The sequence below is a fragment of the Myxocyprinus asiaticus genome, chromosome 7 (assembly GCF_019703515.2).
Source record: "Myxocyprinus asiaticus isolate MX2 ecotype Aquarium Trade chromosome 7, UBuf_Myxa_2, whole genome shotgun sequence".
Lineage (NCBI taxonomy): Eukaryota > Metazoa > Chordata > Actinopteri > Cypriniformes > Catostomidae > Myxocyprinus > Myxocyprinus asiaticus.
The window spans coordinates 800757-942500 of record NC_059350.1 but is presented as its reverse complement, the minus strand read 5'-3'; the positions used below and the strand labels follow the sequence as shown (position 1 = coordinate 942500).

Sequence of the window (141744 nt, the reverse complement as noted above, 5' to 3'; positions counted from 1 at the left end):
AAGACAGACGGTGAGCTGAAGCCTGGAGGACCCAGTCTGGCTGTCAACTCACACATCATCTCAGCATCTATGAACAAAGAGTCCAGTCGAGTGTTTCTGACCGAACCTGTGCTGTTTACACTGCGACACCTGCAGGTACACTCTCACACAGACACTTTTAAAAATTCCTTTTTAGTGTCACTGTTTATCTTACACACATACAGGAACAAAAACACACAGTTATGAATACAGAAACGCATGTGTAACGCTCACAGATGTTTGTTTGTGTGTTTTGTCAGCTGGAGAATCACTTCAATCCAAACTGTTCGTTCTGGAATTACTCGGAGCGCTCAATGAAGGGTCAGTGGTCATCGCAGGGCTGCAGACGTCTGCAAAGTAACAACACACACACCACCTGTGCCTGCTCACATCTCACCAACTTCGCTGTGCTCATGAGCCACCAGCAACCTGCTGTAAGTCACACAACACACAAACAAATATACACATTTGCCCTTTATCCACCCATTTCCAAGTTTTCTTATACTGTTCTTCGCTCTGTCCCTCTCTCTCAGTATCCGGGTGGAGTTCAGGGATTGATTCTGTTCATCATCACGTGGGTGGGGATGGTGATTTCTCTGGTGTGTTTGGCTCTGTGTATCTCTACCTTCTGTTGTCTACGTGGTCTACAGAGCGACAGAACCACCATCCACAAGAACCTCTGCCTCACACTCTTTATCTCACAGCTGCTCTTCCTCATCGGCATGGACAAAACACACTACACCGTGAGTTCAAGCACATCAGACCGCATCGGACCAATCCAGATCACACCAGACCAACTAGACCAGACCACATCAGGCCAGACCAGATCACATCACATCAGATCAAACCAGACCAAACCATATCACACTAGATAAATCAAGACCAATCTACACTATAGACCACTATAAACCAGATCAGATAACATCAGACTAAACTAGATCACACCATATGAAATCAGATCAAAGACAGACCAAACCATTTTACAGTAGATAAATCCAAGACTGAATTAGACCACATTAGACCAAACTAGGTCACACCAGACCACACAGAACAGACTAGACTACATCAGACCACATCAGACCAAAACCAGACCAAAACAGATCACACTATATAAATCCAGACCCAATCTAGACCACATCAGACCAAAACCAAACCACTTCTGACCAGACCAAACCAGACAATATCAGACCCAACTAGATCACACATACCAAACCAAACCACATCAGACTACACTAGACCGCACCAGATCAACCGAGACCACATCAAATCTAAAATCTATTTCACAACCGATCAAAGCCAGACTAAACCACATTACACTAGATCACACTAAATGAATCCAAACCAATCTAGACCATATCATACCAAACTAGACCACATCAGAATAACCCAGACCAAATCATATCAAACCAAAGCCAGACCAAACCACATCGTACCAGATCACACTTGATAAATCCAGACTCAACTAGACCACATCAGACCACAGCCAGACCAAATCTGACCAAACCAGGTCACACCAGACCCCACAGAACAAACTAGACCACATCAGATCACATCACATCACAGCCAGATCAAACCAGACCACATCAAATCAAATCCAGACCAAACCATTTCACACCAGATCACACTAGATAAATCCAGACTAAACTAGACCATATTAGACCAAACCAGATCACATCAGATATAAGCCAGGCCAAACCAAATCACACTAGATAACACTTTCTAAATCCAAACCAATCTAGACCACATCAGACCAAACTAGACTATAGCAGAATAACCAGACAACATAAGACCAAACCAGTCACACCTGACACACAGAACAAACTAGACCACATCAGATCACATCTGAACAAAGCCAGACCAAACAGATCACACTAGATCACACTAGATAAATCCAGACTCGATAAAGGCCACATTAGACCAAAGCCAAACCACATCTGGCCAAATCAAACCAGGCTATATCAGACCAAACTAGATCACACATACCAAACCAAACCACATCAGACTAAACTGCACATCATCAACTGAGACCGCATCAAATCTAATCAAGACCAAACCACACAACACTAGATCACACTAAGGGTGTGTTCACACTTGGCAGGTTTGTTTAGATTAAAATGAACTCTGGTGCAATTGCTCTGTTAGTGCGGTTCATTTGAACAAGTGTGAACACTGTCACCCGAACCTTGGTGTGCACCAAACAAGTGGACCGAGACCGCCTGAAAAGTGGGTCTCTGTCCGCTTCCAAACAAACTCTTGTACGGTTCGATTGATATATGAACACAACATGGACCAAAGATGTATAAACGGACCAAAAACAGGAAGTAATTTGCCTAATACTGACCTCAAGCATACCTGGTTCTTCTCATCATAGGAGCTATGCTGCCCGTTACAGTTCGGTACAGGCGTCGGAACCGCCGTCTCCTTGCAGTATATCTTCGTTTGTGTGTGCAACGGAGGAATTCCTGGCGCAGTTTTGACTCCTTTACACATTTTATTAGCTCTTTGTTTGTTCTCAGCTGGTAAAAATACCACCATATATACATATATAAATATAACGAGCGCATTTCGTCCAGCAGCCAGCATTGTTTTGGATGATCGGCAAGTTCCGTCAAAAAAATATACGTCATAAAAGCTGTCCAGTCAGGTTGTGACTTTTTCCTGATGCCTTTGGTTTTGTATCATTAGGTTCGGTGTTAAAAATGCCAGTGTGAACGCTAAGAGAACCAGGACTAAATTTATCATTTTCTTTTTTGGTCCGGACCAAGAGAACCAAGAGAACTGAACTACAAGTGTGAACACACCCTAAATCAATCCAAACTAATCTAGACCACATCATACCAAACCAGACCACATCTGACCAGACTAAGCCCAACCTGACTATATCAGACCAAACTAGATCACACAGTAGAATAACCCAGACCACATTTGACCAAATCAGATCACATCACACCAAAACCAGACCAAACCACAAGATGAACTAGACCACATCAGACCAGAGCCAGACCACATCAGACCAAACTAGACCACATTATATAACAACAGATCACATCAGACCAAACCACATTGGACCAAACTAGACATTGGACACACCAGAATAATCCAGACCAAAGCATTTTATACTAGATCAATCCAGACTGATCTAGACCAAATCAGACCAGATCAGATCAATCCAGACCACAGTAGACAACATCTGACCATATCAGACCAGATAAACCCAAACCACACTAGACCAGTTAGTGTATATCAGATCTAATCAGTCCACAGCTGTTGTGAAACACTAATGCCTCTGTATGTATGTATCTGTATGTGTGTGTGTGTGTGTATGTAGGTTGTGTGTCCAGTGCTGGCCGGTCTGCTTCATTTCTTCCTGCTGTCGGTCTTCTGCTGGCTCTGTATGGAGACTGTCCAGCTGTATGTGTTGATGGTGGAGGTGTTCGAGAGCGAGACGTCTCGGCGCAAGTATTATTACCTTACTGCGTATGGATTCCCAACGCTGGTTGTGGCCATTTCAACTGCTATTGATTACAGGAGCTATGGAGGACCCAAAGCGTGAGTTATATGTAGTTGTTGTGTTGTTGGCAAGTTTGGGGTTAGGGTTAATTTAGGCTTTTGAGGTTCAGTGCATTCAGAAAATATTCAGACACCTTCATTTTTTACACATTTTGTTATGTTGCAGCCTTGTGCTAAAATGCTTTAAATTATTATTTTTTCACATCAATCTACACTCCATTCCCCGTAATGACAAAGCAAAAACCATAACTTTGCAAACTGATTAAAATGAAAATACTGAAATATCACATTGACATAAGTATTCAGACCCTTAACTCAGTACTTAGTTGAAGCACATTTGGCAGCGATTACAGCCTCAAGTGTTTATGGGTATGATGCGACCAGCTTTGCACACCTGGATTTGGGGATTTTCTGCCATTCTTCTCTGCAGATCCTCTCAAGCTCTGTCAGGTTGGATGGGGACCATCGGTGGACAGCCATTTTCAGGTCTCTCCAGAGATGTTCGTTTGGGTTCAAGTTCGGGCTCTGGCTGGGCCACTCATGGACATTCACAGAGTTGTCCCTAAGTCACTCCTGTGTTGTTTTGGCTGTGTGCTTAGGGTCATTGTCCTGTTGGAAGGTGAACCTTTGGCCCAGTCTGAGGTCCTGATCACTCTGGAGCAGGTTTTCAATAAGGATATCTCTGTATTTTGCTGCGTTCAGCTTTCCTTCAACCATGACCAGTCCCCAGTCCCTGCCACTGAAAAACACCCCCACAGCATGATGCTACCACCACCATGCTTCACCGTCAAATCAAATCAAATCAAATCACATTTATTGTCACACAACCATATACACAAGTGCAATAGTGGGTGAAATTTTTGGGTGCAGTTCCGAGCAACATAGCAGTCGTGACAGTGATGAGACATATACCAGTTTACAATAAACATCAGATTTACACAACACAATTTAAAATCTAATATATACATAATTACACACAACACAATATACAAATAATAACATACAATGTACATTATACAATACATACAATATAGAATGCACATTATACAATAAAAAATAGTATATATAGTATATATAAAATATACAGTAGGTTGTATTGTACTGTATTGACATTCAGGCTGTCGGTTGATAGTCAGTTGTTAAGAGAGAATATAATATAATAATAATATAATTTATGACAGTCCGGTGTGAGATATAAGAGTAAGGGTAATAAAGTGCAGTGCTGATGTATATTGATCGTGAGAGATCAAGAGTTCAGAAGTCTGATTGCTTGGGGGAAGAAGCTGTTATGAAGTCGGCTGGTGCGGGTCCTGATGCTGCGATACCGCCTGCCTGATGGTAGCAGTGAGAACAGCCCATGGCTCAGGTGGCTGGAGTCTCTGATGATCCTCCGAGCTTTTTTCACAAACCGCCTGGTATATATGTACTATAGCGGTAGCCGTTAGGATGGTATTGCACTGGTGATGAGTGGTGCCTGGATTCCTCCTGACATGACGCTTGGAATTGAGGCCAAACAGTTCAATCTTCGTTTCATTAGAACAGAGAATCTTGATTCTCACAGTCTGAGAGTGCTTTAGGTGCTTTTTTGCTCATTCCAAGCGGGATTTCATGTGTCTTGCACTGAGGAGATGCTTCCATCTGGCCACTCTGCCATAAAGTCCAGATCGGTGAAGTGTTGCAGTGATGGTTGTCCTTCTGCAAGTTTCTCCCATCTCCACACATGATCTCTGGAGCTCAACCAGAGTGACCATCGGGTTCTTGGTCACCTCTTTTGCCAAGGCCCTTCTCCCCCGATGGTATGGAATGCAGATTGATGTGAATTTTTTTTAAATAATAATTTAAAGCATTTTAGCATAAGGCTGCAGCATAACAAAATGTGAAAAAATGAAGGGGTCTGAATACTTTGTGCATGCACTGTGTATCTCTCAATCATCATTACATTACATGCATGCCTACCAAAAAAAGAAAAAGAAAAAAACACAGAGATTTAAAAATTCTGAAATTGAATTTTCATAAGACATATTTAAAGTGTGAGCTGAATATTTAAATGTATTCTTATATTTGCAGCCTGCTTTGTAATTTTAAAGATCACATTGTTTTACTTTACAAGCTATTATGATTGTGATCATTATAATGACATATTACTATAACCTCCTAACCCCATGCTGACATGTCAACTTTCCAGTAGTATTAAATGTGAACTACCCTTTTATAAATTCAGATCTCAAAATGTGTATTTTAGAGTTAAACACCATATTGTTTTTTATATCTATAGTAGCTATAATTACCATATATATTGAGAACAAAAGATGTGTATGGGGAGCTCCCATAAGTGTTTACAGTGTATCTCAGTAGTGTGTAATATATACAATATCTCTTGTGTTTTGTGTAGTTGTTGGCTGAAGGTGGATAACTATTTCATCTGGACATTTGTTGGCCCCGCCTCCCTTATTATCTTGGTGAGTCTCACTTTAATCTACTAGTTAATAAATTGTGTTAATTACAAATATACCACACAATATACTGTACTGTATATTAGATATTAGCTATGTTTGAAAGAGCATATTACTGTACCATAGTACTCTGCAGTATAGAGTATGTATACTATGCACAGAATGCACATTATTTAATGCAATGCATTCGACTTGGCCTTCCATATCCAGAATGACAGAAGGACTGGAAATAATATCAACTGTGATTTTTACATCTCTTTCTTGACTAGTTATTTCATCAGTCTGCCAAAAGTTAAGATATTTGAATACAAATTTGAATTAAAAATGCAAAATAATCATATTTTTGAGATAACAGAAAGCCACTTGCTGAATTAAACATGAAACATGATGAGGTCATGTGACCACAGTGTAGCATACTACCATTAAAAAAAGTTTACTTTGCACACTGTTTCACATATTATTTTGTGTGTACAGTGTATATTGCGCATTGTGCAGTAAACAGTACGGTAATATTCCATTTGGAGCATAGACGTCAACTTAAAAACTATCAAAAAAATGTTATTTTCAGCTTGACTTTTTCTTGTGAGTGACTTCATCTGGTCTTATGTTTAGCTGAATCTGGTGGTATTGGTAATCACAGTTCACCGCATTCTGCGTCACTCCACCGTGCTGAAACCAGACTCCAGCCGTTTCGACAACATCAAGTAAGAGCACAGGGGTCAGGGGTCATGCCTCGGGCACTCTGTTTGTGTGTCTTTTACAAGCAGAATAATATTTACATTTATTTACTGAAAAAGTTCTTTTTTTTTTACACATTTTTTATTTTCTAAATGAGTGTTTTTGTCTCTGTTTTCAGGTGCTGGACGGTCAGCTCAGTCACACTGCTGTTACTTGTCTCTTTGACGTGGATTTTTGGCCTCCTGTTCATTAATGATAACAGTGTGGTGATGGCGTATCTGTTCACTTCATTTAATGCTTTACATGGCATGTTCATCTTCCTGCTGCACTGCGCTCTTCAAAAGAAGGTATGAAGGAGTGTGTGTGGTCTTCTATAGTTTGTGCAAATATTGATTAATCTATCATTTCTGTGTGATATTAGATAACAAAAACTGTTGGACCATTGAGTGTTTTTCATTAATTGTTTGTATGATTACAGTGATTATTCTGTGTATTTTCATTAGGTGCAGAAAGAATACAGCAAATGCTTGCGTCAATCACGCTGCTGTGGCCACGCCTCCTCAGCCAGTTCCCATGGTCCTCTGAAGAGCTCTGCCCACCGAGTCAACAATCGCTACTATAGCGGTAGCCAATCACGACACGCACCAGCACAAAGACAGGTAACTCACACACAAGTTTGTATTTATATCTTTATGGTAAGTTGAAAAAGAGTAACTTACACAGTCTTGGCTGAAATCTTTCCCTCTGCATGTGTGTTCAGAGTCGTATCAGGAGGATGTGGAATGACACAGTTCGACGCCAAACAGAGTCGTCCTTCATGGCAACAGAGATTAACAATACACCCACACTCACTCGAGGTGAAATATACACATACATGGTCTGTTCATCCCTGTTATGCTGTCACATGTCCCCTTTAATGACATCATTAAAATTTTGACCACATGCTTCAGACAGAAATAATTTTCTTATACAGTCTCCATCAGTCAGGCTGTAAAAACAGGGACCACCTATTAAGGTGCTGATTTGGACTCTGCAAGAGTGTAAAAAAGTAAGTGGATTGTGGTCAGTATACACAACAATTGGAAATGTACCACCAGCCACATACACTGATGAGCCAAAACATTATGATCACCTGCATAATATGCTGTTGGTCCTCCATGTGCCACCAAAACTTTGCCGACCTGCTGAGGCATTGACTCTACAAGACCCCTGAAGGTGTCCTGTGGTATCTGGCACCAAGACATTAGCAACAGATCCTTCAAGTCCTGTAAGTTGCGAGGTGGAGCCGCCGTAGATCGGATTTGTTGGTCCAGCACATCCCACGGATGCTCAGTCGGATTGTGATCTGGGAAATTTGGAGGCCAGGGCAACACCTTGAACTCTTCATCATGTTCCTCAAACCATTCCTGAACAATGTGTGCAGTGTGGCAGGATGCATTATCCTGCTGAAAGAGGCCACTGTCATCAGGGAATACCATTGCCATGAAGGGGTGTACCTGGTCTGCAACAATGTTTAGGTAGGGTGGGACGTGTCAAATTGACGTCCACATGAATGGTTGGATCCAGGGTTTCCCAGCAGAACATTGCCCAGAGCATCACACTCCCTCCACCAGCTTGATGTCTTCCCACAGTGCATCCTGATGCCATCACTTCCCCAGGTAAACGGCACTCATGTACACGGCTGTCCATGTGATGTAAAAGAAAACGGGACTCATCGGACTAGGTGACCTTCCTCCACTTCTTGCTCCAAGGTCCAGTTCTGACACTCGCGTGCCCATTATAGGCGCTTTCAACGGTGGACAGGGGTCATCATGAGCACTCTGACCGGTCTGTGGCTACGCAGCCCCATACGCAGCAGGGTGCGATGCACTGTGTGTTGTGACACATTCCTCCCGTAACCATCATTAAAATTTTCTGTGATGTGCCACAATAGACCTTCTGTCAGTTTGGACCGGGCAGGATATCCTTCATTGCCTTCGCGCATCGATGAGCGACAGCGCCCAACACCCTGTCGCCGGTTTGTGGTTTGTCCCTCCTTGGACCACTGTCAGTAGGTACTCACCACTGCTGACTGGGAGCACCCCACAAGACTTGTCGTTTCAGAGATGTTCTGACCCAATCGTCGGACCACTGTCGGTAGGTACTCACCACTGCTGACCGAGAGCACCCTACAAGCCTTGTCGTTTCAGAGAGGCTCTGACCCAGTCGTCTGGCCATAACAATTTGGCCCTTGTCAAAGTCACTCAGGTCTTTACTCCTGCCCATTTCTTCTGCACTCAACACATTGACTACAAGTACTGATTGATCGCTTACCATATAATCTACCCAGACCTTGACATGTGGCCTTGTTAGGAGATGATCAACATTATTTGCTTCACCTGTGAGTGGTCATAATGTTTTGTCTCATCGGTGTCAGAATCGGAGCCAGAGCCTCTTTTACAATGGTCGTTTTAGTTTTAAACATGGTTAGGTTAGGTTAGTTTGTTGAGGATTCAATTTGCATGAAAAATAATCTACCCCATCTACCCCATCCTCGTCAGTCTGCAATAAAACAGTTTCAGCTCCTACCTGGCTGGCATCTACCTGAATTTGAAAAGGCTTTCCCATTCAAGGAGCCGCCAGATCTGGACTAGAACTGAGCAGCTGCTTTACATTTTCAAAAGCTTGCTCACACTGAGGGGTCCATTCAAACTTAGACTTTGCTTTTAGCAAATCAGTAATAGGAGCAACAACCCAAAGAAAAATGTGGCCAAAAACTCCTATAATACATGCATCAATTCTCGTTTAGGAATTGGTGGAGGAAAATTATCAATGGCTCAAACTTTAGCAATCATGGGTCGTACATTATCTTGCCCAACCACCTTACCGAAATAGGTCACAGTCACCCTGGCAAACTCACACTTTGCCAGGTTGACTGTGAGACAAGCGTTTTAAGCCAACTGTTCAAAACCGCATGATAACGGCTTAGATGCTGTTCCCATGTGTCGCTAAAAACAACAATGTCATCTAAATATACAGCGCAACCCTCTAAACTGGCCGCCACTCAGTTTATTAAAAGATACAGGGGCATTTCAAATCCGAATCTCATCACAGAATACGAATGTAGACCCGCTCGAGAGGGGTGCTCGAGAGGTTAAAGGCAATTGCCAGTAACCCTTCAATAAGTTGAATTTACTGAGAAAAGTAGCTGACCCAACTTGGCCAAAACAATCCTCCATACGTGATAATGGGTACGAGTCAGGTTTTGTCACGCTATTCACTTTACGGTAGTCCATACAAAAGTGACACATTCCATCGGGCTTATTCACCAATAAACATGGGAAAGCCAAGTTGGACAAGGACGGCTTGGGGATATTATTCTCGAGCATATACTTCATTTCAGATTCCAAATGCCGCTGCTTGTCGGGCAACACACTATAACACACTATTTAGCATAGCTAAAATCACCAGCAGCCATATCACCCTGTAGCTCAAGACCAGTTGCCCACTGAAGCTAAGCAGGGTTGAGCCTGGTCAGTACCTGGATGGGACACCTCCTGGGGAAAACTAAGGTTGCTGCTGGAAGAGGTATTAGGGAGGCTAGCAGGGGGTGCTCACCCTGAAGTCCTTGTAGTGACGGGGATACTATACTGTAAAAAGGCACCGTCCTTCGGATCGCATTTTAAGAACGTCTTCTGCACTCTCACTCTTGTTCTCTCTCGAGTTCGCACAACTTCTATGGGGTCTCAAGCCTTTAGACATGCAGCTCCTTATTTATGGAACTCGTTGTCACAGGATGTGCGAAACCTTATCTAAATCTCGCCTTAAGACCCATCTTTTAGGCAGGCTTTTATGTGATTGTTTTATGCTTGTATTAAGTCTGTTCAGGCTGTAATAATGATTATTTGTTGTTTAATGTTGATTGTTTTATTGTAAGGTGTCTTTGAGTGTCATGTAAGGTGCCTATAAATAAAATGTATAATGATAAAAATAATAATAATGAGATGTTAAACAGAGGTACTGACTCTCTGTGGTCCCAGGGCAATTCTCAAAAAGAGTAGGAATGTAACCCTGGTGTCCTGGCCAAATTCCCCCCATTGGCCTTATCAGTCATGGCCTCCTAATAATCCCTCTCCATTAATTGGCTTTATAACTCCACTGTCTCCTCTCCACCAATAGCTAGTGTGTGGTGAGCGTACTGGCGCACTATGGCTGCCGTCGCATCATCCAGGTGGATGCTGCACACTGGTGGTGGTTTAGGAGAGTCCCCTGTTCACTGTGTAAAGTGCTTTGAGTGTAGTGTCAGAAAAGCGCTATATATATACTCATCAGTAAGATGGAGGCTTCGTCTGCCGTTTTAACATTGTGTCACGTGATCTGGTAGGCTGTTTTTAAACTGTACCATAAAATTCATCATAACCATTCCCAAACGAGGTAGAACACCAACGGTCTAATTGAATTTTTTGGTCTCACAATAAGACTGCTCAGCATGTTTGTGCAAGCTCCTAAATTTCTGTTTTTATGCCTCAGGACCAACTCATAAACCTTCAACACCATTTTATTTTTACTTTAAAATACACCTAGCTGTCCTCAACACTTAGGGTGGAATATGCCTTTTGTGCCTTGCCAATGAAAACATATTGTAGCATCAATGTCCATTCAACTTAAGGCCAATCCAGTAGACCTGCCAGACATTCAAACAATCTGAAGAATGCATCAACATCCTCCTCATTAAATCTCGGCATTAGTTTAAGACAACGGGCAACATCAAACTTCTGCTGAGATGAATGACTTAAGCCACTAATAACAGTCTCTATCATTCCCTCTCTAATTAGCTGAAAACACTTCAACATTCAGTCTTCAAAGCTTAATATTCTGGTTCATTTTGGTTTTCTCCAATTCCAAGAGCATCCATTCCTTCTGCTGTTCAAAGGTTAATGATGAGGTAGACGGTAGAGGAGGTTTATCACCTCTAGCCTGCTCAATAATTGTGGGTTTATCAGTCATAAGCACACCTAAGTCTACCAGAGCTGATTTTACAATTACTCCTATGCTGCATCCAAAATCGTGTACTGTCACAGTATGTACTGTATTTGATGAAGGACGCACTTATCTGCCGGCAAAACAGTACGTTCTTTTAGGTATGCATGTGAGTATTATGAACAGAATTCGGACATACTTCAGCCGAGGATGTTGGCATCGTCTCATAACCCGAATATATGATGTAAAAACAACAACCGCGAAAACTATCTGCTTTGATTTAGTTAAACAAGCCCCATTCAAGCACAAGGATCTATTATCTTGGTATACATAACACTTACAGTTGAGAAGAGCCGTCCATTTCACGATTCACCGCTGTTCCATTAAATCCAGTGTTTTGAACGTGACATCACCTCAGCTCCCGAGAGATTAAGGGATCGTTAATTGTCCATTTGATCTGCACTTAAAAATCTTGCCGGAAATAGTAGGTCATCCGGGTATTTCTCGCGTACTGCTTCATGAATACATGATAGTAGTAGAGAAGTATAAATACTCAGAAGCAGCGCTACACTCTCTTTAAGTCATTTTTCTTTATTAGTAAGACCTATACCATAATGAGCTGCTCTTTAGACAGTTGGTTTAATAACTCCTCCGTGGGAGACTTGAAAAATGTATTGAAAAAGGAGCCAGTATCAAACAGGAACAAATCAAAAGAGGCAGGGCCGTAACAATAAGAACAAATAAAAAATAAAAAAACAACAAATGTCTGCCCTTCCATAAGGTAATATTTGCTATTTATTCTCAGGCACTATTGGTAATCACCTCCTGGCCAATCCAATGCTACAGACCCACTCTGGCTCCCCTTACAACACCTTATTGGCTGAAACTTTCAACCCACCCTCACCAGCAGTGTTCAACGCCACAGGTCAGTGTATATGTGATATTACATATGTGTATGTAGTGTATTTGTGTTTGTTGTGCTGTTAATTCAGCTTTAGATGAAAATGTTTTTATCTGTATTTACTTGTGTTTTGTATTATTTTTCTCTGTCCTGCTTTCTCTCGCTCTCTCTGTCTCTGTCAACTGATCTACAGGCACTTTCAGAAACTCAAGTATGGAACATGTGTACTAACTGTCTGTCTGTGTGTTATCTCCATACTTCATGCCATTAGTGCACTTTCAAAACCAAGTGAGCTGTCTTGATGCCTCTTGCCTAAATAGGTTGCTACAACATTCTTGCATGAAAAAAGATAGACACGATGCAATAAATGTAACAGAATGCAGGTGTCTTTAGAAGCGTTTTCAAAAGTTGACGTTCTTGTTAACTTTTCTGTATCTAAAAAACATTTTAAAAAGCACTTTTGCGCTAGACGATACAAAAAAAACGAGATGCAGAACAGTGGTCAAAAGATGTCCAGATGCGTCCAGTGCATGTTTACATAGAAAAACAATTCATAAATTGCGCAATCGGACAAGCTGTATCCTGACACACTGATTTGAAATGCTCAACAATAGAGTTTGACGTTAGCATGTTGCTAAGCTAGGGTGACCATATTCTGGTTTTCCAAAAAGAGGACACCTTTTTTTTTGGGGGGGGGGTTGGAATAATAGGGTTCAAAACAGTGTTACTATGAATGTAAACTTTAATACAGTGAAAAAGACACTCTATTAGCATAACATAAATATATATATATAAATAAATAAATATTTCCAACATTATTTTGAATGTTCATGTACTAAAATAAAATATTTGATGCCATGAGTGTATCTTCATTTACTATTACTATTACTTTGAATGGCCATGGAAAATGAAGCAATGTGGTAACAATTTTACCTGGTCATAAAAAGTAGTCTGTTAATTTACCTGATGAACTTTGACCTTTTGCTGACCCTTTATGATTGGCAGAGCTAATGTGTGCTTCTAAATCACTTGCACCTTTATTAGCAACTGACACATAATTGCCAGATTTACATGTCACACATTCTGCTTCCCACGGATCTCGACCTGGACGAAAGCATGGGAATTTTGTGTGCAAATCTTCTGTAAATTTGCACTTTCGTTTGGGCATTGTTTCCACTCAGCTGTCATTTGCTGCTACTGTCAAGCAACTGTTTGATGCCGAACACAAAAGCGCTTCACGTGTTCGCAGAGAGATTGACAGGCAGGAATTTGGCCAATAGTTGCTGCAAGCCTCTTATAATCGACCAATTGGTGTGCAAGAAGGCGGGACTTACAAAGAGGGGTTAAAGCAATGCAAATATGCGCGCACACACAATGAAGTATTAGACCAGATGCACATCATAATGCATTTTTCGCAATTTTGAAATCTCGGCCGGACGCTTTTTTAAGGTCAGTAAAAGAGGACATGTCCGGGAAAAAGAGGACGTATGGTCACCCTAGATAAGCTAACAATACAATACTCTAATACGCATAAAGGAACATAGCACACAAATATTGGGTTAAATAGTAAATTTTTATTATTGTATTTTATTATTTTATTGATACTTTATGGTATTGAATGAAATATATTTATAGTCAACATTTCTCTTGCTTCGTCTGTGTTCTAAGATGATTTTTTTATTTCACTCTGCTTGTCACAATGCATTCAGTTCTCTTTTCCGCAAACAATACAATAAAATTTGGCCTAAAAAGGCATCTTGGAAGGGAGAATAATTTTATGCTGCTTGGCTATGATGCCTTAAAATGCTTCCTATGTAGGCAGCTCACTGGGAGACATTGTGTTTCTCATAGCATTCATGAGACGATAGTCTTCTCACCACAATTGTACAGAGTGGTTATCTGAGTTACCATAGCCTTTCTGTCAGTTCAAACCAGTCTGGTCATTCTCTGTTGACCTCTCTCATTAACAAGGTGTTTCTGTCCACAGAACTGCTGCTCACTGGATGTTTTTTGTTTTTGGCACCATTCTGAGTAAATTCTAGAGACTGTTGTGTGTGAAAATCCCAGAAATACTCAAACCAGCCCATCTGGCACCAACAATCATCCATGTGATTATCTAATCAGCCAATCGTGTGGCAGCAGTGCAGTGCATAAAATCATGCAGATATGGGTCAGGAGCTTCAGTTAATGTTCACATCAACCATCAGAATGGGGAAAAATGTGATCTCAGTGATTTGGACCATGGCATGATTGTTGGTGTCAGACGGGCTGGTTTGAGTATTTCTGTAACTGCTGATCTCCTGGGATTTTCACACATAAAATCATATTATATATATTTTTACAAATATCATCCAATTATTCACTTTAAGCATAACAAAAATGATACCAAAAATACTAGTCCTTCATTCTTAGTTTTTCAAATTTTTTGGCACAATGCATTAAAAATGAATAAATAACAAATCTGAATTTCCACTGTCAGGAAGAGTTGAAAAAAAGTCGTCATTTACTTACCATCATGTTGTTTCAAACCCATATGACTTATGGAGGAACACAAAAGTGCTTTTGAATGGATTTATGTGGATTTGAAGTCTCTGTAATGATGATAATCACCTCTTTAATTCACCTCCGCTCATGTCCGTCATGACATCTCACCACAGTGTTGAACTCACAAGGTGCATCAGACAACATAATGTCAGCGGCATTAATGTATTTACACATTCATGCATGTGCTGTATCCAAAACCGCTCACTCGTTCACTCATTCACTATTCACTATACAGCAAATGCTACATAGTTCACTATATTGGGAAAAAGACAGTACTTTGCATTGTATGCTACATTACTAGCATGTTGCGTTCCGACTACTTGAAATCCGATCAAACACAAAATATGATTTTAATTAGACTTAAAACCACATATGGATCAGTTCAGATCCATTCCGAATGGGTTTGTGAAAATCGTTTTTCATGCTCAGACAGCAAGCAACTAAATTCTGATTGTTTTGCTTCCTGTCTGTCATTTAAAGCCGCACGTAATTGGCGAAGTTTTAAATGCTTGTTTTAGCACAATGGTTGATTGACAGGTGAGTAGGCTGTCCATTGCTGTTGGGACGGATTATCCGTCTGGGACGGATTAGCATTTACACCTCAAATGCGATGAATGTGGAACTTCTGAATCAATTTTGGAAGCCATTTACAACTGTATTTAGCGCTGTCCGCTTGTGATCGGATTGCCCGAAACTGATGTTAGTACCAGGTGTAAACGGGATGGTTGACTGAAATGACTGTGACTGGTTTCTAATCCTGTATTTCTCTCTCTGTCCTGTAGAGGGCACACTGTCGCGCAGTCGCGAATCTTGCGGGTTGGAGGGAGTTCGACTGAATGGAAACTACAACAACAGCTACTCACTGCATGGGGGAAGCTCTGACCTGCTCGGGGGCGTTCCTGTGGGATCAGGTTGCGTGTCCGGAGAGGTCAGCCCTGCCCTTTTGACACCCAGAGGAGCGGAGCCTCCTGGCGGTCTGCGGCGAAACCTTTCTGACGCGGCAGCGTTGGAGAAAATTATCATATCTGAGTTGGTGCAGAGCAACTTGCGGCCCGCCACTGATCGCTACGGCAACGGAACAGGTTCTACGATGCACCGTCAGGATTATGCCACGTCAACGAGTCACCGAGAACCTCCACAACGACCACTACCCCGCCCCCCTCCCCCACCCCCGCAGGACGAGGAGGAGTTACTATACAAAGCTTTGGAAAAACCACGCCTACCAGACAAACCCCGAATACCAGACAAACCCTGCCTACCGGATAAGCCCCGCCACTTGGAGCACGCACAGTCCGTGTTCTACCAGAGCGAGGAGGACTCGGAAAGCTTCTCTGCGGAAATCACGGACAGCGTGGGCAGGGCTGGACCAGACTCCTCCCTGTATGCACGGGACCGGGATTCGTCCTATCCCGACAGCAGTCCCGAGGCACTTGGGACAGAGCCACACCCGACCCTCCCACCAGACGAGCTGTACTTCAGCGCGGGACGTCAAGCGCACATCTCGGCATTTTACCAACCTCCGCCACGCAGGACCAATGACGAGGGGCGGCTTGCGCTGCAGCCCTCGCAGGGTGAAGGTGATGGACAGATGCAACTGGTGACGAGTCTGTGACTAGGGCGCTGGTGACCGGGACACGCAGATCTGGAGGAGGAACATGAGGACGTGTGTCTTCAACATCATCTTTATCATCATCGAAATTAATGTCAGGGTGAATCTCACAAAACCTGTCAAGAACACGTCTAGTTCATATTTGAAGACAATTTCATGACAATTAAAGGAACATTTCGGGTTCGATACAAGTTAACCTCAGTCGACAGCATTTGTGGTACAATGTTGATTACGCCCCTTGTTTATTAAAAAAGTACAAATTTGGGTTACAGTGAGACACTAACAATGGAAGTGAATGGGGCCAATGCGTAAAAGTATAGCCACAAAACGTAACATTATACATGTTAACATGATTTTAGTGTGATAAAATCACTCCCCCCAACCTTATAATATTTATATCTTGTGGCTGTACTTTTGAAAAAGGACTGGCCCCCTTCACTTCCAATGTAAGTGCCTTGATGTAACCACGATTTTTGCTTCTTTTTTTTATTAAGTAGGGTGTCTAAATTATTTTTACAATTTGAAATTCTTATTTCTGTAATGCAACTAAAAAAAATCTAATTAGCAATGCCAAAGAAATCATATTAAATTATTTCAATTAAAACTAATTAAAGCTAGTTGATACATCATGGTACAATGCAAAAAAATTAAATCATGATGTATGGTTTTCTCCATGCGAAATACAATTTCTTATTTTTGATTTTGGGGTGAAATATGACCTGCACATGTTTTCGTGAGATTCAACCGTCAGTATGCAGCTAGTTACCTCTAGTGCATACTTTTGGTATACTAGTACAGATAACGATGAATCATTATCGTTAGTTGTGAGATCTCACAGATAAAGCAGTGCAGAGAAAGTGAAAGCCTTATTGTAAGACCTCAGAGAAAAAGGAAACACAATGATGATGATGATGATGATGTTGGCTTCCTCCTCCACGTCTCTGTCTCCTGGTCACCTTCACACCCACCCTGATCATCTCACTGCCATTCAAACACACCACTCTTGCTCCTTCTTTTCAACATTCACCCTCTCCTGAAAAGACCAGTGTAAACCAGTATGAATTTCCAAACTATTTTACACTGGTTTGGTGCTGGTCTAGCTGGTCAAGCTTTGTTAATGGAGTTAAGAAGTTTAATGGAGACACCAGCATCCAAAACATACAGTTCTCTCAAAAATTAGAATTCTGTCATCATTAACATGTCATTTTTCAACCTGGAAAAATCACAAAAGTTGGCTTTTTAAGAATATTATGGCCACTTGTTTCCATATAATGAAAGTGAATGAGGACTGGGAGTGTCAAGCTCCAAAATAACAAAACATCACAGTAAAAGTATCATAAAAGTAGTCCATACAGCCCCAGTCCTTGTTCAGTTTAATTATACGGAGAAAGGTGATGTTGATATGGAGAGATCTTCATACGGGACCCTTTTCTCTCCATTTGTTCATTCTTCCATGTCTTTTTCTCTCTCTATCTCCTTCTTTCAGGGTGGAGTGTTGTATGAGTATCAACCCTTTTACAGAATGTGATAACACTTTACACCAGAGTAGAGGTCTGCACGGGCCTTTAAATGAAACCCGAACCCGACCCGTACCCGAAATCACTTACTATCTAATTTCTTCTCCTAGCAAGTACTGTTGCAATAGGCTGTATTTTATGTAAGCATATAGACAACATTCATAACAGTACTGAAACATACACAGTTTTAACAAGGCACAGCAGCCCCTCAGTACACTAGAGCAGAACGGAAAAAAGCACTGAATTACCGTTTATTTGCTGAAACTTCACTTGGTGCAGAACAATCTGGAATTAAATTAAACAATGCAACAGTCCCCTCTATGCAGCCTGAACTTGTTCAGATTGTTCAATCTTTGTGACACCTGTGCTAAAAACAATCAAGATGCAGCGCAAAGAATGAAAAGGAGCACAGGTGTCTCAACGTGCGTTTTTGAGAATTTGAAGTTCTTTTTAACTTGACATGGTGTTTAAAATGAGCCGGTCCTGTGCGAGATGCTGAAGAAAAAGTGAGACGCATGTGTTTACATAGAAAAACAAGGGGGAAACAGAATAGACATGCGCAAAAACACATTCGGTGTGAACGGCCCCTAACTCTGTGAGTGAGAGCAAGTTCAGTAAGTCTATTCATACAAACCCGAACCCGACCCGAACCCAAAGTCCTACTTGAAAAACTGACCCGATCCTGGCCTGAACCCCGTCGGGTTCTCGGGTCCCGTTGGGCCCGGGTTGGGTTGCAGACCTCTACACCAGAGACAGCAGCTCTTGTACATGCCAAAAACTTCCTGTAATGGGATTAACACACAAATCACAAACGTACACTCTTAAGAAGCAGCTCAAAGGTCACAGAGGTCAAAAGTTAAGAGCAATAGGATCACCAGTTCGAGCAAATGAATCAGACTGTTGTTTTTCGGCAGTGTGGTGAACAAATGAACATAAACTTGTTGTGCCACTTGCCCGGACACCAACCAATCATCTCCTTTGGTGTTGGAGACACCGACCAATTATCTCATCCCGTTTTGAGGGCATCATCTCAATGCCCCGCCCCTTCCTCTGTTTGAGTAGGGTGATCAAGCATATCATTCAACAAAACTGTGGACTTCATGTAAATAAAAACTTTGTGAGACTTGACGTCTCAGGACATGCTTCTCTTTCACTTCCAAATTTGTGGTTGAAAAAAGTCTTATGTAGAACTGATGACACTGTCTATTCTTTCTCTCTTCTGTCTCTTTCTGTCTCTCTCGCTCTTAGAGTGTTCCATGTAAAAAGATAAGAAACGTTTTTTAATCGAAATAAAACAAATGAAAGCAAACGATTGTTGTTCGCACTTACTCCTCTTGAAGCATTTTGAAAATGACCCCATGAAATGCCGTTGAGATCTACAATCCCTGGAATTCTTTATCCAGCTATTATTCCCTTTCATCTCCATTCATCTTGGAAGTATGCAATCTGTCCTGAGCTCTTGACGCCAAAGACAGTAAAATATTAGCCTTTGAGAAAACGTCTAAATCTGTAATATAATGACTTTCAGAATTAAGAAATTGCAGCCACGTCCTTCATAAACCAATTGGAAGTTCGGAAAGGAAATGAAGAATAAGTGTTACCGCAACCAAAGCCTGTGTGTACAAGAAGAGTCAATATTTTTGGTGCGTCTGTTCAACCTGCAAGACGCTGCTGTTTTAGGAGCCATTCTAACTCCTAATCATTTATGTAACATTTGTGATGAAGATAAGATGGTAGAAGTTACACATAGCATACTACTCTCACTATTGTTGTAGTAAACACTATGTACACTGTGCATAGTTGTGAAGATCATGCAGGTCAACCAACCAAGGTTTGTTGATGAACAAAATGGGTATACTGGTGCAACATCCATGCCAGCACCAAACCAGCACTAGCCAGTCTGATGGACCATTACATTTTTATCAGCAGGTCAGGAGCAAGAGTGGCCAAGCCCTGCAACTGAGAGGAACCGATACTGTAGTGTGAAGAGGGAAAAGAGGGTGCATAATGGAACCACGAAATAATAAAGGCCTGAATTAAATATAGACAATTTAAATAAACTGACTGCTAAAGTGGTGAGTGGCTGTTTCTTATTCACAATCCAATGCCTTAAATTAAAACACTTAACCCCAGGTACTGTGGAACACATCCGCAGTTTCTGAGATGAGAGTCGCATATGGGCTTTCACACTGGCCTCCTCTCTTTTCTAGATTCCTACGGCAACGGCGGGCAGTCACGTGCCCATGTCTGGGGCGCTTCACCTTGCGACTCACACTTTCAATGTGAAGGGTGTAATCTGTTAATATGGGCACCGAAACGAAAACACGCTGCTCACGCCCCGCTCACAAAGGATATGTGAAACCGGCATAAAGCCAAAAAAATAAATAAAAACGAAAGTTGCGACACGTAACACGTTACACCTAAAACACTTCTTAGCACCAGTTCTGTGTGTGTGTGTGTGTGTGTGTGTGAGTGAGTGTGTGAGTGTGTGAGTGAGTGTGTATGTGTTTGTGAGTGTGTGTGTTTGTGAGTGTGTGTGTGTGTGTGTGTGAGTGAGTGTGTGAGTGTGTGTGAGAGTGTGTGTGTGTGTGTGTGTTTGAGTGTGTGAGTATGTGTGTGAGTGTGTGTGTGTGTGTGTGTGTTTGTGATTGTGTTTGAGTGCAAGTGTGTGTGTGTGTGTGTGTGTGTGTGTGTGTGTGTGTGTGTGTGTGTGTGTGTATGTAGAAGTTCTTCTCCCTGCCCAGTAGGGGGTGATATGCAGAGAAGAATGTGAATCACCAAAAATACAAGAAGAATGTGAAAGTTAAAGTGGAGGTTGACTGGGCAGGGAAGAGAGTTTATAGTAAATAAATGACTTAAATATTGATCTATTTCTCACCCACATCTATATGGATTATTTTTATGCTGCCTTTATGTGATTTTTGGAGCTTCAAAGTTCTGGTCACATTCACTTGCATTGTATGGACCTACAGAGCTGAGATATTCTTCTAAAAATCTTAATTTGTGTTCTGCAGAAGAAAGAAAGTCATACACATCTGGGATGGCATTTGGGTGAGTGAATGATGAGAGATTTTCCATTTTTGGGTGAACTATTCCTTTCACTGGCAAAGCGAAGCTGTAACTGGCTACAGTAATATGATAAAATACATTTTCATCAATACATTTTTGGTTTATTAATGATTCAAATGATTCAGTTTTTTTTTTTTTTTTTATGACAAGTACTAGTGTCATAAATGCTGGCATACAGAACAGTCACTGGGTCTGCTCCAGCATACCTAAAATCATTTATGCAGAGCTACACGCCCACTAGAAGTCTGCGGTCGGCTAATGAACGTCGCCTTGTTGTACCAACACAAAGAGGCACCAAAACACTTTCCCGGACTTTCAGCTTCATCATACCACGTTGGTGGAACGATCTTCCCAACTCCATCTGTGAAGCTGACTCACTCTCTGTCTTCAAAAAACGACTAAAAACACATATTTTCCATGAGCACTTAACCAGTCACTAAAAAAAAAAAAAAAAAAAATTCTGTTGCACTTTATTCTGTTTTGAATAATATTATGATGCTAGTGATACTTTGTAATACAGCACTTTTTATACCACTGTCTCCTAAGATGATTCGCTTATGTTTTCCTCTTTTGTAAGTCGCTTTGGATAAAAGTGTTTGCCAAATGAATAAATGTAACTGTAAATGTAGTTACATTAACGTAACTGTTAGATATGGTGGCTCATCCGATTCTACAGTCAGAAATATCTGTTTTATAAATATATTTGAAGGACAAATATACAAGAGCTGCAGAGAGTGAACAGTTAAGCATGTTCTCATAGACAGAATATGTGTGCAAGAGTTTCATAATTGCAGCAGAGGTCTTATAAACTTTTGGACTCCAGGCCAACATTGAGCTGCATCAGAGGAACGTGATTCTGGCCTCAGGTTAGTTACAAGCCGGGTGCAGGAATGACATATGAAATGAGTCATCAGTTCACTGATACTGTGGAAAAGGTTGGTATTCAATTTATTTCCTGACCAGTTGTCATGAAAATGGAAATTACCAATGCTTTATTCATATTTGTTGAGTATTTTGTGCACACCCTTATGCAGCAGTAGTTTTCATCACAGTTTAGCACATTTTATCCCCCAGTTCTCATTACTGCAATGCAGAAAACTATGGGCATTATAATATTATAATATCTATGTTTAAATTCTGAAGTATTTATACATGATAGTAGTACTCCACTGATCCTGCATTTACAAAAATGATTGTGCAACAACATATTTTTTTTCTGTAAAAGAGCAAACAAATGACAGTGTTGCGGTAAATAGAAACAATTGAAAACAAAGTGAATATTAAAAGTAAAACACCCGGATGCGTTGCTGTCCTGAAAATAATGTCATGATGCAAAAGATCTTAATTGTCCTAATTGTAGCCTTCATTTTCTTTATGCAAAATATAATTTCATATTTATTTTGTATTGATTTGGGGTTAAATATGAGCAGGGCATTTTCTTGACAGTTTTTGAGAGAAGCACCTTTAGGGCTGGAGTGGGATTCATATTCAGCCCGGGATGTCATGTCCAAGCCCACACTCAAAAGGGGGTTGGAGGTGAAGATGAAAACAATAAAACAAGATCACAGCAAAAATATGCAATATATGTAATTACTTGAATATTATTGAAGCTCTCCATGTCATTATACCACATACGGCATTCACTAAGATTTTCACTTTGTCATAAGACATCATTGTGTGTGTTGTAAAAATAAGTGAATGTTAAAGGGATATTTGATCATTTCCTCACCGTCATGCCATCCCAGATGTGTATGACTTTCTTCTGCAGAACATGAATGAAGATGTTTAGAAGAACTGTTGGTCCATTCAATGCAAGTAAATGAGAAGCGGTGAGAAACAGATCAGGGATTAAGTAATTTTTTACTATAAATCTCCACTTTCACTTTCATAAGCACTCCTCTCTCTTTAGAGTTCTTCTGTTTTTGGTGATTTACATAAGCATATCACCCCCTACTGGGCAGGGAGGAGAATTTATAGTAAAAAAAAATTTTTAAATATTGATCTGTTTCTCACCCACACCTATCATATCGCTTCTGAAGACATAGATTAAACCACTGGAGTTGTATGGATTACTTTTATGCTGCATTTATGTGATTTTTGTACCTTCTGAGTTCTGATCACCATTCACTTGCACTGAAAGGACCAACAGAGCTGAGAAATTCTTCTAAAAAGCTTCATTTGTGTTCAGCAGAAGACAGAAAGTCACACACATCTGGGCTGGCATGAGGGTGAGTAAATGATGAGAGAATTTTCATTTTTGGGTGAACTAAGTTTATTTTAAAGACTATCTAGGCACATAATAACACTATAGAACTGTAAATGTTTATAACTCTTTCAGGCTCACACTTTAAATGGTCAGTGCTTTGTATTTTAGATCATTAAAATAGCAACAGATCCAGTGAAACAATTAAGGTTGAGTGATTGTTTTTACATTTTTACATGCCATTCAAAACGTGCCACTTTACAACGATAAGAGTGAAATAAAAGACTAAAAATAACATATTTGTACTTTTCTTTTACTTGGAATGTAAATGTTCAGGACAAAGGTAAAATGGTTACTGTCTCTTTAAGAGAGTTTTATCGCATGATACAACATTGAAGGCACTCTGTGCAGTTTGTTTCGTTGAGTTTAATCTTTTGAGAGCTGTAAAGTCCCATTATTGTCGTGCTGTTGCATCTGTATTCATTTACTTTAAGTATTCTGTTATTTTGTGACAAAAATAATTTTGCTATTATCATTCTGCACTTCTAGGGAAGAGGATTACAGAGATTAATTAATAGAGATTGTGAGACTGCAGTCAGTATTAAACTTGTGATGATCTTGTACCTGAAGCACATTCATACATTCAGATATTAGTATCTGTTCTCGATGGATCTTCCGTGATCTTTCCCGCGCTGTCAAGTGAAGCACATCAGTTTGGTCTCTCACAGGATAATCTCTCATTTGTTTGGGTGTGAGATCATAAAATAATACGGAACGCAATTCTGATCCTTTAAATACCGGATGTTACGGACTGTTGGCAATTGTTATGCGACATATGATGAAAGTTTGTCAATCAACATGCGGACCTAACCGGCGCTGAACACCTTGATAGTTCACCCACAAATGATGTCATCATTTACGGAAACACAGAAGCAGACGTTAGGTAAAATGGTTGTGATTGTCTCAGTTTCCATTCGCTTTCACTGGTTTTTAATTGATGATGACTCAGGCAGAGTCAGTCCCTAATATTATGAATAACATCTTTTATGTTCCACGGAAGACAGAAAGTCAATATATATATACACACTAAAACATTCAAATAAAAGACTACACAAAATATACAGCCATTATGGTAACAAGGATCAACATTTGTGACAGATTGAAGTAGTTGTCGTCATCAGTCTAGTCCACTTCCATTTATGATTATTTTAGTTCTTTTGAGGAAGAATTATTTGGAAGTAAGAAATATGATTCGTAATGCATTTACTGCTCTCAGCAGCCTGTTGACAAATTATGAGATCAAGCTCAAAGACTAATGGGGGCTCGTGGCAAAAATGCCACCAAAAAGGATAGAAATGCCCCTGAAATTTCAAATATAGGGGGAAAAAATGCCCTCATAATGAATTCTTCTGTTGTGGGTTTTTTATTTATTTTTTTGTTTGTTTTTTTTTTACTTTATTTGTAAATGTTGTAATTTTAGTATTCTATTATAGTCCTAGCTCTACATATTATGGCATAAAATATTAGTTGATGTTGATTTTATTCTTAGAGTAAGAGGTAAAAAAACAGATATCAGAAGACCTATGATCAATAATTGTTGCTTTGCATAAAGCTGAAAAGGGTTGCAAAGTTATCTTGAAGAGTTTAGATATTCATCTGTCCACAGTTAGACAAACTGTCAATAAATGGAGATGATTTAGTACTATAGGTACTCTCTCTAGAAGTGGCTGTGACGCAACAGGACAATGACCTTAAACATCAAAGTAAATACACTACAGAATGACTTCAAAAAAAGAAAATCCTCCTTTTGGAGTGGTCAGACCATAACCCAATATAGATGCTGTGGAATCAAGAGAGCCGTTCACACCAGACATCCTAAGAATATGTCTGAGCTGAAGCAGTTCTGTAAGGAAGAATGCTCCAAAATTCCTTCTGAACGTTGTGCAGGTCTAATCCGCAGCTACAGGAAACACTTGATTGAGGTTACTGCTGCCAAATGAGGATCGACCAGTTATTAAATCAAACTTACATTTCCACAGCACTGTGATTGTTTAATGGGATGTGTTCAATAAAGACATGAAGAATTATAGTTGTTTGTGTGTTGTTATCTTAAGCACATTGTGTTTGTCTATACTTGTGACTTTGATGAAGATGACATCTCATTTTATGACCAGTTTAAACCAGAAAATCAGCTAATTATAAAGGGTTCACATACTTTTTCTTGCCACTGTACCACTGTTTCTCAACTGGTGGGTCACAAGTCTGTTCGTATAGGGTTGCGGACAGCAGGTAAAGAACAATCATTGTCCCTCCACTGACATTTTTTGGTGGCCGCCCAAGCTAAATTTCGGTCCAGCAAGACAGCTTTAATGATAATCTCGCGTCCGCTGTTTTATATTTCAATTGGGTCAATTCTCTGAGGTCATCAGCTGACATACGGCGCTTCAGCTCTGCCTCGGCACTTTTAATATTCCCTTCCAACTCCACGAGTTCTCGTGCTTTGTATTTTTTGATGAATGAGGCATACTGTATGATCCGACCCCTAAGAACCGCCTTAAGTGCCTCCCAAGCCACGCCCACAGAGACCAATAGGTCTCCAAATATACATTGATTTCAGTCATTAACATTTGTTGGAAATCAGGATTTTGCAAAAGGGATACATTAAAGCACCAACTATGTGATTTATTTTTCTCCATATGTGGCAACACCTCTAAACTCACCAGGGCGTGATCTGAGACTGAGATGTTTCCAATTGAGCAATCAACAACAGATGAAATGAGGGATTTGGATATAAAAAAATCTATTCTAGAATAAATCTTATGGACTGATGAAAAAAAAAGCAAATTTTTCAGCTTCCTGCGGGGAGAGATGTGTTTATTGAAGAAACACTATATCATATTTCTTACATTTAAGAAAAGAAATAACCTTCCTTCTATTTATGGGGTGCCCCAACCCATTTACATTCCATGTGGGGAGAGACAATCCACTCATATTAACAACTGACATATTGATATAATAGAAAAAATAAATTGTGTGTCAAAAACAAAATTATGAAGACCACATTCCCCATTAGTGAAACAATCAACCCCCGAACATTCCCCCCGAACAAAACAAACAGAAAAAAGAAAAACGTGCGTATTAACCCCATGCACGACAGCGCCAACCGGCGACAATCCCTCAAAACTTAAAAGGTCCATGAATGCACACGAGTCCCCACGACAACTTTGCCATCGGATTGCTCAATTTTGCCTCACAAATTATATAACAGAAAATACTTTGTGAAATAAACCCAGTCAATAGGAAGAATGAACACAAAGAACATGAAGATTCATTCACAGAACTGTCTCAAAGATGTGATCTTCCACAAAACAAATTCTAGCCGATATAAAATCGTTCAGATTCCTCAGAGAGACAAACGAATGTTCAGTGAGCTGGCTGTTATGAGTTCAGCGGATGACTTAATCATTCCAATGTCCCATAAAAATACTCAACAAACCACAGCCAGCAGGAGGAATAAGCATGAAGAACGAACAGATTAATCCACAGCTGTTCCAAAGGAGTGTTATTCAATAGAACAAGCTCCAGCCACTAGGTCGGAACCAATACAAAAAGAAACAAAACCGGCATCCCGGTTCCTCGGATGATCGAATCAATTCACTCGGAGGCCGCTTAAACATATATACCATGACTTACACAATCCATCAGCTTTATAAAAGACATCCTTTGTGTGAGCATGTAGATATTCTGAGGTCATCCGTAGTGTCCACTCTCAAACTGGCTAGGAACTTCAATGCAAAAGTCTTTTCAAGGAAAAGTGTTATTCACAAAACAAGCTCCAGCTGCATGGCGGAGCCAACACAGTTTACTCAACCATTGATTCTATAAAAGACATTGCCTGATTTGGACATGTGAATACTTTGCGACCGACCTTCGTTTCTATTCTCAGTTTGGCTGGAAACATCAGCGCGAACGAGATCTTTTTCTGATGTAAGAGTTTCTTGCATTCCTTGAACCGATCGCGTTTCTCTCTTGTCGAACTCGCAAAGTCCGGGAACAAGAAAATATTATGGTTCTTCCAAGAAAGCTTCCCGTTGCTCCTCACCTGACGCAACTCAAGATCTTTATCGGATGAAATCTGGCCAGAATCGATCTGGGCCTGTCTCCCTCAGCAGATCTCTGAGCCGGGACTCTGTGAGCTCGCTCGATGTCGAGCAGACTCAGGAAAAACTTGTCTAGGAATTTCACCAAATCTCTGCCCTCCTCGTGCTCAGGAATTCCAACAATTCGAACATTATTCCTGCGGCATCTATTCTCAAGATCTTCAAGCTTTTCAAGGAGATGTTCCAGATCAACTTTGGTCGCGGGTGGATTAGCGGTTAATTCCCTCTCTGAAGACTCCAAATAATCGATTCGTCTCTCAGCATCCGACACTCTTGTAACTCAGAGAATTTTATTTCCATCGCTGTGATCGATCGACGTATTACAACGAGATCCTCCAAGTCAGCAAGAACCTTCGTCAACATCACCGACATGTTGGACAACTGACGTTGGATTCCTTCTCCCGCCGCGCCATCCAAATCGAGTCCCCAGTCGGGGCTTTCATCCTGAACACGTAAGCGTCTTTTAATGTCTCCAGAGCCCGAGGATTTTGACTTCTTTGCCATGTTTTGCCTCAAAGAGCAAATGTGTAACTGGGTGTATCAAATTTCACCAAATTATAACATGAAAATAATCGAACATTTTGCAAAGTGCGCAGAGCTCGTCGCTCACACATTTGCTTCTTGCATGGCGTCACATGACCTCCGACAGTAGTAGCATTTTAAAGTTGCAGTTTTTTTTTCTCAACAACGCAATTTTTATCAGGTGCGAATTATATTCAGGTGCGATTTTATTTGGTAAATCAAGACAATGGCAAAACAGTCAACTTCAAATATGAGCCCTCTTAGCAGCATGAAAAACAAAACTGTTAACAAATTCTGAAAAATATTTACGTAGAAACCAAACAACGGACATGTCTGTGATTTTTTTGGCCAACAGGAGTCGAATCCTGACTCTTTTCACAATTAGTTAATTGTTGTAGCTGTAACTGTAATTGTGATTATTTATTCGATTAATTGCGCAGCCCTATTTACGAATGATTCATTTTCATTTTCAGTTCATCCTTGATGTACAGCAACTTACAGAGTGCTAACTACCTGCCAGGCCGCAGGTAGTTGCATAATTTTTATTAAAAATTATAATATTAACAATTATATTGTTGCCCCAATGACAATGGAATTATTATCTAGGCATCCTAGATAAACTTCGATTTTCCACTGAGGTAAAAGATGCACAATTTGCGAAAGAAGTTTTTTTATTTAATTCATGCACGTCACTTCGGGCATCGGTGAGTCAGACTGTTGTTCTTACAGTCAGAATGTTGCAGTACCAGCCAACATTTACACATATGGCACTTTATGAATGCTCATTTTGGACCCTTGTTCTCTCCACTCTTTCCTGTTTCCTGATTTTTGCTGTGTCCTCTCTTGCTAAATTCCTGAAGTAGTGTGTTAAGAGTGTGAAATGCATGGTTTTGAGATAAACCACTGAATGTCTTCAAGAGGAATCCAAATAGATAATCTCTTATTAAGATTCTAGATTACTTGTGCAAAAGGGTCCATTTAAATTACAAAATAATAAGGGGAAAGTCAGGAGGTTTGCTGGTCTCCCTAGAATCATCCCAAACTTCCGCCCTGGCACACCCATATGTCCCAACACACCCATGCATTAGAATATAAAAGGATAGTGCTATTGGGAAAATGTCATCATGAACTGCATAGTTGTGAAATGGGGTTCCATTCAAACTGAACTGTCCTTCAGATACTCTGATTGGCTGTTGTGTAATATGACTCCACAGTGACATCACACTAAGGATAAATTTGGCCCTACATAAGATTTGATTTAATTTGGGCAATGAGAAAAATGTTTTCATGTTTCAGCTTGCTGGTCACATTTCCCAAAATGTGCAATATCACATGACAGATAGATTCAGTGTCTCTTTTCTTTGTTTTTCATTTCGGACATGTTTGCGCTGATCAGCAATTATCACAATAATACATCTGGTTACTTTGTGGTGACAGAATTACAGTTTTAAATTAGTTTAGGAACCAAAACAGATGCTTTAGTCCTTGAAGTAGTGTGTTTTTCTGAAACGGTTAGTGTACTTCCACATTTACAACTGTGTCTACATGAAAACCCAGAGCTCGTATGACGTAAGTGATCAGCAGCAGTGGGTATGACCTTTAGGTGAAATATAGGCTTTCCCTCACTGACTGGCAACATCTTTAGTGCCAAAACATATGAGATACGGTCACTCATGACCTGTCAGGTGTACTGAACCTATGTTTGGTTTTCATGGTGCATGATTTTATCTCTCAATTAGCATGTTCTTAGCCTTGCATATTATATTGCACATCAGCTTGATTTTGATGGTTGTGTTCCAACCAGAGTGAATTTTGAGAATCTGCACAGATGTGACCATCTGTCGCACTGAATTAAAGCGTTATATATCGACAGCATTAATTTACAGTTAAAACTCTTTTATTTAGCTTATAACTATTAGGATTCCCTGTCAGATAGACAGATTCATTTAAATATACATAGATATTTTGTTTTATTTTAGAGCCGGATTTTCCAGATTGTGACTTTGTTTACTTTTCCCAAAGTAAACTCTGATCATGAGTTGAGAAAATAAAAGACCCACCCACAGACTGACACTCACTTTCAAAAGGGAAGCTGATGGAAATGACAGAAAGAGAGAGTTCCAAACATACATTGGTCTACACGCATACACACACAAACACAGACTATTGCTTAAGCACTTACAAACAATGTCGGTATAAACATACACACCAAATCAATGTTTGTAAGGTGCTGAGTCCAAAAAAATAGCATCAAATATTCTGAAGAAAACTCTTGTGTGGCTTGAAATGTTAACCACATGGTTATTTATTAAATATATTTTGGAGCAGAAATTGTGCAAGACTTTTCTTATATTGGTAGTTTTCAAACACACCCTCGGAGATAAGAGATGATGTTTATTCAATGGGTCAATGAGGCCATGTGGGAAGTGGAAAATGTAAACAAGGGATCTGAGAAAGTGACTCTTACTGTGTGTGTGTGTGTGTGTGTGTGTGGGCGCGCGCCACTGCTTTTACACCTTTGCTGATGACATCACTTCCTCACAGTCCTCAGGTTCAGATGAACATGTTTTCACATGCAACGATGTGAAATGATGCAAACCCTCACAAAAATCACCTTGATACAAGGCTACTGACTCATAAACCTTACCACCCCATTTCCTGTTTTCAACATCTGTGTACAACATTTGCAAATGAAAAACTCAACTGGGATCATGTGGCCAAATCTACTGCCTATCAAATAAATCACTTTATTGGCAAGTTACTGTATTCACAATTGGAATGGTGAGTGAAAATCTCTCTTGCTTATTCCACAGCAATGCAGTAAAAATAATGACACCTCACATATATACAGTATATACTGTATATATTATATTATATATTTACACTGATGAGCCAAAACATAATGACCACCTGCCTAATATGCAGTTGGTCCTCAGCGTGCCACCAAAACAACGCCGACCCGTCGAGGCATGGACTCTACAAGACCCCTGAAGGTGTCCTGTGGTATGTGGCACCAAGACATTAGCAGCAGATCCTTCAAGTCCTGTAAGTTGTGAGGTGGAGCTGCCGTGGATTGGACTTGTTGGTCCAGCACATACCACAGATGCTTAATCGGATTTTGATATGGGGAATTTGGAGGCCAGGGCAACACCTTGAACTCTTCACCATGTACCTCAAACCATTCCTGAACAATGTGTGCAGTGTGGCAGGGTGCATTATTCTGCTGAAAGAGGCCACTGCCATCAGGGAATACCATTGCCATGAAGGGGTGTACCTGGTCTGCAGTGATGTTTAGGTAGGTGCCACGTGTCAAATTGATGTCCACCCAGGGTTTCCCAGCAGAACGTTGCCCAGAGCATCACACTCCCTCCACCGGCTTGTCACCTTCCCACAGTGCATCCTGGTGCCATCACTTCCCCAGGTAAATGGTGCACACGTACACGGCCGTCCACGTGATGTAAAAGAAAACGGGACTCATCGGACCAGGCAACCTTCTTCCACTGCTCCAAGGTCCAGTTCCGACACTCGCGTGCCCATTGTAGGCACTTTCAACGGTGGACAGGGGTCATCATGGGCGCTCTGACTGGTCTGCGGCTACACAGCCCCATACACAGCAGGGTGCGATGCACTGTGTGTCGTGACACATTCCTCCTGTAACCATCATTAAAATTTTCTATGACTTGTGCCTCAGTAGACCTTCTTTCGGTTCGGACCAGATGGGATAGCCCTCGTTGCCCTTGTGCATTGATGAGCCTTGGGTGCCCAACACCCTGTCACTGGTTTGTGGTTTGTCCCTCCTCAGACCACTGTTGGTAGGTACTCATCACTGCTGACCGGGAGCACCCCACAAGCCTTGTCGTTTCAGAGATGCTCTGACCCAGTCGTCTGGCCATAAAAATTTGGCCCTTGTCAAAGTCGCTCAGGTCTTTACTCCTGCCCATTTTTCCTGCATTCACTACGAGAACTGATTGTTCACTTACCATCTAATCTACCCAGACCTTGACATGTGGCCTTGTTAGGAGATGATCAACATAATTCACTTCACCTGTGAGTGGTCATAATGTTTTGGCTCATCAGTGTGTCTCATATATATATATATATATATATATATATATATATATATATATATATATATATATATATACAACCCCAATTCCAAAAAAGTTTGGACAGCAAGCAAAATGCAAATAAAACAAAAATGAGTGATTTGTCAATTATAATCACCCTTTGCTATATTGTAAGCTCTACAACTACACATTATATGATGTTTTACCTTGTGAATTTCATTGTTTTTTTGTTTTTTTTTAATGTACAGTAATTTCAAATCAGATGATTGCAACATGTTCCAAAAAAGTTTTCCCCCAATCATCCATTATGTAGGTCTTTAGCTGCACAATTGTACGGGGTCTTCGTTGCCGTATGGGGTGCTTCATAATGCTCCACACATTCTCAGTTGGAGATGGTCAGGACTGCAGGCAGGCCAATCTAGCACCCACACTCTCTGCTTACATAGACATGCACTTGTAATCCAGGCAGTATGTGGTTTGAAATTGTCCTGCTGAAAAGACATCCCTGGAAAAGACGGTTCTGGAAGGCAGTATTTGTTGCTCAAAAATGTGTACATATCTGTCTGCATTCATGGTGTTCTAACAGATGTGAGAGTTACCCATACCATGGGCACTGACACACCCCTGGCCCATACAGACACTGGCATTTGGACCTGATGCTAATAACAGCTTGGATGGTCCTTTTCCTCTTTGGCCCGGAGAACACGATGGCTGTGTTTTTCAAAAACTTTTTGAAATGTGGACTCATCGGACCAAAAAACACAGTTCCACTGTTCTACTTTCCATCTAAGATGAGACCGAGCCCAGAGAAGTCGGCAGCGCTTCTGGACAGTGTTGATGTATGGCTTCTCCTTTACATAGTAAAGTCTTAACTTGCATCTGTGGATGAAGCGGCGAGTGGTGTTGACTAACAAAGGTTTACTAAAGTAATCCCAAGCCCATGTTCATGATATCCATTACAGATGAATGATGTTTTTTTAAGACAGTGACGTCTGAGGGATCAGAGATCACGTGCATTCAGAAGTGGTTTTCGTCTGGCACTTTACGCACCGAGATTTGACCAGATTGCTTGAATCTTTTCACTATATTGTGCACTGTAGAGGGTGAAATGCCCAAGATCCTTCCAATTTGTCTTTGGGGAACATTGTTCTCAAAGTGCTGGATTATTTGCTGAAGCATCTGTTGGTAAATTGACAAGTCTTGAACGATCCTTGCTCTTGAAGGACTAGGCTGATTTTGGAGGCTCCTTATATACTATGACACGATTGCCTCACCTGTTTAACATCTCCTGTTTCACATTGCCTTGTTATTTCAACTCATCAAATTGTTATTAGTCTTAAATTGCCCCTGTCCCAACTTTTTTGGAGCGTGTTGCAATCATCTGATTTAAAATTACTGTACATAAAATGTAAAAAAAAAAAAAAGTTTAGAAAAATTCACAAGGTAAAATATCATATTATGTGTGGTTGTAGTGCTTTCAATATAGCAAAGGGTGAATATAATTTACAAATCACTCCTTTTTGTATTTATTAGCATTTTTCATACCGTCCCAACCTTTTCGGAACTGGGGTTGTGTATATATATATATATATATATATGTATATATATATATATATATATATACACACACACACACGTAAATATATTTAAGCAATATCATATGGCCCTACATCAGCAGTGTAGGTAATCACAGCAGTGCTGATTTAGGGCCATATAGCATGATTGCGAGTGTGATATTGCATATATACAACAGTTCAATGAACAAGTATATTTTTAAAAATGAGGAAAAACTAAGTACGTTCACAAAAAATGCATTTGTGCATGGAACTACATTCTTATGTGAAGGATCAGAATCTGCCATTGCTGGTTCAAACCAAATAATGCATCCAAGCCTCTCAAAAACATCACTTCAGAACTACTAGTATTACAACTTGGACTGTTTCTAACATGTTATTGGAGAAACAAGGATGTGTGTGTGTGTGTGTGTGTGTGTGTGTGTGTGTGTGTAGAGAGAGAGAGAGAGAGAGAGAGAGAAAGGGAGAGATGGAGTGCATCATCACCTTTTGCCACTACCAAGCAGAGATGATGTAGTCTGTTAGTCAGCTTTCTGAAGATAAAGTCATTTTGGTGAAATGCATCCTATTTTCTCAGTGGAAAAATAGCCGTTCAAGCAGGGGTATTCCTCCCTGTTTCGTGGTAGCCGGTGCGCAAGAGTCTTTCACTATAGAAACTGTAATCTCCTCCTCCATTTTGTCCTCTCCAATGTGGAAAGTCCAGTAAGAGGTAAGCGCCTTGAGTTTGAGTAATTAATCAGTCTGTTGTGTCTCTCAGCTGTGATGAGCTTTAATGCTGAAGTTGTTAGTTTAAAGCCATTTAAAGCTATTTCCCAGCTTTAGTAGTGTAGTAGTAATCCGAGCGATCACGTAGTGCTGATGAATGAAAACACTGACTGATGCTGACTTATGAGACCATATTACACACAAAAATGGTCTTTTGCTGCCACCTGCTGGCTAAAATATGTAATGTCATAAAATTACACGTGAATAGACAGATAGCTCTTAACACATCTGCACTACTCTTACACTTTAGTTTAGAACAGCATGAACACAAGCGGAGTGATGCACACAGTGAAGCATCAGAGTGCTGATGTACTGTGATATCAGTACTCATGGAACGTCTCTCGTCCAATCAGATTCAAGGACCGGAACTAACTGTTGTATATATGTATATATAGTGTACTGTACAATCTTAGTTTACATTTCAGGGATTATGTATTATGTTCTGTTATCGTTTAGTGCAGGGATCCTCAATAGGCGCCTGTGGGCCACATCCGGCCTGTGAGAGACAAATGTTTGGCCCGTACTAAAGCCCGAAGTATACTTTGTTGATGCAAATCTTGTCATCAGCAGAATGTGCGAGCACTGAACACGTGCAGCCCGATTTTTCTAACAACGCATCTTTGAACGCACAGAATAGGAATGTGTCTGGAATTATTTGCACTAAATAGAGGGTCCACAATGCGGTAAGACTCATCGTTGAGCCACTGCTTTCATTAAGAAGCGCTAGATGTAATCGCCTGTAAAACAACAGGAGGCAAAGTTGGAAACAACAACAGTGGATATGCATGTCACGAAAGCGTGAGTGAGCAGATCAGGACATACTTGCATTTGTATAACGAGTCTGAAGGAATATAAAGACATCTTTGTGTCTAAACTCTCAGTCTTAGTGTGCAAGCGCCAAACACCTGTCTATGCGCACAGTCAGATGAAGTTGTAGCATACTTTGAAAGGTGGCACAGACACTCAGTGTTCGTGTCAAAACTGAAGTATACTTTGGGTTCTAAGCTGTAGCAAACGCTAATAGGTATAATCATTTAATCTGCAATTAGGGAAAGTGCTGGGAGAAGATCCCGTTTGGAGATGAGCAGGAATGGTTGACTCACATGGAGGACACAGAGATTCAGATTGTTCATAAAAATACAAATAAAATCTTTTTGTTGTTGTTTGTTAGGTTTTACATTTTCAAAAGCCAAAGTTGTGTAGTTTTGTGTATCTGTATACAAGCAAAATGTTCATAATTGTTTGAATAATAAAAAATAAAAAAAATACAAAATAAAAAAACAGGCTAATAATACTGAGAAAAAGAACTGAGAAAAATCAGAATATTTATGTTGTCACTCTTTTATCAACAAAAACAATAAAATCATCAACAACAATAATAATAGCAGCACAAACACTTTATCATAACATGGACAGTGGCGGCCCTTGGCTTTGTGTTGTTGACAGAAATTGGCCCTTGGTGAAAACTAATTGGGGAACCCAGATCTACTGGAAGGATGCCATCTTTTGCACGCTTAAATAACGCTTGCTGTCAATCATAAAGAAATGTATGTTTTGTACCATATGGAGTACTACATGGAAAGGTGCAAACATCTTTTTTAAATGTATGTTGATTTTTATTAGTGACGACTCAAATCTTCTACTTTAAACAGTCACAATAAAATGGTACGAACCCCTTCTGAAAGTAATGTAGGATGACATTAAATGAGATAAGAGCTGAACACTTCATTCTTCTGTTGCTTTCCACCTTCGCTTGCGCAAGAGCGAAAGAATCGGAAAGTCAGTGAGTTTTTGTCTGTGTCTCTTTAGTGGGAGGAGGTGACGAGGGAAACCTGTTATTTCCTCCTCTACAGCTCTCTTATAAAGCTCTCGTCATAATGTCTCCCATCAGTTGAGAAGCACCTCTTGTGGATACTTTTACACAGCTGTCTTCTGATGATGTCCGCGTCCACAGATGTTGAGAGTAAGACCTCCGATGCGCGCTCCCGCACCAGGTGTTTGGACACCTTCCTCATCGTGTCCGTGATCGCGCTCTTCGTCCTGTTTTTCGTCATGCTCACTGCCACGTTGTTTTTCACCAAACACCTCAAGAGCGAGATTAACGCGCTGACGTCGCAAGAATCCGACGGATACACGGACAAACTCATGGCGGGCGCATCTGGAGCCGCATATAATGTGAGTTTTACATTGGGTCTTATTGCAATGCGACTTGACAAAAGTATGCAATGTCTGCAGCAGTGCACGGCCATGTTCTAATAAAGCAGTCTGCACATATTGTTGCCATTTTACCGTGACAAATGACATATGTAATGTGGTAATGCCTACATGTTTTATGCACATGTACCCATTTTAGACCAGTAATTAGCTTATAGTCTTGAAATTAAAAGTTCCAACTTGGTTTAGTACAGGCTGATGTCATAGCAGAACCAGAAGTTCCACAAACAGCTTTTGATTGCAGTGGATCCCAACCCTGTTCCTGGAGGCCACCCAACATTACACATTTTGGATATCTCCCTAATCAAACACACCTGATTCAACTATCAGCTCATTGGTGGAGACTCCAAGACCTGAACTGGGTGTCAGATAAGGGAGATCCAGCAACACGGCTGGGAACCACTGGTCTAGAGACCAATAAAAACCTATAATGTGACATCAAGAACTTTATTAATGTCCAACGAACCATATAGCAACTCAAGAAACAAATACAGCCAAAATAAATAAATAAATAAATGGTTCTGGATAAGAAGAGGGTTCTAATTCTGAACTTCAGCACCTATGAAGAACCTTTATTTTACACTACTTGATGTCCATAATTCTGTTAGCAGCTGCAATAGATAAAGTCAGAAATGTATGATGTATCATTTCAGAGAGCTCTATTATTTTAGACATGGACAGTTAGTCAGTTTCAGCAGACTCTTTACCTGTCTCTCCCTGCAGGCGAACACATCGTTGATAAACCTGTATCTGATGTTTTCTCTCTCTGTTTCCCTTTTTCTAGATGCAGAATTTTGCATACCTTAGGGCCACCAACAGTAAGTTCCATGCTGTTATATTTCAAATATTGAACTCTAAATACTAACAAATTGCATAAAAAAATGTCGTAGTCTGAATGTTAAACGTTCTCGTCATGTCGGAATAACCGTAATTACGAGATTTCGACTTGTAACAAGCATTTACGTCTTCGTAGAACTCGTCATTACAATTAGTAAACTCTGAATATTATGAAAGCTCTGACTTGAACGTTGTAACGTCTTGTTAAAAGAACAATAATAGGGGTCTGGGTATCTCAGCGAGTATTGACGCTGACTATCACACCTGGAGTCACGAGTTCGAATCCAGGGCGTGCTGAGTGACTCCAGCCAGGTCTCCTAAGCAACCAAATTGGCCCGGTTGCTAGGGAGGATAGAGTCACATGGGGTAACCTCCTCGTGGTCGCTATAATGTGGTTCGCCGCAGGGAATAGCGTGGGCCTCCGCAGTAATGCGCTCAACAAGCCACGTGATACGATGCGCGGATTGACGGTCTCAGACGCGGAGGCAACTGAGATTCGTCCTCTGCCACCCGGATTGAGGCGAGTCACTACGCCACCACGAGCACTTAGAGCGCATTGGGAATTGGGCATTCCAAATTGGGGAGAAAAGGGGAAAAAATCACAAAACAAAAAAAAAGAACAAAAATAGCAACAGCCTTAACAGTTACAGTAGTTTACATATATTCAATCCAGGACACAAGAATCTCCAAGAAGTCATTTTGTAGCTCAAGAGAGAGCATAGTGCTGTCTCAGACTCAGATTGGTTGAGTCAATGTTTGAGAGCGCCACAGAGTCACAGTGATCGCACTTTTCACCTAAATCAACCTAGGATTGACTTGCTTACATATTAAGAGAAAGTATTTCCCAAAGATTACATACAGAACCCAGAATATTTCTTTGAACGTTTACTTAAGCATAATTCTTGAAACTGAGTGTGTCTCTTTGTCTCTACCCTGCAGGTCAACTGGTGGAAGGCGAAGTGGAGTGGGAATCTATACCTTATGGTAAGGGACAGTCCATCGGTTCGATGTACAGCTATGAGAAGAAAGATAGAGTTCTGAGCGTGAAGGAAGCTGGAAGTTACTTCCTGTACGTCCATCTCACTTTTTCCTGCATATACAAATGTCCGTCCGGGCAATTTACCGCCAGCTTTTACGATCAACATGAGAACAAGCAGCTGACCTGTACAGTCTTGCTGCCGAATATGCCAGATACGAACGGATCAGCACCAGTTAACAGGACATGCTGGCGTGTCATCATGTTTCTGGAAAAGGAAAGTAGTCTACTGGCAAAAACTTCGTTTTCAGAACAGAACCTCGACCATTGGAAGCTGGATTTGAATGATTCTGGATTTGGGATGTTTATGGTTGACAGACTAGGAACTGCATGAGGTCATTGACAGACTAACTTCAGGAGAACATGGACTCCTTGCATGCAGCTATGAACTCGTGGGTCTCGAACCCTCATCGACACTTTTTTTTTTTTTTTTTTTTGGTATACGCAGCCCAGACGCAATCTTAGTGAAAATTTGAGCAGAATTGGAACATCCGTTATTCGCGAAGTTCACATTCCTCGGCCCCTTGTTTGTTCGTTTATTAAATATACTGACTAATTTGATTGTGCTTTCAACTACCAATAATACTTTAACACATTTTACCCATAATATTTAAATCAATTTCACAAAATTACGGAAAAAAAAAAAACGAAAATTTGCTGATTTTGTCTGGGCTGATGACTGACCAAAGAGGTAAACAAAGCTCTTTAAGCACTATTTATAATTTAAATATATTTATGTGTCATTATAATTGTAATATTTAAACTCATAATTTGTTTATATTGTATATATGATGAGTTGATGTTTACCGTGAGTGTAGAACAGTGTAGATATCACTACATATGAGCAGTATGTCAGGGGATGCACCTTTTTCCAATAATGCTTGACCGATGGGAAAAGTTTTTGGCTGTTTGTGTCATTGTTGGACAGTTTACCTAGCATAGCATGTTAACAGCTGTGGCTACTCTGAGAGACTGTCAGTTTGAGGAATGTTTTCACTCTTCTGAAAACTGTAAAAACCCAAAAAGCTGCACTTATGAATGTCCGTAAACGACTCTTCACACCCACACACACTTGTGTTGTGCTGTTTGATGTGAAGTGCAGATGTTTTGAATGCTAACAACTCTACAGAGGAATGTTACAATGATGAAAGTTTGTGAAATGCTTTATTTTGTATCTTAGAATATTTAATAAAGTGAATTATACAGATGTGTGGGGTGTTTTGTGAGGTCTCAGATTTGTTTTTTCAGTAATCTTAACATGCCTAAAATAAGATCAATTAATATTCTAGTCAGAGTATAGAGCTACAAATTAAATATAGATAGCATACCTCAGAGTAATTGCTGTTGGTAGAATTTGAGGAGAAATATTTGAGAAATATTCATACTCTTGGCAATTCTGAGCGAAGATTTTACATTGTTGAGATCTCATCTTAAACTCCACATTACAGGAGTCTTTTTCTCAGGAGAAACTTCTGATGTAAGCATATATGTCACGGTAGGAGAAACAATTGAGATATTGAAGAGATCTCATTCGTGATGTTCTTGGACAAGCTCTCAGCAGACCTGGTGGAAGGAAAGTACAGCTGTATTCAGGCTACCTCCATGCATTTATGTCACTTTCTGTAAGTGCTGCAAGAGAAGTTTCAGTCCTGACCACATCAGCAAACACTCACCAAACAAACAAATAAACACAGCAAATATGTTTCAAAACCATACTGTGCAAAAAACATACTCTTTAAATATTAAACATATTTACTTGAAATCTATTTACTTGAAGTTTAGTGAGATTTATGGTTATTAGAAGACAAAAAAACAAACTTTTCCAGTCGAATTAAGTAGATTGTTCTAACCCCATATACAAATACAGTACTGTGAAAAAGTTTTAGGCACTTGTGAAAAATGTTGAATAATGTGGATTTCTTAAAAATAAAGACACATTGTTTGAGAATGCAATTCGGGAGTTAGGGAGATATCTAAAATGTGTAGTGTTGGGGGACCTCCAGGAGTAGAGTTGGGAACCACTGCTTTAGATAATAAGAAATATAAATTTAGACAAGTACATCTGAACCAGTGGGCAAAACTCCTTATTATGCCAATCTTCGCACAGGTTTTTATGAGAGCTTTCAGTAAAGAGATTTGTGCCCAATGCTTGCTATAGTTGCATTTTTACTTGTAAAATATATATATGTATTTTAAATGGCAAAAGAACTGCAAAGTATATTAAAAATTGCGCAAATTATTCTATGTAAGACATCTCTGTGAAAAAACTGGCCTTTAATGAGTTAATCCTGTCAATATAGTGTTTTTTATGTGCATTTGTAGGTGCACGTGTCTCTGTTAGCTTTGCTGTGTGTTAATTTGTGTCTCTTAACTCTGGTCCATTTAGTGTCTGACATATAATCTCTGAGAGAGACTGAGATACTGTAGTTTTTTGTTTTAAGGATACTTAGATATTTTTACTTGAAAAGACAAAAAAAAAACAAAAAAAAAACAGAAAAGCTCTAATGTATGTTAAGGAGGTTCACACGGCACACTAACATTATGAAGTTTCTCTAGGAGACCAAGAAAAGAAGGATTACGTGCTCGGTTCTAGGGTTGCCAACTATCCTGTATTACGCTGAGTATGTTGGCCGAAAAAAGACACTCACATTTAAACGAGGAGACGCAAAGGAGACCCCCCTCCCCCTGGACGGACAACGATGGCGTCAATATGGGACGTTTCCCAGTGTTTCACTGGAGGGTCCCTCCGGCGAAGCGTGGTGAAATATCCCTTATTGACGGCATCATGTCTCATATTGAAGGCAACCCTACAGCCAGTTAACAAACAATGATCGATTTGGATAAAAAGGTGTGCAAAAAAAGGACAACCTTTAAATTTACAGTCCAAAGATGCTAATATTTGTGTCTCCAAACAGATCTTCAGATGATTCAACTGTGTCCACCTAACTTCTCCCCAAAAACCGGCTTCAAACAAAGTGAAAAAATAACGTCACATTTAAAGGAGTTGTAAGCGATTTCAGCCATTCTACCTCCACAAGACTGAGCTGTTGAATTAGCCACGCCCCCTATTTCCAAAACCCCCATCACCAAAGATAATGAGCCTTATTGAGGCCAACATCAAGCAGAAACGGTTGTTAAGAACAACAGCAGCAAAATAGCGCCCTCAACTGACAACTGCTATGAACAACATGGCATTAAAATGGCATCAAGCCTCAATAATTCAACTACACTACTAAGAGAACGAGCAAAATGATTGACAGGTCGAACGTGTCATTGTCCGCATCTAGTGCTGTCACAGAGATCGGTGAGATTAACTCATGACACCTATTTTGTTAATATCTTTTAGGGAGTAGGAACATTTTTTTCTTTCATAAAAAAATCACTTACAGCACCTTTAAGGGCATTAGAGACTTTCTTGTTCATCTCACTGAATAGGATTAAAATTAGGCTAATTTCAGCAGAACTGCAGTGCCAAACCTCTCTGTGTATAAAGACATTTAGTGGTTCACTGCTGCCATCTGTTGATAGATGTGGATAAATGAAACATCTTTTTACAATGCAAGGCAAGGAATAGGACTACTGATCATTTCCTCTGATTATTAGGGTTAGTTAATGGTTAGTTTGGATTAGGTTTGGGGTAAGGGTTGGGACTATGTTTGACTGGAATGTTGCTCCAGGACCAAGAAAAAACACTGATCCAGGCAAACGTTCTACTTGACAAAATCACGTTCACCAAATATACTTTCACACACAGAAACTCGCTGCTCTGTCTGTCTGTCTGTCTGTCTGTCTGTCTGTCATTTTGACTTGCTTTCTTTAGAGAAACAGAGAAGATGCTTGGAAGGAAATGAATAAACCATTTTTAATCTTTCTCTTTCTGAGTAATGAAAGAAACCAGAAGAGAGAGAGAATTGTCTCGGTCACCTTGATTGTGTGTGGTGACAGACAGTTTCTGGAAACTTCCAGCGAGACGACAGAAAAGTGCCGAGTCAGAAACACAGACTCTCACAACCCCCATCTCTCTCTTCATTGGAGTCTTTAAATAGCAGTAAGTTTATTGAGTGTAAAGGCTGTTTTCTCCACTGTTTTTATTCAATGTAATCTATGTTGTGCAGTATTGATTCTGTCTGTCTGTCCGTCCGTCCCAGATTATATATGTGTATTCATGTCAGTGAGAGGTCAGGTGTGTGTCTGTTTTTGCATGTGTATGTGTGTGGTAAGGTTTATTGAAACACTTGAGATCTTCGCAGAAATGCTGCTGGTTTTGTTCTCAGTTCTTACAATGAAATGAGACTCTAAACATATTTTCATCTCAGCATGAAACATAACAGCCATCTTCTTTTTACCATCTGTTATAACAGGAACGTCCCTGCTTGAGGATATGACATCAAATTCAGTCCTCCACTTCCTGCCATGTAAAGGTGTATGAGCAGTTCGAACTGGTTTTCATATGAAGGAAACCATTTGCCACTGAGATCCACAAAATACAATAACACTTTAAAGTTTGAGCATATGAGATGAGTATTTAAGCTACAGTCACTTAATAAGCTTCAATGTGTTTTTGTATTGGTCAGATCTTTTAGCATGGACCGTTTACAGTCATGTTTGTAATGTTGCAGGTAATATCAGCTTCTGCATCATGGCTACAATAAGTCTACATCTAATAAGTTTTAACACCTGACTGTGATTAAAAGCAGTTTTAATTCAACTGTGAGTGGGCCTTAAGTTAAAAATAATGAATAAAAAATGTTCAAGTCAGCATTGTCTATATTATATATTTTAAACTCTAAACACTTCAGAAAAATATTTTAGATTGAGTTTGACATTTTAATAAAGAAAATATCTTATTTTACTCATGTCCACAAAAGTTCTGTCAACTATGTTACTAAACAAACACCCCCCACAACTAAAAAAAAAAAGGTGTATCCCAAAACCATGTGACCAGCATCATGTGATGTCATTTCCCTCTGTGGGGGGACATTTTGAACACATAATGGCGAGTGTCCTTTTGTGAGGTTCGTGAATTACATCTGTTTAAATGAGATATCCGCATATTTGCAAATGGTATATAATAGAAGTTTTATTGATATTTGCTTTTATCATTAGAAAATAAAGTTATAGGTGACAGGGGACTGCTGAGGAGAGACTGTTATAATACGCGCTTCAGAGGAAGATTTATGAGCACTCCACAGGATGCTGGATCTGCTGAAGTTTTGTGAGGTTAGTTTATTACATCTATTTAAATGAGATATGTGCATATTTGCAGATGGTATATGATATGAGTTTTATTGATATTTGCCTTTTTATCATTAGACAAGACAGTTAAAAGTTACAGGGAACTATTGAGGAGAGAGAGGGAGAATGAAACAGGCGAGCACTTTAACATTATGAGCTCAAACATTGTGGCTCTGATATGCGGACCGTTTAAATGAGACTGTGTTGCACACCGGTGTATTAATGTAGTAACACGACTGCACTTAACAACAAAACAAACTGTGACTGGTCGTTTACATGTCTCAGTCACTTCACATGCAAGCAGGTGATTCTCAGAGCCCTCAAGAAACAAATCAGCCTAACGGGAAGATGTATCGGCCAATGCTATAATTAAAAAGGTCAGAATATCGGCCGATTTATTGGCCTCTGCGATATATATCGGTCGACCACTACCTTCAACTATGTTACAGTCGATTTTTTTTTTTGCATTTCAAATAACGTGACAGAATAGACAAAAGAACCCTTAATTATGTGTGTTACTCGAAGTGTAGCATTAAATCAGTGTCTGTAATGACATGCAGTTTGTCCGTAACGTAGTAAAACATCCTTTCCCTTATAATATCAAAAAGGTGTTTAATGCTTAAGCTTTGCAACTAGTAGATATGTTACATTGAAGAAATATATTAACTGAAACCAATAGTTGTTTTATTGAGAAAGCACTTTGTTTTTGTACTTTTTTGTTGACATGAAATGCACCCCCAATTATAGAATGAGTCTTATGCCAGTGATGCATGTGCACCTCAAGGGGGTGCACATTCATTATAGAGAACTTTATTGGCATGATTGTTTTTACATACAGATATTGCCAGAGTGTCTATACACACAATAAAAACATTCAACAATACATTAACATGAATCTATCTCTGAATACATAAATCTATTTCATAAATCAATCTCTGAGTCCAGAGTTTCACAGCGCTAGTAATCACTACTGACACCTGTCGTTACGTTATATTCACAACGGCGTCAGGATCACAGTGTTAAAAGTGAGCTGAAAAAAACACTTTCTTATTGCTTTAACTCAGTCTATCTTTCTAACTTTTTTAGATGGAAAGAAACAGGCCAGAACATAAAAAGCGAGTTGTTTCATTTGTTTGTGGTCACTGCAGGTTTTTGGAAACTTCCGTCGTGAATGCATAAATGCGCTGAGTCAGGAAAATGCAACAACCTCCCTCAAAAATAAACCGATGTGTGTGTGTGTCCCATTTCTAACTTATTCCACCTTGTCTCACCACATCCTGTCTCTCCCTCCACTGTTCTGTCTATCTCTCCATCACTGTCTTGCTATCTGCAACACTGTTTTTAGAGGTTGAAAACGATAGAGAAAATGAAGACACATTGTGCAAGCATGATATCTCAAGTGATTCAATAGAAATGACATTCAGCATTTTTATTATTTTCACACATCATTAAAAGCACATTTCAGTAGTTAAGATGCGGACACATACATTATGACTTTATAAATAATCTCAGTGTCAGAGTCCTAGTCTTTCATAAGGAATCAGTCACTGATTAAATATATGACAGATTACCACAGTAAGTTTGAGTCAGATAAAGATCACAGTCAGCAAAGATAATAGCTAGCCTAGCTCATATCAACATCATTTGCTAGCAAAGTTTAAACAGCAAAACAGTTACAAAACACAACAGCAAAATGTAATGTACAAAAAAATAAACCATTGTTTTATATATAAAAAAATACTGAAATTATTAAATTGATTACATTAATAACATTTAAAACACATGACATCTTGTTCCAGTAAAAATGTGACCGCTTGCCCTGAGCTGACATGAATATCAAGTAGAAAACTGCGTTGGCCTGTCCTGAGAACATCGTTAAAACCTTCAGTTAAAATCTGCCTTCATTATAAATACTTTCATTTATCAGTTGATAAACTGATACCTGTATGAACAGTGTGGCCTACAACACTATACACATTTTAGTAATACACAAACAAACAAAAAAATAGCAAAATACCTTAATGATATTTAAAGCCCAATTGAGAACCTGAGAGCGAAAACAATTGTGTGTGTGTGTGTGTGTGTGTGTGTGTGTGTGTGTGTGTGTGTGAGTGTGTGTGAGTGTGTGTGTGTGTGTGTGAGTGTGAGTCTGTGTGTGTGTGTGTGTGTGTGTGAGTGTGAGTCTGTGAGTGTGTGTGTGTGTGTGTGTGTGTGTGTGTGTTGTGTGTGTGTGAGTGTGTTTGTGTGTGTGTGTGTGTGTGTGTGTGTGTGTGGGTGTATGTGTGTGTGAGTGTGTGTGTGTGTGGGGTGTGTGTGTGTGTGTGTGAGTCTGTGAGTGTGTGTGTGTGTGTGTGTTTGTGTGTGTGTGTATTTGTTATTTGTACTTAGATAATGAAGGCACCAAAGTAGTTGTTGCTGGTGGGCACCTGCGAGCGGTTATTCACCTGAACAAACACACTGTCACCTTTATTCAGGTGGAAGATCCCACCCAAGTAACTGTTTTCTTTCAACTGAGTTTTCTCGGAGATGCAGACATACCTAAAAACACATTTAACACAGTATAAAATGGATCTGTTAGACGTTTTACACAGGAAAATTACATATTCAGCAATTTATGACTGAATTAATATTGAAAAATCAAGTAATTATCACTGCTCTAAAAATCTGTTAACCTGGCAAAACCAACTCTACTTACTATTTTTAACACTAAAAACAAATCTAATTTTAACCTTGTATGACCCCGCGTACACATGCGTGGACGTTGTATTTTGGCTTCACTATACGCAACACATAATTTAAATGAATAAAAACCGACTGAAAGCTGTTCACAAGACTCTAGACGGTCATTTAAGGGTTATACTTCTGCCACACCTAGAGGTGCAGCACCAACAATAGTGCCTCTGGTAAGAAATCTCTTAAAGTTTTTTAACCGAAACCTGTGTGGTTGTAAAGAGTAGAGTCTCTAGTTTCGATTGCTATGCCGTTTTAAAAAATGCATTCATTTTTCGCGTGTCAGTGCACTGGTAAACATGATGTCCACATATGTAGATTTTGGGACATTATTCCCTCAAAAGTTCAAAAAACATGTTAGTTATTTTGAATAACAGCTGGAAAATGTGTCTTTCAGAGGCTTTATATGGAGTTAGGATGAAAATAAGGTGCATTTGAAACTGTTCTGAGACCAGTGCAGACAGACAGCACACTGGAGGTTAAGTCATTCACTAAATAGGGAGCAAGGGAGCATCCTATAGCTCTCTATGCAGTTAAGTGCATTCACTCCTAAAATCTGATCAAAAGTTCAGTTTCAGGCTGCAGATGATGTTTGGATCACTCAACATGTTTGACAGACATGTGACAATGATAATCAGTACATAGATTCAGAATTTATAATGTATCATTTTATTTTAACATGGTTGGCAGGGGGCCTGTGTATCTCAGCGAGTACTGACGCTGACTATCACCCCTGAAGTCGTGAGTTCGTATCCAGGGTGTGCTGAGTGACTCCAGCCAGGTCTCCTAAGCAACCAAATTGGCCCGGTTGCTAGGGAAGGTAGAGTCACATGGGGTAACCTCCTCGTGGTCGTGATTAGTGGTTCTCGCTCTCAATGGGGCGTGTGGTAAGTTGTATGTGGATCGTGGAGAGTAGCATGAGCCTCCACATGCTGTGAGTCTCCGCGGTGTCATGCACAACGAGTCACGTGATAAGATGCACAGATTGACGGTCTCAGAAGCGGAGGCAACTGAGACTTGTCCTCCGTCACCCGGATTGAGGTGAGTAACCGCGCCACCACGAGGAGCTACTAAGTAGTGGGAATTGGGCACTCCAAATTGGGAGAAAAGGGAATAAATTTTTTTTTTAAAAAAACATGATTGACAGTGATTGGATGATGCTGGACATTACTTTGAATCAGAATTAATTATGCTAATTTCTGATTTAATGTCTGTAACGTCTCAACAACATGAATAATCAACACTCCTGGAAACATTAAAAACAATTTGATTTTAAAAATCAGACTTTCTATAGTTTGGTATTATTTAAAATTTTTAGGAAAACTATTTGCTCTTTTTTTTTGCATGATTATTAGGTGCTAGTAATTACAAATCAAAAGAGGAATGGAAAATGCACACAGCAGTCATGCATGAGAGGTTAAATGTATGATACATGAATATGATAATCATTAAGTACCATGATATTGCCATTTGTTCCCATTGCAATCTTCTTTCTGTGTTGACATGTTTCTTATTGAAATAGGACGTTTCAGTGGGACACACTGAAGGACTCGTCCCCTTTTTTTTAAATAGTGTTCATTTTATATCACAGCCATGAACCATGACTTGCTTTCTTGCTGTAGTCGTAAACAGGTGATAATATAGTGGCCATTCTCATTCTGCAGAGCATTTGATTGAACGCAAATTTGGATGTGCCATTAGCAGGAAATGATGTCATTAATATGTTCGGTCCATTTACCCGAAACAGAAAGACTGTGCATTTCAAATGTGTGTATCTGCTAAAAGCTTGTTTTTCCATTTTGAAGAGCACAGTCACATTTAGACGACCTCACAGCTGACAGACATGGAGTAAAAGGCGTACAACATTGTTTTGGGAGTCTTAGTTTGCAGGAATATTGGAGAATACCTGGAGTTTTGAATGAGCTCTATGGGCAGGTAGTTGTATCTCTCTGAACAGAGCATGATCTGATGTTTGAAGAAATTACATTTTTGCAGGTGGAAGATTTTGGAAAAGATGTAATAGTATCCCTCCTGCTGAAAATAAAGACTGTTGTTTTTAAAATCCAGGCCCCTAAAAAACCCAGGAAAGCTGTCGGATCTCCAGTGAAGCACGCCATTGGCTCCTGATGGAGGTGAAGAGCCTACACACACAAAGACACACATGTTATCAGTGTTGGGGAGTAGTTAATATAGTAGTTGCATTTTAACTACTAAAAAACAACATGGTTACTACAGTAAAACCATGGTTTCCTAATGTAGCCGTGAGTCATGACAGTAGGAACCATGATTCATTTTGTGGTTACTAAGATTTTACTACAATCCCATGATTAAACTATGGTTACTGTAGGAAAAACATGGTTCATTTTCGTATGGGAACGTCACCCTAAGTATCTAATCAGGACCGATTGCAGAATTAAATAATATCATCCAACACATTATGCACCAATGCTTCAGTTCCTGATCTGTCGAGCTAGTGGTCAGCATGGTCAGGTGTTGAAGGTGTTTGATACCTTGCAGAAATGCTGCAGGCTTCTCATCTTTAGGGGTTTTTCCATTCAAATCTGTTCAGGAGAAAAACAGAATAAATACTGAAAACATCTAGAAGTAAATAATAGAATTACAAATCTGTGTGTGATGGTGCGGTTGAGGGGGTCAAGTTTTGAATACATTGTGTGAACACGGCTTAATAAACATACTAAATAATGTTCTAATGAAAATGTATAAATGTTTGTGTAAAGGTTAGGTTTAGAGGATGGAAAATGCTATTAACCCTCTATAAAAACAATATAGTTTAATAATGTAATATAAATAGTGTGAGGCCTTGTGTTTGTTTACCAACCATGAGAACTGCTGGGATATGAATTCTTCTCTCCCTGTAGATAGATAATTATAATGATGTTAATATGATTCTTACACACATGTAATTATACACACACACGTGTGTAGAATATATACTCACTTTACTATATTCCAGTTTTTGGATATCTGTCGACACCTGTTGGGAGAAAAACAAATAGTGGGTGAAATATTTAACATTTCAGATCTTTTCCCAATTTATTTCCGGGAACATTTTTATGTCACATGTACGATGGCGTTTTAGTGCCACGTAAGAATTTTTTTTGAATATTTCGAGAATGTATTTTGAGAATAAATTCGTAGTATTACTAGAATAAAGTCGTAATATTTTGAGATTATTCTCAAAATATTACGACTTTATTCTCGTAATACTACGACTTTATTCTTGTAATTTTGAATTTATTCTCAAAATATTACGATTTTAAAGTCAAAATTACGAGAATAAAGTCGGAATGCTAATATTCGTAGCATTACGAGATTAAAGTCGTAATATTTTTAGAATAAAATCAAAATTACAAGAATAAATCGTGAGGAAAGTAACATCAAAGTGATGTGGTGAACAATTCTCAAAATATTATGACTTTATTCTCAAAAACTTTTTTGTGGCACTAAAACGCCGCCGTAAAAATGTTCACTAACATCTTTTTTAAAAATAATAAACTATTATTTAATTCTCATAATTTTTTCTTTAATCTCAAATATTACTATTTTATTCTCGTAATTTTTTAATCTCAAAATATTACGACTTTAACCTCGTAATGATATGACTTTGTTCTAGAAATTCTGACTTTAATCTCATAATATTACGACTTTATTTTCATAATTTCAACTTTAATCTCAAATATTACGATTTTATTCTTGTACTTTAATCTCAAAATATTACTATTTTATTCTCGTAATTTTTTTATCTCAAAATATTACGACTTTAACCTCGTAATGATACGACTTTGTTCTATAAATTTTTACTTTATTCTCGTAATTTTGACTTTAATCTGAAAATGTTACAACTTCATTCTTGTAATTTTTACTTTAATTTCACAATATTACGATTTTATTCTCGTAATTTTTACTTTATTCTCAAAATATTACGACTTTATTCTAAATATTTTTCTTTATTCTCATAATTTTGACTTTATTCTCAAAATATCACGACTTTAACCTCATAATGATACAACTTTGTTCTAGAAATTTTGACTTTATTCTCATAATTTTGACTTTAATCTCGAAATATTACGATTTTATTCTTGTGATTTTGAATTTAATCTAAAAATATTACGATTTTATTCTAAATTTTTTCTTTATTCTCATAATGCTACAACTTTATTCTCGTAATTTTTACTTTAATCTCAAAATATTACGACTATTTAAAAACATTTGACTTTATTCTCAATTTTTTTCTTTACTCTCATAATGCTATGACTTTACTCTCATAATTTTGACTTTATTCTCAAAATATCACGACTTTAACCTCATAATGATACAACTTTGTTCTAGAACTTTTGACTTTATTCTCGTAATATTACGATTTTATTCTCAAAATTTTGACTGTTCTTGAAATGTTAAAAATGTGTACATGGCACTAAAATGCCGTTGTACAGATGAATGCAAGCAGATTTAGATAAAAAAGCTTTTGGATGTTTTATCTAAATATTTTAATTAAAATGAAATAACCTAATCAATCCACTTTTCAGTCCTCTAGACCCACTTTACATGGTCACTTTTAGTAATTTTACATGTCAGTCAGATGGTCTCTGTTTGTCTAAGTTAGCAGTTTTTTATAGCCAAAGTGTACTTTGTTTTTTTGCGTGCCGGTACATCTCATGCACATTTCGTCATCAGCACAATATGCCCAAACTGTTTTTCATATGCAGAGACACGCGGCTAGCTGGCATCTGTGTGTCGTCTCCATATGCACCTAGAATTTACTGTGATAAAAGAGTACCACAAAAGTGTGCATGTGTTGAATGCATCAGCTTGCAGTTAAAAGAGCAGAGCGCTCGACTGTAGTATTCCCTATTTAGCTAGAATAAACTGTAACTACAATGTGGACCTTAAATTACAACACAACAGTATTATTTATATATATACAAAAGTTAAAGTTGAAATGGTTCTGCAAAGTAGGAATGACCCAATTACACTAGAACTGCAGAGGCTTTACCATGTTTAACAGGAAAGAAACCGTTGGTGAATCTGATCATCAGCAGAAGATAAGGCGTTAAAGTGCAGACATTTATCGAATGTGTGGATGCTGCATGAAAAATATTCCAGATTTAAACCAAAAACACCAGTGCCGCACAGCAGTGGGACATTTTTAAGAGAAGGAATGTAAGATTCCCTACAGCGTGAGAGGAAGTGATGTAAGCAAAGGGTGGGTGGTTTTATTTTTATGAGAAATCTGATCATCTGACCAGCCCTCAAATAATCTACACTGGTATTTGTCAGGACATGTCAAGCAATGACTGCAGTGTCTGATACCTCATCAAAAACTATTTTAAAGCATTTATCTCATTCATATATGGTTATTATGCATGCAGTCTTTTAAGAGTTCATAATAATTAGGAAACTACAAGGGATATTTGTTTTTAAATAACATAACAATTGCATGTTGGCTTCAAGTGTTTCTCAGTTAAGTTAGCGTGTAGCATTTTACGATTCATGTGTGCAGCCGCATTTACTCATTTTCCAATAGTGCTCGTGCTTTATGGTAAATGCGTTAATGCGGCCTTTTGCAAATGAAGTGCTGCGTATGTCCATACCAAAAAAAATCAATTAACAAAATCACTGGATATTTGAATAGGCCCCAGTTAAAACACTGATAATTCATTTAATTCTGATTCAAGAAATCTATAGGTTTTTCCATACACTTTTGAGTCTGCCAGCAGCACAGATTATATTTCAGTCTGTGCGGGAGTAACCTCAGAAGTGCGAGGCCGCGCACATGCACAGTTTAAGCCCAACATATGCTACAGTTTAAGCTAGCCGTATGCGTACATGGTGAGTGATGCAAATTTTGTCTGCAGGGCACGCGAGCACTGAACGAATGCGCCTGGAGTTATTAGCACTAATAAGCGTTGGGCTGTTGCTTTTACGCAGAAGTGCAAGAATGTCGTAGAACAACAGGAGACAAAGGTGAAATCAACAACAGTGAATATGCACGTCAAGAGTGCATGAGTGAGGAGGTCTGGAGATACCTGCATTTATATAACGAGAAATCGTCTAGTATCTTATTGCAGTCGTAGCGTGCATGTGCCAACCTCCTGTGTATGTGCACGCAGTTAAATGAAGGATACTTTGAAAAGCTGAATGTTGGATGTTACACATACGTTAAGCGTTCGCGTCAAAACCAAAGTCTACACTGTAAAAAATCTTGTTGTTTCAATGTAAAAAAGTAAGTGTTCATGCTGCCTTAAAAGTTTAAGTTGTGTCAACTTAAGAGGGAAAGTTGTTTAAACAGAACATAAAGTTGACTTAAATCAATATAACTTGTTACATGAGCTTAATTTCTGTTTAAATAAACCTAACTTTCAATTTAAATTAAATGTGAAAGTTTGATTACTTATTTAATACTACTGATGATAACTGTAGAAGTAGTTAGCGATATGCTATTGTCAGAGGTCAAATAAACCGTCATGTGATAGAAAATGATCCATCTATCAAATTCAGACTTAAGCTCGAGAAAGAGACATGTTCATGTAAATCAAAATGATGGTGACAATCATCAGACAGATCATCGAGTAAAAACATGAGCTCTGAAATAACTGAAAGTGACAAACACAATAACCAATTTTCACTTGAATAGTTTTACTTAGTTCAATAACGTATAAAAGGTTCAGCTAACAAAAACTTGGGTAATTGAGTTATCTCAACAAGATCAATCCAGGGCAGGTATTCTAACTCTACATTTTAAGTTATGACAACTAAAGGGCAAAATTAAAGTGTACTTTGGGCTTTAGAGGAAACATTCATCCTGACATGCTTTTAAACAGTCCTGAAGGAGTTCAAATATATGCTGGACACTTAAACAATTATTTTATTCATTTCTAAATTGGGCCTAAATTCAAAGGTAGGTTTCTACAAAACATTAAAGCATTTAAGAATAAGCCTTTACATCAAAAGTCACAAGACATTTTAATTCAGTCAAAACGTTTTCACCTGTAGTTTACATTCGTATAAATGTTAACCTAAAATCTTGACTCACTGGTCTCCAAACACCTGCCGCAGGAGAGAGATAACTGCAGACACATGTCTGAGAACTCACCGCAGGTCTGTTGTAAAGATGGTAGATGAATCCGGCCTCTATGAAGATGCTCAGCAGAGCCACAGCCAGCAGCAGGTAGATCAGAGACAGTCTCTTGGTGTCCAGTTTGACGGGCACCCGACATGGGGTGTGAGGACCCTGTGCCTGATTGTCCACCACAAACACCTGAGGACAGCGTTCCATTACATCTCTAACTGCACTGTGACCTCTGTCAGACATGCTGCACATCACAAGCACCTGATCAGTGGACAGTACACACCTTCAGCTCTCACCCGACACTCTCTCTGCAGCTCTACCTGTCGCTCTCTGCAGCTCTACCTGTCGCTCTACCTGTCGCTCTCTTTGCAGCTCTATCTACAGCTCTACCTGTCGCTCTCTTCGCAGCTCCACCTGTCAGTCTGTTAGCAGCTCTACCTGTCGCTCTCTCTACAACTCCACCTGTCACTCTCTCCACAGCTCCACCTGTCGCTCTCTCCACAGCTCCACCTGTCGCTCTCTCCACAGCTCCACCTGTCACTCTCTCCTGCAGCTCAACCTGTCGCTCTCTCCACAGCTCCACCTGTCGCTCTCTCCACAGCTCAACCTGTCGCTCTCTCCACAGCTCCACCTGTCGCTCTCTCCACAGCTCAACCTGTCGCTCTCTCCACAGCTCCACCTGTCGCTCTCTCCACAGCTCAACCTGTCGCTCTCTCCACAGCTCCACCTGTCACTCTCTCCTGCAGCTCAACCTGTCGCTCTCTCCACAGCTCCACCTGTCGCTCCCTCTTTGCAGCTCAACCTGCTGCTCCTTCTGTGTAGAACTGATCAGTTATCAAGCAGTCCACCCTAATTGACACCTGACACCTTCTTCAACTCTTCAAGACAAAAAAACAGCAGTCTGTAGCCTTCCTCAGAATGTGACGTCTGATGTTACTGAGCGAGTGAAAATGTGTGAATGAATGTCCTCTTTCACTTCAGTGTATGTCATCCGTATAATGAGCAAAGACCATCGTTCAGTCATAACCAGATGATAATGTGACCTCCAGCCTCTCCTGAGCGCAACCTGATACAGTCTCACACTGAAAATCAAAGCAGAGCTGAGCTGCTCATCGCCCACTGTCGCTCTCGAAAGGGTGTGTGTCACAGAAATAGAGAGAGAGAGAGAGCAAGGGAGGGGTTCAGCAGAGGAAAGAAACTAAAATGAGGAAGTTTTGACTGTAAGGTGATAATTTTATATCTTTCCCTCTCTATCTGTGTGTGTTTGTGTGTTATGAAGTATACATGATCTTGTTTTCTTTCTAGGTTGCTTGACTTTTTTGTAAATTAAAAAAAATAATAAACAAAAAAAACGTTTTTAAATATGACAAACATAATGTACAGTTATCTACATATATTTCAATTCTTAATGAGTAATTTTGTTTATTTTCCAGTAAAAATGCACATCCTTTCTACAAGATACATTTACTTGAGAGGCAAATTTGGCAAATCAGAGAATGTATCTTGAATATAAGTGCGTTATATCTTGTGGCACTAGCAGATTTTTTCACTTGCTTTTCATTTCATTCAAACTGTACCTGCCAGTGGAAAATGAGACAAAGATACTGGTAAAGAATATGATTTCTGCACTGTAAACAAAAAAGTACTAATATTCTGCAGTCTTATTTATCATACCACATGAAAACTACTAATCTATGCAAAAAGAAATGAACAAATGTTATAATGTAATTCCTATTCTCTTTACAAATGATGAAATATTGAGTTTATCTGTTTGGGTGTTGTTTGTTTCCTCACAGTTTCTGAATGAAGGGGGACCTCAAATTGCATCTTGCAATTGCATGCATGGGAAGGTGAAAGCTGTGGCCACACACACACACACACACACACACACACACACACATACACACACACACACACACACATACACACACACACACACACACACACACACACACACACACACATACACACATACACACACACACACACACACACACACACACATACACACACACACACACACACACACACACACACACATACACACACACACACACACACACACACACACACACACACATACACACACACACACACACACACACACACACACACACACACACACACACACACACACATACACACACACACACACACACACACACACACACACACACATACACACACACACACACACACACACACACACACACACACACACACACACACATACACACATACACACACACACACACACATACACACATACACACACACACACACACACACACACACACACACACACACCTATCCGGAAAAAACAGACAGAAAATGGGTGACCACAGGCTTATCTGATGACCTAAAGACTAGTGCACTTGTGCAAACACACACACACACACACACACACACACACACACATACACACATACACACATACACACACACACACACACACACATACACACACACACACACACACACACACACACACACACACACACACATACACACACACACACACACACACACACACACACACCTATCCGGAAAAAACAGACAGAAAATGGGTGACCACAGGCTTATCTGATGACCTAAAGACTAGTGCACTTGTGCAAACACACACACGTGCATATATGCACACTTGTACTGTATATACACACATAGTTTCGTGAGTTCGCAGAGAAACAGAAAACACTTTCAGTCAAACTGACCATGAATCAGCTTGACACAAACTCTTTGAAATGTACCACTCAGCTCTAATCATCTCAGTTTTGTTACATTGTGACATTTCTGAGGTTTTGATTAAACAGTTGAAGTTTTTGTTTGCCCATGCAAAAAATGTTCACATGTTTTATTGTCCACCAGTCGAAAGGTCTGGTCACTCACATAATGAAATTTAATACTTAGGGTTAGAGGTTTGTTCAGATCACTAATCCTAATTAAAAACAATAGTAATAGTGATACTTGACTTTGTCAGCATAGATTTCACCAACACAGGTCTCTATTTCCAATCAAATTAAATGAAGGTGGTATCATGGTTTGACAGTGCTGTCATCTAGTGACAGGTGGTATAAATAAGTGTTTATAAACAATTGACAGTGGACTGAAATGGATGGATGGATGAAGTATCTATGGCACATCTAACAGGCCCATGTGCAAAAACACTTGATGGGGCCACCCGCTTTATCCACCCATCAGAAACCAACAAGAATGAACTTAAAATACAGGAAATTATATATTGTAATTTTTTGCATGGCATTTAATCAATAATGCTATGATCTCAATGAAGATGCTCCCTTCAAGGCCCCTTTTCACAAACTATGAAAAGTTAAATGTGCTCGTTGTCTCTCCTTAAATTATGAAAAGAAAATGAAAAATTCAAAAAAGCTGCATTTGACTTAATAAAGCTAAACTTAGGGGGGCCTGGGTAGCTCAGTGGTAAAAGACGCCGGCTACCACCCCTGGAGCTCGCTAGTTCATTAGTTTGAATCCAGGGTGCTGAGTGACTCCAGCCAGGTCTCCTAAGCAACCAAATTGGCCCGGTTGCTAGGGAGGGTAGAGTCACATGGGGTAACCTCCTCGTGGTCGCTATAATGTGGTTTTCGCTCTCGGTGGGGCGCATGGTGAGTTGTTCGTGGATGCCGCGGAGAATAGCGTGAAGCCTCCACACATGCGCTACATCTCCATGGCAACACGCTCAACAAGTCACGTGATAAGATGCACGGATTGACGGTCTCAGACGCGGAGGCAACAGAGATTCGTCGTCCACCACCCGGATTGAGGCGAGTCACTACACCACCACGAGGACTTAGAGCACATTGGGAATTGGGCGTTCCCAATTTAAGCTAAACTTAAATTAAATTAATTATGCCATTAATCTAGTTAATTATTGTCACTTCTAACAGATTAAATTGCTGTTAGGCCCTTAACACCCTGTAGTTGCAGCATAGATAGACGGACAGAGATTATAACTGGTTTAAGGTCTGGATTACAATGGGTTTGTAGGCTTTACAGCAGTTTATGGATTTTAGATTACAACCGGTTAATATAGGGTATACTTTAATAAGTTAATATAGAGACAATCAAGAAGCTGGTGTAGAGTTTTTATCTACTTTTTTTCCTGAAGGTGGAACTATTTCACAATTTATAAGCCTGTTTTGGTTGTCCGGTGTTTGCACGCACATTTATGTTTGTATTTGCGGATAATGTGATGTTTAGCTTATTAAATTAGTAATAATTGCCAAATAAAACATGTGGCTCCAAACTGTATTTCTCAGCCGAGTGGGTAAATAACATGATGCGATGGCCCGAGGTTAGTTACAGTTAGTTACTTATTTGAGTTGTTATAACAGCAGACAACTGCACAAATCAAGCCTTAAATCATTTCTACTCTAACGCTTAAATGGTTATTCTCCGGATCGTTTGTACATTGCTTCTTGTGGAGACCAGAGCCAGAACAATCTGAATGATTTGGCGATACCCAGTGGTTAATCAGAAACACGATTACGCCTCATGTGGGCAGAAAACAGACATTAGCTGTGTCCGAAACTGCCCCCCATCCACTAAATTGTGCACCTTTTCGGCCATTTTGTAGTGGTGTCCGAATTCATTCCCTACATCTTATTCCCTACATTTCTTCACTCATTCTTACCCACAATGCAATCTGATTTCGAGGGTACATACGATGTACGCTCTCTGACCCCAATTTCCCATAATCCAAAGCGGAGACGGCGGGAAATGGCGGACGCAAACACCGGAGGCTTCAACTTTTACAAATGTAAGTAACTATTTTATTAATAAAAAAATACATCTGTATCAAGATATAACGAAGTAAAATTATACATATTGATGGATTAATTTATGATTGGCCACTAACTCCGCTTAAATGCAATTTTTGACTCGTAACTAGCAAGGGTAATTTTTACGGTTGAGATTTCACGCTGCAAATGATTTGTTGGATTGTTCACGTATATTATCACATGTAACTACTGTATTCGCATACACTTTAGAAAATAATGTACCGAAGATGTTATATTGTTTTAGGGACGGATGAAGACGTAACGCGTCTCATAATGAGCAGCCCAGCTTGGATGGGAGTGAGTTTGAAGATTATTTTTCCTCAGGAATTAGTAGAGTTCAGTTGCAGTTGATATGTCTAATTAGTAATATTTAAATCATAACGTTATATGCTCTACAGAACTGTACTGAAAGAGATGGGTTTGCTTGGTGTGGTAACCACTGCCAAAAAGTGGGAAAACCTGAAGAAAACATACAAGGTAAATTCATCTTAATAATATATACAGTTCTGCTTGTAAATTTACATCCTTTGAAGCATCTGCAAGATATTTTATTCTGCTTAGTGTTTTAATTGGCAATATAAATTTTAGACTACAGTAGTATACTCACTATCATGCATTGAATTACAGGAATAGCTCACCCAACAATGATCATCTTTTGTAATTCTCTTATCATTTCCTCACCCTTATGTCATCTCAAACTCCTATGACTTTCTTCCACAGAATTCAAAGATATTTTAATGGAAATATGATGTCTGTTTGTGCACACAATGCAGGTGAATGGTGACCAAATCTTTTAGCTCCAAAAAAGGACATAAAAGACAGCATTAAGGTAATACATATGACTCCAATGGTTAAAACTAAGTCTTCTGAAGTGATCCAATCAGTTTTGTGTGAGAACAGACCAAACTGTAACTCCTTTTTCGCTATCTATCTTGACATAAGCAGTCTCCAAGCCAATCATGATTTCGTGCTCAATTACACTTCATAGTGCTTGATGCATGCCAGAATGCTAGATGGTGCCAGGAAGTGTAATCAAGCTTGAAATCTTGGAGACCTGAGCTTGAAATCTAGGGCTACGAGACCGCTTATGTCAAGATTTATAGTGAAAAAGGAGTTCAATTTTTTTTTGTCTGTTCTAATCAAAAGCTATTAGAAAGTCTTACACATAACCTTTTTGCCACCTTTATGCCTTGCATTATATGAGATAAACAGATCATATCTCTAAAATATTTTATTTGTGCTCTGTGAAAGTCGTACAAATTTGAGAACACTTAAGGGTGTGTAAATGAAGAGTAAATTATAATTATTGGGTGAGCTATTTCTTTAAAACTATACTGAATTACTTTATGCCGTCAGAGCTTTTTTATGAAAATGTCATGTATCTCTGTAAGATATATCATTCTTTTCCAAATCATTTTTAGGAGCTAAGGAAGCCACCCACATTCATCCTCACATCCTAATTGCCTCATCAGAGGAAAACTCCATTGTTGCTTCAGTGAGTTCCTCTGATTCAGTACCAGAGGAGCCAGAGCAGGAGGACATGAGAGGGAGTGGAGATGCAGGGCCAGCAAAGAGACAGAGAAGGGACTCAGTGCTGGATTTTTTAGAGAGAGAATTTAAAGTTTTTATTTAGAATAAATATCAATAAAATGTTATTTGAGTCATGTTTGCTCTTTTTTTTCACAAGATGATTTATACCAACAAACACCCTACATCCTTATTCATGGTTTAACTATATAATAACTATATGTTAGATTAGTAAATAGTCATTTATAAAAACAGATTTTATAGATAATCATGATGATGTAGGGCTGGAGGAAGATCATCAAAATCTGGAGCAGAGACGGCTGCAGGTAAGTGTTCTCACGTGTGTTATCCACTCTGCGGGTCTGTTATGTGCTGGTCATCAGGGTTATCGTTGTTCAGTTGGCCTTCTTCTGGCTCCATGATGTCCCCATTTGTGATGCAGATGTTGTGTAGTACAGCAGAACAAGCTATGACCTCTGGAGCAAAGACTGGCTTAACTTCAAGGGCCTTGAAAAAGATGGATCACCATCGTGTTTTCAAACTGTCAAATGATTTCTCAATTATAGACCGAGCTTTTGTATGCTGGGAGTTCAAATGTGGTATCCCTCTGGTGGGTACAGTGCCTCAGTGTAGATTGGGCTGTTCTTGAGCACTCTGGAGTTATGGACAGATCCGGGATAACCCAAAAAAATGTCCAGGTATTTTCCTTGGTGTCACAGAGTGCTTGTAGCGAACAACCCAGTAAGAAGTTGCACTTGCCAGCAAAAATGTAAAGACCAGAATTTCAAGATCCTGCCCCCATCCGTGGTCACGATCCTCACGGAGGGTGGTAATGAGGTAGGTCAGGGTTTGTCTGGTAAGCCTAAAGTCTGGCCTCTGGTCACATGTCCCATGCAGGTACAAACTGAGCACAGGCACTTGTGGTTTCAGCTGACAGTAAGGAGTTGGGGTCCCAAACTAATATATATATATATATATACACACACACACTATAGTGTAAGGTAATGTGTGATGGTAAAATGTGTTAAATGTGTAAACCATTCCTCTGGACATTTAAAAAATAGAAGTTATTTATATAAACATAAGATACACAAATGATCCACTGGCAGCAGTTTATTATTAACATCATCTTTGAACACTAACTTATGTAGACAAAATACATTCAACTGTAAACTAAAAACTGAAGTCTAAGTTTTTAAATATCCTATAAGACATTTTCCAGGAGTTCAATGGATCTATTCTTCAGTTATTTAGTTTACAGCTAAATGGGTTTTGTCTTAATAATTTCTTACCGATGAGTGGTGTCGACGAGCTAACAACGCACGACTCAAAGTTGTTGCTCTTTGTGTAATACGCCTTCTCCTCCTCAGGAAAAGCAGATTCACCAGAACCAAAACCAACAAGACAGAGTACATCTTTGCGTCAAGTTTGCCTTCGGACTCGGGTGGAGGACACCAATAAGAAGAACCCCGCAAAAATGTGTGCTCGTGCACTTGTGTTAGTTTTTGTTGGTAGTTTACTTTTCTACTATTTTTTTTTTTTTTTAAATAATATATACAGTTGTGCTCCAAAGTTTGCATACCCTAGCAGAAATTGTGAAATTTTGGCATTGATTTTGAAAATATGACTGATCATACAAAAAACTGTCTTTTATTTAAGGATAGTGATCATATGAAGCCATTTATTATCACATAGTTGTTTGGCTCCTTTTTAAATCATAATGATAACAGAAATCACCCAAATGGCCCTGATCAAAAGTTTACACACCCTTGAATGTTTGGCCTTGTTACAGACACACAAGGTGACACACACACAGGTTTAAATGGCAATTAAAGGTTAATTTCCCACACCTGTGGCTTTTTAAATTGCAGTTCAATCACTTATTAAGAAGTGGAAAGTTCAGGGATCTCTTGATACCAAGCCAAGGTCAGGTAGACCTAGAAAGATTTCAGCCACAACTGCCAGAAGAATTGTTCAGGATACAAAGAAAAACCCACAGGTAACCTCAGGAGAAATACAGGCTGCTCTGGAAAAAGACAGTGTGGTTGTTTCAAGGAGCACAATACGACGATACTTGAACAAAAATGAGCTGCATGGTTGAGTTGCCAGAAAGAAGCCTTTACTGCGCCAATGCCACAAAAAAGCCCGGTTACAATATGCCCGACAACACCTTGACACGCCTCACAGCTTCTGGCACACTGTAATTTGGAGTGACGAGACCAAAATAGAGCTTTATGGTCACAACCATAAGTGCTATGTTTGGAGAGGGGTCAACAAAGCCTATAGTGAAAAGAATACCATCCCCACTGTGAAGCATGGTGGTGACTCACTGATGTTTTGGGGGTGTGTGAGCTCTAAAGGCACGGGGAATCTTGTGAAAATTGATGGCAAGATGAATGCAGCATGTTATCAGAAAATACTGGCAGACAATTTGTATTCTTCTGCATGAAAGCTGCGCATGGGACGCTCTTGGGACTTTCCAGCACGACAATGACCCTAAGCACAAGGCCAGGTTGACCCTCCAGTGGTTACAGCAGAAAAAGGTGAAGGTTCTGGAGTGGCCATCACAGTCTCCTGACCTTAATATCATCGAGCCACTCTAGGGAGATCTCAAACGTGCGGTTCATGCAAGACGACCAAAGACTTTGCATGACCTGGAGGCATTTTGCCTAGACGAATGGGCAGCTATACCACCTGCAAGAATTTGGGGCCTCATAGACAACTGTTACAAAAGACTGCACGCTGTCATTGATGCTAAAGGGGGCAATACACAGTATTAAGAACTAAGGGTATGCAGACTTTTGAACAGGGGTCATTTCATGTTTTTCTTTGTTGCCATGTTTTGTTTTATGATTGTGCCATTCTGTTATAACCTACAGTTGAATATGAATCCCATAAGAAATAAAAGAAATGTGTTTTTCCTGCTCACTCATGTTTTCTTTAAAAATGGTACATATATTACCAATTCTCCAACAGTATGCAAACAGTAGCGTTTTCATTCTTTTTATCTTTTAAGGACATATATAGTAAACAGTTCTATTATCTTTATATGAAAAATACAATATACATAAACATGACAAGTTGAATTATTTTCTCTATCATTAATGTAATAATCATAACAAATGAACAGTTGTGAAAAGATTAATTGTATTATGATTAATTGTTTATTAATGCAAAAACAAAACAGAATGCCAAAGGTATGCACAGTAAAACATTTAATTGCATATTATAAAAGTGTGTGTGATATACATATATATATATATATATATATAAACTATGTAAAGATTACAGAGATGATAAAAGTCATGAAGCCACACAGGTGAAATGTTCATGACAAAATATCTTCGACAGCTCCCGAGTGCTCTCTGACGCATGGAATATACGTCAGCATCTGAAATCACTCACTCATTTCGTTCACTCACTGCTGAAATATAGTGCACTCACTGCCATTCACTATAAAGGAAATAGTGAACAAGTGAGCGATTTCAGACACAGCTTAATCTGAATGATTTGGCGACACCCAGTGGTTAATCAGGAACATGATTACGCCGCGTATGTGGGAACTCGGATCTCTGCACGCTGATTGGCTGCAGAACGGACACTCTGAGCGCTGTGATTGGCTGAGAAAAGTTGCTCTGTGGAAGCGGAACAGATCCGCGGCTGGACGGAGGGTTTAAACTCATATTTCTGTGAGAGTTCAGATATAAAGTTACAGTTTAAACGCGGGGTTTGTGTTATTACAGCATGGATGAGCTGCAGCGGATCTGTATATCGCTGTTCGGGTGTATGGCAGTGTTGTTGAGCGCTGTAAACGCGTTCAGTCCTAATGTAGACAGTGAGTTCACGTTTCTTCTGCCCGCAGCGAGGACAGAGTGTTTCTACCAAACAGCGATTCACAACGGCAGCATCGAGATCGAGTATCAGGTACTGCTCAGATATATTTACATGCACACACACACACACGTATACATTCACAACGCCAGCATCGAGTATCAGGCCTCTTGATATATAGAACTGAACATATCCACAGATAAACTCGCATACACTGCAGAATCGAGATCAAGTACCGGTTAATAAACACACATACTGTACATGCAACTCTAGATATATCCGTTATAAAGCCTTCAACTTTGACCGCATCTTCTTCTGTTAAAATAGGAGACAGAAACTGCAATAGTAAAATATAAGTTATTTGGAAGAGGAAGAAGTGAACTTAGGTCAGATTTAGTTGTTGCTGAAGTGGGTGTGAGAGGTTTGTTTATCGTGGGAATGTAATATCCTGCCGCACATCCGTGTTGACAAAAGTATATTCATGTCCATATTCTGGCGTCAGAATTGATCTTGTGTACTCTAGATAAATACAGTCTTAGTTTGATCTCTTAGTACAGCACACATCTCCTCAACAAGACGTACTAACATACTGTTATTCTGTTCATTCCTTCGCAATAGTTTCGTTCCCTCGCAATAGTAGTTTTGCGTTCCCTCGCAATAGTAGTTTTGCGTTCCCTCGCAATAGTTTTGCGTTCCACGCATATTTTTCTGTTCCCTCGCAATCCTCGCAGTAGTTTTGTGTTCCTCGCAACAGTAGTTTTGTGTTCCTCGCAACAGTAGTTTTGTGTTCCTCGCAACAGTAGTTTTGCGTTCCCTCACAATAGTAGTTTTGCGTTCCCTCACAATAGTAATTTTGCATTCCCTCACAATAATTTCCTGTTCCTTCGCAATAGTTTTGCGTTCCCTCACAATAGTAGTTTTGCGTTCCCTCACAATAGTAATTTTGCATTCCCTCGCAATAATTTCCTGTTCCTTCGCAATAGTTTTGCGTTCCTTCACAATAGTAGTTTTGCGTTCCCTCGCAATAGTTTTGCGTTCCACGCATATTGTTCTGTTCCCCCGCAATAGTTTTGTGTTCCTCGCAGTAGTTTTGTGTTCCTCGCAGTAGTTTTGTGTTCCTCGCAATAGTTTCCTGTTCCTTCGCAATAGTTTTGCGTTCCCTTGCAATAGTTTTGCGTTCCCTCGCAATAGTTTTGCGTTCCACGCAATAGTAGTTTTGCTGTTCCCTCGCAATAGTTCTGCGTTCCACGCATAGTTTTGTGTTCCCTCGCAATCCTCGCAGTAGTTTTGTGTTCCTCGCAACAGTAGTTTTGTGTTCCTCGCAACAGTAGTTTTGTGTTCCTCGCAACAGTAGTTTTGCGTTCCCTCACAATAGTAGTTTTGCGTTCCCTCACAATAGTAATTTTGCATTCCCTCACAATAATTTCCTGTTCCTTCGCAATAGTTTTGCGTTCCCTCACAATAGTAGTTTTGCATTCCCTCACAATAGTAATTTTGCATTCCCTCGCAATAATTTCCTGTTCCTTCGCAATAGTTTTGCGTTCCCTCACAATAGTAGTTTTGCGTTCCCTCGCAATAGTTTTGCGTTCCACGCATATTGTTCTGTTTCCCCGCAATAGTTTTGTGTTCCTCGCAATAGTTTTGTGTTCCTCGCAGTAGTTTTGTGTTCCTCGCAGTAGTTTTGTGTTCCCCGCAATAGTTTTGTGTTCCTCGCAATAGTTTCCTGTTCCTTCGCAATAGTTTTGCGTTCCCTCGCAATAGTAGTTTTGCGTTCCCTCGCAATAGTAGTTTTGCGTTCCCTCGCAATAGTTTTGCGTTCCACGCATATTTTTCTGTTCCCTCGCAATCCTCGCAGTAGTTTTGTGTTCCTCGCAACAGTAGTTTTGTGTTCCTCGCAACAGTAGTTTTGTGTTCCTCGCAACAGTAGTTTTGTGTTCCTCGCAACAGTAGTTTTGCGTTCCCTCACAATAGTAGTTTTGCGTTCCCTCACAATAGTAGTTTTGCGTTCCCCCACAATAGTAGTTTTGCGTTCCCTCACAATAGTAGTTTTGCGTTCCCTCACAATAGTAATTTTGCATTCCCTCGCAATAATTTCCTGTTCCTTCGCAATAGTTTTGCGTTCCCTCACAATAGTAGTTTTGCGTTCCCTCACAATAGTAGTTTTGCGTTCCCTCACAATAGTAATTTTGCATTCCCTCGCAATAATTTCCTGTTCCTTCGCAATAGTTTTGCGTTCCCTCACAATAGTAGTTTTGCGTTCCCTCGCAATAGTTTTGCGTTCCACGCATATTGTTCTGTTCCCCCGCAATAGTTTTGTGTTCCTCGCAGTAGTTTTGTGTTCCTCGCAGTAGTTTTGTGTTCCTCGCAATAGTTTCCTGTTCCTTCGTAATAGTAGTTTTGCGTTCCCTCGCAATAGTTTTGCGTTCCACGCATATTTTTCTGTTCCCTCGCAATCCTCGCAGTAGTTTTGTGTTCCTCGCAGTAGTTTTGCGTTCCCTCACAATAGTAGTTTTGCGTTCCCTCACAATAGTAATTCTGCATTCCCTCGCAATAATTTCCTGTTCCTTCGCAATAGTTTTGCGTTCCCTCACAATAGTAGTTTTGCGTTCCCTCGCAATAGTTTTGCATTCCCTCGCAATAGTTTTGCGTTCCACGCATATTGTTCTGTTCCCCCGCAGTAGTTTTGTGTTCCCCGCAGTAGTTTTGTGTTCCCCGCAATAGTTTTGTGTTCCCCGCAATAGTTTTGTGTTCCTCGCAGTAGTTTCGTGTTCCTCGCAATCCTCGCAGTAGTTTCGTGTTCCTCGCAGTAGTTTCATGTTCCCTCGCAGTAGTTTCGTGTTCCCTCGCAATAGTTTCGTGTTCCTCGCAATCCTCGCAGTAATTTTGTGTTCCTCGCAATAGTTTTGTGTTCCTCGCAATCCTCACAGTAGTTTTGTGCAGTAGTTTTGTGTTCCCTCGCAGTAGTTTTGTGTTCCCTCGCAGTAGTTTTGTGTTCCTCACAGTAGTTTTGTGTTCCCTCGCAGTAGTTTTGTGTTCCTCGCAATCCTCGCAGTAGTTTTGTGCAGTAGTTTTGTGTTCCTCGCAGTAGTTTTGTGTTCCTCGCAGTAGTTTTGTGTTCCTCGCAGTAGTTCCCTCACAGTAGTTTTGTGTTCCACGCAATAGTTTTCTGTTCCCTCGCAACAAGTTTTGCGTTCCCTCGTAAGTTTTATATCTTGGTACTGCACACCTCTCCTCAACAAGACTTACTAACATACTGTTATTGTACTCAAACGGAACTGTATGTAAAGTATGTAATTTCTGCACCACTGGCACCACCAAACGGAACTGCAAAAATGTAATTTGTTTTTAGAACAGCCCATCTTCCATTGGTCAAACAAAGAGATAGTCCCACCCCAACTCACTCCATTGTTTTGCGTTCCCTTGCAATAGTTTTGCGTTCCCTCACAATAGTAGTTTTGCGTTCCCTCACAAAAGTAGTTTTGCATTCCCTCACAATAGTAGTTTCCTGTTCCCTCGCAATAGTTTCCTGTTCCCTCGCATTGGTAACATTGTTGGGGTGGGTCACTCAAAACAAACAGTTCAATTTTAATAGCGTCACAAACACAGTGTTTACAGTTTATGAGAAAATTAACCTGTTAATGGCGTACTTATAGTTGTCTCTGCATATAAAGCTGGGATAGGAGTACATTTTTAACAGAAAAAGTTACATCAGCTTTAATTCGTGTTCAACTTTCAGACAAGTCTTGTTAAGCCAGCTTCAAAGTTTGTCTTGACAAAATTTACCTATCTAGTTCATGTTTGTAGTACAAACACTGCAGGTCTTCAAGGTTTGATCAAATCAATAACCCTAATATGATCAATAGAAACAGACTGATGTTTGACTACCATGTTTAAGTTGTGTGTATGTTTGTTCAGGTGATCGCTGGAGCCGGAATGGATGTGGATTTCTCCGTCATCTCTCCTCAGGGGATTCATCTCATCTCAGAGTTTCGCCGCTCTGACGGGGTTCATATGTGAGTGCTCACATCTCAATCAGTCACATGATTTATTCAGACACTCTGATTTGTCACTTTTCTACAGCTTGTTTTCTATTCGGTTGGCCGTCTGTAGTTAACATGCGTGTGATTGGTGTGTTGTGTTTAGGGTGGAGCCCACAGAGGCAGGAGACTATCAGATCTGCTTTGATAACACCTTCAGCAGGTTCTCTGAGAAGATGGTCTTCTTCGAGGTCATCATGGACAACCAGGCCAATGACGTAGGAGTGGACGATGAGTGGGCGGGGCTAGGAGAGCCTGAGAGCTTATTAGAATACAAGTTGGAAGACATAAGAGTGAGTGCTTAATTATTGACCTATACATTGTCATATTTTTTTATATACAGTATATAAAAATAATGCGTGAGATTCCCCCCCACACACATTAAATAGAATTTATGGGTGCTTAATTGTCAATAATTGGCCTTATTTTCTTTATACAAAATATAATGTATTATTTTTTTCTGTATTTTTTTCTTCAGTAAGGTTTGCGTTCCCTCGCGATACGTTGTGCGTTCCCTCGCGATACGTTGTGCGTTCCCTCGCGATACGGTGTGCCTTCCCTCGCCATACGGTGTGCCTTCCCTCGCGATACGGTGTGCCTTCCCTCGCGATACGGTGTGCCTTCCCTCGCGATACGTAGTGCCTTCCCTCGCCATACGTAGTGCCTTCCCTCGCCATACGTAGTGCCTTCGCTCGCCATACGGCGTGCCTTCGCTCGCCATACGGCGTGCCTTCCCTCGCGCCTTCCCTCGCCATACGGCGTGCCTTCCCTCGCCATACGGCGTGCCTTCCCTCGCGATACGGTGTGCCTTCCCTCGCGATACGGTGTGCCTTCCCTCGCCATACGTAGTGCCTTCGCTCGCCATACGGCGTGCCTTCCCTCGCGCCTTCCCTCGCCATACGGCGTGCCTTCCCTCGCCATACGGTGTGCCTTCCCTCGCCATACGGTGTGCCTTCCCTCGCGATACGGTGTGCCTTCCCTCGCGATACGGTGTGCCTTCCCTCGCCATACGTAGTGCCTTCGCTCGCCATACGGCGTGCCTTCGCTCGCCATACGGCGTGCCTTCCCTCGCGCCTTCCCTCGCCATACGGCGTGCCTTCGCTCGCCATACGGCGTGCCTTCCCTCGCAATACATTTTTTGTTCCTCACTTGCGCTGCACTTGCAATCGCTTTATTCACACTTTACTGTTTAACCATAGTTGAACTGTGGTATTTGTAGTAAAACCATTGAAAAGATTTATCCGTAGACAGATGTTTACATTGTGACTGTGCCTCAGATGCAATCAACTGAATTTGTCTGTAAAGGTATAAACCAGTGCCCCATGCAATTGATCAAAGGAGAAGCATTTGATGGGTTCCCTCCCAAGAGGAAACTATGGAGATATCTTGTGTATTGGAGGTATTGTTCTTCAGGTATAAAGGTCTGCACACAGGCAGAACTTTGGGTTAAGATTGAGAAGAGCTGTGATACACAATCAACATCAATAATCTCTTTTCCCCATGAGGATGTGTTTTGACTTTTTGTTATGTATTAGAAGAATTCTAATGCATTGGCGAGCCACACAACATCTGGTCAGCCAAATATAAGATCTAACACCATGGTATCCACTAAATTACTTCAGGAACCATATTTTAACCATAGTAATAATAACTAGGGTAATAAACATTATAATCATTGTCAAAAAACAAAACAAAAAAACAAACAAACACTGGTAGTGTAAAACACTGGTTATTTTGTGGTTCTTACCACAATAAAATTGGTTACGTGGTTACTGTAGGTTTACTATAGTGAAACTGTGGTTAGAAACCAAACTTGTCCCACAAATTAACCATGATGTTAGTATTGTTGACAGAATGAGTGTGATTAGTCTCATTTTCTCTCTCTGACTCAGGAGACGATGGACTCTGTGCACCGGCGGTTGGAGCGCAGTCGTCAGATGCAGACAGTCTTGCGAGCGTTCGAGGCGCGTGACAGGAACCTGCTGGAGGACAACCTGTGGCGGGTCTCCTTCTGGTCCTGTGTCAACCTGCTAGTCATGTTAAGCGTGGCGCTCACGCAGGTCTACACCGTCCGACGCTTGTTTGACGACAAACGGAGAGTCTGCTCTTAAAATCATGCAAACGTCACACTGACTTTTCATATACGACACGGGGCTGGAGAACTCGAGAGAGAAGTTACAATGAAAGACAAAACAGAAGTGAGACGAGGAAGTTCAGAGACCACAGTGCCTTTACTACTTTGGTTCTAGCGCCGTGGGCTAGTAGCAATGATGCTTATGTCACTTCTGTTACAAGCACTCTCATTGGACGATCTTGTTATATAAGAATAATAATGTGACTAGTTTTATTCATTTTTGGTCATGAAACTAATTTCATTTGACCATTTTGTCTTTCAACTGTATATTTCATCTGTTTTTGACTTTAGTTGTGCCATTTCATACACCGCAGAACCACATTGACACTGATAATGTGAGGTTAGGCTGTTTTGGGAGATGCTGTTTTTATTTTTTTAAGGTTTGAATGAGTTTAAAATTAACAAAGGGAATATTCTGTACAGCTGTTTGCTTTTTAAAGACTTTTACACAATAAAAAAATACAAAATGATCATTTATTTTTACTGTTTGTGTCCGTTGCATTCAGTGGTCAACATCAACATGAGAGGAAACTTGACTGTTTTAATTCATGTTCTTATGGACCACTGGTTTCATACGTGGAATTAACCACTTCTGATGGTAACTGAGATAGTTTGTGATGTTAAATCTCTTTGGATGGATGGAGAGTGGATGATCCTATTCAGTGAAGTTTGACCATTGTACTTGCAATTGTAGATGACAAATTAAATCTACAAAAATACATTATAGTTCAGGTGTGAGTAAATTCAGACGGTGAGTTTTACTTTTTAAGTCATGAATACTGAACTTGTTTAATGCCAAAAGTCATTTTAATTAAATCACAGCTGTTACAGAAGCATATAGATAAAAACATGTGAATTGTGTGAACGTTTGAGAGAGAACTAAAAGAAAAGTTAAACAAATTCCTCTTTATTGATCGCATTATGTGTTTTGTTTTCTCCCCAATTCCCAATGCGCTCTAAGTCCTCGTGGTGGCGTAGTGACTCGCCTCAATCCGGGTGGCGGAGGACGAATCTCAGATGCCTCCGCGTCTGAGACCGTCAATCCGCGCATCTTATCATGTGACTTGTTGAGGGCGTTACCACGGAGACGTAGCGCATGTGGAGGCTTCACGCTATTCTCCGCAGCATCCACGCACAACTCACCACGCACCCCACCGAGAGTGAGAACCACATTATAGTGACCACGAGGAGGTTACCCCATGTGACTCTACCCTCCCTAGCAACCGGGCCAATTTGGTTGCTTAGGAGACCTGGCTGAAGTCACTCAGCACGCCCTGGATTCGAACTCGTGACTCCAGGTGTGATAGTCAGTGTCAGTACTTGCTGAGATACACAGACCCCTCATCGCATTACATTTTCTGCACTTTGTGAAATGTCAGTATGAAGAACAGAAATGCAAAAACATTTAGACAAGCAATAAAGAGAAAATAAATGAATGATTTATACTAAAGATTATATGATCTTTAATATATGAAATGTAATGCCACTGATATTGTTTTTGTTATTATGCCGTTATTAATGAATAGTGAATGATTATTATTGAATGCGCATTGTTTTTATTTTTTTAGTCTGTTGTGTTAATAAGCACAAATGAAACTATAATTAGTTCTACATATATGTTATCAGAGTCATTGTAAAACACAAATAAGTGGTATCGGTAATAAAAAAAGAATTTTTAATGACTAATTTAATTATAAATCAAATTCAGAAAATACATTTAACAAAGCAAACTTTGAAATTAATTGTTTACTACCAGTGTAATCTGATTAGAAAGTAATACAATAAATGTTTAGTCAAAAAGTAGTGTAACTTTTAAATTCTTGCAATTAGATTAACATTACTAATTACTCTGAAGTGCATTTCTGGAGTTACACGTATTTCTAGAATAATATTGTTTATGCAGAATTCACGAGTAATGCATTACTCATGTTCATATGTACGTCTGTTTGCGTTACATAAAAACATTTTGAATTAATTGATCAGAAAAAAACTTTTAAGCTACTTTCTAAAACACTTCACAAACGCCAGCAAATATTCATATTTTCTGTGCTGCAAAAGCTTTGCAATTCTTAATATCCAGTTATCTTTGTATAACAAGCATAAACAGCACTTAATGCTGTTATAATTATGCTTAAAACAAGAATACATTTGCAATGGGATAATTAAGTACACTTGAGTAATTGTATATTGTTCTCAAGATGTTGAGATTTTTTTTTACGGGCAAAGACGACAAAAATATGAAGAAAATATGTATCTTTTTGGAGTGTACACGTACTAACAAATATTTGTCTCCACCAAAACACCTTTCAGTATTTAAGAAGCATATAATAAAATGTCTTAAAGAAAATGATTTATCAAGCTCTCAATAAAGCGTGTTTTGGATGAAATGCTTTCCCATAGTTTTGAAATGAATACTAGTATTTGGTCAAGTTTTGTAGTTCTGTGTTCTTGTGCATTTAGTGTGCTGTTCACTTTTAAAGTTTCTTTGTGGAAAATAGTATCTGTTAGCACATAGAAAATAATGATTACATTTACAAATATAACAGAAAATGGAGTGTTAAGGCACAAATTCAAGATGACAAATGCTGTCATTGATAAGGATATCAATACTGATGCAATACTCAATATATTACTCTCAGCTGAGGTTATCAGATGTTATTAGAAAAGTGCTTATGTAAACCTTTAACTGATTTCAAGGACAAATATGAAATGATGTTTGCACTTTTCTAGAGTTTAGATATTTCACATACATGTATGATGTTATGTCATACTTTTTAAGTATTGCTTTTCTCCCACCAACTTTTGATCTTCCCTGAAATCATAATTTCTCAGAACACAGAATATATGGAAAAAGCCTGAATGCAAATAAATCACGAAATGTCAATTGCTACTCAAAAAGTGTTGTACTATTTAAAGTTAAATAATAATCATTACAGAAACAAAAACATAATTGTCAAACGGAGTGTGTGTTTGTTCTGTCTTCAGTCCAGCAGAGACGGTTCTGATGTTCGGATTATTGTGGGTCTGTTTGGAGCTGCTGGAGGTCTTCTATCACACACACACAAACACAACACATTAATATTCACGAGCTGATCTTTCACCATAGCAGGAGCGTTTCAAAGTAAAAGTGGGTGTCAGTCGCACCTGGGTATTCCGGGCGGCAGACCAGGTGGCACGCGGGCGGGTCGAGACGGGATCTGAGGAGGCGGAGCTACAATCGGCTCCAGCATGCCACTCCCGAAAGTATTAGTGTTGACAGGAGATGGGCCGGGTCTGGACGGCAAGGGCGGAGCTCCGAATGCAGGGGTGGGGTTTATAGGAGGCGGGGCAGGAGGACCAGGGGTAGTGCCTCGTACTGCAGGAGGACGACCCGGAGGCGGAGCCGTTGCTGATGGTTTACGTTGAGCTGGAGGACTGAAAGAGAGAGTATCGTTATTTACAGGATGTTTTTTTTCAGTAAACAGAGTTGAGTTACTCAAAAGTAATCCACTACAAATTACTAATGACTTTTCAAATTGTATTCAGATTACTTTACTAAACTTAAAAAGTAATCTCATTAATAATTAGTTTACTTTTATTTGAAAAGTATTGTAGAAAGTAACAAGTTTGTTTTTCTGCTCAATTAATTCAAAATAATGTTTCCATGTAACGCAAACAAATGAAAATAATTAATATATCAATCTGGTGCACTTTTGAGCTGCCACCTGCAATTTTTCACAGTTAAATTTAAAAGCTCATCATTCACACATACTGTGGACTAATTGCTAAAAATGTGTCTTATTTATCAGAGAGCCCCCAAATAAATAAATAAAGACTCCAATTATTCATGAATAATATTGTATGTGTTTAAAATCTTATAACAAAAAAAAATTTTTTTTGTTGTTGTCCTAAATTTGTAAACATGTAATTCTGATTCTGTTCACTCTACCTCACTTTGAAAAGTCTCATTTTATTCCACTATATGGCAGAAAGCACTAGAACAAAGAATGTTTTCTCTATCACATTCCATCACAATATACAGATCTAAACTGTAGGTGGCGCTCTAATGCATTTTAGCCCTCACAGATGTGCTCGTCCATAGACATTCAGTCTAATTTTCAGTTCACCCTCATTATTTCATTGAATATCTCGTCCTCTGAGTGGACTAGGAGCTCAATCTAGGTGTCATTAGAAAGCTGAGATCCTCCCCTTTGCAATGATATAAAACTTCGTTTTATTAGAAATATGTTTTCAACTATTGATGATGATTATTTTAGCATGCTTTTCCTTCTGGATGGCATATCTGTTCTGTACATCTAAGATATAACATTGGATTATTCACACAAGCAAGTTCACAGACAAGTAAAAAATGGCATATTTTTTTGAAAATGTTTTAAGGTAAACGCAGATATAAAGTTTTTGGCTATTTGGGGCTTACAGCAGCAGTTATCAGAGCATAAAAGAGACATTTGTATTTGATGACTTAAAGAAATCATATTTCACTTTGTGATTTTTTTTGAAAATCTTTTGAACTGTGGTATTAGGACAACAAAATTAAATGTACAGTCACATTCATGAGAGGGAGAGCTTTCATTTGATATAAGACTTGTCCATTTGTGCTATATGAAGGACTTTTATTTTCATATAAATATTTATACCCCATTACCTCTAGGGGGCGCTAATTTTCAATGCGAATGTTTTGAGGCCTTAATTTGTTATTTTAAGTAACATAAATGCAGAAGTGATTATTATATAAGTGGTTATTTCTGAAAAGATCAGACTCTAAGCTTGCCTGACTTATGTATGAGGAGATTGCAACGTTTTAAGCGGAAACGTTTTTCACAATATAGCGCACCCCTTTCGACCCGCCAGAGCTCAAGGGGTGTATGGTTACACTCTGAAATATGATGTAACCCAAGAAATGCACTTCAAAGTAATTAACTAGTAACTGTAATCTGATTACAAGAATTTAAAAAAGTTACACTACTTTGACTAAAAAGTTATATTACTTTCTAATCAGATTACACTGGTAGTAAACAATTAATTTCAAAGTTTGCTTTGTTAAATGTCTTTTCAGAATTTGATTTATAATTAAATTAGCCTTTAAAAAAAATAAAATAATGAAAATTGTTGGCCGATACGATACTGATTTTAACAAATAAATATTGGCCGATACCAGTATTTTGCCATTTACCTTATTTTGTCCTCAGATCACTGTTTTGCTCAAGAATTGTGTTTTAAAAATGTACAAAGAGGTACAAAAGCTTTTGTTCTAACAATAAATAATTTCCATTAAAAATGGATTGGATCTGTTGAACTCATGACAGGCCAAAATTTTAAAGAGAGCCACAATGAAAGATAAATAGAAATAAAAAGATAAAACAAAATATTGGAAAAATAACTAAATATTGTACTGCACATAGTAGAACAACACAAATTCATATTATGCAAACATATGTCGGGCAATTCCACAGAAATGTCAACCACATCAATTAAAAATAAAAAGTTACCAAAAGGAACAAAACGCTCTTTTAAGGTTTACTGTTGTGTAATGGATAATGCCGTCCAGACCGCTAGAGGGCGCCACTTGCTTACACAATGCTGACTGAAGAGCTGATTGCAGTCTATTTTTAAATGCAGCCTTTCAAGCTTTTGTAATCACGCTAGACCATATTGCGATTTCAATCTTAACTCAATCAGTCGTGCAGCATTAATGGATACCACACATCTCAGAAGTCAAAGTTTGCTGTTTTCAAAGCGTTTGGATGCTTTTACCTCATCGTGTGTAGGTAAGTGCCGCTTTCACAAGTGTAACGTAATGATGGTTTTTCCTTATTAATGTGAGAACGAGAAAGAATTAAAATTAAATATGACATGCTCTTTGGAGTGCCAACCTTTCTACATCCTGTGGTTATCATTATTTCTGGATTGTGCATTTGAATTCAAAGAGTTTTACAAAGTGTGATGATAATTAATTAAAAATGAACCATCGGTTTTTCATATCAGCGTTTTCTTGCTTAAACCGATTTGCCGATGGTTTTAATTTGGACATTAATTAGCTGATAAATATCGGCAGCCGATACATCGGTGCATCCATACTTAAAATCCCAAGATTGTTTTTTTTTTATTTTTGCTTTTTATTATACTTTATTTTAGTTTTGGTTGTGTTGATCATGTCTGGTATGTCTGTTTGGATATTTTAACTGAAATATACCCAAATGAATCAGAATCAAATCAAATCGGGAAATCTCACTGATTTGAGAAGGAATGTCTGTCGTATCAAATTGAGAAATTAATGCATACAATACTGGTGCTGTTGGGGGCTTTTCAATATCACAGACATGATTATAAAAGAAACAATACCCAAACAGACCAAGAAAAAGAAGTGCAAATATCAGTAAAAATATAGGTTAAACAGGGATGGGACGGTTTAAAATAGCAAATTAAACTGCAATAATTGTTGTACCTCCATTAAATCAAGTTAATGCCATTAAATGTTAAAAATTAATCTCAAAGGTTAACGCGTTCATTTTGGTAGCCCTAGTTACACATTCATTTCATACCTGGGGTCAGTCTGTATCCAGGTGTCATCCACAGGGGGCGGTAAAGGCACAGATACGGTGCTGGTGCTGATGTCACCGATGAGGTGTAGTGCCTCTTTGAGTGCGTGATACATGCGTAACATCTCGTCTCTCCGCTGCGCTTGTTCTGCCGACTCCTCCATCAGACTGTTCTGATCTCCCGATGAGTACAGATACGCCAGCAACTCCGAGTAGATGAACTCCTTCGCCTGAGACACAAACAGCAATTACAGGCCGAGCACACCAGTGAATATTAGAAAAACACAGAGTAGAAATACCAATTTACACTTTTAATGGATATGGATTTCTGGAATATTTGATTCCGATTAGTCAGTTGTGACATTGAGCATTAATAAGTTAGTAGCATCGCTACTTGTAGTTAGTTACTCCCCAACACTGTCAGCTACAGATTGTAGTAAAAATGAACTTGGACTTGGTATTCATTTTAATATAAATGGTGAGAATAAAATCTCTGATAAATGGCTAGAAGTGCCCATTTAAAGCAAAACAATACTTTATTCTTAGGCCAATCGGTTCAAAAGTTATAAGCAGCTACTGTATGTATGTGAAAACTTTGAACTGGTGGTGGTGCTAAAGAGTTTAAGATAGAGAGCCCAAAATTGGCGCCAGGAATGTTCTGATATACCCCAATCAATGTGCCAAATTTCATAACTTTGTACCAAACGTTTCAAGTGTGCTTGGTCCCCAATTAATAGATTTTATCAGTAAATGTGCATAAACATGCAGATGATGATGAGATTAGCTCCGCCCACACTCACGCTGTTGATCATCAGATGCATAATGGTTTTGGGCATGAGGTCTCTGATGCTCTTGTTGACGATGCCGATGTAGGAATCCACCAGGTTGCGGATGGTCTCCACCTGCCTCTCCAGCTGAGGGTCCATTGAGATGGAGTCTGATGGAACACTGTCCTCATTCTCCACCTGAGAACACACGAGACACATCACAGAAGCAGAAGAGTCAGATGAGAAAACAATGAGACTTCAGAAAGTGAGATCGAGTCGTGTGGACACGGTGAGATTCAGATATGGTTGAGGCGAGTTTAAATACATTTTAGGCGATATTCAGGATTTGTTTGCGTGATAATCATATGTTATGATGAGATTCTGTTGAGATTCAGGTCACATTCAGAAGATATTTTATTGGGATTCAAGTGTGGTTTGGCTGAGATTCAGGTGAGATTTGGATGAGATTCCTAGTCAGATTCAGTTTGATAGTCAGATTAAGATTTAAGTGGGACTCTAGCAAGATTTAGGTTATGTTCAGGAGAGATATAAGTGAGATTCAGGTGTGGTTCTGCTGAGATTCAGTGGAGACTCAGGTGACAAAGGTACCTGGTCTTTCTCAGGATAGACTCCCGCTCGCAGGAAAGAGGCTTTCCAACTGTCCACATCCTCCTGAGCGTCACATGCTAACTCAATCTGACGAAGGTCTTTATACACATTCCTAAAAACACACACACAGCAACATAAACACAAAGTGGATTCAATCAAATATAGTAAGATGTATGTATTCACAGACACACACAGTCACCTCTGCTCGGTGTTAAAGATGGCAAAGGTGTGTTTGGTGGACATGAAGCCTTTCTCAACATCTCTGATCTTCAGGTTATCCAGAGGGAGCATGAACTTCTTCTCTTTCTCCTGGAAAACACATATGGTTTAATTTTAATGATCTAATCACAAAGTAAAGGAAGAATTCTCCTCAAATTACACATTCTTTCTTTAAACCACATTAAACACACACACACACACCTCCTCATCTTTGTACCAGGACAGAGACTCTGCCGTCAGAACGAACCAGTAGTCCTTTGACCCGCCCTTCATTATGCTAATGTTGATCGTCAGCCAACCCCTTCTAATCACCTAGATGGAGGGGTGGGGATATGATAATGAGATGGAGAAACAAATCAATCAGAACTCACCGTTCAGTTAAAGCTTATGGGTTTATAGAGCCATTATTGTCTTTTTAGAAGAGCGGTTGTTCGATTTATTCTACTGAAGAGATGTATTCAAAATTCCCAAGGGACCCCATGGCGAATTAGCCTACTGAGGTTTTGTGTAGTGTTGTTTGTGTTTGTGTTGTTGTACCTGGTTGGGCATTGCTCTCTTCTTACTGACCGCTGCACTTCTCTGCTGCGCACTGAAACGCACACACACACACACGTGCGTACAGTACAATTACACACATAGTTACACAATTACACATTGGAATCGGTGTCAAAGGTAAAGTGAGGTCATAGGTCACTCACTTGGCAAAGCCGATGAAGTCTTCGTGGTTTGTGTTGATGTAAGAGAGCTCAATGTCTATCAACAACATCACCTACAACACAAAACAAAACAAAAATTTCACAAGCTGTGGTTTATTGATGAGGAATAAAAATACAAATAAACTATCAGCGACTATCGGTAGAGATTTTTGCCAATAACAGATAGTTCCAAAAAGCAACTATCGGCACCGATTAATCGGTAAACCAGATATATCGGTCTACCTTTAATTTACATGGGGTCACTTCATGTGTTTTTACAGAGGTGGTTTGAGCGATTGGATTGCTATTTGTCTTGGACACGTCATGGAGGGCATTTACACACACCTGGTCTTTAGTCTTGCTTTCTCTCTCTCGGATGTATGTGGTGACGATTCTCTCCGTCTCTTCTCTCAGATGAGGATAAGAGCTCAACTACAACACAAACACACACAGCACTGCAGTACAAACACACAAGAGCTACACAGATATGTTCAATCACACTCATACACTGCCTGGCCAAAAAAAAAAAAAAAAGGTCAAAAAGGAGCAATGGAAAGCGGTCATGTGGTCTGATGAGTCCAGATTTACCCTATTCCAAAGCGATGGGCACGTCAGGGTACGAAAGGAAGTGCATGAATGCACCCGTCATGCATAGTGCCCACTGTACAAGCCTCTGGAGGCAGTGTTATGATCTGGGATTGCTTCAATTGGTCAGGTCTAGTCTCAGCAATGTTAAGCGGCAATAAAATGAAGTCAGCTGACCTCCTGAATGTGCTGAATGACCAGGTTATCCCATCAATGGATTTTTTCTTCCCTGACAGCACGGGCATATTCCAGGATGACAATGCCAAGATTCATCAGCTCAAATTGTGAAAGAGTGGTTCAGGGAGCATGAGGAATCATTTTCACACATGAATTGGCCACCATAGAGTCCTGACCTTAACCCCATTGAAAGTCTTTGGGATGTGCTGGAGAAGACTTTACGGAGTGGTTCGACTCTCCCGTCATCAATACAAGATCTCGGGCAAAAATGAATGCAAATAAATGTTGTGATGTTGCAAAAGGTTGTCAAAACAATGCCATGACGAATGCGCACCACAATCAAAGCTAAAGGTTGTCCAACAAAATATTAGAGTATGCAACTTTTTTTGGCCAGACAGTGTATGTTCACAATTACACAGTTTGCCATCACAGATGAAAATTCAGAATGTGTCTGCATGATTAGTAGGTTTATGTCATTAGTAAATGTTTGTGTGATTAGTAAACATGGTGAAAGACACAGAATCACCACAAAGCAAAAACAACCGCAGGCTGAATTCATCCATGCTTTCACCGAGACAAAACATGATTGTTCTGTTCTGTGTTTGGTGTCTTTTAACATCTACAAACTGTCATCGTCAATCAGACGGGCCTCTGTAACTATTCATGAATGAATAGTTGAAGAGAGCAGGGGCACATTTCTTATTAAAAATAAAGAAAAGAAAAAAAATCAGCAAAAGCAAACATTTAATTACCTGGAAATACAATAGAGCGCAGCAGTGCACTTTTTAAGACATCTTTGTTCCGGAGCAGATACTATGTGCCGGTATTCACTAATACAGTATACCACGATAATAAATAAATAAATAAATAGTGACTGTTGATGTAAGAGTTGCAAAAAACTACTAAACCATGTGTTGCGAGTCGTGCATCTTCTAACAGCTTACCTCAGTTGAAATGTTTTTTTATCTGAATTTTTTTCTCCAGAACTCCATCTGGTGAAACATGTGCAATATTCCTTGCATTAAGACACTAAAATATTTTTTTTTATAATTGTTTTTTTTTTTTTTTTTTTTATAACAATAATGCAAAAAAAAACATGCATTTTTCATGGCTTGTAAAAAAGATTTATGGATGGTCAATTTTAGTACAATTTATAAATATTTTATAATATTTATGAAGATGAAGAATGTAAACAGAAGAACTGACATGGACGAGAAGCATGTGTGGTGTAAATCTGATGTGTGGAAATATTTTAAGATACAGTGACCACTTGATTTTATATTTAATTTCAAATATTTATTTGTTTATTCATTTATTTTATTTGTGTATTTATTTAACAGTTAATTTAGTTTCTTAAATGTTCAAGGTTCTTTTTACAGTTACTTTCTTTGTGATCTTTTAATTTAAAATGCTAATTTGGCATTTAAAAAAAACAATTAATCTAGTCATTAAGAACAACAATAAGTTTGTTTATTTTTTAAACTCTTATCAAATGTAATGCATTACCATGATAATATCATTTGATACTGGTACATGTCTATTCTGGAAGTATTTTTCCTATTCATGTATTTTACAGGGATTTCGTAAAATCCTTATTAGAAGAGTTGTGCAGCATGAACCAAACCAACCAGCCCCGAGATAAATCACAACAATACAAACTTTGATTTGAAGCAAAAAAGTATTTGAAAATCAGACAAAAAGACAAGACTGTGTACTTAACGTCTTTAATATGGGCATGAACTACAATCCCATGATGCATTGTGAATTATGTAATCGAATTAAAAATGATGGAAACATAAAACTATTGATTTAAAGTTGCTGATTATAAGTACAGAATCGATATATCTGAATTACATTGCAAAATATTTAAATATATTTGCAAATATACAAGTAGTTTGAGAGTGTAGGGAGAGCGACTCAACTGCGTCATTCATGGAATTGGGCGGTCGCTGCAGAGCTCTTTTGCTGCACTTTGTTAGCCACGATTCTCTGATTGGTGGATCTTACTTCAGGATTATGGGTAGTGTAGTTCTTCACCAGGAATTCCATTATTAAACATGATTTATTTTTTTTATTTTTTAAGTTGAAATAATGTGGACTGATGTCTTCAACAGAAGCATACACCATCGATTAACAACCTCAGAGCTCACGGTAAGTCTGTTTTTAAAGATTTATAAAGTTATCGTTAATAATCAGTTCGCCTAATGGAGAAAATATATGGGATTTCTACTTCCGGAACCAAACTGTTGCGCTCTATTACTAAAGAGTGAGATGAGATATTTGATTGGTTGAGGTATCTGTCAATCAAAGAAGATTCAGTGTCTGAACTAGATTTGATTGGTTGAGGTATCTGTCAATCAAAGAATATTCAGTGTTTGGACTAGATTTGATTGGTTAAGGGATCGGTCATGTTTTACCTTCTCTGTGCACTTGTGAATGAGTGTGGCGAGTTCAGATAGCACCAGATCTACACATTTCAGACACGGTTCCTTAAGTTTACCGAGCTGCTGTTTCACTATGGCCTCAAACGCAAGGTCAGGGGTGAACAGCCCCGTCCTGAAGCATCATAGGACAGCAGGGTTTCATTTTGGGTGAGAGTATTTTAAAATGGGGTTATGAAAAGAGAGAGGGAAGCATATATATTAAATAATTTCTCTTTCTTAAACCAGTCTACTGGTGTCTGTCTGATCACACCGATGAGTGCCTGATGATAACAACTTCCTCAGAATAAAAAGAGATTTTAATACAACAAAAATGCAAAAACGACTCGTTCTGTAATGCTTGGATGAGACAAACACATGATCGCCACATTTACACATCACTGGGTGATCAGAAACTTGTCATGTCCGGTCATATTGAGGTAACGAGGAAGTAGGATACACTATTATTACTCAACAACAGAAGAACAACTAATAATAAGAGTAAAGTGTGTGAAAGCTCATGCTGTTAGTGTCTGTGAGTGGCACCTTCCGCTCTGCAGATCCTTCTGAAGAATCCCAAACATTCGTTTGTTTTCAACAAGATCTCTGATCATTTCAGTCTGAACTGGACCATTTGACCAGCACATTTCAGTGCGAATATTTAGCAAAGAGGCTCAATTAAAGGACGGGCTGTTTAAAATGATATCAGACTCAATAGCAAATGCAAATGAAGTAGCATTGTTACTCGTTTCACATGTGTAATGGTTAGCCAGTCGTAACAAACTCTAGGGCTGGGTATTGATACAGATTTGATTTACAAGCTCTTGAATCAATTCGATATTGTTTCATATGGGTGTATTTTAGTAATAATTACCATTTTTCTTACATATGAAATAAATTATTTCTCAGCTAATGCTGTTAACTATAAAGGGTCCTTCTTAGTAGGTACATTACAAAAATATGAATTTTACAAATTATATTTTATCATTAGTTTTTTCATCATATTGGTCACATTTTAGCTCAATATCATTAATAAATTTATTATATTGCAAATATATTGTTACATGTTTATTGCTTAGATATTTACAAGTATTTACACTGATTTGTAAAACATGCAAAAAACCGTTACTGTCTCTTTAATTACAATTACATGTTTATTTTTGTTGTTGTTTTTGATCAACAAATCAAAGAGAAAGACTGATCTTAGTAAGTAAGAATCAATATTGAGTAGGGCTGGGTATTGATACAGATTTCCCAAATCGATTCCGATTCACAAGCTCTCGATATGATTCGCTTCCGATATTGATTCATATGGGTATATTTTAGTTATAATGTCCCTTTTGCTGACATATAAAATAGATTCTCTCTCAGCTAATGCTGTTAATTATACAGGGGACCTTCTAATTAGGCACTATATGAAAATATTAATTTTACTAATTATATTTGATTAGTTTTTCATCATTTTAGGTACAGTTTGAAAGTTTAGAAGCTCTACTTTCCAATGCATGTAGACATTATGACCAAAAACGAAACAAGTGCTTTGAAATTTACAGACAAAACAGAAGTGTTTCTTTTTTATCATTTATAAAAACAATTCCACTGTAAATATTATTGCAATCAATAAAAACATCAAACTCATCAAATATCCATGTGTCATATGTTGTTGGAAAGCTCTCAAAGAGTAGAATACAACCAGCATATTTGTTTTACTCACAGACAAAAATATAGCGAGTAATAGCTAAATATATGTCTTTAACAATTATGTTGGTGTTCCTTATACGCCACGTTATCGCTTGTAACTTCATTAAAAATAAACAGCACATAAAATATCACATTCCATTACTTAGGAGGTGATTATCTTTCAAACGAGTCCACACACAAGATAATCAGATGCATAGATCATTAGATAATCCACATGAAGCACAATGTTACATATGACCACCAGGAGATGGCGCCAAATACATGATACAGACTCAATGATGACTCAAATGACACAGAATGAAACTCATTCTGTGAAATCTCATTACTAAAATCATGTCTGCATGCTATGCAAACCTTTAGTCATTGTTGTGTTTGCATGTGTAATTAGTTCTTATGTATAATTATTATGTTTTATTTGTTTGGAGAGGCTTTTGGACACTATGATAAATTATATTTGAAATGCTATAACTTTTGATTGCATTGTCTTATCAACACAACACAATTTCTCTTCTCAGATACAGTTGACATGATTGGGAACAAAACAAAAGCAGTTTTTCAGAGCCACCTTATTTACTTATAAGTACTTATTTACACCAAGAGATATATAATGTCAAATAAGAAAAATAAGCAAAAAAGTATGTTTTTTTCTAAACATTTTTTGTGTGATTTTTCAGCAGATTCTTAAGCTGAGAGTCATAGAATGTATCATAATCTATAACATTACAAAATGTGAAAAGTTTTCTTTACAATGATACCAAACACTTGACCCTCCTTGTTTTTTTGTCGAGGTATAAGCCTTTAATTTTGAGGCTTCAGAGTTTAACGGGTTAAACCTGTCAGAACAATGAAAACAACAATGTTTGTAACTAAAAAGGTAATATTTTGTTTTTCAGGACCGTTTTCCACCCGATGGGCCCATCCAAGCTTAAAGGGTTAAAAAAAAATATGCATTTGAGTGTTTTTGCTTTGAAGAGACGAAAGAAACGTGCAGCGTCAGTTTAGTAAGATGTTAAAATCTTTATAGGAATATAATTTCACCTGAAAATGAAAATCTTTTTTTAAACAAAAAAGATGCAAGGAAAGTGAATGGTGACTGAGACTAGAATTTTCATGTTCTGGTGAACTATCCCTTTAACATGCTCTTTCCACTGCAGGCACTCTCTAGTATGCAGTACCTTTAGTGTGCACTGCCTGACTGTATTGATGAGCTCCTGGATGACCAGATCAATGCATTTGAGACACGGCTCCTTCAGCTTAATCAGCTGCTTTTTCACTATGGCCTCAAATGCAAGGTCAGGGGTGAACAGCCCCGTCCTGATGTCACACACACACAGATATAATCAATACACACATCTGAGGCGTTTACTAGACGATCACGCCGTGTTTGATCACTTGCCTGACTCCATGAATGTTCTTGATGGCGTAACTGATCTCTCTTCTCAACTCCTTCTCATCAAACTCCATCTACAAAACAGAGTTTTATCCACTATATATTACCACTAAAACAGCTATGCATACAGCTATATATAGAGCTTTGTTCCATAACGATGGAGGGCTGTTACCTTGACGAGCTCGAAAGGAAAGCGCTCGTGGAAGATGCGGTTGATTCGAGCTCCGCCAGAGAGTTCTAGTGTGTCCACCTGATCACCAGAACCCTCGATCCGCTTCTCAAAGTCCACTCCGAACTGCTGCACCATCCTTCACACACATGATTTATTTTTATATTTTCTGCAGCTTAGTGCACTTTTAGCACTGTGGACTTCTAGAAAGTCTCATTAAAACATTTTTCCCCCTCTCATTAGTTTATTTTATTTGTCTACTAACAATGTCCAACACTGTATGAACATGTGTTTGAGTAAAATGAACATTTTTGTTTTATTCTATAAAGTACTGACAACATTTCTCCCAAATTCCAAATAAAAATATTGTCATTTAGAGCATTTATTTGCAGAAAATGACAACTGGTCAAAATAACAAAACAGATGCCGTGTTTTCAGACCTCGAATAATGCAAAGAAAACAAGTTCATATTCATTTATAAACAACACAATACTAATATTTTAACTTAGAGTTCAGAAATCAATATTTGGTGGTATAATCCTGATTTTCAAGCACAGCTTTCATGTGTCTTGGTATGCTCTCTGCCAGTCTTTCACTCTGAGGATTGGTTTTTCCAGCAGGACAAAGCTCCATACCACACAGTCAGGTCAATCAAGGTGTGGATGGAGGAGCACCGGATTAAGACCCTGTCATGGCCAGCCCAATCTCCAGATATGAACCCCATTGAAAACCTCTGGAATGTGGTCAAGAGGAAGATGGATGGCCACAAGCATCAAACAAAGCCGAGCTGCTTAAATGTTTGTGCCAGGAGTGGCATAAAGTCACCCAACAGCAATGTGAAAGACTGGTAGAGAGCATGCCAAGGCACATGAAAGCTATGATTGAAAATCAGCATTATACCACCAAATATTGATTTCTGAACTCTAAGTTAAAACATTAGTATTGTGTTGTTTAAAAATTAATATACAGGTGCATCTCAATAAATTAGAATGTCGTGGAAAAGTTCATTTATTTCAGTAATTCAACTCAAATTGTGAAACTCGTGTATTAAATAAATTCAATGCACACAGACTGAAGTAGTTTAAGTCTTTGGTTCTTTTAATTGTGATGATTTTGGCTCACATTTAACAAAAACCCACCAATTCACTATCTCAAAAAATTAGAATACATCATAAGACCAATAAAAAAAACATTTTTAGTGAATTGTTGGCCTTCTGGAAAGTAGGAAGCTAATTGTCTAAAGGCTTGACATCATTTTCTGGAATTTTCCAAGCTGCTTAAAATAAACGACTTGCCAAAACTATAGTTTGCTAATATTAAATCTGTGGAGTGGTTAAAAATTAGTTTTAATGACTTCAACCTAAGTGTATGTAAACTTCTGACTTCAACTGTGTGTATTGAGTCGGGCCAATAAATGACGTGATTTTGTAATTATTTATTTATCCAAACCTGTATGACTTTCTTCAGTGGAACACAAAAAGGAAACGTTTGAAAAATCTTTACACAGCTTTTCACCAAATAATAACAATGAAAGTGTTAAATCTACAATAAAAGCTTGTGTGTAATTGATCGCTGAGATTATTGTGTGTGTGTGTTTGTGTGTTTGTGTGAACTCACTGCAGCAGTGCTTTAGTTTTGCGTGCCGGATCATCAGGTTTGAAGTTCTTGTACTCGTCCACTTCTTTCTCCAGAGAGAGCAGCTGACTCTGTAGTTTACTGCGCAGTGCCGGCAGAGTGTCGCGGATGTGATTCGTCAGTTGCTGGAAATGAGAACAACGGAGAGTAGAAAAAAGACACAATCAAAGTTGTATGTTAAGTTATCTCTGTGTGTGTGTGTGGGCACCTGGTTGAGTGTTTTCTGCAGGTACGGTGTGCCCATTCTCTCTGCCACGTGTCTGTATGCAGGATGTGACAGGAAGAACTTCCTCTCAGCAGCCAAAGCAGCGCGAATGTCCTTCCTGCCGTCAATGTCCTTCTGACTGCGGTTCACAACGCCAATATAACCTACACACACAAACACACACTGTAAGGCATCACTGAGCAGATACTGTGTGTGAGTGTGTGTGTGTGTGTGTGAGTGTGTGTGTGTGTGTGTGTGTGTGAGTGAGTGAGTGAGTGAGTGTGTGAGTGAATGAGTGAGTGAGTGTGTGTGTGAGTGTGTGAGCGAGTGAATGACTGAGTGAGTGAGTGTGAGTGAGTGTGTGAGTGAATGAGTGTGTGTGTGTGTGTGTGAGAGTGTGTGTGTGTGTGTGAGTGAGTGAGTGAGTATGTGTGTGTGAGTGAGTGTGTGAGTGAGTATGTGTGTGTGAGTGAGTGAGTGTGTGTGTGTGTGAATGAATGAGTGAGTGAGTATGTGTGAGTGAATGAGTGAGTGAGTGAGTGTGTGAGTGTGTGTGTGAGTGAGTGTGTGAGTGTGTGTGAGTGAGTGAGTGAGTGAGTGTGTGTGTGTGTGTGTGTGTGTGTGAGTGAATGAGTGAATGAATGAGTGAATGAGTGAGTGAGTGTGTGAGTGAGTGAATGAGTGAGTGAGTGTGTGAATGAGTGAGTGTGTGAGTGAGTGAGTGTGTGTGTGAGTGTGTGTGTGAGTGTGTGAGTGTGTGTGTGTGTGTGAATGAGTGTGAGTGTGTGAGTGAGTGAGTGTGGTGGGGGTGAGTGAGTGAATGAGTGTGAGTGAGTGAGTGAGTGAGTGAGTGTGTGTGTGAGTGAGTGAGTGTGTGTGAGTGAATGAGTGTGTGTGTGTGAGTGAGTGAATGAGTGTGAGTGAGTGAGTGAGTGAGTGAGTGAGTGTGTGTGTGAGTGAGTGAGTGTGTGTGAGTGAATGAGTGTGTGTGTGTGAGTGAGTGAATGAGTGTGAGTGAGTGTGTGTGTGAGTGAGTGAGTGTGTGTGAGTGAATGAGTGTGAGTGAGTGAGTGAATGAGTGAGTGTGTGTGTGAGTGAGTGAGTGTGTGTGAGTGAATGAGTGTGAGTGTGTGAGTGAATGAGTGTGAGTGAGTGAGTGAATGAGTGAGTGTGTGTGTGAGTGAGTGAGTGTGTGTGAGTGAATGAGTGTGAGTGTGTGAGTGAATGAGTGTGAGTGAGTGAGTGAATGAGTGAGTGTGTGTGTGTGTGTGTGTGTGTGTGTGTGTGTGTGTGTGTGTGTGTGTGAGTGAGTGTACCTCTGCGCAGTGGCAGTAGTTTGTTCTCTAGGATGTCTCTGGCGTCTGTTCCTTCATCCATAAGGTCCAGTTTGGTGATCACACCAATAGTGCGAAGACCTGCAGGGTAAAGGTCAAAGGTCAAGTTTATTTTGGAATAGTTACACTTTAGTTTTTCTACTTCAAAACCTCTCGAGTGTTTGTCTCATGGGTTAGTTTAACTTGTACTCAAGTTCCTCGATCTCTTACCCTGAGGATCAACCTCCTTGGCAATTTTTAGGGCATCGGAGTTGGCGAGGTCAGTGTTGGCAGGCGTGACAGCCAGGATCAGACAGTTCTCCTTAGAAATGAACTGCAGCAGCATTTCTCTGATATGAGACAGACGACAGCAGTGAGAATACACACACACAACAGCTGTCAGAGCAGTACGGATGGGAAGTGCTTTAATTTAGCTTTTAGAACGAGAAGTACTGGAATCACCTTATTTTGTTTTAAAAAGTGCTTAAAAGTGCTTGAAATTAAAACGGAACATCTATCAAAGATGAAACACCACACTCCACTTTCTTGAAATAATGTTTTTTTTTTTTTGTTTTTTTTTTAATCTTTTATCTTATTTACAGTCAGTTGTTGATCAAAAAGTAAAAAAGCATTCATTTTAATAAATACATTTGTAATATTTTTAAAATAATAATAATAATAATATGCGCTCAACTGAAACACTTGTGAGACCTTCGCTGTCCAGCCGTTATTCTTAAAGAGACAGTACCATTTTAGCACTTTTTATACAAATGAATGTAAACTGAATGCAAACACTTGTCAACTGTACATATAATTTCAAACAGTGACAGCTCATATGATTATTATATATGAAATTTCATGACATAGGGGAGAGTGGGGTAAGACGAGCCATTTTTTTTCCCCCACTGAAGTCGACCTATAGCCAAGGGAATTTAGTGAGGCCTGTCAGAAAACCTGTCAGAAAGTTTTTAATGTGGTCTGCAAGCTCTTCTCTATGTCTTCCCTACATATATCCTGTGCCTCAGAGGTTCCTTTGTATCCAGCTGTTAATGCCTTCCCATCCTCTACATTTTGTAGATATCTGCGAAGGGTTGACCTATCAATCTTTCTTTTGACACTTTTCTGATGGATTTTCCTCCCTTGACTTCAGCGACTGCACTCTTTAACTCCTCTAGGGGTGTGGAGCCCCTATCTGTTTTAATTCTGTAATACAGCTAACATGAAATATAATGTCAGTCATTCATTGTTTGGATGCAACACTAATTTAAACACCAAATAGTTGAATTTAACTTCATGTAAACAAGAGGGGGTAAGATGAACCACTGGTTGAACTTACCCCCAAGGCTCTGGCTCATTTTGCCCCACAGCCACCATTCTGGGAAAAGTTTTTAGTCTAGCAACCCTGAGCTACACTTTTATTCACTCACATGTTTTTACATACTGCCAGCTCATCTACATATCTGATAGATGTTTTTAGACTGAGATAAATTACTTCTGATGTGAGATTGTTTATGCCTGATATGCCAAAAAAAAATAAAAACTTTGAAAGGCAAAAACAGTTTTTTGTGAAAGAATATGCTTAGCACTTCATCCACATGGTTCTTCCTTCCACAGCAAGATGAAAATGGAGAATGCAAACTAAATTTAGGGTCACATGACAAAAATTGTGTATGGTTGCCCAGAAACAGATGTTGGGTCAACTTACCCACAAGCATATCTTACCCCACTCTCCCCTAATATTAATTGATAGAATGAAGGATTTTTATATTTTAAAAAGCTAAAATGTTATAATAATAATAATAACATATTATAAAAATGAAATACACTTATCCATTCTTTATAATACACACACACACACAAATATGTATATTTCTAGGGCTGATGATTAAAAAATGTTGTTGAATTAAATACATGATAATTTATCAAATTAAATCACAATTAATTGCATATATACATTTGTAAAAAAAAAAATTACAAAGAGGGGCCCCCAAATAATAATCATAAATAATTATTTTTATTATATTATCATAAACAGTGTTTTTAAGTCGCTGTGTCATGTTAAACATAGTTTGAAACTCTGAAAAACAAGTCTAAAGATCGCTACATTCAAAACTGCACTCCGTACAGCTGTGTTTGAACAAGAACACGTGTCTCTTGCTGTCGCTTGTGTCAAGCAAGCCTGAGTGTGTTTTGTTGTCTGTACAGCTGGAGTTTCGCTTACTGCCCCCTGCTGAAAAGAGGTGGTACTTCAAGCTTGAATTGCTCTGATGGTAGAAATATTCCTTATTATGGCTAGAGATAGAAACAAATAAAGCTGTCTACACAATCAAACCAAAATCAGCTACCTGATCTGGTACTCAATGTCTACTGGTTGATCCCCCACTGCCACTTTAGTCATGCCGGGAAGATCTATAAGTGTCAGATTTAAAACTGAGAGACAGACAGGTTCAGAGAGAGAGAAAGTTGAGGAGATAAAAAAGCACAATGTTTTTTACAATGCATTTTGTGTTAAATAATAATAAAAAACATATATAGTTTTGTTTGTTGTTGATAATTGCGTTAACTCGAGTTGTCTCGTGGGAGTTACCGTTAGGAGAGTAGACACGCAGGTTGATGGGAACTGGAGAGATTCCTTTATTAGATCCCGTGATTCGGTCAGTCTCCGCTTCAATCTCCGACCGCACCTCATCAAAGTCCACAAACTTACGACCTTTACAGTGTAGAAACTCGGCATATTCTAGAGAGAGAGACCAGAGACACAAAATTAATTGTGCACATAGAGGCAATAATTACACATACACTGAGGTACACAGTTATATTCTGGTATTTAATTAACTACATCATTCCGGATCACTGTACGTTATCCACGTTATTACACGGTTACCTACCAAATATATAAATAAATAAATGGACATGAAATGTTGATTAGCATTGAAACTGTATTATTATGTGAGAAGAAAGAGACCACAGTCTCCAGAAACAGCTGAATTCCTCCTCCAGTTTGCGTCCGATTTCTTTTGTGTTTATATTGTAAAAATGTCTGACTGCTCATTATACAGCTTATTACAAAACTACTTGCCAAATAAATAAATAAAAGCACATGGAACATTGATTTGAGTTGAAATTGTTTTATTAGCTCACTTGTAGAGATCGCGGAGTGATACAAGAAGTAGGAAAGACTCGCAATACCCGGATGACCGGTCTGATCTGCGGTTGTTACTCAGAAACAAAGGACAGCTAGATGGCGCCACTGAGCAATCAGAATAGAGTATTCCAGACACCAGTGTAAGGAGTATGAATTTATCAATTAATGTATTAATTCAATGTATACACAAATACTAATACTAACAATAAAGCTATGAATTAATTCTATATATTTTTGCTAATATCGCCCCACCCTAATGCCAATAACTGAACCTTGAAGCACATTAAAGGAATATTCCAGGATAAACACAAATGAAGGGGCATGTTGTAAATTACATTCCTTTAAGGGAGAAACTTCTCCATTTCATGTTAAGGTACATAGTGCGAGTACCTGCTTTGCTGTTCACTAGCTGGAGAATAAGTGGTCTGCGAGTGACGATGCCAGATCCTCTCGGCAGAAAATCCCTGAATGACAGACATAGAGAAAGAGATGGAGAGTGTAAAACAGAGAAATCATTTTTTTCCATTTCACATAACCGTTTCTCGGTGCAAGGTTTACTTTTCTATGGTTCTGTAAACAATGCAAAGTTTTGAGAGATACAAGCGTCTTTTAATGCTGGAGTGAATCCACTAAATTATCACTGTGTATGTGTGTGTGCACTTTAAAAAAAGGATTTTTGCTGCTTGTTCAATTTATTTGATTAAAATAAAGCAACACAATTCTAGAACATTTTGTCACAACTTGATTTTAATGCGTTCCATCCATTTAAAAAAAATTTAGTTGGGGCAACATGAATATTTTTTGTGGTGTAGCACTGATGAAACTGGGCAGGGGATTTCCATTTCCAGCATGCTTTACATGGGACTCGATTAGGAGAGTAAATGTTAAAATTAAGTGTTATTTTATGTTTTTTTGCAAGATGAATATAAATGGGGAAACTTGTTAATATTTAAAGGGATAGTTCACTCAAAAATTTAAATTCAGTAATTGTTTACTCACCCCTGTGTTGTTATAACCCTATATGACTTTATTTATTTTTCTCACACAAAGGGAGAAATTGTGAATAAATGTTGTGCTCAGTGATGTCATACTATGGCAGTTTATGGTGACCACCTCTTCAAGCTTCAAAAGAACACAAAAGTATAATTCAGAAGTCTAATAAATTATTCATGAGACTCATGATTGTTATGAAAGCATACCCAGCCCACCCACGACGTTGGGGCGTTCAAGCAAAAACTTTTGTTCAAAAACTTTCAAATAAATAAGGCTGGGCATAGAAATGCATCAATTCTTGGACTACAAACTCTTCAGACATGTTTAATCAGCTCTGTTCTCTGTTTTGTGTGCAGCTGTGTTGTGATCTGTTGTCACTATCACTGTGGAGGACCTGTTTTTAGATAAACAAAATGAACGCCCCAATGTCATGAGGGGGCTGCGTGAACTGTTGCTCTCGTGCCCTATTGTATTAGATACGGGACGCATCATTTCATCTTTAAATACAGGACTATCCAGTTTTATAGGGGATGATCCCATATTATATGGGACGGGTGGCAACACTACTTGGGACTTCTGCTCTGAAATGATGATATCCATAGATTGGATTGCATTCAGACTAGCACGGTAATGCATGGAGCTGGTGCATGCGATGCTACATAAAGAGACCTTGTTCAAAAAGAACGATTCGTAGCATTGATGGATTATTGTGTTTAGACAGCTAATAATTAACGTCAGAGAAATGCAGCCTCTTACGGTCGTTTACACAAACATGGAGACTTTAACACAGTTCAACAATAGAGGTTAATGTTGCTCCAAACATTGCAAATGTACAGTTCCTTCCTTCTAATTGGTCATTTTTACTCATGACAGAAAAGATCTAGCGACCCAGTGGTTGAGAAACCCTGGATTAAACCACTTCAGTCGTATGGATTACATTTACGCTGCCTTTATGTGCTTTTCAGAGCTGGAAAGTTTTGGATCCTACTGACAAAAACAGCTGAGACACTTTTAGAGAATTACCATGTGGCGTCTGAAACAACAACTGCAGATTCTGCAGGTTTATGAATCTTCAAACTCAGCACAGAAAAAAGCAGAAGACCCTTTAAAGAAATGGAAGAAATATAATTTCACGCCCCAGGTCAAAGTTTCTCAACTACACTGACAGACATTAATTATGATGTGCGTGTTGCTTTAGCAGGAATCCTCAAGATGTCATGTCAGCACGCTTGATTACAGTTCTTAGTGGAAAGCACCTAAAATAAGAATAAAAGCATATTTCAGATTCTGAAAGATAAAGACATGCCTGATCCAGCGGCTGATTCACAGATTAGGCCGAGTTCAAAATAACAGCATATGGGTTTGAAACGGGTTGAGGATAGGTAAATCATTAAAGAATTTGTATTTTTGGGTGAACCGTTCCTTTAACCCTTGTGCGTCAATTTAAAAAAGTTACTCAGAGGTCCTTAGAGGACAAAAATGTCTGTCAAAAAACTGCTATAATAATATTATACATCAATATTATTTTCCAATTCCAATGAGTTAAAACATCAGTCCTGATCATAACTACCAAATATTCATTCATTTTCAGGATTTTAACTCTTTAAATGCCAGTTTGTTTATATAATGCCACTGTTGTTTTTTTTACACACACACACATTTCTCAATACACAAATACAGAACACACTCTGACATCCATAACAACATACACACAATTTTAGCTGCATCGTGTATTCAATTGTCCTGCAGTGCTCTATAATACAGCAAACAGAGAATAGGGGAAAAGCATGTATATGCTCCATAGGCTAAACATGAGAAAAATGGCGCCATCTGGTGGAAAATGTTAAAAATGTAACATTTGAAGCCAGGGCTCCAGAATGAAAGCATAATATCATAGAATTCATGATTTTATGCTTTAATGGCACTGGGATCAAATATTGCAGTTTTAATGGGATTCAATGGGGACATTTTTGTCCTGAAGGTCCTGAGTGAAACTATTTTGTGTACACAGTGTATTATAGATGTATTATAGGAACTGAGGTTGAAATATCAAAATTCCTCCAAAATACACACCTCTGGCATTAACAGCCAAAATGATCGAAAAAACAAAAACGAAAAAGACAAAAATGTCCCGAAGGTTGTACAAGGGTTAAAAACTGATGGTTAATGTTTGACTAGAAGTGACATTCAGATCAGCACAACTTCACCATATTATTTAATGTTATTGTTCTTTTGAACATAAAAACCAACAATGACGTTTAGTTTTAAACATTTCAGCGATATAAAAATACAAATTGCACCAGGAAAGTTAAAAAGTGCGGGTAAGGCTATAAAACATTCACCTCCCCACGAAGTTCTCCAGCACCGAGCTCTTCCCGGCGCTCTGGCCGCCCACCACCGCGATCTGCGGCAGCTCCAAGTTGCAGCTCTGGCCGATGGAGCTGAAAGCGTCCTGCAGTTTGTTGATGAGGGGAATCAAGTCCTCCATCCCCCGGTTCCCCATGACGAGCTTCTATAAAACACTTCAAACTCCTAATAAACTCTGAGGATCACTTCATCACTCCCTTCAGCTGATTATTACCGCGTATTATTGATATACTAATTATGTCAGGTTTATAAAATAAAGCGTTTCAACACAACGCAAGCGGACGCTAGAAATCACACGTCAACTGTCAGAGAGAAAAAACTAAAGGAAAAACTTTTTCCCATCCGGTCAGGCGACCACCATAAACTTCTAAAAACCCGCCCTTTTTTGACAACCGCGCATTCCAATTGGTCAATACTGATGTCCGTCAAATGAAGCGAGCTCAGCATTGGCTGTAAGCAGATGATGATGATTGTGATGAAATGGGTGGAACGTCCATTAACTCCGCTATGTACACCAGACAGCTCCACAGACACAGAAACTATTATTATTTTAACATGTTTTACACTACATCCTTCAAATACTTCAGTAAGATTGGACGATTAATATGACATTGTTCAGCGATATATTTAAGTGAATATTGTGTTATCAAAACATTGACTTGAACGAAAAAACTAGAAATGGAAAAAATGTCATAAGTTAAAGGTGCACTCAGTAATTTTTTCCTCATTAAAAAAGTTTTACTCCTTTGACTCCTCTCCTAAAATCATGAGCTCTCACATTAAAATGAAGACTCCAGTCATATCAGTAACATTATTAAAGCTGTTTTATTCTACATGGAGAGGGTCCGCACATGGGGGCGGCCATATTGAGATCACATGACCAGCCGAATACTACTCGCTTAATCTCAATAACCTTCCTGTTATTGGACACATTTACTCATTGATTATAGTAGTTATGACTTACTGTGAATACTAAATTTCTACAATGGCATCTAAAAAACTGAAACTAAAAAAACTATTGATTTTAAATGATGCTTCATCCAAGCCACTAGGTGTCAGTGTAAATCCAAGACAACAAAAAAGACCAAATTTACTGAGTGCACCTTTAACGCATTTCAACTGTGGGGGCAAAAAATGCCCTCATAATGAACTCCTTATTTTTAACATTTCATTACTTTTTACATTTGCTTTCCATATCATGTTTGGTATTTTTATTTTATTTACTTGGTTTAGTTTATCTTATTTTTTGTTTTATTATTCTATAGTATCGTAAGGAGTGTCACAAACCTAATTTCGTTGTACCTGGGCAATAATAATTGTACTTATACAATGACAATAAATATATTTTATTCTATCTATTCTATTATATTATTCTACATCTAATTATACAGATATCACATTTAATGTTGATAGGAAAAAGCGTAATTGTTCACATTAGCAATTTATTTTAAATTGTTTGGCAAAAGATAACACTGGGTGTTTTATACTGTGTAGTTTGCAAAGAAACAAACCATTTAAATTAAAAAAAAAAAAAAAATACCCCTTAAACATCTGCACCTATTGCCCCTTAATTTAAAACTAATTTCTGCTTTACCTTAGAGGCATGAGAGTGGCAATATATAATTTTATCCAAATCAGTCATTTATCAAACAAAAACAATAATGCATGTGAACGGATCTGTGTTTAGGTGAACAGCTTCCTCTTGTGACACAGACCATCATCACATTCTCAGCAGAGTCTCAGATTTGAGCCGTTGATGTTTCTTTCAAGTCTTGGTTCACACTGCACATGATGAATCCAATTTGTTTGTTTTTTCCAAATCCGGCGGGGACTTTGATCCATCCTTTTGACTTTGAATCGTGTCGCTTGAATCCATTCACCAAAAAGATTCGTTCAGATTTGTTCACCGACTATTTCTGCAAATTACACTTTTTGGCCAGTAGATGGTGACAAATGAGTGTCTTTTGTGTTTTGAGTGAGTCTGAACCAAACAGTATGGAGTCATTCACGTCTATTTTTGCTTTATTAAAGCTAAAGTAATTTCTGCGCTACTAGTGCCACCAATTGGTATTGCAAAAATAAACATTGTTTTCAAAACAGCTTTCTAATATAACCCCCTTCTGCCATTTACACTGTGTAACAAATTTGTATTTTTTGGTTCCTGGGTAGTAAGTGTTATTTCCTAATTGCTTAAGCCTCAAAAGTATAGAAAATGGTTATTATTCCCCACAAACTTTGCTTTTGTGACCAGGACAGTGATATTTAGAAATGTTCCTATTTCCAATGAGAAAACGGGAGGATTTGTGATCTTTTCGTTCACAAAGTCAGAACAAAACAACATATGAATCTAAATGAACATGTATTTATACTAAAGTAATACAAAAATGACTACAAAAGATTTAGAAGTGAGTAGTTGTTCGAGATTTGCGATTATACTGTAAATCACTTTCACGAATCAGCCCCCAAATGTAGTCTCCCATCATGCTCTCGTTATACTGTCCTTGGTAGCGGCGTTCAAAGTCCAGTATATCCTGATGGAAGCGCTCGCCATGCTCCTCCGAGTACGCTCCCATGTTCTCCTTGAACTTATCAAGATGAGCATCAAGGATATGGACTTTGAGGGATTTCAGAGATGGAGCTGAGGAGAGAAACCCATACTACCCCAACCAAAAAGACCTCAACGACTTGATTAGAGATCTTGGTCTCACCAAGTCAAATGCCGAGCTTTTGACGTCTAGTCTCAAGCAGTGGAACTTGTTGGATGAAACTGTGCAAGTCGCAGATCAGAGGAAGTGTCACCAACCTTTTTCCAGCTTCTTCACCCGTCAAGATGGACTCTGCTTCTGCCACAATGTGACCAGTCTGTTTGAGGCAATCGGAATCGCCTGTAACCTGAATGAGTGGCGGCTCTTCATTGACAGCTCATCCAGAAGACTCAAAGCCGTGCTGGTCCATAATGGTAACACGTACTCGTCTCTTCCCCTGACTCACTCAGTGCACCTCAAAGAGGATTACAACAGCATCAAGACCTTGCTGGACACCTTGAAGTATGATGAGTACAGCTGGGAGGTCATAGGAGACTTCAAAATGGTGGCATTCCTGATGGGACTCTAAGGCGGTTTTACATACATTTTTACATATTTTGCCAATGTGTGAACGGCTTGTAATGCAACTTAAAAAATGAGCCCTTCCCGGACTTCCTAGGTTGCCTATTAAAGCCTGTAGACTGATTTTCATGTGAAGGGAGCGGGTCGCTTTTGCAGGGAAAATCCAAAGGATGTGACGTTTATGCACGCTCCCGAGAGCCTCAGTGCTTCTCTTCCGCTATTCAACAGTGACAACAAACTGCAACACTAGGTAACGTTATCTTAGAGATGGAATCCAGCAAACGTCCGGCTCCCAGCACAACACCGACTCCTACACAAACTCAGAGTAAGCCAAAAAACAAACATTTATCTACTGAATCCCGTCTGGCTAAGCGGGAACGTGATCGTGGTCGAGCGAAAACTAGAGTGAACTTCGGCAGGGCATTTGATTCCTGGAGGGAACTTCGTTCGCTTTTGGGGATCAGAACCGACCCTGAATTGGCGTTCTTCTTATTGGACAGGTAAACTTACATAACTGCACAGCATGTGAAATATAGTGCAATATAGTGATTGATCCGAGTCATTTTAGCTAACTTGATCTTGCCTGCACAGTAACTGTCATAATCAATGTTCATCTGTAATTATTCAGCAGGGTAAACTACAATAACACATGAAATGAATGCTAGACAATGTTCAAGATAATGCAGAAAGCTCCATTCATTAGTGTAACGTAACTTGGTTATACAGAAAATATAAACATTCTATTATTATAAAACAATAACGCATCGATATATCAAAATGACAGTTGTGATGGAATCACATCAATACTGAATTGTCAGCATATTTATAATGTACAGTCTATTTTATAAACAGCTACTGTCATCATCCACCAAATTTAGCTAACAGCTATTGATAAAGCTGGCTAGCTAGCTAACGCTGACATAGGCTATCGTATAAATGCAGTCAATGTATCATGCAAAGAAAAGTGATCACTTCAAACTACAGTCTCACATAGTCAGACCTATATCCACACTTTGTTTTAGCCCTGTTCCAGCACTGGAGAGTCAAATATAATATACAGTCTCAAAGTTTATAGTAAAACAATCATAACTGTGTAATTTTAATTATGTTACCTCATCTGTCAGCATGATGTCGGTGAATCACATTCAGTCTCTTTGTACGTTACATCATTGTTTTGGCCGATGTTTGCTCACATATGTCCCTATGGAGTGTGTGCACGAGCATGAGCAACAGGTAGCTGCTGCAGTTCACTGAACGGCCACAGGTGTCACTAATAACAAGGGTTTCTGAATCTTACATACTGCACCTTTAACCAATAAATAAAAAAGGACAATTAAAACTTTAAATATCTAGTTACACCACAGCACTACATTTCCATTAGTAATTAACTGCCATGTACAACCATGTATGGTTTTATTTTACACATTCATAAATTGAGGATTATGTTTTGTGCATACCTATAAACTTGTCTAAGACAAATTTACCACTTTCTCTAAAACATACTCATACATACACCTTTCTCTGTTGTACATGTATGTCTACCACATGTTTATATCACTGGTTACATTTAGATTATACTTATCTATTCTAATACATGTATATGATCTTCTTTTCTAAACACAAGTACATAATAAAACAGTTCAAATCAGTTCAATGCATTTTCAAAACATTTATCTCACATTCAGAGGTTCTTTCTATTACCAGTTTACATGTAGGACTGGGCGATGTAGCCAAAAATATAATCACAATATTAATTTTCATATCGTTCGATATCGATATTTATCACGATATACATGTCATACCATTAATGGGGGAGAAAATGCATTCCACATGTTTGTTAGACCTCAAGAATGAATGAAAACATGACTTGTTTGTTTACATGAGTAAACTCCATAGGGTAAGCTACCTTTTAATTTGAAGTTCAAGAGGTATAATCAGTTTAGGATTTAATACTACATAAGGCGTGTGACCTTTTTTTTATTATTATTTCACCAATTTCACTGTCTTGAGTGATCGTTTGACTCCACTGAAAGACTCCAGGAACAGGGTTGAGAACCACTGATCTAGATCGTCTAGATGTAGAACATAGGCTAAAATATCGGAAATTACTCAAAGGTTTATCATCGATATGAAGGATTTATTTTTTCAATAAATATCGATATCATCGCCAAGCCCTAGTTAAACGGTTAAAATTTCAGCATTGTTCTCAAAACTATTACATTGACGCCATCTTCTAGGCACCCAAAGATACTATATCATACGCATTACAAACAAGGTACACTTTGTTTACCTTTCAGTAGGAAACACTAGTTCACTGTACAAACAGCTAAACAGGTTTGAGTCATATATGCTACAAAATTAGCCACGTTTCCACTATCGGGCCAAATGGGGGTGTGGTAGTGCACGCCAGGGCCAGTTGCGTTCCCACTGTCACTTCCGGGGCTTTATTCGTGCCACCTCGGGGCTTTCAGAATTCACCAATTACCTTTTGTTACTTTTCAATAAGCAGATCAGTGCTGTTGTCAAGGGTAGCTTTTTCTACCTGAGATCTTTTGCTAAAATAAAACATTTTATAAAACATAAATAAAGGTAAATAAAGGTTGACTTGACTTTGGCCCACTGATTACCCTTGGGCCAAACAAGGCTAACCGGGGATTGAGGCGGGTTCCATGTCAAAGGCGGAGTTTCGCCGAACTTCCCAGGTTGTGTATCCAGCGTACAGTGGTACAGTTTCGGGAAGAAAATTAATAAAATGCGGGCACAGTACAAATCCGTTAAAATGACCAATGGACAAAGCAGTGCCCAAAGAAATTACTATCCATGGTTCGGTGAACTTTCATAAATGGTGTCCTGGGACATCGTACCACTGTTAGTGAAGAAACCACTCGAGACACCATAGCAGTTACAGTCGTGAGTTGTCAACACTAACTTATCTTGCTAGCTGGCTAGCTAATGTTTACATACAATAGAAACTCGATATTCTAGATAACTGTATAACCTGATACCTCAGCTTGAGATTCCCTCTTGCTTGTGAAATGGGCGGTGTGTGTAACGTTGGCACTGCAGCTGCGTATTAAGGGTTGGTTTTTGGGCAATGCAGCGGAGTTGGCCCGATGGTGGGAATGCAGATCGATTTTGGTCTTGCGGCTTGAGGTCCAAGGCTATTGGCCCCGGCTGGTCAGTTGATAGCCCTGGCTCGCACTGGCCCGATAGTGTAGAAGCGGCAATTGATGCCTGTCTGACCAAAGGATCAAAGGCTTTTTCACAGACTGAGGCATGAAAAGATGCTAGGGGATTCCAGAGAAGGTTGATCTTTAGTATGTATCTTCTTATGAGCACGAAAACTTGCTAAATGTACAAATTCCTTCCTGCAGATTGGGCAGCGGTAAGGTTTCTCTCCTGTATGCACTCTCTGATGGGCTTTCAGGACATCTGATCGAGAAAATGCTTTGTCACACTGAGTGCATTTGTAAGGTCTTTCTCCAGTGTGTGTTTTCTGGTGCTTTGATAAGTGACCGTATTGACTGAAACTCTTTCCACAAACACTACAGTGATACGGCTTTACTCCCGTGTGCACTCTTACATGAACTCCGAATTGACGTGAATTAGCAAAGCTCTTTCCACAGTGAGAGCAGAGGTAAGGTTTCTCTCCAGAGTGTGTTCTCTCATGGAGTACCAGACGAGAATTGTTATTAAACTGTTTATCACAGTGTGAGCATTGATGGGTTTTTGAGTGTATTTTCTGATGTGACTTTAAAGAATCTAGTTGTACAAAGGTTTTCCCACATTCACTGCACTGATACAGACTCTCATTGGTGTGCAAACGGACACAGTGTTCCTTCACATGGTGTCTGTGTCTGAATCTCACCTCACAATGAGGACACTTGAATGGTTTCTCCCCTGTGTGTGTTCTCCAATGAAGAACAAGATCTTTTTTAGTTCTGAAACACTTGTCACACTCACTGCATTGAAAAGGCTTTTCGTCGCTGTGTATCTTCCTGTGAGCCCTCATATTTGAGGAATCAGAGAACACCTTCCCGCACTGCTCACAGTGGAACTCCTTCTTTACTCTGTGCACTCTTGAATGAAGGTTCCTCTTTTCTGAGGTAGAAAAGGATCTCTCATGTCTTGCTTTTGATGTAGAAGCCGTTTCTCCATCCGAAGATGAACCACTTTTTGCATCTAAATGGAACAAAACATCATTAATGGCTATGTTTGCACAGCAGCAGAATACGGCTATCAGTTGTGTTTGGATTATCTAGTTTTTTCTTTATAAACAACCTCTATACCCAAATTAACTACCTGCAATTTTCAGTCACAGCCAAATTTAAGAGCGAGTTTAGTTGATCTGTGCTGTACGGACATAATTAAAGTCAACAATAAGGCTTGACATTCAATAAATTTAAGATAAAAATGCACATTTGAATGCAAAATCTGCATACGAATTCTGAAAGGAGTTTAATTTGGAAAAGCATCTGTTTCTGTTGCGCTTCGGCTAGTGTTGTTTGATCAACTCCTATTGCAGCACTGGGTTTAGACGTGCAGACGTAGAGTCTGAGCTGTAAATGCTGCCTCACAACCGAGTTCAGTCAAATACCACTATTATCTGGTAATATTACTACCATACAACTGTATTATTGAAAAACACTGCAGTCAGGAGTTGGCAAACCTGGCCAATTAATGAAACGAGATTGGAGGTGTGGGTTAGAGCTACTTTGACTTATAAAAAGCACTAAAACATTTAGAGTTAGCTATTCACAAGAAGCATCCGCTGATGTGGATCATGACTCACAAAAAGAGATATGAGAAGACCTACAATCAAGAATTGTTGCTTTGCATAAAGCTGGAAAGGGCTAAAAAGTTATCTTGAAGAGTTTAGATATTCATCTGTCCACAGTTAGACAAACTGTCTATAAATGGAGATGATTTAGTACTATAGGTACTCTCTCTAGAAGTGGCTGTCCAGTCAAGATGACTCAAAGGGCACACCGCAGAATGCTCAATGAGGTCAAAAAGATCCCTAGAGTGACAGATAAAGACTTGAAGGAATCACTGGACCTGGTTAACATCTCTGTTCATGAGTCTACTATACTGAAAACATTAAACAGGTATGGTGTTCATGGCAGGACATTATGAAGGAAGCTGCTGCTTTCCAATAAAAACATTGCTGCATGCCTGAAGTTTGCCAAAGACCACCTTGACAGTCCACAATGCCAGAGGTGTTTTGTGGACTGATGAAACTAAGGTTGAATTGTTTGGGAAGAACACCAACACTACGTCTGCCGTAAAAAGGGCACTGCATACCAACATGAAAACATCATCCCAACGGTGAAGTACGGTGGAGGGAGCATCATGATTTGGGGCTGCTTTGCTGCTTCAGGACCTGGAACGCTTGCCTTCATCGAGGAAAAAATGAATTCCCAAGTTTATCAAGATATCCAACAGGATAATGTCAGGGTGACTGTGTGTCAGCTGAAGATCAGTAGAAGTTGGGTGATGCAGCAGGACAATGACCCTAAACATCAAAGTAAATTCACTACAGAAATGACTTCAAAAAAAGAAAATCCCAGTCAGAGCCCAGATCTTAACCCAATAGAGATGCTGTGGAATGACCTCAAGAGAGCCGTTCACACCAGACATCCTAAGAATATGTCTGAGCTTAAGCAGTTTTGTAAGGAAGAATGGTCCAAAATTCCTTCTGAACATTGTGCAGGTCTAATCCACAGCTACAGGAAACACTTGATTGAGGTTATTGCAGCCAAATGAGGATCGACCAGTTATTAAATCAAACTTACATTTCCACAGCACTGTGATTGTTTAATGGGATGTGTTCAATAAAGACATGAAAGATTATAGTTGTTTGTGTGTTGTTATCTTAAGCACATTGTGTTTGTCTATACTTGTGACTTTGATGAAGATGACATCACATTTTATGACCAATTAATGTAGAAAATCAGCTACTTATAAAAGGGTTCACATACTTTTTCTTGCCACTGTAAGTGCCAGATCTCTAAATACCCAAATATGTAAGAGTGTTTGCTGAAAGTCCCATGCATTTATGGGTTCAAATCATTACTTCAGGTCAGGAATTCAACAAACAGGATGTTTTATTATTGCATGCATAGGAATCATTACGTGTGAATCGTCTAAATATATTAAAATAGACATTTCAAGAAGTGGAAAATGTATATGATATAGTATATAAGATTAATGATGAGATTAAATCTTAATGATAGTGATTAATGTTACTCAGATCACTATCACTGTCTGTCACTACAATTACTGCCATTACTCGAGGTTATTTTGAGAAGAGAAAAGGGAACGGATATTTGCCCAAACCCTTTAAGACTGATACTGCTGTCCATTTTAACAGAAATAGATTAAAAATATACTAACAGATGTATTGCTGCATTCATGTTGCAAAAGGCAGATTTTTATTTTTATTTTTTAATTCATTAAACTTCAAACAAACAAAGTAAACATACAGTCAGAACTGCAATAATACATAAACATAGAAAAACATACAGCCAGGGGGGCAGGCTAAACATTATGTAAATATATTGAAGGACTCACATCTAGAAACAGTTTTAATTGCTTTCTTATTATGTGAATGAAAAACAGTCTGATATATATTTGAATTTCTTTTTCAAGAACCAAAAACAAAGGTTGGGTTTTACTGTACTTACATTTATGTATATGAAATTTAGCAAAAATTAAAATTAAATTTATAATATAGTATTCTTTCCTTTTATTTGAGGGGATATTAGTAAAACCAAATGTAACGTTTTCGAAACACAGAAAAATTGGGGTCAATGTTATCAATTATAAATCTAGTCAAATCTTTCCAAAATGTCCTTACATGAGCACAATGCCAAAACTGTATTGCAAAAAGAACAGTTCAAATCAATATCCTTTTTACATTTAACAAGAAAATTATTTACTGGGTAGTATCTGTGTAAGATTTTGAAAGTTATTTCCTTAACTTTATTTACCAATAAATATTTGTTTGGTAAAGTCCATTTGGCCTTCCATAATAAACCTGCACCAGTCTATTCCAATAAACAACACAGTTTGGCATGGTGACAATGTCTTTTTGAAGTAAAGAACGAATGGTTTTATTAATATTTAAAACTCAGGGGGAAAAACAAAGTTTCCCAATTACAGTATCAAATAAATCAAAAGCAGAAGGGGGCGCAATACTGTTGAGTATTAGCTCTGAATAATGCCTTATGGGAATCACATCCATGACAATAGAAAATTCCCTTGGTGTTACTGGGATTTTATGGACGTCTAGAAACTCTGAATAAGTGAGCAACATGCCTTCTAGATTTAATAACTGATCGACTCGTGTTATGCATGCTAAAAACCATCTTTCAAAAAATAAAGATTTATTTTTAATAATATATTATAATTGCTCCAAATTAAATATCTATGGGGTGAAAAGTTATGCTTATATAACAGGGACCAAGCCAGCAACATTTGTTTGTGAAAGCAAGATAAGTTCAGAAGGATTTTGTCAATTTTGTAATTGCAAATCAGGAGAAACTCAAGACCACCTAATTTGGAGAAAACAAAATTGGGTATAAAAGTCCAAAGAGAATTTGGATTTAGAATGAAATGTCTAATCTAATTAATTTTAAAAATATTATTAAGAGTACAGAAATCAAGGAAGTTCAATCCACCTGATTCATAAGTATTCATTATTATAGATTTCCTAATATAATGCGTTTTGTTTCTCCAAAGAAAATTAAATAAAGCAGTATCAATAGCTTTACACATCTCCTTAGAAACATCGAGTGAAGTGGCAGCATAGACTAATCTTAACAGTCCCTCAGCTTTATATAACAACACTCTACCTTTAAGGGATAAATCCCTCAAAAGCCAGTGATTCAACTTTGTTTTAGTCTTCTGAAGAATGGGATCAAAATCTAGATTTTTGATATGTTATTGATTCCTTCACTGAGATATTAGCAATATGTTGTAACTGACAGTCTTTAATAGACAACAGTTCACATTTGCTGATGTTTAAACTAAGGCCAGAAGCTTTAGAAAAGGCATCTACTACTATAAGAGCAGCTGAGACCTGATGGTGATCTTTCAGGAACAGTGCAGTATCATCTGCTAACTGGGATATAATAATATCCCTGCCAGCAATAGATATACATTTTAAGTGGCTTGTTTTAACATAAATATTCATAAGCTGAGTACAGAACAAAAAAGATAAGGGGAGATTGGACAACCTTGCCTAATACCACGTTTTAAATAAAATCTAGAGGATGAACCACCTTTAAGTTTAACAGAACAGTTTGCGTTCCTTTACATTGCTAGTATAGCTTTACAGAAAAAGTCTCCAAACCCAAATTTTTGTAATGACCTAAAAATAAAAGCATGCTCCACCGTATCGAACGCTTTACAGAAATCTAAGAAAAGAATAAATCCATCATCAGAACTTAAATGTGAGTAGTCCAACTAAGACTAATCTTATATTATTTGAAATATGTCTTTTCTTTAAGAAGCCAGATTGGGCCTCATCTATAAAGGGGTCCATAACTGACTTGATTCTATTTGCAAAGATTAAGGCAAAGATCTTATAATCATTATTTAATAGAGAAATTGGTCTCCAGTTATCTAAAAGCAACTCTCTATATAAACCTCTTTGAGAAAGGGGGCAATAAGATCAGAAAAGGTTTTATAAAAGTCGGCCGTGAGGCCATCAACCCCGGGAGATTTGTTAACCTTAATAAGTGCGATAGCGTTTAAGATCTCCTCAATAGTAATTGAACTATCACAGAGCTCTTTTTGCACAGGGTCGATGGTCTTAAAATTAATTCCAGAAATAGAGTTCAGAAATAGAGAAGCAGAATGTTCACAGAATTTGGAACTATAAAATTCTGTACAAAATTTTGATATTTTAACTTGGTCATCTGTGACATCTCCATCTATTTTAAGTTGTTCAATTGTATTATTTCTAAAGTGAAATTTCTCTAAACCAAAAAAATATGCAGAGTTTTGCTCCCCTTTTTCCAACCATCGCTTCCGTGACCTAACGAAGGCTCCTTCTGGCTTATTCTTATATACTTTGTCCAATTCCAGTTGTAGGGTGATTAACTCAGCCTGTTCGTCTTCATTTGGACATGATTTTAAGGAGAGGACAGCTAATCTTGAAATAATATTGTCCTCCTGAATACGTCTTTCTTTTGCCATTAAGCTTCCCTGCTTTCATACTTGGCTACCCCAAATTTCAGTAGCTCCCAATTACTGCAGAATTTCTTTTCTGAAAGTGCTTTATACCAATGACATAAAATAAGATTTTTAACCTTTGTTTTAATATGTTCATATTGCAGTAATGAACTATTAAGTTTCCAGTATGAACTTCTACCCATAGCATGTGGAGCAGTGCTGAGGATAATGGAAATATGAACAGCCTTATGGTCACTGAGAAGTGAAGGAATCATATTAACAGAAATATCTGAGGATTGTATACTCGCAGATACTAACCAATAATCTATACGAGATTGTTACCAGACTTGTTGCTCCAAGTATACAGCAACGAATCAGGAAACTACCAAATTACATTTCTCCATAAAATGTTTAAAGTTTGCATTTTGAATATAAGACATGCCAAGGCAGATTTCAGAGCCATTCTTGTCAATTCTACGTAATGAAGATTTGACAACAACTAGTGATTGAGATAATTAATTTGAAAAGACAACAATCAATATTGGTCATATTTAGAGTTTTTCAAAACAACATTAAATAAAATAAAAAAAAAAAAACATACCTGAAGGAAGAAAATCTTCATCATCATCATCATCATCATCATCTTCATCACTCTCTTGTTCCTCTGCTGTGGTATCTCCTTTCATCTCCATCAGGTTCCTGCAGTCCAGCAGCTTCACTGAACACATCTTCAATGGTATCTGCAGCATCTGCTGTTCCCCAGTGTTACACCAAAACAGATAAAACACGTTAAAGTAGATTAAACATGCGCCGGTTGAGTGGTCGTGTCTAGATGGGATCCCTCTCTCGTCAGTCTCGCGAGATTCTTGATCGCGCTCTCTCTCTCTCGTCAGTCTCGCGAGATTCTGGATCCTTCTTTCTTTGTTTAGTGAGTTTACCGGCGGACTAAAGAGCTTCATACCGCCTCCTGCTGTACTGGAGTCACAACACACTCAACATTCATCAGGAGGATTTCAGACATCTTGTGATTAATTCAACCGACAAAAAGTCCTGAAATGTAGTAAGAGCTATTAGTGATTATTTAAACCCCTATGCTAACACTTCAGTGGATGAATATTCAGATGACAGTATATAGTCATTCAATTAATCGCTATTGCACTATAACTCAAATTTAGCAAATCCTGTTATTTGTGGATGATTAGAATCAGAGAACTTGAAATGTACAACTTTTATTACGTACAGTTCTTATGTGACACGAGAATGAGTGAAACGCATCACCAGTGTGAACTGATGTCATTGTTTAAGTGACGATCATCACCACATTCTCAAATGAGTCTCAGAGCTGTTGTGCTTTTGGCGGCAAACTTCCCTGTCGTCATTATAAGAATGGATATTATTCATACATTAGTTGGAATGAAAAGTGACATTTGCAAAGCATTTTTATCTGATGATTTTTTAAATTAAATTGTTAAATTACACATTAATGTGATTTTAAACACTGCTTGTCCTCAAGGTAAATTTTATATTAGCAGAAACAGGGGCGTAGCACCAAATGTTGGGCCTCTAGCACAGACCAACTTTAGGACGCCCTAAACATGTTCAGTTTGTGATGGGGGTAATATATAAACGGGGTTTTTTATATGGATATTTAACAGTGCTATATTATTTATAAATAATTTACAACTTCTTATTTTCAAACACTTGAATCTAAATAAATAAGCAGCGGGACTTAGCTTGCTCACTGGCATTTGCACAAGGTCCAAAATTTACTTAAAATATTATTAAACTACTTATAATTTACTTTGATAAAAAAAACGTATTATCCATGAAACTGAATTTTGCATTATTTTTATTCAAATGTATGTTTGTCCCTATGAGAGTGAAATTATTTATCTATTTTTTCTCTTGCAAATCAGTGACAAACAACACAAGTTATTATTGTGTCAGTGAATTTTAACTGCACCTCTCAGAAAAAATAAAATACTTCATGATTCTGCCGTACTCCCGATTTACAGTTTTCCACATCCACACTTTGCTCAAGAGAATGTATTAGACCAGACATGATTTAAATTATGGAGATAACAACCTCTGTGGCTCTATCATATGAGAACGCAATGGTCAACTAGCATGTTACGACAGTAAGTCACCATTTGCAGACACCATACAAATGAATGTGGAGAGCCGTAAACTGACACCTACATGTCGCAAAATCGTCAGTGACTTTTCTTATCAGACATAATTTTATCTTTGTAAACTTAACAGATAGTTCATTCCAAAAGGATGTGGTGTAAAACATGTTGAAGATAAGCAGGCAGGCGGTCAGTTCATTAAGTGATGAGCTGTTTCCTCACAAAAGCAGTTTATTCAGCACACTGAGGCATCTCCTCCATAGACATCCATTCAAACAGAACTACCTATTGTCTCCTCGCCAGTGTACCGCCATTTGGAATGTCTAAGGGAGCTCCACGTTACGCTATTTTAGGCTAAGCATGTATGCTTCCTCACTACAAGGGCTCTAATTAGACCTGCAGGTAGAGTTGCCTCCTGTCCTGTGAAATACGGGATTGTATGTAAATATGAAATGATGCGTCCCATTTCAAATAAATACGGGACGCAATTTGTCCCGTAAACTGGTCAGATGGCATCACAGCAAAATCGTTCCAGATCGTAAATTTAACACTGATACAAGTTGGACATTTTTCATACTGTGCAGGGTCATCTGAAAAGTCCACACATTGTGCTAAAACTGTGGATTTTTTTATTGAAAAACAGAAGGTTCAATATAAATGTTCAGTAAGATGTACAAAATTGCACAGATCCAACAATGTATGAATACAGTCACTGAGTTATAAAGAAGTATAGGTGAAGGAAAAAATAATTAAAATAAATAATAATAAAAAAAACGTAAAAATAAATATAATCCAACACAGATGTATACATGAATAAGATAAAAATAGATAAATAATCGAAGAAATCGGCCTAAAAATAATTATATTTGGGGTCAGGAAAGTTCTCTGCATATAAGAAAGGATATACTCTACACTTTTTATAATTAATAACTCTCAAAGCATTTACTGCTAAAATTGTGAAGGATGTGGAAAGGGACCATCTGAATACATGGCCAGTTTCTTGATATTATGCATTTATAATATAGTATTACTTACCGGTACTGCTGCTCCCTATACGTATATTACACACCCTACGGGGTACCATCTTACCCTAGGTGGGCACCAGAAACTCCACTGGCTGCCGTTCCTCACAAATATGAACCACATACCCACGACAACTGAAAGAATTAAATAGTTTTGATTGTCGTGTTGATCAGTGTGTTGTTCCTCTGCTGTGGTCTCTCCTCTTATCTCCATCAGGTTCCTGCAGTCCAGCAGATTCACTAAACACATCTTTAGTAGTCTCTGCTGCATCTGCTGTTCTCCAGCTTTACCGACAGAGACTCTGTAGTGAACAACGGACAAGATGGCATTCCAGGACCCCAGTTTATGGCATAACAGCCATAATGGAGGAAGGTTTGTTACACTGTAATTGGATCTTGGTGAACTAACATAAACAAATGCCTGGTACCATCAAATAAAACTGCTAGGACAACTGCCAGAACACCTCTTATGGGTCAAGAAGGGAGGCCCCATCTCGCTCAGCAAGGGAGAGTTCTCATTGGTCAATGAGTTGTTCCTGATAACTGAATCATCCTGGTAACTCTCAAACCATAAGGTCTAGAGGTGAATGACCATAAATATTCCTGAGGACTTTCTGCAGATTCAAGGTAACCCATCTTACATAACCATGGCCAAAACAAAGAAAGGACAAAGCTTCACACACATTATTTAACTCCTTAAATGGACACAAAACTCTATGTTTTATGATTGTTAATTATAATTATCTTGTCACATATAAGCTATTTGTGACATTTAAAAGACTGATTCTCTTTCATGCACATTGTGGATGAAATATAAGTACATACAAAATCACTTTAAAAGAGAAAATAAGACTTGTATCAGGATCCTGAGAACCATCAAGGAGTTTGCCTAGGAGTTTTTTAGATCTCCGAGAGTTCCGAGATGTAGAGGAGAAGGCAAAGGAAGGTACCTGCTGCAGCACCCGCTGAGGTCCCTGTCACTGCAGCTGCCCTGGAGGTGTCCACCTCTCCCTGTCTCGAGATTCTGCTTCCTACTCTGGTGGTCCTGGAGATTCCAGCTACGGAGGCCACTCTGTTCCCACTATTCCCTGTCCTGGCCACAGCATCCATTCTAGCCCTTTCCCTTTTGGCCGCTGCTGACCCAGCCCCTTTTCCTGCTGCCAACCCATCTTTCTCCCCTGACACGACAATCAACCTTTCTCCCCAGTGGTCTCCGCCAACTCATTCTTCTCCCCTGCGGCTGCTCTTGTCCTTTCCCCAGCAGCCACCACTGGCTGATCCCTCTTTCCAGTGGTTGGTCCAGCCCTTTCTTAAACGGCTGTTTTGACTGGCCTCGCTCCAGTCTGCCCTGCCAAGGTTGGCTCTTTAGGGGTCTCTAGTTCTGATGCCTCCCCTTGTGTTCACCTCTCACATTCTGGAGCTGCCCAATCTGCAGAACCCTGCTGTGAAGTCACCCAAGCCTTTTCCCACACCAGTGCCACCGGACCTCATTCATGCTCTGGAGATGCCTCCGCTTGGGTTCCCCACTCAAGATCTGGAGCTGCCCAACCTGCAGGATCCTGTCCTGAAGTCACCCAACCCTTTTCCCACTCCGGTGCCACCGGACCTCATCCCTGCTCCAGAGATGCCTCCCCTTATGTTCACCTTTCACACTCTGGAGCCGCCCAACCTGCAGGACCCTGCTCTGGAGTCACCTAACCCTCTTCCTACTCTGGAGATGCCTCCACTTGGGTTCCCCATTCATGCTCTGGAGCCTTCTGACCTGGAGGACCCTGCTCTGGAGCAGCCTAACCTCATACTTGCTCTGGAGTCACCCCACCTCATTCTCGTTCTGGAGCCGCCTGACTTGCAGGACCCTGCCCTTGGCCTGGAACCATCAGACCTCGCTCTCACCCCGGAGCTGCTGAACCTGCACCTGCCTTGGAGCCGCCACTTTGGTTTTTCTCTCCCACCCTCTCTCTGTCTTAATGGACCCCAAGGGTCACTGGGGCCTTAAAGTCAAAGAATTAAAGCATAACAAATCATTTGTAAGTCTCTTTGGATAAAAGTGCCTAATAAGCATGAGAGTATGGTTTTCTGTAAAAAAATAAATAAAAACAAAATAAAAATATATATAAAAAATTAAAAATGACTTCTGGAAAATTTGTGAGAGTGAATGTTTTAATGCATTCAACCAATGTTGCTAATGGGACACCCCTAGAAATGGCTCCTTAGTTTAGTATTCAGAGCACTGAACAAGGGGGCCCTGGCTAATTGAGACATATCCAATGTCTTCACACTGGTGCTCTCAGTGTAATATAGCAAACGTTAAGTCATTACAGTTGCTGTTCATATTGTCATGTGTTGTTTATTTTGCTCTTAAAACCTTCTATCATGTTTTTTTAAATTAGGGCAGATAAAGATAGTCCAAGTATCCTAAATTGTAAGCAACTAGGCCTGTGTTACTTACAATCTGTACAGCAGATCCCCATACGTGGTGGTTCTTCAACTTAAAAACTTGAAGTCTCAAAAATCATGTGTAGGGAGACAATTGCAACCTCAAACCTCAGATTTATTGGTTACAATATTTTAGCCATCAAAAGTTAAATTTATAAAGGATTCATAATTTCAACTGAGCTAGAGTAGCATTGGGGAAACCACTTAAATCTATGCCGAATCCAATGTTCTATCAATTCATCAGTCCTTATATACTCATCAGTCTCTGCATTGTTCTAAGTCTAGGGATTCTCCAGGTGACTTCACTTGCACATTCGAGAGCCTTTAAAACCCTCTTTCGCAGATCTCTTTCTTTGAATGTTTTGACTGTAAAACATTAATACATACCCCATTCTCTCTTATTTATGTTTACCACATTTATTTCACTGGTAACATTTAGGTTAAACTTCTCTTTTCTAATACATGTACTGTATATTGTATGTTCTATTTTAAATGGAAGTACACTGGCGGCCAAAAGTTTGGAATAATGTACAGATTTTGCTCTTATGGAAAGAAATTGGTACTTTTATTCACCAAAGTGTCATTCAACCGACCACAATGTGTAGACAGGACATTAATAACATGAAAAATTACTATTACAATTTGAAAAAAAAAAAATGTTCAGAACTTCTTAAACTACTTCAAAGAGTTCTCATCAAAAAATCCTCCACGTGCAGCAATGACAGCTTTGCAGATCCTTGTTATTCTAGCTGTCAGTTTGTCCAGATACTCAGGTGACATTTCACCCCACACTTCCTGTAGCACTTGCCATAGATGTGTCTGTCTTGTCGGGCACTTCTCACGCACCTTACAGTCTAGCTGATCCCACAAAAGCTCAATGGGGTTAAGATCCATAACACTCTTTTCCAATTATCTGTTGTCCAATGTCTGTGTGTCTTTGCCCACTCGAACCTTTTCAAAAGTGTCTTTTTCTTTGCAATTCTTCCCATAAGGCCTGCACCCCTGAGTCTTCTCTTTACTGTTGTACATGAAACTGGTGTTGAGCGGGTAGAATTCAATGAAGCTGTCAGCTGAGGACATGTGAGGCGTCTATTTCTCAAACTAGAGACTCTGATGTACTTATCCTCTTGTTTAGTTGTACATCTGGTCTTCCACATCTCTTTCTGTCCTTGTTAGAGCCAGTTGTCCTTTGTCTTTGAAGACTGTAGTGTACACCTTTGGATGAAATCTTCAGTTTTTTCAGGCAATTTCAAGCATTGTATAGCCTTCATTCCTCAAAACAATGATTGACTGATGAGTTTCTAGAGAAAGCTGTTTCTTTTTTGCCATTTTTGACCTAATATTGACCTTAAGACATGCCAGTCTATTGCATACTGTGGCAACTCAAAAACAAACACAAAGACAATGTTAAGCTTCATTTAATGAACCAAATATCTTTCAGCTGTGTTTGATATAATGGCAAGTGATTTTCTAGTACCAAATGATCAATTTAGCATGATTACTCAAGGATAAGGTGTTGGAGTGATGGCTGCTGTCTAGATTTGATCATAAATGACTTTTTTCAAATAGTGATGGTGCTGTTTTTTACATCAGTAATGTCCTGACTATACATTGTAATCAGCTGAATGCCACTTTGGTGAATTAAAGTACCAATTTCCTTCCGAAACAGCCAAATCTGTACATTATTCCAAACTTTTGGACACCAGTATACATAATAAAACAGTTTAATCCAGTTCAGTGCAGTTTCGAAACCTTTCACTTTTAAGATTATTTATTTGTGAGATTACACACAATCAGCTGCATGTTGAAGCCAGATGCTTATCACACATACAGAGGTTCAATCTTTTTCAAGGTTACACGGTTACCATTTCAGCATTGTTCTCAAAACTAATGAGTTGATGCCAACCTCTGGGCATTCAAATATACTACATTGTATTTCAAACAAGATACAATTAGTTAACACTTTAGTAGGAAACACCGGTTCACTTTACAAACAGCTTAACGGATTTGAGTCATATATGCTAAAAAAAATGCTGCCTTTCTAAACAAAGGATCAAAGGCTTTTTCGCAGATTGAGGCATGAAAAGATGTTAGGGGATTCCAGAGCAGGTTGATCTGTAGCATGTTTCTTATGATGAGTATGAAAACTTGATAACTGAGTGAATTCCTTCCTGCAGATTGGGCAGCGGTAAGGTTTCTCTCCTGTATGCACTCTCTGATGGGTTTTCAGGTCATCTGATCGAGAAAACGCTTTGTCACACTGACTGCATTTGTAAGGTCTTTCTCCAGTATGTGTCCTCTGGTGTTTTACTAAGTGAGCAGATTGACTGAAACTCTTTCCACAAACACTACAGTGATAAGGCTTTACTCCCGTGTGCACTCTTACATGAACTCTGACTTGACGTCGATCAGAAAATTTCTTCCCGCAGATGGAGCAGAGGTAAGGTTTCTCTCCTGTGTGCATTCTCTGATGGGTTTTCAGGCCATCTAATCGAGCAAATGTTTTGTCACACTGTGTGCATTTGAAAGGTTTTTCTCCAGTATGTGTTCTCTGGTGTTTTAGTAAGTGAGTAGATTGACCAAAACTCTTCTCACAAGCGCTACAGTTATAAGGCTTTAAACCTGTGTGCACTCTCAGATGATTGTTTAACTGACCTTGAGTATAAAATCTATTTTTGCAGTGAGAGCAGAGGTAAGGTTTCTCTCCAGAGTGAAATCTCTCATGGACTATCAGCTGAGAGTTTTTACAGAACTGTTTATCACAGTGTGAGCACTGATGTTGTTTCTGATCAGAGTGTATTTTTTGGTGTGACTTCAGACCATCTGACTGCTTAAAGGTTTTCCTACATTCTCTGCACTGATACGGCCTCTCATTGGAGTGCAAACGGACACAGTGTGCCTTCAGATGGTGTCTGTGTCTGAATCTCTTCTCACAAAGAAGACATCTGAACAGTTTTTCTCCCTTATGTATTCTCTCATGAGCAACAACATTTTTTTTAGTTCTGAAACACTTGTCACACTCACTGCATTGAAAAGGCTTTTCGTCACTGTGTGTCGTCTTCATTTGAGCTTTATGATTAGAAGACAAAGACACTTTCCCGCACTGCAGAGACTGGTACTCCTTCTTTATTCTGTGCACTCTTGAATGAAGGTTCCTCTTTTCTGAGGTAGAAAAGGATCTCTCATGTCTTGCTTTTGATGTAGAAGCCGTTTCTCCATCCGAAGATGAACCACTTTTTGCATCTTAAAGAAACATGACAGTAATGAAAATCTTTTGACTTATATTTTACACCATGGTTTTACTATAGTAATATTGTAGTAACCATGACTGCTGTCACCATGGTTTTCTGAGCAGAAATTATGGTTTTGATACAATTAGCCATGGTTTTATAACAGTAATACTGTAGTTTCTATATAGTAACCATGACAGTAACCATGTTTATATTGAGGTTACTATGATTTTATTACAAATAACATGGTTAAACTATGGTTACTGTTGTAAAACAATGATTGTTATTTAAGGGCAAACCTGTTGAAGTGTTTAGCAATAGATTATTCTTTGTATTTGGCAGTAATATATATATATATATATATATATATATATATATATATATATATATATATATACACTATATTGCCAAAAGTATTCGCTCACCCATCCAAATAATTGAATTCAGGTGTTCCAATCACTTCCATGGCCACAGGTGTATAAAATGAAGCACCTAGGCATGCAGACTGCTTCTACAAACATTTGTGAAAGAATGGGCCGCTCTCAGGAGCTCAGTGAATTCCAGCGTGGTACTGTGATAGGATGCCACCTGTGCAACAAGTCCAGTCGTGAAATTTCCTCACTACTAAATATTCCACAGTCAACTGTCAGTGGTATTATAACAAAGTGGAAGCGATTGGGAATGACAGCAACTCAGCCACGAAGTGGTAGGCCACGTAAAATGACAGAGCGGGGTCAGCGGATGCTGAGGTGCATAGTGCGCAGAGGTCGCCAACTTTCTGCAGAGTCAATCGCTACAGACCTCCAAAGTTCATGTGGCCTTCAGATTAGCTCAAGAACAGTGCGTAGAGAGCTTCATGGAATGGGTTTCCATGGCCGAGCAGCTGCATCCAAGCCATACATCACCAAGTGCAATGCAAAGCGTCGAATGCAGTGGTGTAAAGCACGCCGCCACTAGACTCTAGAGCAGTGGAGACGCGTTCTCTGGAGTGACAAATCACGCTTCTCCATCTGGCAATCTGATGGACGAGTCTGGGTTTGGCGGTTGCCAGGAGAACGGTACTTGTCTGACTGCATTGTGCCAACTGTGAAGTTTGGTGGAGGGGGGATTATGGTGTGGGGTTGTTTTTCAGGAGCTGGGCTTGGCCCCTTAGTTCCAGTGAAAGGAACTCTGTATGCTTCAGCATACCAAGAGATTTTGGACAATTCCATGCTCCCAACTTTGTGGGAACAGTTTGGGGATGGCCCCTTCCTGTTCCAACATGACTGCGCACCAGTGCACAAAGCAAGGTCCATAAAGACATGGATGAGTGAGTTTGGTATGGAAGAACTTGACTGGCCTGCACAGAGTCCTGACCTCAACCCGATAGAGCACCTTTGGGATGAATTAGAGCGAAGACTGCGAGCCAGGCCTTCTCGTCCAACATCAGTGTCTGACCTCTCAAATGCGCTTCTTGAAGAATGGTCAAAAATTCCCATAAACACACTCCTAAACCTTGTGGAAAGCCTTCCCAGAAGAGTTGAAGCTGTTATAGCTGCAAAGGGTGGGCCGACGTCATATTAAATACTATGGACTAAGAATGGGATGTCACTTAAGTTCATATGCGTCTAAAGGCAGATGACCTGGTAGCAGATGAGTGGTAGCAGATGAGCTACCACTGCCCAGATGAGCGAATACTTTTGGCAATATAGTGTGTGTGTATATATATATATATATATATATATATATATATATATATATATATATATATATATATATATATATATATTTTTGTTGTTGTTGAAAAAAGCAAATACTGAACTGTACTGAAACCATGACACAAACCGAACCTTGAGAAATTTTAACCATCACACCCCTACTATACACTGATTAACTCCTTGCCATTTTCAGTCACAGCCAGATTTAAGAGTGAGTTTGAGATTGGTTGATCTGCCCTGTCAAATTAAAATGAGAAATTTGAATATCTATCAAATTCAAGACAGAAATGCTCATTAGAATGGTTAAACTGTGCATACAAATTCTGAAAGTAGTTTACTTCAGAAATGCATTAGTTTCTGTTGCGCACCGTCTGCGGACGAGTCTAAGCAGAGTTCAGACATATACCACTACTATCTGGGAATATTATTACCATTAATTACAGATGTATTAATTACAGGGACTGCATTACATACTTCAACATCTAGACAAACCAGGGACTTATGCAAGGATACTATTTGTTGACTTCAGTTCGGCTTTTAACACCATCAACCCCGCTTTCCTATGGACTAAATTAATCCAGCTCTCTGTTCCTGCCTCTATCTGTCAGTGGATCAACAGCTTTCTGACAGACAGGCAGCAGCTAGTGAGAATGGGGAAATTCACCTCCAGCACATGTACCATCACTGGTAACCCCCAGGGATGTGTGCTCTCCCCACTACTCTTCTCCCTGTACACAAATGACCGCACCACCAAGGACCCCTCTGTTAAGCTACTAAATTTGCAGATGACACTACAGTCATCGGCCTCATCCAAGATGATGATGAGTCTGCATACAGAAGGGAGGTTGAACAGCTGGCTGTCTGGTGCAGTCAAAACAACCTGGAGCTGAACATGCTCAAAATGGTGGAGATGATTGTGGACTTTAGGAGGAACACCCCAACACTGACCCCCCTCACCATTCTAAACAGCACTGTGGCAGAAGTGGAGTCATTCAGGTTCCTGGGCACTACCATCTCACAGGACCTGAAGTGGGAGACCCACATTGACTCCATTGTGAAAAAGACCCAGCAGAAGTTGTACTTCCTTCGCCAGCTGAGGAAATTCAACCTGCCACAGGTGCTGCTGATACAGTTTTACTCAGCAGTCATTGAGTCTGTCCTCTGCACTTCAATAACGGTCTGGTTTGGTTCAGCTACAAAATCACACATCAGAAGACTACAAAGCACAGTTCGGACTGCTGAAAGGATTACTGGCACTCCCCTACCCACCCTTCTAGAACTGTACACATCCAGAGTGACGAAAGGGCTGGTAAAATCACTCTTGACCCCACTCACCCAGCACACTTTCTTTTACAGAGCTCTGAGCACCAGGATAGTCAGGCACAGGAACAGTTTATTCCCCTCAGGACATCCAATTCATGAACAGTTACAGCTGCCCTCAAATACTTTCCTTTTTGTCAATACAACCATGTGCATTATTCAATCCATCCATTCCTACTTATATCTATATTTAATTATAATTTTTAAACATATCCTACCTCCTCTTCAGTACATCACCTGCACATAACTGTATATAAAATATTCAAACAACATTTTTGTTCTATTGTATATTTATCTTTTTATTAATCTGTTATATCTTATTTTTATGTCCTATATGTCTATACAGTATGTTTAAATGTATATGTTTGTATGAACTGTATGTATATAGGGTTGCATTCTCTTTGCACTGGAAGCTTCTGTCACCATGACATATTCCTTGTGTAATTTTTGGGAAGGCCGGTGAGGAGTCCATTGCAGTAGTCCACCCTACTGGTGATGAATGCATGAACAAGTTTCTCTAAGTCTTGACTGGATACAAAACATCTAATTCTCGCTATATTTTTTAGATGATAGTAGGCTGATTTAGTTATTGTTTTGATGTGACTACTTAAACTAAGGTCTGACTCCAAAATGACACTAAGATTCCTTACTTGATTTTTTGTCTTTAGACCCTTGGAGTCAAGGTATGTGTTCACCTTGGGAATTTTGCCTTTGTTGCCAAATACATTGACCTCTGTCTTGTCGTTGTTTAACTGAAGGAAGTTTCGGCACATCCAACTGTTCATTTCATCAATGCACTGACACAAAGATTCTACGGGGCTGTAGACATTTGGCGATAGGGCTAGTAGATCTGGGTGTCGTCTGCATAGCTATGGTACGCAATTTGGTTCTTTTTCATAATTTGGCCTAGTAGGAACATATTTAGGTTGAACATGGGCAGTGCAAGAATTGAGTCTTGTGGGACTCCACACGTCATGGATGTCAACTCAGATTCATAGTTGCCTATGTTCACATAGTAACCCCTCCCTTCTTGATATGACCTGAACCAGCTGAGGACTGTGCCAGAGAGCCCTACCCAGTTTTCATATCTGTCTAGGAGAATGTTGTAGTCAACAGTGTCAAAAGCAGTACTGAGATCCAATAAAACCAGCATTGATATTTTGCCTGCATCAGTATTTAACCATATTGATATAACTCATAAAGATAACTTTTATTATCTTTATGAGTGCTGTCTCTGTGCTATGATGCGGTCAGAAACTAGACTGGAAATTGTCCAAGTAGCAATTCGAGTTTAAGAATTTGTTCAGCTGATTGAAAACAACTTTTCCAATGATCTTGCCTATGAAAGGAAGATTTGAGATTGGTCTGTAGTTGTTTAATATAGAGTTATCCAGATTTCTGGATAACTGCAGTTTTCAGGGACTTCAGAAACGTGCCTGAAAGGAGTGAGGCATTGACTATTTCCTTTTTTTTTGTTTTTTTTTTTTTTTGGAATGCCAAATTCCCAATGCACTCTGAGTCCTCATGGTGGTGTAGTGATTTGCCTCTATTTGGGTGGCGGAGGACGAATCTCAGTTGCCTCCGTGTCTGAGACCGTCAACCTGCGTATCTTATCACGTAGCTTGTTGAGCGCATTACCGCGGCAACCACAAACAACTCACCATGCGCCCCACCGAGAGCGAACCACATTATGGCAACCACGAGGAGGTTACCCCATGTGACTCTACCCTCCCTAGCAACCGGGACAATTTGGTTGCTTAGGAAACCAGGCTGGAGTCGCTCAGCATGCCCTGGATTCGAACTCGCGACTCCAGGGGTGGTAGTCAGCGTCTTTACTTGCTGAGATACCAAGGCCCCCCAGCATTGACTATTTCCAACAGATCTTTTTCCAGACAGTTAGACAAATGTTTGAAAAATTATGTTGGGAGTGTGTCAAGACAGCAGGTCGACGTTTTAAGATGCTGTACTATTTCTGTTTATTTTGTAATATTTCTATTATGAACAGAAATAGAGAAAATTATAGAGAAATGTTTCAAAACAGCATTAAAGAAACAAACATACCTAAAGGAATAAAATCATCATCTTCATTGTGATTGTCATGTTGAATAAAATCCACATCATCATTATCATGATTGTGATGTTGATGAGTGTGTTCTTCCTCTGCTGTGGTTTCTCCTCTCATCTCCATCAGGTTCCTGCAGTCTAGCAGAGACTCTGTGGAGGTTTGATCACCCTGATTACTGTCACACACACTCTCCTGAGTGTCAGTATAACAGAGTAAAGTGAGGCTGAGCTCTGAGTCCTGTGTGTCTCTGGATCTCTGTTCAGAGAGTTTGTCCAGCAGCTGATCTCTGTTGCTCATCATCAACATCTGAACACAAAAACATCAGCATTAAAAGACACATTTATAATGGACTAACATTAATTAAACACAAAAAAGATTAGAGCAGTGGGATTAACAAATAAATTATGTTAAATAAAGAAAACTATTTCACAACTAATATAGCCTAAATTTGTTTGTGGGAGTTTGTGTTCAGTTTCAATGTTGTGGTCGGGCCGATTAGGAAAATATAACATTATATAGGGTACAACGGGGCTAAAGGCCCTGTGGGGTAAAAGGCTTCTTTGATTTTATTTTCTCCCAAAACAATAATTAGCAACAAAAACTACCACAGTACTTTCCTAAACACCTGTTTGTCACTATTAGGGGTGGGAATCGTTTGGAATCTCACAATTCAATTCTTGGGGAAAATTGATTCTCGATTTTTAATCGAATTTCGATTCAATATATGCACAGATTTGATTCTGGAATGCTGTGTTGTTTTACTTTTCCTATTTGACTGCGGTAGACAGTTTAATAGGTCTCGAAGAAAAAAAATCCCACTGAATCAAATGTAAACCTTGAAATGTATTTTCTTTTTCTTCCCAGTTGAGTCAACTCAATATTATGGAACAAATACCATTAAAGCTGACTGCAATCATTAAAAACACGATACTGGCAGTCTTCTGTAATAAAGCAAGACAGCCCTGAGACAAACAGTAAAACTACTTAGAGAAATTTTATTTTTGTACTAACTGGTAAATAAAATAAAATAAATAAATAAAATGGTAATAAATGCTTTTTGCATATCTTTTCAGCAAATTCAAATACATTAACAAATAAAATCAAACAAGAGCTGCTAGATTTAGATACAAAGTGCTATCAGAACAAACAAGAACTGCTACATTTCGCTGTAAAATTCTGTAACATGTTGACTTTTGAAATGTGAACTGGAGTTTACTTTACTGTCCACCACTGGCTGGAATGTCTAGGTTCTTTTGTAGAAACAGAAGCTGGTCTACATGTTCTGGAGTGAGCGTGCTCCACTGCACAGTTACTATGTCCCTGACAGTGGAGAATACCCTCTCTGCTGCAACACTAGTACCAGGGATGCATAGATAGCACTTAGCCAACTTAGCCAGGAGGAGAAAGACAGTCTCGTGGGACCTCCACCAGCTGAGGGGGTTTCTGAGAGCGATAGTGGGGAGGCCTCCAGATACTTCTTCATCTCCTCCTCAGCTCTGGTGTTGGCAGATTAAGGACAATTCTGTCATTAGTGAATGTCTTGCCCAATCGATTCGCCAGTGCAGATGTTCTTCTTTTGGGGGCAGGGCCTTCATCTATGCCTTTGTCTGGGCTTTCTGGCTCCTAAGTATGGTCCTCAGGCTCCTCCTGCTGCAGTGAAAGACCACAGAAAACAGTCAACAAAGTCTGGTCTTTGAATTCCAAATTCAGTGTTATTATTTTGTATTTCAACTAGGGTCCCTTTCCCTAAGATAAAATAGGATACACCTGATAAATTGGTGTATCTATTCTCCACATGACAGACACATACACCTACTTATCACACACACACATATACAATGTATGGTGGTTGTGCTTATGAAATCTGTATTTTAAGTTATTAAACAATTATGATGTAGTGGAACTCATTTTTCTACACTTAGAATTACCTCAAGTGCTGCAGCCTCAGCAGTCACCTTGGAGTTTATGTCCTGTTGTTCATCTTGGGAGAGGAAAGGCAGTGCTTTAAACCTGGGGTTTGATTTCCCGGACGATTGGTGCATCACCACCACAAAACCCTGCGTCTGTGTTGTGGAGTAGCTGCGCATGCAGCAGAGCTATCATGGACAACGCTGGTGTGCTGTCCTCTGACATTATGTTAGCTGCCTCTTTCATTGGCTTGAGGGCCATAGCCATTTCTTCTGTATTGGTGATGTCCACTTCCTTTAGTATGCAGATGTCGGCTCCACATTTTCTCACACGAGGAGAGAGGAGAGCAGCGCAAATGGCAGGTTGTTGCTCGAGGAATCTGTCTATTATCTCGAACGTGCTATTCCTTCTTGTAGCACATTCGTCATCAACTTGTGGTGTGGCAGCTCCAGAAGCCTCCGTTTCTTCTCAAGGGCATGATTTGCGTTGGGGCTGCGGTGGAAAAATCCAGTAATTTTGGGAATCCTCCCCAGCAGTCGTGATCCAGATGGCAGCTTCAGAGCCCGCTGTGCGGCGAGGTTGATGGTATGTGCAAAACACTTAACGTGTGCAAAGTTGCCAAGCTGCGTAGCAGTAACCATGTGAGCAGTGTTATCGGTAACCATTACCAGGTCAGTGGTTGTGAGCTGCCATTCCTGTGCAACAGTCTGAAACATCTCATTGACATTTGCAGCTGTGTGGCTTTCATGCATTACTCTTGTTTGCAGAACACGAGACACGAGCAGCCAGTCATCGGAGATGTAGTGAGCGGTAAATGTGACAAATGACTGAGTTGTCTTTGATGTCCACGCATCACAAATTAGTGCTACTCTTGTTGCTGTCTTCAAGGCTTCTGCGACGTTTATCTTTGTCTCTTTTTATAGCTGAGGTACAGCTTTCTCAGTGAAAAGCAGATGGGATGGCATGCTCAATTGTGTGGATCATGTACCGAAAGCCTTAATTATCAATGACGCTGTAGGGACACAGATCTTTTGAAACGAAATAAGCTATGGACCGAGTTATTTTCTTCACCCGTTCAGAGTTGGCTAGAATTTTTAAAAATTGGTGCACGTTGGCTGACCGGAATGTTTGCTACTGGAGGTTTTTGTTCCGCATCTTTCATCTCTGGATGATAGCGTTCAACGTGAGTCCTCATGTTTGTAGTGTTCCCAACATACTTCACCTTTGCTTTACAAAGCTTGCATATTGCACGAGTCTTGTCAAGCTCCTTCTTCCCCTGGAGATGATAAAACCCGAAGTTTGTCCAAACGCTAGCCCTTGCTGAAAATGGGGCAGGATGTATTTGTTTTTCCTCTGCTCGTGGATACACTGCTGCTGCACCTTCATGCTCACGGTGTGAGGTGTGCGTTCTCTAAACTGTCCGAGTGCAGCACTGCTCTTGCAGTTGACTTCCGCCTTTTTTTGTTCCGACAGCATCATGTTATTACTAACATTTAGAAAATAGATTTTTGAAATTTGTGAATCGATTAGAATCGGTAGAAGTCAGAATCGCGATTCATATGTGAATCGATTTTTTTCCCCCACCCCTAGTCACTATGCATGGGCGCCTACAGGATTTCATCGGAGGGTACGCACAGAAATCAGACTAACATACGCTAATATCTAGGGAGGTCCGGGGACACACACACACACAAAAATGTTGTACAAAAACACCAAAACATTCAGTTCTGGTGACTTTATGAAAAGCATTTTTTTCTCTCTTGTGTTTGTGTAGAATTCATGTAACTGTTGGCTAGCAGTGGTTCCCAACCCTGTTCCTGGAGGCCCCCCAACACTACACATTTTGGATATCTCCCTAATCAAACACCTGATTCAACTCATTAGCTCATTAGTGGAGACTCCACTACCTGAAATGGGTGTGTCAGAAAAGGGAGGTATACAAAATGTGCAGTGTTGGGGTACCACTGGGCTAAAGCATTTCTTCCAGTAACCGTTCACAACAAACGCATTCTTGCACAAAAAAGCAAGACACCACAACGAATAGTGCAGAACGCAGTTGTCTTGAAACGTGTACATTTGAAGTTCTTTTTAACTTTTTAACATGGCATCTAAATATGCTGCACTTCTGTGAGAGATACTAAAAACACAGTGAAAGTGACACAGTTGTCAAAAGAAACGCATCTATGAGTGTTTATATGGTAAACGACTGAAAAGGCGTGAGTGTACACAAAAACACATTTGGCTTGAACAGCCCCTTATTCACATGAAACTGAACTAGCTGAAGTTTCTCAAATTTACCTCTCAAAAAGGCAGTCTTTTATTTCAGTTGATTGTAGGTATATATTAACTTTATCCAGCGATGTTTGTTCTCTCTGTCCTTAAATATCACATGATACTGTTTTAATGAGTGAGAAACCAATCCAAATGATTCCATTGGAGAGCAGTCCGAATGAACTAACTGGATGAATCAAAAATCGATTCAGACTGTTTTGCAAGCCTGTTTAACCAATTCACTGAAAAGAACCGACTCAAAAGAATGATTCATTCGCAAATCGGGCATCGCTGGTTCTTTTAAACAGACAACATCAGTACGGGATGCACGTCATTTTTGCTGAAATATTCTCAGATACATTTTTCTTCAGGTCAGTCGGAGCTCTCAAGGTACGCACAGTGTGTACGGCCGTACAGCTGCAGGCACCACTGTCACTATGCTAAAAATGTTCCTGTTCCATGTGATCTTTGCATGTGTTGTCCTAAGGTTGATTCTGAGGCAGTTTGATCTAATTTCTAATATTTTATAAACGTTGCATATTAATGTAGCTAATGAAAATGCTCCCTGAAATTTTCACATTTATTATAAGACAAAATTCTTATCGTTTTCAATTTTGTTCAAGGTCATTAAATCAAAGTTTTTAAATAACTGTCCAATGAAGGGGGTCTGGGTAGCTCAGCGAGTATTGACGCTGACTACCACCCCTGGAGTCGTGAGTTTGAATCCAGAGCGTGCTGAGTGACTCCAGCCAGGTCTCCTAAGCAACCAAATTGGCCCGGTTGCTAGGGAGGGTAGAGTCACATGGGGTAACCTCCTCGTGGTCGTGATTGGTGGTTCTCGCTCTCAATGGGGCGTGTGGTAAGTTGTGCGTGGATCATGGAGAGTAGCATGAGCCTCCACATGCTGTGAGTCTCCGCGGTGTCATGCACAACGAGTCACGTGATAAGATGCGCGGATTGACGGTCTCAGAAGCGGAGGCAACTGAGACTTGTCCTCCACCACCCGGATTGAGGTGAGTAACCGCGCCATCACGAGGACCTACTAAGTAGTGGGAATTGGGCATTCCAAATTGGGAGAAAAGGGGATAAAAAATAACTGTCCAATGAATGAAATGTTATTCTTTAGGGCAAAATGCCCCCTTAGTGCATGGGCTAAAAATACATTGTTTTTAAGTGGGGTGGAATAGATTTGTTCTGAAACTTTTCAAAGTGAGCTCACATTGACTAATCCAGTCACAATGGAGATGTATTTGTTTGTTTTTTTAGAATACTTGAGATGTTATAAAATGCCAAATGTTTTTGAAATTAATAGGAAACCGTGCACCCTTTTCTGAAGTAGTTATTTTGAGTAAGTATTATCTTAATTTGTTACTAAAACAAATCAGCAGGTTGTCTCAAAATTATTTGCATTAGTTGACATATTGTGCTCTATAAGTACTGCCTCTATATCTACACCATATCACTTTAACCCCCCTAGGGACCTTTCCATCACCACCTTTAAAACTACATTTTTAATCAAAACAACCTTCCCTTATTATTTCTTTTCACACTAATTATGTTGCTCCATCAATGTTCAATAAAACATTTTGTGACCAGATAAAAACCATGTTTCCTTAAGGTGTGCCTTTAGCCCCGTTGTACTCTACTATCATCATCAATAACAACTGATCAAATATTAATATTTGATTGTCTCATATATGCTCGATCCTCTAAAAAAGAAATATTTTAAAGCTCCTGTCAAAACAGCCAAATTTCGTTTACGGTCATTAAAACATCAAAGAGAAAAAGATCAAGTATATAAACAGAAATAAATGACATAAATAATGTAAAAGAGCTTAAACACGCACCGGTTGAGTGTTCAAACTGTGAGTTCTTCTTTCTTTGTTTAGTGAGTTTACCGGCGGACTAAAGAGCTTCATACCGCCTCCTGCTGTACTGGAGTCACAACACACTCAACATTCATCACGAGGATTTCAGAAACATCACACGATTTTATTAAGTTTCTAATGAATAAAGGTGTACGTGTAATTGTTACATTGAGGATCTACGTGTATATATCCAGTTAACAATTTTTGGTTCCCAAAATTGACATTCTCTTTTGGTTAGCCATTATATTTTTTTTTACATAAATAATTAATTTTTATAATTTTCTTTATTTATCACACATTATACATTTGCACATATACAGTGAAATTCTTCTTTTTCACATATCCCAGCTAGGCTGGGGTCAGAGTGCAGGGTCAGCCATGATACGGCACCCCTGGAGCAGATAGGGTCAAGGGCCCAACAGTGGCATCTTGGCAGTGCTGGGGCTTGAACCCCTGATCTTCTGATCAGTGACCCAGAGCCTTAACCGCTGAGCCACCACTGCCCCAAATATAATTGTACATAATTGTTTTACAGTCAATAATCAATCTACAATCCATGTGTTGTTCTGATCCATTGTTAACTTATTTTAATGATTAAACATCAATACAGATAATAAGGGAGAGTAAATGAACATGTTAGTTTTGCTAGAAACTGTATTTTTTGTACCTGAAAACTGATTTTGCATTTTCTAAAACACTGTACCTCCGCACTGGACATTAATATTCAGATATTGAAGGAATTATTATTATTTTCAAATAAGCAATGACTTCAACATTCAAGGGGTTTTCAAATCATTTGCTGAATGTCTTACAGATGCATTGCAGATGAGCAAACAACCTAAAAAATACGCCTTCCAGATGTAAACACACACACACACAAAATAGACGTCTGGCTGATCTACGTGTGCTATCAGGGATATGAAACCGAACATATCACAATGTAAGGCCTAAATAAAAATAAACTATATGGATCAACTTAATCAGCTTCTTGGTCAAATTCTGGCAGCATCAATACAATAAATCATACAGCATATCTCATAATTCAGCGAAGTCTTGGAAACAACTGAGTGTAAGGGGTGACAGCTTGGTCCCCAATATGGGTAATGCATCACAACTACTCAAAAGTCAGGATTTCAATAAAATGACAGAGTTTACTGAAGATAGAGTGTTTTCCATTCTCCACAATTCCAATGGCAACAATCAGAAAGACAGGTTACAGATGAGTTCAGGAAGCGAATTATGTGTAGGCATATGCAAAATGTAACTGTTACAGGTTTTTCTAAGATTCTGATAGGTTACAGTATGAAAACATATTCTAGATCCGCCATCAAGCGAACAATAATTAGGTAGTCATAATATTAATCAAGTTCTCATCATGGATCTAGCAGACTTGTATGCAGGTGTCAGAGGTTAGCTATTAGTTGTTAATACTTTGCTTTCCGAAGTCCCAAATATTTCGCTACGCTAGAGTCGCATGTTAAAAATATATTATAAACACGTCTACAACCAGATAATTTAGACAGGGTAGCTTGTGTATTATCTTCGCTGCAGCCTTTCCGTGGCATTGGTTGGAATGCAGATCTCACCATTTGCAAAACATAGGGAGAAGAACCAAAGTCCAATACAAAAACAACTCTAAGGAATATTTAAACTATACAAAAGTTGTCAAATAAACTAAATGATTAGTGATTAGAAATTGTTCTGTATATATCAATGGTTGCCTTTACGAACCATAAAAGAAAATAACTATATTAAAGAAAACAAAAATAGTATCAGAGCAGAAATCATAGAATCTTTCTATCTTTTAAAATATTACATAATAAAGAGTAAATTAAAGGAATTGAGGATGCTAGAAAGAGTTGAACATGTTAACAATAATGTATCAGGGATTTTTCTATGATAGTAATCTAATCTCTGAACATTATAACCTAGGCATTGCCTTCCTTTTATCAACAAAGAACACAGGACACACATACAGACTTAAATGTCTCACACTGCTTGTATGGATGTATTATAAAAAGGCACATACAGTTGAAGTCTGAAGTTTACATACACCTTAGCCAAATACATTTAAACTCAGTTTTTCACAATTCCTGACATTTAATCGTAGAAAACATTCCCTGTCTTAGGTCAGTTAGGATCACTACTTTATTTTAAGAATGTGAAATGTCAGAATAATAGTAGAGAGAATGATTTATTTCAGCTTTTATTTCTTTCATCACATTCCCAGTGGGTCAGAAGTTTACATACACTTTGTTAGTATTTGGTAGCATTGCCTTTAAATTGTTTAACTTGGGTCAAATGTTTTGGGGATCCTTCCACAAGCTTCTCACAATAAGTTGCTGGAATTTTGGCCCATTCCTCCGGACAGAACTGGTGTAACTGAGTCAGGTTTGTAGGCCTCCTTGCTCGCACACGCTTTTTCAGTTCTGCCCACAAATTTTCTATCGGATTGAGGTCAGGGCTTTGTGATGGACACTCCAATAACTTGACTTTGTTGCCCTTAAGACATTTTGCCACAACTTTGGAGGTATGCTTGGGGTCATTGTCCATTTGGAAGACCCATTTGTGACCAAGCTTTAACTTCCTGGCTGATGTCTTGAGATGTTGCTTCAATATATCCACATAATTTTCCTTCCTCATGATGCCATCTATTTTGTGAAGTGCACCAGTCCCTCCTGCAGCAAAGCACCCCCACAACATGATGCTGCCACCCCCATGCTTCACGGTTGGGATGGTGTTCTTCAGCTTGCAAGCCTCACCCTTTTTCCTCCAAACATAACGATGGTCATTATGGCCAAACATTTAAATTTTTGTTTCATCAGACCAGAGGACATTTCTTCAAAAAGTAAGATTTTTGTCCCCATGTGCACTTGCAAACTGTAGTCTGGCTTTTTTATGGTGGTTTTGGAGCAGTGGCTTCTTCCTTGCTGAGCAACCTTTCAGATTATGTCGATATAGGACTCGTTTTACTGTGGATATAGATACTCGTTTACCTGTTTCCTCGAACGTCTTCACAAGGTGCTTTGCTGTTGTTCTGGGATTAATTTGCACTTTTCACACCAAACTACGTTCATCTCTTGGAGACAGAATGCGTCTCCTTCCTGAGCGGTATGATGGCTGTGTGGTCCCATGGTGTTTATACTTGCGTACTATTGTTTGTACAAATGAACGTGGTACCTTCAGGCATTTGGAAATTGCTCCCAAGGATGAACCAGAAAGTACACAAAGTAGATGTCCTAAATGACTTGCCAAAACTATAGTTTGCTAATATGAAATCTGTGGAGTGGTTCAAAATGAGTTTTAATGACTTCAACCTAAGTGTATGTAAACTTCTGACTTCAACTGTAGTATACGCAAAATTATAAAAAAGGGCAGGGATCTAAAATCAAACCCTTCATGAGAAATTCACACTTTTACCTCTAATATATGTCATTGTAGATGTACATGATGTCACTCTTGTTGTGAGTGGGGAAAAATTAACTGGGTTTGTCTGCGAAAGTGTCACCCAATCCAGTGCCAAATGAAAAATGCGAAATCATGCCTATTCACCAACTAAAAGAAAAGAAGCCTGATTTGTTCTAATTTTGAAAGTTTATTCGGTAACCAAATTTCTTTTCACTCTGGACAAATCGAGAGGGACTCGTTTATGTTCCTCAAAAACCTTCGATTGTTTCCGATTCTATGATGATTCCAGGGCGGTTTGCTCTTTAGCATGTTTCTTCTGATGAGAATTAAAACTTCCTAAATAAGCGAATCCCTCCCCGCAGATAGAGCAGCTGTAAGGTTTCTCTCCTGTATGCATTCTCAGATGGGTTTTCAGGACATCTGATCGAGCAAACGTTTTGTCACACTGTGTGCATTTGAAAGGTCTTTCTCCAGTGTGTGTTCTCTGGTGTTTTACGAAGTTTTCTTTTTTACTAAAACTCATCCCACAAACGCTACAGTGATAAGGCTTTTCTCCCGTGTGCACTCTCAGATGAATCTTTAACCGACCTTGAACATAAAATCTCATTCCACAGTGAGAGCAGAGGTAAGGTTTCTCTCCAGAGTGTGTTCTCTCGTGTTCTTTCTGATGAGATTTCTGACGGAAATGTTTATCACAGTGTGAGCATTGATACGGTTTCTCCTCAGAGTGTATTTTTTGGTGTATCTTTAGACTACCTGACTCTTTAAAGGTTTTTCCACATTCACTGCACTGATACGGCCTCTCATTGGTGTGCACACGAACATGTTTCTTCAGATGGGGCTTGTGGTTGAATCTCTTCTCACAGTAAGAACACTTGTACGGTTTTTCTCCCGTGTGTATTCTCTCATGAGAAACAAGACTCCCTTTAGTTCTGAAACACTTGTCACACTCACTGCAGTGGAAAGGTTTTTCGTCACTGTGTGTCTTCATGTGAACTTTATGATTAGAAGAAGAGAAAGACACCTTTCCGCACTCCTCACAGTGGAACTCCTTTACGCTGTGCACTCTTGAATGAAGGTTCCTCTCTTGTAACGTAGAAAATCTGCTCCCACATCTCCTACATTTAAAGAATTTCTGCTCTGTGTGTTTTCTCTCATGTCTTGCTAAAAACCCCTTTGAGGTGAATGTCTTCTCACAGGTGATGCAGGAAAGACTCTGTGCATCTGACAGCTGATCTTTTGATGTAGAAGCCTTTTCTCCATCTGAGGATGAACCACTGATTGCATCTAAATGGAACATGACAGTGAGTCATTTTAACTATAGAACACATATGTAGGTCAAAAAGGCCCAAGATATACTGTCATGTGTGCATGGTAACAGGTTACACTATACAATTAAATAAATTCAAAGTACATACAAAATTAAGAGAATAGAAATTACAAACTTAAGGCTTAAATAAAGGAAAGTAGAATAACCAAGATGGCAAATAAATAACTAAATATAGCTGAAAGCAGAAATTACAGTGCCTGGCACAAGTGAAATGAACAGAATACAACATCCCTGGTGATGATTTTTGCCAAAGCAGTTTAAAAGCGATAAAACTAATTTTTAACTACATACAATTGCTTATAACTTTTGACCAGTAGGTCTCGCTGTCTTCAAACTGCTCAGGTAGCCTCGAGACATGGTGCCGATAACATGCACCAAGATTCATTTCAACACCTCAAAGCATTGTAAAGATTCAGCCTCACTTCCTGTTTGGTGTCTTGCCATCACATTCGTGATGCCATTTCTTGGTAATGGTTTAGAATGTTACAAAAATTATGATTTTAGAACAGCTTGGTCTGAAGATCACATACATGAAAGTTTGTGAAGATTGGACAATACCTGCAAATATTGTCCAGCAGCAAAAAAACAGGTTTTATTATCAATGAAAATGGAGGACAGCCAATATGGACCACCAGGGCAAAATTGGTTTCTCTGTATTCTGCATGATGAAAGAAATATAACAAGACATGTTCATGGCAATAGGCCAAACTAAACAAAAGTTATATTTATCAACTGCTATATTTTTGACCACTAGGTGGTGCTGTGCCAGTTTTTTACATGAGTGGGGGATGTCGAGAAACGGATTGATTATCTGGAGTCATCAGAGAGGGAATTAGCTGCTAATCCGCTAGCGACCACGATAGACTTGGAGCGGGTTTGGGAAAAGGTGGAAGACCTTGAGAACCGTAACCGGCAAAACAACATCCGAATTGTTGGAATTCCCAAGGAAGAAGGAGGCAGAGATATGGTGAAATTCCTAGATGAGCTCTTCCCGAGTCTGCTCAACATAATAGGCCATAAGCTGGAAATCGAGCGAGCTCACAGGGTTCCGTCTCAGTGATCCGCTGAGAGAGACAGGCCCCGATCAATTCTGGCCAAATTTCTGAGATCAACACTTACATCAACGGAAGATCGCTTTTGCACTGATGTTCCCGGCCAAACTGAGAATAGATACTAAGGATGGCCACAAAATATTTACATGCATATAGCAAGCGATGTCCTTCATAAAGTCAATAGAATGAGTAAGTCATTGTGTGATGCTCTCGATGCAGCTGAGTAGGCCTGACTCACTGAACATTCACTCGACTGTCCAAGAAAACTGAACGCCCTTTTTGTCTCTTTTTATGCTGGTTCCGCCTAGCGGCTGAAGTTTGTTTTGTGGAATAACACTCCTTTGGGACAGTATGAATCTGCATGTTCTTTGTGCTTATGCCTCCTATTGGATGGAGTTTGTTTTGTGGAGTATTTCTTGCAAATCATTAGAGTGATTCCACTCATGTAACAGCTGAATAGGCCAGCTCACTGAACATTCGTTTGACCGGCCGAGGAAACTGAATGGCCATTTTTTTTTTTTTTTTTACTGGTTCCACTAGCAGCTGGAGCTGGTTTTGTGGAGGAACACACCTTCGGGACAGTTATGTGGATCAATCTACACGTTCTCTGTGCTTATGCTTCATATTGGCTGGAGTCTGTTTTATAAATTATTTTCTGTTGTGTAATTCTGTCTCAAAAAATTTGTATAGAAGCACCGGACTTGAGCAATCCGATGGCAAAGATTGTTGCGGGGGTTCTCGTAGGCGTACATGGACTGTTTGAGTTTAGAGGGATGAACGCCGGTTGGCGCTATCATGTGCGGGGTTTATGCGCACGTTTTTCTTTTTTCTATTTTTTTTTTTTTTTTTTGTTCTGGGGGAAGTTCGGTGTTTGTTTGTTGCTCTAATGTTAGAATGTGGTCTTTATAATTTTGTTTTTGACACACAATCTATTTTTCCTAATATGTCAAAATGTCAGATGTTAATATGAGTGGATTGTCTCTCTCCACATGGAATGTGAATGGGTTGGGGCACCCCATAAAAAGAAGGAAGGTTATTACTTTTCTTAAACATAAGAAATATGATATTGTGTTTCTTCAAGAAACGCATCTTTCCCCGCAGGAAGCTGACAAATTTGGGAAGATATGGGGTGGACATGTTTTCTTTAGTGCTGGCACAAGTAAGAGCAGGGGAGTCATTACACTGATAAATAAACATCTACAATTCAAATATCTTAAACAGATTAAAGATAAATTACGAGTTAATAGTTTTAGCAGAAATTCGGGTGCAAAGGTTGATTTTGGCTAATATTTACGCACTGATGATCAGGGCTTCTTTATAGATCATGAAGGGATGTTGCAAGCCGCTGGCACCCCTCATGATATAATATTGGGAGGAGACTTTAATCTATTGATGGACTCAATCTTTGATCATAGTGAAGCAAATGTGTGTAAGCCCCCTAGAGCAACACTGATGCTTCACAGGATGTGTAAAAATCTTGGTCATACAGATATTTGGAGACTTTTGAACCCATCTGGTAGGGACTATAATTTTTTTTCATCAGTCCATAAGATTTATTCTAGAATAGTTTTGTTTTTTTTTATATCCAAATCCCTCATTTCATCTGTTGTTGATTCTTCAATTGGAAATATCTTAGTCTCAGATCACGCCCTGGTGAGTTTAGAGGTGTTGCCACATATGGAGAATAATACATCATATAGTTGGTGCTTTAACATATCCCTTTTGAAAAATCCCGATTTCCAACAAATGTTAAAGGTTGAAATCAATGTTTATATGGAGACCAACTGGTCCTCAGTATCCTCTGTGGGTGTGGCTTGGGAGGCACTTAAGGCGGTTCTTAGAGGTCGGATCATACAGTATGCCTCATGCATCAAAAAATCCAAAGCACGAGAACTCGGAGTTGTAAGGGAATATTGAAAGTGCCGAGGCAGAGCTGAAGTGCCGAATGTCATCTGATGGCCTCAGAGAATTGACCTGATTGAAATACAGATATAATACTATTTTGTCACGGAAGGTGGAGTTATGGCTATTCAGGGCAAGACAGTCAAACTTTGAGTCAGGGGACAAAGCAGGGAAGCTTTTGGCTAGATATATAAAGCAGAGAGAGTCTTTTTCTACCATTCCCTCAGTGAAATCTGCTGGTGGTGAAATATTTATCTCGGCCACTGATATTAATAATGCTTTTAAAGAGTTCTATCTTGATCTTTATAGTTCCACGTCTTCGTCTACTGATGAAGATATTAGAAACTTTGTGGAACCATTCGAACTCCCTAAACTGACATCTGAGCAAAAAAATTCCCTTGATTCTGAGATAACCTTGGAGGAGCTTGACGAGGTAATTAAGGCCTTGCCTACAGGCAAGGCTCCGGGGCCAAATGGATTTGCCGCTGAATTTTTTAGATCTTATGCTACAGAACTGGCTCCACTTTTGTTAGAAGTTTATACTGAATCATTAAAGAATGGAAAGCTTCCGCCAACCACGACACAAGCCCGGATCAGTCTGATTCTTAAAAAGGACAAAGATCCAATCGAGTGTAAGAGTTACCATCCAATTTCCCTGATCCAGCTAGATGTAAAAATACAGTCAAAATTTTGGCTAACCGATTAAGATATCTCTTTTACATACAGATCAGGTGGGGTTTATTCGCGGCCGCATCTCTTCTGATAACATTAGGCGTTTCATCAATATCGTGTTCAGTGGTGAATGATCAGACTCCGGTCGTGGCTATCTCACTTGATGTCGAAATGGCGTTTGATATGGTAGAATGGGATTATCCTTTTAAGATTTTGGAAATATTCAGGTTCGGGAATACTTTTATTGGATGGATTAAGTTACTTTATAGACACCCAGTAGCGGCAGTACAAACAAATTGATTAATTTCAGATTATTTTACTCTGGATAGGGGCACCCAGAAGGGTTGCCCTCTTTCCCCATTATTGATTTGTCTTGCCCTGGAACCATTAGCAGCCGCGATAAGAAAGGAGGATGATTTTCCAGGGGTGTGACGCTTAAGCTTCTGCTTTACGTAGATTATATTTTATAATTCGTCTTCGACCCTACTAGATCTATGCCTTGCCTCCATTGAATTATTAATTCCTTTTCTAAGTTCTCGGGATACAGAGTTAATTGGTCTAAATCCGAAGCTTTGGCGCTGACAGCGTACTGCCCAGTAACGGCTTTCCAGCTGGGCGCCTTCCAGTGGCCCAAACAGGGCATTAAGTATTTGGGCATTTTATTCCCATGAAATTTGTCTGATTTAGTTAAGAGTTAATTTTGACCCTTTAATAAAAAGGTTTTTGAGCAATGTGGGCAGGTGGGCTTCATTACATTTATCTATGATTGGGAAGGTTAATGTTATTAAAATGAATTGTATTCCAAAATTCAACTACCTGCTACAATCTCTCCCTGTAGATGTCCCCCTCTCTTATTTCAAACAATTTAATAGCATAGCGAAGTCCTTCATTTGGAATGGTAAACGTCCCAGATTACATTTCAGTAAGCTGTATAGGCCGATTGACAAAGGTGGGCTAGGCCTACCAAAGATTTTGTTTTATTATTATGCATTCGGTCTCAGACATTTGGTTCACTGGTCACTTCCACCTGAGAGAGCCCCTCCCTGGTTTGGTATTGAACAGGAAGTTCTTGCCCTATTTTGCCATTGCAAAGCCTTTCTATCAAACTAATCAGAGAAGTTACACCCCGTTATCTCGCATTTGCACTCAGTATGGAAAAAAAGTGTCCAGAGTGTTTCATTCAGACATTTATTTAAATGTTGCCTCAAGCAATGGCTGAACCCAAAATTATGTATTGATAGGTCCCCTTTCTGTTGGTCAGAATGGATTGTGAGGGGGGATACTACACTCGGTGACCTATTTGAGAGTGGAGTGTTGAGATCTTTTGAAAATTTGGTTCAACATTTTGGGATTCCCAGATCTCTCTGAAGTGGCAGATACTTTGGGAGTGGTGATTACTGCTTTTGGAAAAGGTCATGAGGCATCAGTGTATTACTCCCTGTTAATTCAGAGTCTGGGAGACGGAACTTTAACTTCTATCAAGAGATTATGGGAGAAAGATTTAAACTTGGTATTGGAGGAGGGAGTGTGGGCTAGGATTCTAAAAAACATCAAGTCTGCATCTAGAGATGCAAGGGTGCTCCTTATGCAGTTCAAGATTTTACATAGATTCTATTGGACCCCCTCTAGATTGTATAGGCTTGGTCTTAAAGACACACCCACCTGCTGACGATGCCAATCGGAGGATGGAGACACAACCCATGTTTTTTGGGGGTGTGTTAAGATACAAGAATTTTGGTTGAAGGTTCAGAGTTTTATATGTGACGTTTTGGGCACTCAAATTTAATTCTGCCCCAGACTCTGTATTTTGGGCGATGGGGCGGTCATAAATTTGGGGGATAAAAACATAAAAAATTGGGTTCTGACGAGCATTATGATTGGTAGGCAAATTATTTTGAGGGGATGGAAGGCAGATGGAGCGCCCTCATTTCCAGAGTGGTGTGCGGAGATGGGGAGGGTGGCAGCTTATGAGAAGGTGTCAAGCAGGAGGCTGGGAGTTTGGAATTTGTTTGATAGGAAGTGGGGCAATTACTTAGTGTTTTTGGGGAACTCTTGGGAAGGGGCTTTGGAGAGAGATGTTTAGTTTTAATTATATACTGTATGATTATTTTATATATATATATATATATTATTCTATTTGGGACCACAGGGGTGTTTGTTGGGGGTCAGGGTGGGATTGGTGATTGGGGAGGGGTATTGGGGGGGTTAAATGTTGATTCAGTGTATATATGTTGTGTTTTTTATTTTGTTATACGTTTATGAATCAATAAAAATGTTAATGGGGGGGGGGGGGAATCATCTTTTTCTCTAATTACTAACTCAACATTTAACTTAATACCTGCATTTACGCTACATGCATCAACAAAGTGCATTTCATACTCAACTCAACATATATTTAACATTCGGAAGTTGTACATCACTATACAAGGAATAATCTTGCTGTAAAAATGTATGCTAGAAAGGATGTCGTAACGCAACATGAGTATTTTAATCATATGCAGAAATCCCACATCTTCATCAATGGAGTAAGAGCAACATAACTTTGGCAATGAACACCCCGAGCGCTTTAGTTCTTGTTTCATGTCTGTCCGAACTAGCAGCGAGTGCCTGTTTAAAGACGGATGGGATTGTGTCTGTGTGCAGTTTCGTGCACAACTGCGGCTCTGTGCGCACCACACACTATATATCCTCGGGTGTTGTCAGCGTAAATAAATAATCAAACATCGATGGATTACCAGTATACGGCACTCGTGTCGAGCAATGTCTTCAAACAGTGCCTGTTTTGTAAAGGTTTTATGACCATCGCTGCTGTGATTGACTGCATAAAGAAAAAGTTCCCAGACAGGAGACTTAAATGATACAGGGGCTTCTCTTTCGCAACTTGTTTTCTCAGCTTGCCATTTTGCCAACTAACGCATGCAGTGCATGTCTACAGAGCAATACAGGTGCATTAGCGGAGGTTACAACTGCGCATGTCTATTTGGCGCTTTATTTTCTTTCCCAAACAGTATGATCCAGATGCGTCATTAAACTTGAGATGAACCACGGTGCAAATGCTTACCGAACCATGGGTGGCGAACCGTACGGTTCGGTATTTTACCAAGAACCGTTACACCCCTAGTATTTATATATCTTTTATTCAATTCTGAAGAGTTTGAGTTTGAAAATGGAGTAGGAGTTTTGGGTAATATTAAGCAGAAAGCTGTATAACAATAATATGGGTCATCTCCATGTTTGGTGATAACATGAACATCATGGGCTCTATTTTCTTGAGTGTGCAAAGCGCAGCGCAATGCGCTACGACCGCGCGACGTGTGAGCACAAAGCGCAAGTGGGAGTGTTTGCGCTACTGCAGGTGTAGGTGCGCAGACTGTGGGTGTATTGTATGTTAATGAAGTGGCACAAAGCACAATTTGCTATTTTCCTATGAATTTGGTCATTGTGCTAAGATGTTTCAATACCACCTCTTAACTCTGCGCAAAGTCCAAATTCAGTTCCTGCATTTGCAATTTGGAGATTTCACCAGCAGATGGTAATAAAGTTCATGTCCAAATTCTGAAAGTACTGAACATCAAATAATGTCCTTGATGATCGTTGTTGAAGCTGTTTGTTGAAAATGAAAATTATGAGATTTGTGTAACATTTTCTAGTGGGCATGGTTTTTTTATTCAATTATTATTATTATTATTTTTATTATTATGTTTAAGTCCCTGCAAAAGGGGCTGGTGGAAGGAGAGTAAAACGTTTGGATATGGTATGATTTTTTTGACCTCTTCATTATTTTGATAATATTTTCGTTTTGTTTGAAATGTTATTTGAATTTAGAAATATTTTTGGTTTAATTTTTTCGTGTTTAATAAATTAACGTAATTTTTCAAAATCAAAATCGACCGTTAGAAGTGAAGAGCATTCAGATACAATCACTGTTAATACTTGCCATGATTTGTGTCAGTAAATGAAAATGATTAATAATACTTACATTCTCTGTAATTTAACGGTGCCTACATCCATATCCTGAACCACATTTTCCATGTGTAAAAAAGGAACATGTCCCATTAACAAGGACGCACAAAATAATGTAATTGCATATTTTTATTCTTCCAATTAATTGCATACAGTCAATTTACACAAACAGCTGCTTATGAATGTACTGTCTTTGTTTATATCACTATTGCTTGACAATGAATGGACTGTATAGGATGGATGCCAGAGAAGAACCTCAGTTGACCCGATTAGCACCTTGCACTCCTGATTTCGCCAAACCCACTTGCGCCTAGACTTTGCACACGCTATATGAAAATACCAACACTTCATGGCCATGCCCATTGAATTTGTGCTTATGTGTCAAGGCATTGCGCTGCACTTAGCACTTGCGTGCTTAAAATAGGGCCCCATGTCTCAATAACCCTACCCAAATATACACATACATACAAGTACAATGGACTAGGTTTTTTTCTGAATACTTTAGAACTAGGGGTACTGAAGCAACCCCTAATTATTTTGTAAAAATAATTACAAATATTAAATGAAATGTTAAAATAGTCAGAACACCATAACTGAGGCATTCCTGGAGTGTCAGATGACAAGGTCTTCATATAAAAACGGTCAAAATGGATGTACAAGTTTAAATGTTATGAAAGAAAGCAACATTTAAAAAAACATACCTGAAGGAACAAAATCATTATCATCCTCATCTTTATCTTGTTTGTCATGTTGAATAAAATCCTCCTCCTCATCATCATCATCTTCATCACTCTGCTGTTCCTCTGCTGTGGTTTCTCCTCTCATCTCCATCAGGTTCCTGCAGTCCAGCAGCTTCACTGAACACATCTTCAATGGTATCTGCAGCATCTGCTGTTCTCCAGCATTACAGACAGAAGCCAGAGACTCTGTGGAGGTTTGATCACCCTGATTACTGTCACACACACTCTCCTGAGTGTCAGTATAACAGAGTAAAGTGAGGCTGAGCTCTGAGTCCTGTGTGTCTCTGGATCTCTGTTCAGATCTCTGATCTCTGATGCTCCACACTGAATCCTGACATTCTGTGGAGGTCCCATCAGTCACACACACTGAAGATTGACAGGAAACCTTCTCCAGCTCCTGACAAACACAACACAATCACTGTACTGACTCATCTGGACTCTTGATATATTTAACAGCTGTACAAACCTCTCCGTTCAGTGGATCTCCTCTTTCCCTCAGCTTTGCCTCCAGTAACACCACCTCTTTCTTCAGCTGTGAGATTTCTGTCATCAAATCATCAATATCCAGCATGGACAGATCAGTTCCTACTGATTTACAGCACATCAGATCCACCTGCAAACTCATCTTCAACATCTCAACACATAAACATCACAACATGAAAGACATACACAAACACACAGCAGCTGAACATCTAAACAAACTGAGTTCTTCTTTCTTTGTTTAGTGAGTTTACCGGTGGACTAAAGAGCTTCATACCGCCTCCTGCTGTACTGGAGTCACAACACACTCAACATTCATCACGAGGATTTCAGACATCTTGTGATTAATTCAACCGACAAAAAGTCCTGAAATGTAGTAAGAGCTATTAGTGATTATTTAAACCCTTATGTTAACATTTCAGTGGATGAATATTCAGATGACAGTATATAGCCATTCAATTAATCGCTATTGCAGTATAACTTTAGAATTTATATTATATTTATATTTATAAAAACAGAACCAGAGAGCTTTTGACCACAATCAGAGGCCTCCAAAAGTATTTGGACAATTAAAAAAATATAATTGCATTAGAAACACATAATGCTGGAGATTCTCTCAGAACTAAATTCACAATAAGAAATTGTCCAAACACTTTTTATGGGATGTAAAATTTGAACTGACATGCCAAACAAATGTTATGAAAAGATAAAACATTAAATGTGCATTTAAAAAGTTTTACTCCTAAATATATGAATTGTAATTTTGCAATATATGTAGGATATCATGAGCATTCACATTAAAATGAAGACTCCAGTCATATCAGTAACCTTATAAAAGCTGTTTTATTCTACATGGAGAGGGTCTCTTCATGGGGGCAGCCATATTGAGGTCACATGACCAGCCGAATACTATTTGCTTAATCTCAGTAACCCTCCTGTTATTGGACACATTTACTCATGGATTAAATGAGTCCTGGTTTACTGTGCACAGTGAATTTCTGCAAAGGTATTGGTAA

The 141744-nt window shown here is 39.1% G+C and overlaps 7 protein-coding genes across 24 annotated transcripts in view; 3 read left to right on the top strand and 4 right to left on the bottom strand.

Moving 5' to 3' along the window:
• Positions 1-19491, top strand: part of LOC127443478 (adhesion G protein-coupled receptor L1-like) — a 54995-nt gene extending 35504 nt beyond the window's left edge. The window contains exons 14-25 of one of the 2 annotated variants that reach the window (XM_051702121.1): positions 1-135; positions 279-452; positions 552-761; positions 3347-3567; positions 5921-5987; positions 6594-6685; positions 6838-7006; positions 7163-7318; positions 7420-7516; positions 12424-12543; positions 12713-12730; positions 15846-19491. The exon at positions 1-135 is cut by the window's left edge and continues 71 nt beyond it. In XM_051702121.1, coding sequence (XP_051558081.1) covers positions 1-135; positions 279-452; positions 552-761; positions 3347-3567; positions 5921-5987; positions 6594-6685; positions 6838-7006; positions 7163-7318; positions 7420-7516; positions 12424-12543; positions 12713-12730; positions 15846-16675 — 2289 coding nt within the window. In that variant the 3' untranslated portion in view covers positions 16676-19491. The remainder of the gene's footprint in view (positions 136-278; positions 453-551; positions 762-3346; positions 3568-5920; positions 5988-6593; positions 6686-6837; positions 7007-7162; positions 7319-7419; positions 7517-12423; positions 12544-12712; positions 12731-15845) is intronic. The other variant, XM_051702123.1, reaches the window with a different exon arrangement.
• A 16475-nt stretch (positions 19492-35966) lies between these two features.
• Positions 35967-39861, top strand: LOC127443485 (uncharacterized). The gene is made up of 3 exons (XM_051702148.1): positions 35967-36724; positions 37548-37581; positions 38540-39861. The coding sequence occupies exons 1-3, from the start codon at positions 36485-36487 to the stop codon at positions 38968-38970; spliced, it is 705 nt and encodes a 234-aa protein (XP_051558108.1). The 5' UTR covers positions 35967-36484; the 3' UTR covers positions 38971-39861.
• A 4930-nt stretch (positions 39862-44791) lies between these two features.
• LOC127443483 (tumor necrosis factor ligand superfamily member 14-like) lies at positions 44792-54802 on the bottom strand. 12 transcript variants are annotated; one of them, XM_051702144.1, is made up of 8 exons: positions 54347-54802; positions 54226-54274; positions 53716-54153; positions 49561-49596; positions 49441-49474; positions 49112-49162; positions 48508-48742; positions 44792-46409 (listed from the first exon to the last, which is right to left on the bottom strand). In XM_051702144.1, the coding sequence occupies exons 3-8, from the start codon at positions 53941-53943 to the stop codon at positions 46256-46258; spliced, it is 738 nt and encodes a 245-aa protein (XP_051558104.1). In that variant the 5' UTR covers positions 53944-54153; positions 54226-54274; positions 54347-54802; the 3' UTR covers positions 44792-46255. The 12 variants fall into 12 exon arrangements, with proteins under 12 accessions (XP_051558104.1, XP_051558105.1, XP_051558101.1 ...); XM_051702145.1 differs by having other exon boundaries at positions 54226-54250; positions 54371-54802; XM_051702141.1 differs by lacking the exon at positions 54226-54274 and having other exon boundaries at positions 53716-54225; positions 54299-54418; positions 54468-54802.
• Positions 54803-63637: 8835 nt separating this feature from the next.
• tmed1b (transmembrane p24 trafficking protein 1b) lies at positions 63638-70489 on the top strand. Its single transcript, XM_051702624.1, has 4 exons — positions 63638-63941; positions 67764-67861; positions 67992-68178; positions 69778-70489. Exons 1-4 carry the CDS (start codon positions 63762-63764, stop codon positions 69994-69996), a joined length of 684 nt encoding a protein of 227 aa, XP_051558584.1. The 5' UTR covers positions 63638-63761; the 3' UTR covers positions 69997-70489.
• A 430-nt stretch (positions 70490-70919) lies between these two features.
• On the bottom strand, positions 70920-95272 carry dnm2b (dynamin 2b). 2 transcript variants are annotated; one of them, XM_051702622.1, is made up of 21 exons: positions 94924-95272; positions 91979-92052; positions 91031-91180; positions 90789-90873; positions 88675-88793; positions 88447-88545; positions 87134-87294; positions 86908-87050; positions 85294-85429; positions 85128-85195; positions 84907-85045; positions 79194-79280; positions 78852-78922; positions 78691-78742; positions 78355-78465; positions 78134-78243; positions 77935-78046; positions 77359-77523; positions 76562-76788; positions 73164-73433; positions 70920-73067 (listed from the first exon to the last, which is right to left on the bottom strand). In XM_051702622.1, exons 1-21 carry the CDS (start codon positions 95082-95084, stop codon positions 73001-73003), a joined length of 2607 nt encoding a protein of 868 aa, XP_051558582.1. In that variant the 5' UTR covers positions 95085-95272; the 3' UTR covers positions 70920-73000. The 2 variants fall into 2 exon arrangements, with proteins under 2 accessions (XP_051558582.1, XP_051558583.1); XM_051702623.1 differs by lacking the exon at positions 84907-85045 and adding an exon at positions 82028-82166.
• Positions 95273-98008: 2736 nt separating this feature from the next.
• On the bottom strand, positions 98009-127201 carry LOC127444397 (zinc finger protein 501-like). Of its 5 annotated transcripts, none has more exons than XM_051703753.1 (4): positions 123063-127148; positions 122679-122784; positions 121131-121440; positions 98012-102237 (listed from the first exon to the last, which is right to left on the bottom strand). In XM_051703753.1, the coding sequence occupies exons 2-4, from the start codon at positions 122727-122729 to the stop codon at positions 101318-101320; spliced, it is 1281 nt and encodes a 426-aa protein (XP_051559713.1). In that variant the 5' UTR covers positions 122730-122784; positions 123063-127148; the 3' UTR covers positions 98012-101317. The 5 variants fall into 5 exon arrangements, with proteins under 5 accessions (XP_051559714.1, XP_051559713.1, XP_051559712.1 ...); XM_051703752.1 differs by lacking the exons at positions 98012-102237; positions 123063-127148 and adding exons at positions 114576-116065; positions 127161-127201 and having other exon boundaries at positions 122351-122784; XM_051703750.1 differs by lacking the exon at positions 98012-102237 and adding an exon at positions 114576-116065 and having other exon boundaries at positions 123063-127134.
• A 1583-nt stretch (positions 127202-128784) lies between these two features.
• LOC127444396 (zinc finger protein OZF-like) lies at positions 128785-141350 on the bottom strand. Its single transcript, XM_051703749.1, has 3 exons — positions 140715-141350; positions 140210-140645; positions 128785-131876 (listed from the first exon to the last, which is right to left on the bottom strand). The coding sequence occupies exons 1-3, from the start codon at positions 140880-140882 to the stop codon at positions 130864-130866; spliced, it is 1617 nt and encodes a 538-aa protein (XP_051559709.1). The 5' UTR covers positions 140883-141350; the 3' UTR covers positions 128785-130863.
• Positions 141351-141744: the final 394 nt, after the last annotated feature.

What these genes read in the sequence shown, in the direction of transcription:
- LOC127444396 (XM_051703749.1), bottom strand. Translation starts at nt 140,882, where the DNA reads ATGTTGAAGATGAGTTTGCAGGTGGATCTGATGTGCTGTAAATCAGTA. An exon ending in GAGATCCACTGAACGGAGAG is followed by an intron (nt 140,646 to 140,714) that starts GTTTGTACAGCT and finishes TGTGTTTGTCAG; the next exon opens with GAGCTGGAGAAGGTTTCCTG. An exon ending in TAATGATTTTGTTCCTTCAG is followed by an intron (nt 131,877 to 140,209) that starts GTATGTTTTTTT and finishes TGTTCCATTTAG; the next exon opens with ATGCAATCAGTGGTTCATCC.
- LOC127444397 (XM_051703750.1), bottom strand. Translation starts at nt 122,729, where the DNA reads ATGAAGGCCCTGCCCCCAAAAGAAGAACATCTGCACTGGCGAATCGAT. An exon ending in TGCACTGGCGAATCGATTGG is followed by an intron (nt 121,441 to 122,678) that starts GCAAGACATTCA and finishes TTTTGTGTTCAG; the next exon opens with ATGTTGATGATGAGCAACAG. An exon ending in TGATGATTTTATTCCTTTAG is followed by an intron (nt 116,066 to 121,130) that starts GTATGTTTGTTT and finishes TGTTTCTTTAAG; the next exon opens with ATGCAAAAAGTGGTTCATCT.
- tmed1b (XM_051702624.1), top strand. Translation starts at nt 63,762, where the DNA reads ATGGATGAGCTGCAGCGGATCTGTATATCGCTGTTCGGGTGTATGGCA. An exon ending in GCATCGAGATCGAGTATCAG is followed by an intron (nt 63,942 to 67,763) that starts GTACTGCTCAGA and finishes ATGTTTGTTCAG; the next exon opens with GTGATCGCTGGAGCCGGAAT. An exon ending in ACAAGTTGGAAGACATAAGA is followed by an intron (nt 68,179 to 69,777) that starts GTGAGTGCTTAA and finishes TCTCTGACTCAG; the next exon opens with GAGACGATGGACTCTGTGCA.
- dnm2b (XM_051702622.1), bottom strand. Translation starts at nt 95,084, where the DNA reads ATGGGGAACCGGGGGATGGAGGACTTGATTCCCCTCATCAACAAACTG. An exon ending in GCGTGTCTACTCTCCTAACG is followed by an intron (nt 90,874 to 91,030) that starts GTAACTCCCACG and finishes TCTGTCTCTCAG; the next exon opens with TTTTAAATCTGACACTTATA. An exon ending in ATCTTTAACACCGAGCAGAG is followed by an intron (nt 78,047 to 78,133) that starts GTGACTGTGTGT and finishes GTGTGTTTTTAG; the next exon opens with GAATGTGTATAAAGACCTTC.
- LOC127443483 (XM_051702138.1), bottom strand. Translation starts at nt 53,943, where the DNA reads ATGTGCAGCATGTCTGACAGAGGTCACAGTGCAGTTAGAGATGTAATG. An exon ending in AAAAACTGGAATATAGTAAA is followed by an intron (nt 49,475 to 49,560) that starts GTGAGTATATAT and finishes ATCTATCTACAG; the next exon opens with GGAGAGAAGAATTCATATCC. An exon ending in ATATCCCAGCAGTTCTCATG is followed by an intron (nt 49,163 to 49,440) that starts GTTGGTAAACAA and finishes TCTCCTGAACAG; the next exon opens with ATTTGAATGGAAAAACCCCT.
- LOC127443485 (XM_051702148.1), top strand. Translation starts at nt 36,485, where the DNA reads ATGATGTCCGCGTCCACAGATGTTGAGAGTAAGACCTCCGATGCGCGC. An exon ending in CATCTGGAGCCGCATATAAT is followed by an intron (nt 36,725 to 37,547) that starts GTGAGTTTTACA and finishes CCCTTTTTCTAG; the next exon opens with ATGCAGAATTTTGCATACCT. An exon ending in ATACCTTAGGGCCACCAACA is followed by an intron (nt 37,582 to 38,539) that starts GTAAGTTCCATG and finishes TCTACCCTGCAG; the next exon opens with GTCAACTGGTGGAAGGCGAA.